This window comes from Sus scrofa, chromosome X (assembly GCF_054392235.1).
Source record: "Sus scrofa isolate SSC_HxYL_T2T_F1_AM1 chromosome X, Sscrofa_HxYL_maternal_Yorkshire_Landrace_v2.0, whole genome shotgun sequence".
NCBI classification, from domain to species: Eukaryota; Metazoa; Chordata; class Mammalia; order Artiodactyla; family Suidae; genus Sus; species Sus scrofa.
In genome coordinates, this window is record NC_139401.1 from 52,766,972 (window position 1) to 52,911,150 (window position 144,179).

Consider the following 144,179-nt stretch of genomic DNA (forward strand, 5'->3'; position numbering starts at 1 on the left):
CAAACCCACATCCTCAAAGACACTATGTCAGGTTCTTAACCCATTGAGGGACAATGGGAACACTAGAGGGAGTTCTAATTTCATTCCTTTACATGTAGCTGTCCAATTATTCAAGCACCACTTATTGAAAAGACTTTCTTTTATCCATTGTATGTTATTGCCTCCTTTGTCATAGAGGAGTTGACTATATGTGTGTGGGTTTATTTCTGGACTTCTATCCTGTTCCATTGATATATATTTGTTTATTTTTTGTTGCAGTACCATACTGTTTTGTATAGTCTGAAGTCAGACAGCCAGATTTCTCCTGCTGCATTTTTCTTTCTCAAGATTGCTTTGCCTATATGGGGTCTTTTGTGTCCATAAAAACGTAAATTTATTTCTAGTTCTCAAAAAAATAGTATTGGTAATTTGATAGGGGTTGCATTGAATGTGTCTATTGTCTTCAGTAGTATGCTCATTTTGATGCTATTGATGTTGCAATCCAAGAGCCTGTTATATCACTCTATCTGTTTTTGTCATCTTTGATTTCTTTTATCAGCATCTTATACTTTTCAGAGTATGGGTATTCTGTCCTTTTAGGTGGGTTTATTCCTATGTATTTTATTGTTTTTTGATGTGGTGGTAAATGGGAATTTCACACTAATTTCTTTATGATTATTCATTGTTAGTATATACAAAAGCAATCAATTTCTGTGCATTAATTTCATATCCTACAAATTTACCAAATTCACTGTTGACTCTTAAGAGTTTTCTCATACCATCTTTAGGATTTTCTTAGTATGATGTCATCTGCAAACAGTGATAGTCTTACTTCACCCTTTCCAATTTGGATTCCTTTTCTCTTCTCTGATTGCCTTGGCTAGGACTTCCAAAACTATGTTCAATAAAAGTGGTGAGAATGGACATCCTTGTCTTGATCCTGTTCTTAGCATGAGTTCTTTCAGCTTCTCATACTTGAGCATGATTTTAGATGTGAATTTTTCATATGTGGCCTTTATTATGTTGAGGGAGTTGCCCTCTGCCTGTTTTCTGGATAGTTTTATCAGAAATGGATTTTGGGTTTCCTGAAAAGCTTTTGTGCATCAATTGATAGATCATATGGTTTTTATTTTTCAATTTATTCATGCGGGCTATCACACTCATTGGCGTAAAGATATTGAAAGACCCTTGCATCTATGGGATAAATCCCACTTGATCATGATATATGATCCTCTTAATGTATTGCAAGATTTGGATTGCTTATATTTTGTTGAGGATTTTTTCATCTAGGTTCATCAGTGATATTGGCCTATGATTTTATTTTATTGTGATCTCTTTGTCAGGATTTGGTATCAGGGTGATGGTGGCCTTGTAGAATGAGTTTGGGAATATTACTTTTCTGAAAATTTTGGGAAGAGTTTTAGAAAGATAGATGTTCACTCTTCTTTGAATGTTTCATAGATTTTGCCTCTGAATCCATCTGGTCTGGAAATTTTGTTTCTTGGAAGTTTTATTTTTTAATAACTTTTTTTATGACTCGAATGAAATTATCACATCTGTAGTTGTATAATGATCATAACAATCCAGATTCACAGGATTTACATCCCACAACCCAAGCACATCCGCCCACCCCCCAAACTGTCTCCTCCAGAGACCATACGTTTTTCAATGTCTGTGAGTCAGCATCTGTTCTGCAAAGAAGTTCAGTCTGTCCTTTCTTCAGATTCCACATGTCAGTGGAAGCATTGGATGTTGGTGTTTCATTGTATGCCTAACATCACTTAGCATGTTAATCTTTACGTCCATCCATGTTGATAAGAATGCCAGTGTTTCATACCTTTTAAAGGCTGCGTAATATTCCATTGTGTATATGTATCACTTCTTGATCCTCTCCTCTGTCCATGGACATTTAGGTTGTTTCCATGTCTTGGCTATTGTAAATAGTGCTGAAATGAACATTGGAGTACATGTGTCTTTGCGAGTCGTGGGTTTCTCTGGGTAGATGCTCAAGAGTGGGATTGCTGGATCAAATGGTAGTTCTGTTTCGTTTTCTGAGGAATCTCCATACTGTTTTCCACAGTGGTTGCACCAATTTATAATCCTACCAACAGTGTACTAGGGTTCCTTTTTCTCCACACCCTCTCCAGCACTTATTGTTTGTAGACTTTTTGATGATGGCCATTCCGGCTGATGTAAGGTGGTAACTCAGAGTGGTTTTGATTTGCATTTCTCTGATAATGAGTGATGCTGAACATCTTTTCATGTGATTTTTCTCTTCTTTGGAGAACTGTCTGTTTAGATCTTCTGCCCATTTCTTGATGGGGTTGTTTGTTTTTTTGGTATGGAGCTGCGGAAGGTGTTTATAAATTTTGGAGATGATTCCCTGGTCAGTTGATTCACTTGCAAAGATTTTCTCCCATTCTGTGGGTTGTCTTTTCGTTTTCTTTTGGGTTTCCTTTGCTGTGCAGAAACTTTGAAGTTTGATTAGGTCCCATTTGTTTATTTTTGTTTTTATTGTCAGTACTCTAAGAGGTGTATCTGAGAAGATGTTGCTGCCGTTTATGTCAGAGAGTGTTTGGCCTATGTTTTCCTCTAAGCATTTGATAGTGCCTGGTCTTATATCTAGATCTTTCATCCATTTGGAGTTTCTTTTTGTGGATGGTGTTAGGGAGTGTTCTAACTTCATTCTTTTCCATGTGGCTGTCCAGTTTTCCCAGCACCACTTACTGAACAGGCTGTCCTTTCTCCATTGTATATCCTTGCCTCCTTTGTCATAGATGAGTTGGCTGTAGGTGTGTGGGTTGAATTCTGGGCATTCTATTCTGTTCCACTGATCTATATTTCTGTCTTTGTGCCAGTGCCATATGGTTTTGAAGATTGTTGCTTTGTAGTATAATCTGAAGTCCAGGAGTCAGATTCCTCCAGCTCCATTTTTCTTTTTCAGGATGTCTTTGGCTATTCTGGGTCTTTTGTGCTTCCACACAAACTTGAAGCTATTTTGTTCAAGTTCTGTGAAAAATGTGCTTGGTGATTTGATAGGGATTGCACTGAACCTATAGATTGCCTTGGGTAGTATAGTCATTTTGATAATATTAACTCTTCCAATCCAAGAGCATGGTATGTCTTTCCATATATTTGTGTCATCTTTGATTTTGTTCATAAGTGTCTTATAGTTTTCAGAGTTCAGGTCTTTTGTCTCTTTAGGTGGGTTTACTCCAAGATATTTTATTCTTTTGGATGCAATGGTAAACGGGATTGCTTCCCGAATTTCTCTTTCTGCTCTTTCATTGTTGGTGTACAGAAATGCCCTCGATTCCTGTGTATTAATTTTGCATCCTGTGACTTTGCCAAATTCGTGGATGAGCTCTAACAGTTTTCTGGTAGAGTCTTTAGGATTCTCTCGGTATAGTATCATGTCATCTGCAAATAGCGATAGTTTTACTTCTTCCTTTCCAATTTGGATTCCTTTTATTTCTTTTACTTTTCTGATTGCCGTGGCTAGGACTTCCAAAACTATGTTGAAGAGTAGTGGCTAAAGCGGACATCCGTGTCATGTTCCTGATCTCATCAGGAATTCTTTCAGCTTTTCACCATTGAGAATGATGTGTGCTGTGGGTTTGTCATATATGGCCTTTATTATGTTGAGGAAGGTTCCTGCTATGCCCACTTTCCGAAGGTTTTTTTTTTTTTTTTTTTTTTTTTTTTTTATCAGATATGGGTGTTGGATTTTGTCAAAGGCTTTTTCCGCATCTACTGAGAGGATCATATGGTTTTTATTCTTCAGTTTGTTAATGTGGTATATCACACTGATGGATTTCTGGATATTGAAGAACCCTTGCATGCCTGAGATAAATCCCACTTGATCATGATGTACAATTCTTTTGATGTATTGTTGGATGTGGTTTGCTCGTATTTTGTTGAGGATTTTTGCATCAATGTTCATCAGTGAAATTGGCCTGTAGTTTTCTTTTGTTGTAGTATCCTTGTATGGTTTTGATATCACGGTGATGGTGGCTTCATAGAATGAGTTTGGGAGTATCCCTTCCTCTGAAATTTTTTGAAATAGTTCTAGAAGGAGAGGTGTTAGCTCTTCTCTAAATGTTTGATGGAATTCGTCTGTGAAGCCCTCTGGTCCTGGACTTTTGTTGGTTGGCAGTTTTTTAATCACAGTTTCAATTTCAGTTCTTGTGATTGGTCCATTCTTCTTTTCTATTTCATCTTGGTTTCGTCTTGGAAGATTGTACTTTTCTAAGAATTTGTCTGTTTTTTCTAGGTTTTCCATTATATTGTCATATAGATGCGTGTAGTAGTCTCTTATGATACTTTTTTATTTCTGTGATGTCCGTTGTTACTTCTCCTTTTTCATTTCTAGTTTTATTGATTTGAGTCCTCTCTCTTTTTTGCTTGATAACTCTGGCCAGGGGTTTATCAATTTTGTTGATCTCTTCAAGGAACCAGCTTTTCATTTCATTGATCTTTTCTATGGTTTTCTTTGTTTCTACTTCATTGATTTCTGCTCCGATCTTTATGATTTCTTTCCTTCTACTAACTTTAGGTCATGTCTGTTCTTCTCCCTTGAGCTGCTTAAGATGTAAAGTTAGCTTGTTTATTTGAGCTTTTTCTTGTTTCCTGAGGTGCGCTTGTATTGCTCTAAACTTTCCTCTTACAACAGCTTTTGCTGCATCCCATAGGTTTTTGAGTGTCCTATCTTCGTTGTCATTTGCTTCTAGGTATTTTTTGATTTCTTCAGTGATCCATTGGTTGTTTAGTAGCATGTTGTCTCCACGTGTTTGCATTTTTTGCAGATTTTTTCTTGTTGTTGATGGTCAGAAAAGATGCTTGATATGATTTCAATTTTCTTAACGTTACCGAGGTTGGATTTGTAGCCCAGGATGTGAGCAATCTTAGAGAATGTTCCATGTGCACTTGAGAGGAATGTGTATTCTGTTGGTTTTGGATGGAATGTCCTATAAATATCTATTAAGCCCATCTGGTTTAATGCATCATTCCAGGCCTGTGTTTCCTTATTGATTCTCTGTCTGGTTGATCTGTCCATTGCTGTAAGTGGGGTGTTAAAGTCCCCCACTATGATTGTGTTATTGTTGATTTCTCCTTTTAAGGCTGTTAGCAGTTGCCTTATATATTGTGGTGAACCTATGCTGGGTGCGTAGATATTTAACATTGTTATATCTTCTTCTTGGATTGATCCTTTGATCATTATGTAATGACCTTCTTTGTCCCTTAAAATAGTCTTCATTTTAAAGTCTATTTTGTCTGATATGAGTATTTCTACTCCAGCTTTCTTTCGATCCCCGTTTGCATGAAATATTTTCTTCCATCCTCTCACTTTCGATTTGTATGTGTCCCCAGAAGTGAAGTGGGTCTCTTGAAGACAGCGTATATATGGGTCTTGTTTCTGTATCCCTTCAGCCAGTCTATGTCTTTTGGTTGGGGCGTTTAGTCCATTAACACTTAAGGTAATCATTGATATGTATGTTCTTATTGCCATTTTATTCATTGCGTTGGATTTGTTTTTGTTGCTCTTTTTTCTTTCCCTCTTCTCTTGTTCTCTCCTCTTCTAGTTTGATGACTATCTTTAGTGTTGTATTTCAGTAGATTTTTGTCTGTTTGTTTGTGTATCAATTATAGATTTTTGGTTTGCAGTTATTCTGAAGATTTGATATAAGAGTCTATATGCACATGAGTTTCTTTTAAGTTGTTGTTCTCTTAATTGCAAGTTCATCTCCAGTGTCCTGCACTTGTACCCGCCTCTTCTCATGATTTCTGATTTCGGTGGTATAATTGTGCATGGATGATTTTGTATCTTTACTGCGTATATACCTTTGCTGGTGAGCCTTGTCATTTGTGGAATTTTTGTTTCCTGTTGCTGTCTTTTAAGCCTAGAGACGTTCCTTTAAGTATTTGTTGTAAGGCTGGTTTAGAGTTGCTGAATTCTCTCAGCTTTTGCTTATCTGTGAAGGTTTTGATTTCTCCTTCAAATCTGAATGAGAGCCTTGCTGGGTAGAGTCATCTTGGTTGGAGGGTTTTTCCTTTCACCACGTTAAGTACATCATGCCACTCCCTTCTGGCCTGCAGGGTTTCTGCTGAAAAATCTGCCAATAACCTTATTGGGGTTGCCTTGTATATGACTTGTTTCTTTTCCCTAGCTGCTTTCAAGATTTTCTCTTTGTCTCTAATTTTGGTCAGTTTGATTAATATGTGTCTCGGCGTATCCCTCCTTGGGTGTATTTTATATGGTACTCGTTGCCCTTCCTGGATTTGAGTGAGTGGTTCCTTCCCCATGTTAGGGGAGTTTTCAGCTATTATCTCTTGGAATATTTTTTCTGTCTCCTTCTCTCTCTCTTCTCCTTCTGGCACCCCTATAATATGGATGGTGGTGTGTTTAATGTTGTCCCAGAGTTCTCTGAGACTCTCTCTATTCCTTTTCAGTCTTTTTGCTCTCTTCTGTTCCACACCCGTAATTTCCACTAATCTGTCCTCCACCTCACTTATTCGTTCTTCTGCCTCCTGTATTCTGCTGTTAGCTGCTTCTAGTGAGTTTTTTATTTCAGTTATTGTATTTTGCATCTCTTCTTGTTTAAGTTTTATATCTTGCATCTCTTTGGTCAGTGTTTCCTGTAAGGTATCCATCTTTGCCTCCAGTTTATTTCCAATGTCTTGCATCATCTTCAGCATCAACAGGCTAACGTCTTTTCCCTGGAGGCTGAGAACCTCCTCATTGCTTAGGTGATTTTTCTGGGGTTTTTCCCTTCTCCCTCATCTGAGTTATAGTTCTCTGTCTTTTCATTTTGATAGGTTTTTGGTGTGGTGACCTTTTTACAGAGAATAGAGTTGTAGCCTCTCTTACTTCTGATGTCTGCCCCCCTGTGGCTGAAGTTGGTATGGGGGGTTTGCTGTAGGCTTCCTGATGGGAGGGGCTGATGCCTGCCCACTGGTAGGTGGAGCTGATTCTGATCCCTCTGGTGGGTGGGGCTTAGTCTCTGGATGGGATTAGAGGCGGCTGTGTGCCTGAGGGGTCTTTAGGCAGCCTGTTTATTGATGGGTGGGGCTATGATCCCACCTGGGTTGTTGTTAGCCCTGGAGCTTCTCAGCAGCTGATTGACAGGGGGGGCCAGATTTTCCCAAAATGGCCACCTCCAGAGAAAGGCAATGCTGTTGACTATTCCTGAGAGCTTTGCTTCCAATGTCCTTCCCTCACAACAAGGCACATTTACCCAGGATGTCCTCCAAGCACTGCAGTTAGGTCTGATCCAGATTCCTATGGAGAGTTTGCTTTGCCCTGGGACCCAGTTCACGTGAAAGTCTGTGCGCACCTTTTAAGAATGGGGTTTCCATTTCCCCTATCCCATGGAGCTCCTGCGCACAAGCTCCTCTGACCTTCAATACCAGATGCTTCAGGGGCTCTTTCTCCCAGTGCCAGTTCCCCACACGTGAGAGTTTGATGTGGGGCTCAGAACTCTCACTCCTCTGGGTGAGTCTCTGTGAACCAGTTAGTTTCCAGTCTGTGGGGCTTCCCACCCAGGGTATATATATGGTTGTTTATATCGTGAAATCACCCCTCCTACCTCTTGATGTGGCCTCCTCTTTTTCTGGAGTAGGATATCTTTTTTAAGGTTTCTCGTCCATTTGGGTGAAGATTGCTCAGAATTTAGTCGTGAATTTTTTTGTTTTTAGGAGAGAAGTTGAGCTCCAGTCTTTCTATTAAGCCATATTAATCCCATCTCCTTGGAAGTTTTAAATCACAATTTCAATTTAGTACTTCTGATTCATCTGCTCATCTTTTCTATTTCTTCCTGGTCCACTCTGGAAGATTGTACCTCTCTATGAATGTGTCCATTTTTTCTGGGTTGTCATTTTTTTGAGAAGTAGTTTCTTGTAGTAGTCATTTTGATTCTTTGTATTTCTGTTATGTCCATTGTTACTTCTCCTTTTTCATTTTTAATTTTATTGATTTCAGTCCTCTCCCTTTTTTCTTGATTATTCTGGCTAAGGATTTATCAATTTTGTTCATCTTTTCAAAGAACCAGCTTTTAGTTTCATTGATCTTTTCTATTGTTTTTTCATTTCTATTTCATTTATTTCTGCTCTGATCTTCATTATTTCTTTACTTCTACTAACTTTTCATTTATGGCATCTTTTCTGACCATAGTGCTATAAGACTCCAAGAAAACATGACAAAACTCTAAGGAATACAAACATGTGGAGACTAAACCATATGCTACTAAACAACCAAAGATCACTGCAGAAATCAAAGAAAACCTAGAGACAAATGACCGCAAATATACAATGATCCAAAACCTATGGGACACAGCAAAAGCAGTCTAAGACGGCAGTGTATAGCAATACAAGCATACCTTAGGAAACAAGAAAATCTCAAATAAACAACCTAACATTATACATAAAGAAACTAAAGAACAAACATTCCCAGCATTATTAATTTGAGATAATTATTCGCCAATAGTATGATCTTGACACTTCTGTCAAAAATCAATAGAGCATAAAATATATGTATTTAATCCTGCATACACTCTTCTATTCCATTGGCTGATGTCTGTCTTTCTGCCAATATCACATTCTGAGTATTATAGATTTGCAGTAAATTTTTTGGTTTTTATTTTGGAATTTGAATACTGGATTTATTTTTCATTGTTAACAGACAAGTTCCTTCTCATTTATAAATGAGTACTCTCATTTTTTCATTTATAAGGTGTATTTTTTTAAAATCAGATTGTTTTGTTATTGGAGTTGTAGATGTTCTTTATATAGACTGTGTATTAATCTCTTGTCAGATATATGATTTGCAGATATTTTCTCCCGTTCCCTAGGTTACTTTTTCACTCTGTTGATAATGTATTTTGATCCATAAAATGTTTTTAATTTTAATGAAGTGTACTTTATTTTTTCTTATCTGCATTTTTGTTGTTATATATAGTAAATTATTGCCAAATCCACTGCCATGAAGATTTTCTCCTATGTTTTCTTCTAAGAGTTTTAGTTTTAGCTCTTATTTTTAGGTCTTTGATCAATTTTGAGGTTTTTTTTTTTAATATGGTTAAAGGTTAAGTTCCAACTTTTTTTTTTTTTTTCACTTGGATATCCAGTTTTCTCTCTACCTTTCATTGAAGTGACTATTATTTCCCTATTAAGTGGTTTTGGAACTCATGTTAAAATTACTTGACTATATGTATCAGATTTATTTCTAGTCTCTTTACTATAGTCCATTGATCTATTTATGACTATGTTTCAGTACCACATTGTTTTGATTACTGTGGCTTTGTAGTAAGTTTTGAAAATAGGAAGTATGAGAATACAGCTTTTTTCTGAAATTGTTTTTGACTCTTTGGAGGCCCTTGAGATTACATATAAATTTTAAAATGTGTTTTTCTGTATATGCATAGACAATATTATTAGGAATTTGATAGGGATTACTTTAAATCTATAGATAGATTTCGGTGGAACTGACATCCTAAAAACATTAAACCTTCTAATCCATAGCATGGAGTACTTTCTATTTAGTTAATTCTCTAATTTCTTTCAGCAATGTTTTGTAATTTTCAGTGAACAAGTCTTGCACCTCCTTGTTTAATTGTATTTTTAAGTTTTTTTTTTCTGTTTTATGTGTTTGTAAAAAGGATTCTTTCTTAACTTTATTTTTGGATTTTTCATTGCAGTGCTTAGAAGTACAGCTGATTTTTTTTTTTTTTTTGTCTTTTTAGGGCCACACCCACAGCTTAGGGAAGTTCCCAGGTTAGGGGTTGAATCAGAGCTCTAGCTGGCAGCCTACAACACAGCCATAGCAACATTGGATCTGAACTGTGTCTTTGACCTACACCACAGCTCACGGCACAGCCAGATCCTTAAACCATTGAGCAAGGCCTGGGATTAAACCTGCATCCTCATGGATACTAGTCAGATTCGTTTCCTCTGAGCCATGACAGGAACTCCCATAGAAATACAACTGATTTTTGAGTATACATCTTGTATCCTGCAACTTTTCTGTGTTCACATATCAGTATTAATAGTCTTTTTGTGAATTCCTCAGGGTTTTCTCTATATAAGATTGTGTCTTAAGGAAATAGGGTTTTACTTTTTCTTTTCCAATTTGAATGTGTTTTATTTATTTAATTTGCATAATTGGTCTAGGTAGAACTTTCAATAGTTTTTAATAAAAGTGAAAAAAATAGGAATAATTATCTCATGTCTGATCTTGACTCTGATGGTACCTGTGGGTTTTTCATGTAATTTTTTTTAAGTAAGTTTCCTTCTATTCCTAGTTTGTTGCATGTTTTTATTATGAGAGAGTGTTAAACTTCTTCAGATGTTGTTCTGCATTTGAGATAATTGTGTTTTTCATACACCCCTATTCTCTTAGCATATTACATTGAGTTATTTTTTGTTTCAATAATTATTGTGTTCTGGGGAGTAATTCCACTTTGTCTTCATCTGTAAAGTCTTTGAAATGCTGCTGAATTTGTTTTGCTAGTATTTTGTTGAGGGTTCTTGCTTTAATATTCATAAGGGCTCTTAGTTGGAGTTTTATTTTCTTCTGATGTATTTATTTTGTTTTCAGAAGAATATTGGCCTCATAGACTGAGTTTCTTAACATTGTTTCTTAACACTTAGTGTTCTCTCCCCATATTTCTTGGAAGCATTTGAGAAGTATCAATGTTAATTTTCTTTACATTTTTGGCAGAATTCACATGTGAAGCCAGTTGATCCTTAGGTTTTCTTTGTTATGGGTTTTTGATTAATGACTTAATTTCTTATTATACCTTATTTTATATTTACTATTTCTTCCTGAATCACTTCTGCTAGTTTTTATTAAAGAAATTTTTTTCAATTGTCTGTTATTTACTATGGTGGCATACAATTTTTTTTCATAGTATTCTCATAAAATTAAAAAAATCTTTAAGGTTTACAATATGCCCCTAGTATTTAGTAATTTGAGTCATCTCTCTTTTTGGTTTGTGTTGTTATTCAAGTCCTCTACCACAACTATTTATTTTTCTTTTCAATTCCGTTAATGTTTGCTTCATATAATTTTGATTTCTGATTTTTGGTGCATGAGTGTATGTGTGTTATGTTTTCTTGGTAAATTGATCTTTTTATCAATATATAATGTACTTATTTACCTCTTGTGACAGTTTTTGACTTAAAGTCTATTTTGGTCTGATATTAGTATAGACACTCCAGCGTTCCTGTGATTATTATTTCCATGAACTATGTTTTCCCATCTTTTCACTTTTAGACAGTGTGTGTCTTTATATTAAAATCAAGTACCTTGTAGACATCTTATAGTTTGATCATGTTATTTTTTAATCCATTTTTCTAATATATGCCTTTTGATTGGTGAGTTTAATTTATATTCAATGAAATTGAAAAGAAAGAACTTCTGCTTTTGCCTCTTTGTTTTCTTTATGTCTCAAATTTCTTGGCCCTCAGTTCCTCAATTTCTACCTTTTTTGTGATTGAATTTTTATGCTGATGCATTTCAATTTTATTCTCATTTTATCTATATTTTTGAGACGTATTCTTTGTGATTACACAAGTAATCAATACACTATCCCAAAGTAATGGCTATCTAATTTCAATAGATACTGTCTTAAATTTAACTGCATATAGAATTTTTACTGCTATAAAACCCCATCTCCCTCCTTATGTTATTAATATCACAAATTAAAACTTTTATGTATATTGTGTGCAAATAGAGTTATATTTGACTTTTGTTCATGTGTCATTTAAATTCTGTTGAAAATACAATGAAGTCACAGATTAAAGTTAATAATAATACTTGCTATCAGTTAATACTTTTTTCTCCAGTACATTAAATATATCATCCCATTGTTTTCTGACTTCCTATATTTCTGATAAGAAATCAGCTTGTAATCATACTGAAGATCCCTTATACATAAAAATTTTCTTTTTTCTTTATGCTTTCCAAATTGTCTCTTTGTCTTTCAGTAGTTGGATTTTAATGTTTCAGTTTGACATTATGTATTAATATTTATTTTGCTTTATCATACTTGGAGTTAATTGAGATTCTTGGATTTATATATTCATGTATTTCATTAACTGTGAGAACTTTTCAGCCAAACATTTCTTGAAATAATTTTTTTTGTCTTTTCTATCTTCTCCTTTTTGGGATTCCCATAATATTATACTTTGATATTTTGGCATTCCACAAAGTCCTTTGGCTCTCTTCACTTTTCTTCATGCTTTTTTGTTCTTGCTGTTCCTCAGATTTAATAATTTTAACTGACTTGTCTTCCAGTTCATTAATTCTTCGTTCTCCCTTCTCAAATCTGTTTTTTGATATTGGGACACAAAGCTAATCTCAATAAATTTAGGAGCATAGAAATTATCTCAAGTATCTTCTCTGACCACAATGCTGTGAAATTAGAAATCAACCATGGGAAAAGGAAAGAGAAAAAACCTACTCCATGGAGACTAAACAACATGCTCCTAAAAAACCAATGGGTCAATGAAGACATCAAGAAGGAAATTTAAAAATAACTTGAAACAAATGATAATGAAGACACAACCTCTCAAAATCTATGGGATGCTGTGAAAGCACTGCTTCAACAGGGAAATTTATACTGATACAGGCCTTTCTCAAAAAAGAAGAAAGATCCCAAATTGACAACTTAACCCTCCACCTAAATGCATTAGAAAAAGAACAAAAAAGTCCTAAAGTCAGCAAAAGGAAGGAAATTATAAAGATCAAAGAAGAAATCAATACAATAGAGACTCAAAAAACAATAGAGAAAATTAATAAAACCAAGAGCTGGTTCTTTGAAAAGGTAAACAAAATTGACAAACCCCTGACCAGACTAACTAAAAAGAGGAGAGAAAGAACCCAAATAACCAAAATTATAAATGAAAAAGGAGAAATCACAATGGATACAGCAGAAATACAAAAAACCGTAAGAGAATACTATGAACAACTATATTCCAACAAGTTTGACAATCTGGAACAAATGGACAATTTTCTAGGATCTTACAGCCTGCCAAAATTGAATCAAGAAGAAACAGACCAACTGAACAGACTGATCACTAGAAATGAAATTGAAGAGGTCATAAAAACACTCCCTACAAATAAAAGTCCAGGACCAGATGGCATCACAGGCTAATTCTGTCAAATATATAAAGAGGAATTGGTGCCCATTCTCCTTAAACTTTTTCAAAAGGTTGAAGAAGAAGGAATACTCCCAAAGACATTCTATGCCACCATCACCCTCATCCCAAAACCAGACAGAGATACCACCAAAAAAGAAAACTATCGCCCAATATCATTGATGAATATAGATGCAAAAATTCTCAACAAAATCTTAGCCAACCGAATCCAACAATATATCAAAAAAATCATAAAACATGACCAGGTAGGGTTCATCCCAGGTTCACAAGGATGGTTCAACATATGCAAATCAATCAGCATCATACACCACATTAACAAAAAAAAGTCAAAAATCATATGATCATCTCAATAGACGCAGAAAAAGCATTTGACAAGGTCCAACACCCATTCATGATCAAGACCCTTGCCAAAGTGTGTATAGAGGGAACATTCCTGAGTATAATCAAAGCCATTTATGATAAACCCACAGCAAATATAGTCAATGGGGAAAAACTGAAAGCCTTCTCACTGAAATCTGGAACAAGACAGGGATGCCCACTCTCACCAATGCTCTTCAACCTCGTTTTGGAAGTCCTAGCCACAGCAATTCGACAAAAGAAATAAAAGGCATCCATATAGGAAGAGAAGAGATAAAACTGTCACTATATGCAGATGACATGATTCTATACCTAGAAAACCCTAAGGACTCAACCCCAAAACTCCTTGAACTGATTAATAAATTCAGCAAAGTAGCAGGATATAAGATTTACATTCAGAAATTAGTCACATTTCCGTGTACCAGCAATAAAACATTAGAAAAGGAATACAAAAATACGATACCTTTTAAAATTGTACCTCACAAAATCAAATACCTCAGAATACACCTGACCAAGGAGGTAAAGGACCTATATGCCGAGAACCATAAAACTTTAATCAAAGAAATCAAAGAAGATGTAAAGAAATGGAAAGATATTCCATGTTCCTGGATTGGGAAAATCAATATTGTAAAAATGGCCATCCTACCCAAAGCAATCTACAGATTCAATGCAATCCCTATCAAATGACCCATGACATTTTTCACAGAACTAGAACAAACAATCCAAACATTTATATGAAACAACAAAAGACCCAGAATCGCCAAAGCAATCCTGAGAAACAAAAACCAAGCAGGAGGCATAACTCTCCCAGACTTCAAGAACTACTACAAAGCCACAGTCATCAAAACAGTGTGGTACTGGTATCAAAACAGACAGACAGACCAATGGAACAGAAGAGAGAACCCGGAAATAAACCCTGACACCTATGGTCCATTAATCTTTGACAAGGGAGGCAAGAACATCAAATGGGAAAAAGAAAGTCTATTCAGCACGCATTGCTGGGAAACCTGGACAGCTGCATGCAAAGAAATGAAACTAGAGCACACCCTCACACCATGCATGAAAATAAACTCAAAATGGCTGAAAGACTTAAATATACGACAGGATACCATCAAACTCCTAGAAGAAAACATAGGCAAAACACTCTCTGACATCCACATCATGAATATTTTCTCAGGTCAGTCTCCCAAAGCAATAGAAATTAGAGCAAAAATAAACCCACGGGACCTCATCAAACTGACAAGCTTGTGCACAGCAAAGGAAACCCAAAAGAAAACAAAAAGACAACTTTCAGAATGGGAGAAAATCATTTCAAATGATGCAACTGACAAGGGCTTAATCTCTAGAATATATAAACAACTTATACAACCCAACAGCCAAAAAAGCCAATCAACCAATGGAAAAATGGGCAAAAGACCTGAATAGACATTTCTCCAAGGAAGATATGCAGATGTTCAATAACCCCATAATAAAATGCTCCACATCCCTGATTATAAGAGAAATGCAAATCAAAACTACCATGAGATACTACCTCACCCCAGTCAGAATGGCCATCATTCATACGTCCACAAATAACAAGTGCTGGAGGGGTTGTGGAGAAAAGGGAACCCTCCTGCACAGCTGGTGGGAATGTCAACTGGTACAGCCACTATGGAGAACAGTTTGGAGATACCTTAGAAATCTATACATAGAACTTCCATATGACCCCACAATCCCACTCTTGGGCATCTATCCAGACAAAACTCTACTTAAAAGAGACACATGCACCCGCATGTTCATTGCAGCACTCTTCACAATAGCCAGGACATGGAAACAACCCAAATATACATCAACAGATGATGGGATTCGGAAGAGGTGGTATATATACACACAATGGAATACTACTCAGCCATAAAAAAGAATGACATAATGCCATTTGCAGCAACATGGATGGAACTAGAGACTCTCATCCTGAGTGAAGTGAGCCAGAAAGACAAAGACAAATACCATATGATATCACTTATAACTGGAATCTAATAACCAGCACAAATGAACATCTCCTCAGAAAAGAAAATCATGGACTTGGAGAAGAGACTTGTGGCTGCCTGTTGGGAGGGGGAGGGAGTGGGAGGGATTGGGAGCTTGGGCTTATCAGACACAACTTAGAATAGATTTACAAGGAGATCCTGCTGAGTAGCATTGAGAACTATGTCTAGATACTCGTGTTACAACTGAACAAAGGGTGGGAAAAATGTAAATGTTATGTATACATGTAAAGATAACTTCATCCCCTTGCTGTGCAGTGGGAAAATAAATAAAATAAAATCTGTTTTTTGAACCTCTTTACTAAAAATTTTATTTCAGTTATTGTACTTTTCATCTTGGTAATTGCTGTTTGGTCATTTTTATAGTTTCCATCTCTTTGTTGCTAGTTTTATTTTGTTCACATATCCTTTTACTTATTTGTTTATTTTTTTATGTTTTCCCATATATATTTGAGCATATTTAATACAGATATTTTAAAGTTTTTGTATAGTAAGTCTAGTGGCTGGCATTCCTCAGGGATGTTTACTGCTCTGTTTCTCTGAAGGCACCATCGCCTTCTGTCTCTTTGTATGCTTTGTGATGTTTTATGGAAATTAGATATTTAAATCTTGTAACATGATGACTCTAGGAATCAGATTCTTCTTTCCATAAATTCCTGTTTATTTATTTTTTGTTTGTGGCCGGCTGCAGTAGTCTGTATGAGATTTTTTCAAACTATTCTTGCAAAGATTGTTCCTTGTTGTATACGTTCACTGAAGGCTCACTTCCTTTAGGTTATGTTAAGCTAATGTCTTGAAAGAGATTTTACTTTTGCCATAAGCTGAAACACATAACCAACCAAAAAAAACACCAAAAATGTTAGGAAAAAAACAACTACATTTTCAAATTTTGCAGACTGGCTCTGCTGAGATGGCCCTTCTCTGATGAGCTAAACTTTCCCTGAGCCCAAGGTCCTGAATGAGGTGAAAAATTAAGTCATGCATAGTACTTTACTTAGTGTTCCTCTTGCCTAAACATATGTTTAGCTTTCTAAATTCTCCCAGAAAGGTTATATTCTAGGTCATATGTGGTCACTGAAGTCAGTGGTTCATTGGCTTATTTGTCAGTTAGTATTTTGATAGAATTTCCTTAAATACATGGAGCCAAAACAAGAAAAGAAAAAAAAGTGAAGAGAAAGCAATAGGGAAAATACTCTTTCAGTCTTTGCAGACAGGATCTGTGGGATAGTCCTTAAACATTTGTTTCAAAATGTTGGGGTAGTCCTTCAACATTTACCCTGTCCTTTTACAACTCTACCTTAGGCTTCACTTCCTGCATGCCTGAAGTTTAACCAGAGGTGAAAAATGGGAATTTCTCATGCCTTCTCTGAAGATGCATCCAGCCCTGGTCATGTACATGGATTCATGATTCCTCACTATACAGAGGAGTTTTTAAAACCCTTAATCCACCATATATCTTTCCCAATTTCTTCCTTCCCACATCTTTCATAGTCTTATTGCTTCTTTTGACTATTAACCCTAGTCTCACTCTGCGTGGACAATACTTTTGCCTTTAAAGGCTTTCAACAAATGCTGTTTGGGAAGATGACTTAGCACTGGGAATGCTGAGAGTGAGATAAAACAAAGGTAAGCCTTTTCACTGTTCGTTCATGTTTCCACCAGACAGGCTATGCCAATCAAACACATTTCTTTGAGAAGGTCCATATTACTTCTTTTGGCACCAACAACTTCCACTGGGAGTGCAGTATGCTAACCCCAATAGGCACTGGAACTCTGAGGTTGAAGCACGGCAGGCAGGCAATTTAAAGTGCCACAGTACTTTCTTACCATAATGTAGCTACATTTATCTTTATTAAACTTTCTCCTGGTTGTAAATTTTTGACTAGATCCCAAAGATCTGGAAAAGTTGATTCTCATAGTTTTTCCCCCATTTTGTTACATTACTCTGTTATTATTGGTAATATCACCTTGCTGGAATTTATTGCATTTTAAAATAGCTTTAGTTATTGGGAAATTCTTCCCTGGGTTAATCTGAAGTAGGTTTTGTAGTTTCTTTTTGTGTATCCCAGTTATGTTATTTAGGTAGTATAATGTAAATCTCATTTCTTTGCCTTTAGCTGGCAGCCCTTCTGATTGGTAAAGTTTGTGATTATGTCTATGCCAAAATTTCTACTTTGTAGTCTTGGTAGATCTCAGTATCTTTCACCATTGCTCCTAATGTTGTGGTTTAAAATATATTTCTATCCTGTTTTTCTTTTCAATTTTTTCTTAGGTGTGACATCTTAAACAACAGAACACTATATTCCAGGTATGGTTGACAAGTGGGGGGGGGGGGAGCATCCACTAATTTTATTGAAGTTATTTAAGGTCACTTTCACCTTTTTTTGGCAGCAACATTACACTGTTGATTTACATTAAATTGGATCAAGTAAACTCCTCAGTGTGTTTAATACACGTTGCTGTTAACTTCAGCACCACTGCCATCATCTATGTGCCCATATGTCACTTACTTGGCTTAGTCTGAAAAATCCTTATATGAAATATAAGGATGATAATATTCATGGTTTCATCACTTGTGAAATACTTTGAATATATGCAAAATATTATTATTCTCTCTCTGTCTTTCCTTTACCAAATTTCTTAAGACTTTAAAATGCTGGCGACTAAGTATGACCCCCAGATATTCTGATTGAATTGGTCTGGGGTAGGTCCTGATTTTTAAAATAACTTCAGATAATTTTAATATACAACCAAGATTGAGATTCAGTTGCTCTGAGAAACATAAAAATGGAAAACAAAACAAAGGGGATAGCTGGCATTTACTATGTATACCAATGTATTAATCTTTGGAACTGCTTACCATTTGTTATTCTCATCAATGTTTTATACCTGAGAAAATCACAGCACAGAAAGGTTGAGAAATTTACCTATGAAAGTCACACAGCAGATAAGTCTCGAAGCCCAGATTCAAATCCAGGGAGACTAATTCTGGAGCCTAAGAGCTTAACCACTCATCTAGGTCTTCTTCTGACCTCCAGTTTTGACTTTTGTCATTGCTGCTCTGGTTTGTGTAGTTATCAGTTAGCTTGGGGGCCTAATACTTACACCCTTAACTACATCAAGGAATTCCACTTCTAGTTTATTGAGTGTTTTTCTTTTTTTTCTTCTATTTTTGTCTTTTTAGGGCCACACCTGTGGCATGTGGAGATTCCCAGGCTAGGGGTCTAATCATACAGCCTATGCCACAGCCACAGCAATGCCAGATCCAGGCCATGTCTGCAGTCTACACCACACCTCATGGCAACGCCAGATCCTTAACCCACTGAGTGAGGCCAGGGATTGAACCCGCAACCTCATGGTTCCTAGTTGGATTCATTTCCACTGCACCATGATGGGAACTCCCTATCGAGTGTTTTTCTTTTGAAGTGGTGTTGAATTTTGTCATTTTTTTCCCGCATCAATTGATAAATTATGTGTGTCTTTTTCTCTTCATTCTATTTGGTATATTTCATTTACTGTTTTCATATTGTGAGCTAATTTTGTATTCCTGGAATAACTTGCATTTAGTCATAATGCATTTTTTTTTAATAATGCTGTTGGGTATGATTTGCTGGTACTTTGTTCAGGATTTTTCATCTACATTCATCAGAGCCTTTGGTGTAGTTTTCTTGTAATGTCTTGGCCTGGCTTTCATACCAGAGAAATGCTGGCCTTATAGGATGAATTCGGAAGTGTTGTCTCTTCTATTTTTGTTATTACTTTAGAATTTGTGTTAATTCATTTTTATCACTTTAGTAAAATTAATCAGTGAAGTGATCTAATCTTGCATTTATATTCTTTTTGTTGATTACTAAATTTTTATTACTAATTTAATCTCTTTACTTGCTATAGGTCTATTTACATTTTTATTTCTTCCTGAGTCAGATTTGATAGTCCATTTTTCTAGGAATTTTTTCATTTTCTCTAGTTAATTTAAATTGTTGGTGTATAATTATTCATAACAGTCTATTATCATCCTTTTAATTTCTCAAAAGCTGTTAGTTTTTCCAGTTTAATTTCTGATTTAACAATCTCAGCCTTCTCTCTTTTTCTTTATTCTACCTAAAGTATATCAGTTGTGTTAAATTTTCCAAAGAACAGACTTTTGTTTTTGTTTATTTTATTGACTTGTATTCTCTATTTTCTTTACATCCATTCAATTTTATATTTCCTTCCTTCTCGTAGCTTTAAATGTGGTATAATGTTTTTTTCTAGTTCCTTAAGGTGTAAATCATTTTTAATGTAGACATTCATTGTTGTAAATATCCTTTGAAAATTGCTTTGGCTGAATCACATAAGTTTTGGTACATTATGTTCTCCTTTTCATTTGTTTCAAATTACTTTCTTTTTTTTCACTTTTGTCTTTTTTAGGGCCACACCCATGGCATATGGAGGTTCCCAGCCTAGGGGTCTAATTGGAGCTGTTGCTACCAGCCTAAGCCAGAGCAACAGCAACACCAGATCTGAGCCATGTCTGCAACCTACACCACAGCTCACAGCAATGCCAGATCCCTAACTGGTTCAGTAACTTTTTTCTGATTATACAATACTACATGTTATTGTAAGCTATCAAATATAATTCTCTGCTATACAGTAAATACATGTTGCTTACCTATTTAATATATGGTAATTTGTATGTTTTAACTCCATAATGCTAATTTTTTCCTTCTCCCTCACCTTTATTACTTTGATAACTATAAGTTTGTTTTCTATGTCTATGAGTCTGTTTCTATTTTGTATATAGAAGCATTTGTATTATTTTTAGATTCCACATATAACTGATATCATATGGAATTTATTGTTCTCTGACATACTAAACTAATTATAATATTCTGTAAGTTCATTCATGATGCTGCAAATGGCATTATTGCAGTCTTTTTATGATGAATTTTCCATTGCATATATATTCAACATCTTAAGCAATTGTCTGATGATGAGCATTTGAGTTGTTTCCATTTCTTGGCTATTGTAAATAATGCTGCTATGAACATTGGGGTGTATCTTTTCAAATTAGGGCTTGTATCTTTTCCAGCTGTATGCCCAGGGGTGGATTGCTAGGTCAAATGGTAATTCTATTTTTAGTTTTATAAGAAACTTCAATACTATTTTCCATAATAGGTGAACCAATTTACATTCTTACCACCGTGTAGAAGGGTTCCCTTTTCTCCATAGCCTCTCCAGAATTTCTTATTGGTAGACATTTTAATGACATCCATTCTGGCCATTGAGAGTTGATACCTCATTGTGGTTTTGATTTGCATTTATATAGTAAGTGGTGATATCGAGCATCTTTTCATGGTCCTCTGGGCTCTCTATGTGTCTTCTTTGGAGAAATGTCTATGTAGGTTTTCTGCCCATTTTAAAATTGGAATGTGTGTTTTTTCAATATTGAGTCATATGAGCTTTCTGTATGTTTTGGGTATTAAACACTTGTCCATTACATCATTTGCAAATATGTTCTCCCCTCCTATATGTTATCTTTTGGTATTGCTGGTGATTTCTTTTGCTATACAAAAACTTTTAAGTTTAATTAAGTTCCATTTGTTATTTTTTATTTTAATTTATTTTGCCTTTGTAGACTGAACTAAAAAATATTGCTACAGAGACTATTTGGCTTATATTATCTTCTAGGAATGATATGGTTTCATGTCCTATATTTTGTTGTTTTAACCATTTTGAATTTACTTTTATAAATGACATGGGGGTATTATATTTTGTCAATTTGTATGTAGCTATTCAGCTTTTCCAGACCACTTCTTGAACAGAGTGAACGTTTCTATTGTATGTTCTTGGCTTCTTTGTTGTACATTGATTGGTCATCAGTGAATAGGTTTATTTCTGGGGTCTGCATTCCATTACATTTGCCTATATGTGCCTATATATCTATATGCGCCTATTTGTATATATGTGTCTATATGCGCTTCAGTACCAGTACCATGTTATTTAAGAACTATGACTTTGTAGTATAGTCTGAAATCTGGAAGGGTAATGCCTCCAACTTTGTTCCTTTTCTTCATGATTGCTTTGGCAATTCTGGGTCTTTTGTTCTTGCATATAAATTTTAGGATTAATGTTCTAGTTCTGTGAAAAATGTCCTGGGTATATTAATAGGGATAGCAATCAATTTGTAGATTGCCTTGGGTAGGATATCCATTTTAACAATATTAATTGTTCCAATCCAAGAGCATAGACTATCTTTACATTTTTTGAATCACCTTCAATTTTGTTTATCAGAGTTTAATAGCTTTCAGAAAATGGTGTTTTTCACTTACTTCACTAAGTTTATTTCTAGTTTTTTTTTTCTTTTCAATGACATTTTAAATGTGATTATCTCTATTTTTCTTTCTTTTTCTTTTTTTTAAATTTTATAATAATTTTTATGTTTTCCGTTATAGCTGGTTTACTGTGTTTTGTAAATATTATACTGTACAGCAAGGTGACCCAATCACACATACCTGTATACATTCTTTTTTCTCACATTGTAATGCTCCAACATAAGTGACTAGATATAGTTCCCAGTGCTATACAGCAGTATCTCATTGCTAATCCATTTCAAAGGCAATAGTTTGTATCTATTAACCCCAAATTCCCAGTCCATCCCACTCCCTCCCCCACCTCCTTGGCAACCACAAGTCTGTTCTCCATGTCCATGATTTTCTTTTCTGTGGAAAGTTTCATTTGTTCCATATATTATATTCCATATATAAGTGATATCTTATGGTATTTGTCTTTCTCTGTCTGACTTCTTCACCTAATATGGAGTCTTTAGTTCCACCCATGTTGCTGCAAATGGCATTATTTTGCTCTTTTTTATGGCTGAGTATGTTTCATTGTGTATATATACCACATTTTGTTAATCCATTCATCTGTTGGTGGACATTAAGGTTGTTTCCATGTCTTAGCTATTGTGACTAGAGTTGCAATGAACATACGGGTGCATGTGTCTTTTTCAAGGAAGGATTTGTCAGGATATATGCCCAAGAGTGGGATTGCTGGATCATACGGTAGTTCTATATATAGTTTTCTAAGGTACCTCCATACTGTTCTCCATAGTGGCTGTACCAATTTACATTCCCACCAACAGTGCAAGAGGGTTCCCTTTTCTCCACACCCTCTCCAGCATTTGTTATTTGTGGACTTATTAATGATGGCCATTCTGACTGGTGGAAGGTGGTATCTCATAGTAGTTTTGATTTGCATTTCTCTAAAAATTAGTGATGTTGAGCATTTTTTCATGTGCTTGTTGGCTGTCTGTATATCTTCCTTAGAGAAATGTCTAGTCAGGTCTTTCTCCCATTTTTCAATTGGCTTGTTGACTTTTTTGCTGTTGAATTGTATATGTTGTTTGTATATTTTAGAGATTAAGCCCTTGTCTGTTGCATCATTTGAAACTATTTTCTCCCATTACATAGGTTGTCTTTATGTTTTTTTAATGGTTTTCTTTGCTGTGCAAAAGCTTGTCAGTGATTAGGTCCCATTGGTTTATTGTTGCTTTTATTTCTATTGCCCAAGAAAACATTTGTACAATTGAGGTCAGAGAATGTTTCGCCTATGTTCTCTTCTAGGAGTTTGATGGTGCCTTATCATATACTCAAGTCTATAAGCCAATTTGAGTTTATTTTCATGCATGGTGTGAGGGTGTGTTCTAGTTTCATTGATTTGTATGCAGCTGTCCAGGTTTCCCAGCAATACTTGCTGAATAGACTTTTTCCCATTTTATGTTCTTGTCTCCTTTGTAAAAGATTAATTGACCATAGGTGTCAGGGTTTATTTCTGGGTTCTCTATTCTGTTCCACTGGTCTGTCTGTCTGTTTTGGTACCATTACCACACTGTCTTGATGACTGTGGCTTTCAATACTGTCTGAAGTCTGGGAGAGTTATGCCTCCTGCTTCGTTTTTGTTCCTCAGGATTGTTTTGGCAATTCTTGGTCTTTTATGATTCCATATAAATTTTTGCATTGTTTGTTCTAGTTGTCTGAAAAGATGTCATTGATAATTTGATAGGGATTGCATTGAATCTGTAGATTGCTTTGTGTTTTATGGCCACTTTTACAAAATTAATTTTCCAACCCAGGTGCATGGAATATTTTTTCAATTCTTAGAATCCTCTTTAATTTCCTTGATTAATGTTTTATAGTTCTCAACATGTTAGTTTTTCACCTCCTTGGTCAGGTGTATTCCCAGGTATTTGATTTTTCGGGGTGAAAATTTCAAAGTTGCTGTATTTTTGTATTCCTTTTCTAATATCTCATTGTTAGTATACAGAAATGAGACTGATTTCTGAATGTTAATCTTATATCCTGCTACTTTGCTGAATTTGTTGATCAGTTTGAGTAGTTTTTGGGTTAAGTCCTTAGGGTTTTCAATATATAGTATCATGTCATCTGCATACAGTGACAATTTTACCTATTCTCTTCCAATTTGGATACTTTTTATTTCTTTTGGTTGTCTGATTGCTGTGACTAGGACTTTCAATACTATGTTAAATAACAGCAGTGAGAGTGGGCGTCCTGGTCTTGTTCCAGATTTTAGTGGGAGGGCTTTCAGCTTTTCTCCATTGATTATTATATTTGCTGTGCATTTGTCTTAATGGTTTTTATTATGGTAAGGTATGTTCCCTCTATACACACTTTGGTAAGGGTTATGATCATGAATCAATGTTTGGCCTTGTCAAATGTTTTTTTCTGCATCTATTGAGATGATCCTGTGGTTTTTGACTTTTCTTTTGTTACTGTAGTGTATGACATTGATTGATTTGCATATGTTGAACCATCCTTGTGAACCTGGGATGAATCCCACTTGGTCGTGGTGTATGATGTTTTTTATACGTTGTTGGATTCAGTTGGTTCAAATATTGGTGAGAATTTTGTATCTATATTCATCAAAGATACTGGTCTATATTTTTTTGTGTTGATATCTTTGGTTTTGGAATTAGGGTGATGGTGGCATCATAGGGTGTCTTTGGGAGTGTTCCTTCTTCAACCTTTTGAAAAAGTTTAAGGAGGATGGGTATAAGTTCCTCTTTGTGTGTTTGGTAGAATTGGCCTGTGAAGCCAGCTGCTCCTGGACTTTATTTGTAGGGAGTATTTTTATTACATATTCTATTTCATTTCTAGTGATCAGTCTGATCAGTTGATCTATGTTCCTCCTTATATTGTCTAATTCCTTTCTATAGTAATCTGTATTACTGTTCATATCCACTCTTAATTCCTTGATATTCAGCCTTAATTTTCACTATCTCCCTTTTGAACTCAATGTCTGTCAGACTGAGGAGGTCTGTTTTACAGTTTGCTGTTTCATGTGAATTCTCCCATTCCTTTAACTGGGAATGGTTTCTGAACTTCTTCATCTTGCTTATGTTTTTCTTTTTCTGAGTTTAGGGACAAAACTGTAGTCTTGGAGGGCTATTTCTATGGAAGAGCACCCCTCTGTATTTGTGGAGGGTTACTATTTATTTTTGCCATGGGAGTTTGCATATTTGCTGTCTTTTTCTTCAGTGTGAGCAGGTTCTTATCCCCAGGGTGCTGAGTGTATTTCCAGGGAGAAAGAGGCTATTGGTAGGGCTAGTAGTCAGTGCCTGGTTGCTGGGCTCTTAAAAGCAGCAAGGGCCTATAGGAAGGTGGTACAGGCTACTCCTAGTTGCAGAGCCCTGGTAAGTGGTAATGAGCCTTAGGCAGGTTTACAAGGTGCCCAGAGCATTTGGCAGTGGCAGCAGTAGGGTGTGTGAATTCCCAGGGGAGTGACAGCAAAAACAGCTAGTGTTTGATTTAAGTGTCCTCCTCTGAGGTGTTTGGAGCTACAAGTGGTGCCTGTCAGGGTCCCCTACTGGTAGAGGGCCATGCCTACCTCTGGAGTCAGTGAAAACTTTGGTGGTTTGCCCCCACAACCTGTGGACCATGCAAGAAGCACCCTGTCTCACTTAGCCCACACAGGAGGAGTTGCACAGGCTGCTGCTAGTTGCAGGATCCTGGGAAATGATGGAGAAATAGCATGTGGGCACTGCCCAGAGAGTTCAGCAGTGGAAACATCAGGGTGGGTGTGTTCCCAGTGGTGTGAGAGCAACAACAGACGGTGTTTTATCACAATCCCCTCCTCTGTGGTATCCTTGAGGTGATTGGGACTGCAAATTGTGCCTGTTCGTGGTCCCCTAGTGGTGGCAGGCCACGCCCACCTCTGAAGTCAGAGATAACTGTGGTGGTTTGTCCTCACCACCTGTAGACCATACAGGAAGCACCTTATCTTGATTAGCCCCCATAGGAGGTGATGTACCAGATGCTCCTAGTTGTAGATTCCTGCAAAGGGACGATGATGAAGCATCTGGGCACTGCCCAGAGCATTTGGCAGTAGCAGGGTGGGTGTGTTCCCAGGTGGGTGAAAGCAGTAATGTGTGGTGCTTGGTTGCAGTGCCATCTTTTTTTGCCACCCCTGAGGTGACAGGTGGGTAGTTTGAGCCCACTCACTGGCCTCTACTGCTGGCAGGCCATGCCTCCCTCTAGCCTCTGAGACAACCCCCACAGTCTGTCCCTGCTGCCTGTAGATCACACAAGAGGCACCATTTTGCACTTACCCCTCTGCTGCCCTTAGCCCATACAAGAGGTGCCCAGACACCTGTAACCTGCACAAGAAGTGCCAGGTCTCCTGTAATCTTGGCAAGTGGCTTCTCAGCACCCATAGCCTGCACCAGAGGCACCCTGCACTCTGAGAGCCTCTGCATATGTGCACAGGGAGATTCCTAAGGTGATCCACCCCTCCTCCTCCTCTCACCCTCTCCAGCAATGGTTACTTGCTTCACCTGTGACCCCAGAACTTTTCCTGGGTTCTGTCTACAGTGGTGTTCCATTCCCCAGCTTGTAGCACACCACTCCCCTGCCATGGCACAGTGCTAGTTAGCCCCTTAGGTTGTCTCTACATAGCCAACCCGAGTCTTCTCCCTGGGCCTGACCTCTGGAACATAAGTTTCAACACCCAGCTCCTACCCATCTAAGGCTGTGGTGTCTGGGGTGGTGGTGGAGATGATCTGTGCAGCTCTCACTCTACTTTGCTTTCCTCAGTCCAGCTGCTGTGCTTTTCTTGGCAACTTTGAGGTCCCTCTGTCTTGGCTGATATTTCCATCAGTTAGGTGTCTTCCCAGGTTGTGGGTTCCTTTTCTCCTTCACAGCTCCCTTTCAGGAATGCTAATCCCATCCTGATTCCTTCTTTCTCTCTTTCTTTTTTCTTTTGTTCTACCAAGTTAGGTCAAGAGTTTCATGCCCTTATTGGAGGTTTACATTCCTCTGCCAGCATTCAGTAGATATTCAGTGTGAGTTGTTTTACATGTAGATGTGGTTTTTTTGATGTGTTTATGGGAAAAGGTGAGCATGAAGTCTTACTCCTCCACCATCTTGATCTGCCTCCATGATTGTTTCTTTAATTTTTTCATTCTCTCTCATTATTAGGGTAAATAAATGCAACATTTCTGTATATTAATCTTGTACCCTGCTGCTTTGCTAACTTCACTCATTAGTTCTATAATTTTTTGTGTGGAGACTTTAGGGTTCTCTATATAGAGTATCATGTCATCTCCAAATAGTGATGTTTTTGCCTCTTCCCTTTCAGTTTAGATATTTTCTATTTCCTTTTCTTTTGTATTCTTCATCTTTGGTTGTTCTCTATATTTTCTAACTCTTTTTAAAAATTTTTTCTAACTTGTCACTCTGCATCCATTCTTCTCCTGAATTCTTTGCTCATCTTTATGATCACTATCCTTGACTCTTGCTCAGGTAGATTGCCTATCTCCACTTCATTTTATTCTTCTTGAGTTTTATTATGTTCCTTTGTTTGGAACATCTCCCTCTGTGGCCTCATTTTGCCTCACTTGCTGTTTTTATTTTTATTCATTTGGTAGGTTGGTTAAGTTTCCCGATCTTGAAGAAGTGGTTTTTAAAGATGTCCTATGTGTCCCAGCAGCACCCTCCCATTTTATCACCAGAGCTCTCTGGTCTAATCTTTCCCTCTTATGAGGGCTCTCTGGGTCTTTCTCTTGTGACAGTCTAATTGTGGTAGGCTTTATTGGGCCCCGTTCTATTTGGTTGTCAGGTCTTATCTTGTGTATAGGTTGCTAACCGCTCTGGGGTTATCAGGTCATGAGGCAGCTGACTGTGGAACTCCTGGTGGCCCTGTGGCTAGTGCTGTGATACTGGTCAGCAGAATCAGTGTCCAGGATACTCTGAATATGTTGCTTGCACACTGACAGGTGGAGTCAAGTCCTGGGGTTAGTGCTGGCCTACTGGTGGGCAAAGCCAAATCCTTGTGTCTGGTTGTACAGCCCATGGGTCCTAGAGCAGATATCAGATTGCTGGTTGTTGTAGCCAGTTCCTGACACAGTTGGCTGTAAGGTCTGGGATTTCTTGAATAATGTATTGAACTGCTATTGGGTAGGGCCAGGTGCCAGCTGATTATAGGGAAGGATCTTCCCCTACTAATGTGTGGGTTTTGGTCTGCAGACTCTGGTAGGTGAACCTGGGCCCAAGGCTATAGCAGACTTGCTGGTAGACTGGACTGGGTCCCATCTGGTCCCATGGCAGAGTCTGGCCTAATGGTGGGTGGAGCTAGGTCCCAGGGTCTCTGGCTGGAGGATGCTGGTGTTTAGGTCTAGTCCTGTGCACTAATGTGTGTGACCAGGTTCTGGGCCCTCTGGTGAGCAAGGCCATGTCCAGAAACATCTAGGGATTTGAGAAATATTAAGGCAGCCTGTCTGGTAGTGGTGAGGGGCCATGGTGTTCCCAGTTAGTTGCTCAAGTGAAGTGTCCCAGCACTGGTACCTGCACATCATTTGGCCATGGCAGTGCTGGGTTAAATAGCTAGTAAGCTAGAGAGAGAAGTCCACAATGGCATTTGCTAGCATAAGTGTCCATGTGATAGAATTATCTCCCCAAAATGGCTGCCACCAGTGTCTATGTCTTTGGGGTGAGCTATAGTTCTTCGTGCCTCTTTGGTAGACTCTCCAAGATCCCCAGGCAGTTCTGACCCTGGCTCTTATCAAATTACCTCTTCTGCCCTCAGTCCCAGAGTGTGTCACATTTTTTGCTTGCCCTTTAAGAGTGAGTATCTATTTCCCCCAACTCTCTGTGAGTCCCAGAAGTAAATCCCACTGGACTTCAAAGGCAAATACTCTATGAATTCTTTCTGGTGCAGGACATGTATCTTAGGAAACCCATCATGGGACTCCAGCCTCTTGCTCCTTTGAAGAACCTCTGCAATTATAATTATTCTCCCATTTGTGAGTTGCCCACCTGGGGTTATGCTACTCTGCCCCTCCTACTCATCATGTTGTGGTTCCTTCATTGTATCTTTTGTTGTAGAAGTTTCCAGTATTTGTCATCAATAGTTGTTCTGCAAACTAGTTGTGATTTTGTTGTGCTTGTGAAAGGAATCGAGCTCAGAGTCTTTCTACTCCACCCACTAGGGTGATATCCTTCAAAGGATTGTCATGTGGATTCAATGAGAAAATCCATGTAGGGCACTAAGAAAAATGGTAGGTAAATAGTAAGTGTTCAATAAATAGCCACTGTTATTACTATTACAAAAAACCTGGATAAGTAGTAAAAGCTAATTGATAAACCCTAGGAACAAACAAAGCATTATTTGGAATGTAATTATTTTAAGAATTATTGAATAGGTATTCTTCTTTTAATTTAAGAAGTGTTGTCACACCTCACAATGTGAGACTCTGGATATTAAAGTTACAGAATATTGTGATTACATACTATTGAGCTAGTTCTACTAACCATGCCAAAATGTGCATTAGATATGCCAAGATGAAAGAAAGTAAAAGATATAAGGATCTTCACTCAAAAAAATGAAGGGACTGAGAGATAGATAAGAAACTGACAGGCTATTTGGGTTATTTGCATTGCATAGCAAACTTATCATTTTGAGTAGGTTCCTCCATAACCAAACTTAGGTTACACAAACTTCTAATTGCTACCAGGGGAAGGTTAATTAGAAAGACACAGGTGAAGATGACTAGCTGCAGTCCATGGACATTCAGCAGTAAATCCACAGAGCATGCTTCAAAGGCAGTGGTAGTGATACTGGCGGACCAAGGCTCTGTGCCCCATAAAAGTTTGCAAGATATATCAACTCAAAGTGTCTGATTGAGTGGTATTATAAAGACCAGTGTCACAGTATCAGCAGCATCTGGGAGATACTTTGTTATTTGGGGGGGCTAGTACTTCAGAATTCCAAATTTGAGGGCACTGTTTTGAAAAATTCCTATTGGATATATTTTATTATTTTAATGGAGACATTTATGTTGGTGGAGTACATGGTATAGCATAAAAGGGGTTGGGTTTTCTGCAGCTTCAAGGCAGAACAACCATCCATCTATGTTTTCTTTCCAAGGACAGTGCACTGGGAAATGTTAATAGAATTGGCAGACTCTGAGAACTTAAGACAATTCAGTTTAGGAATAAAATTGCCTACTTTACTCTATACAAGCAGAGTCTCTGCGTGGAAAGAGAATGTGTGTTGATAGCTAGCTCAGGCAAACATATAGAATGCATGAACTCTTAATGTTGTACAAAAATCTAGGTAATTCAGCTAACAGAGAATCAAAGTTATCTATGCTATAGACATTGGTATGAGTTGTGGCCTGTATAGTATATTTCTTAAAATTGTGTTTGTGGTTATTTAGCAAAGAATAATATATACATTCCCTTTTATATTATTTATATATATGTGAAAGTATATATTTTTATATATGTATGACTGAGTTAACATGCAATAAAGCAGGAATTGGCACAACATTGTAAACCAACTACACTTTAATAAAAAAATTAAAATTAAAAAATTATTCCAATTAGCCAAAAAAAAAGAATTGGAGGATAAAAATGGTTAAACAGTTTTTTACATTAAGAATTCTTTGTATAGTATATATATTGGTGTGTTTTTTTCTACCTTTAGAGAAACTGAAACAAATGGAGTATTAACAAATTCAGAGTTAAGAGATTAATTTTGGCTCAAACTATATCATGTAGCAAGGATAATATGATCAATATAACACAGCTAGTAAAATTATCTTTTATTATTTCCATTCATATAAATTGTATTTAGTTCTCCCCTATTTTTTGGTCTTTTTTAGAATAATGCTTATGAGAGATATAACTTCCAACTACTTTTCTACTTCACTAGCATAACTACTTCAGAGAGGAAGGGCCAGGGAGAAGCAAGGCTTTTTCTTATATATAAGATATGAAGTGAGTTGAGGTTCTGATGATATTTTGAGATCCAAATTAATAATTCATTATTTTGAACAAGTTGGAAAACCAAAAATGTATTCTGACATCAGTCAATTCCTGGTCTATTGAGATTACATCAGTTGCAAGTCACACCCATCCCGAGGAAGATTGTCATATATGGGAGATTTTTTTTATAACTTAAGGTCAGGAATAGCTCCCAAAGTGTTGGCTCAGGCTTTTGACATTAAAAATAAAAGTGGCAAAAGTTAAAGATAAAGAGAAGATTCTAAAGGCAGCAAGAGAAAAATAGATATAATTAGAAGGGACCCCCCCATAAAGCTATCAGCTGATTACAGAAACACTATATGCCAAAAGAGAGTGGCAAGATATATACAAATTTATAAAATGGAAAATTTTGCATCCTAGAATACTCTACACAACAAGATTATCATTTAAAATGGAAGAAAAAAATAATTTCTCAAACAAAAACTGAAAGAATACAGCAATACTAAAGCCATTCTAAAACAACTACTGAAAAGTCTCCTCTAGGTATGAAAGAAATAAAAATATATAGGATGGAAGAAATCACAATTGGAAGGTAATCACTTAAATGTCAGCATACAAGTCTACAGGGAGGATACTGCCCATTGGTCAGTAGGGGCAGGGACCACAGGAATGGTGCAGGTTCTATAGTTACAGAGAGGGCCTTTTAGCAACAGGGAGCAGGCCCCATCATTGGAGATAAAGAGAATGCTCCCTAGAGCAGCCAAAAAAATGGAATGACTATAGAATGGCACCTGTCCCCACAGCTACAGAGAACTGTCATGAGAGCTTTCCCAGCAAAGGGAGAGACTGCAGGAGCAGCTGCTAATGTTCCAATCTACAGGAAATGGTCCTGAGAGCTACCCAATATCAGAAGGGGTTGCATGAGCTGCCCCCCTGACAGAATAGAAATCCCATGAACTGTGAACCATTGCCACTTCTCTCACAGAACACATTCCAAAGATCCACCCAGCTCCAGGGGAGGAAGTGTGATATGGCTGCTCCAAACATGTGCTCTGTGTATGTTTGAGCAGCTACCACCCCTGAGAGCTCCAGGAATGAACACCAGCTGTAGTATCTAAATACCTGCTATCAAGAGGATGATATACGTAGAAAGTCAGACATTATGAAATGAAAAACAAATAGCCTTCATAAAAAGAAATAAGACAAAAACACACACAAATAACTAAATGAAAAGGCAAGGAGAAAGGCAATCTACCTGGAAAGAATTTGGAGTGATTATAGTAAAGATGATCAAAAAATGGAAGCACAGAGTTATGTTTTTTAATTTTTTATTATTTATTTATTTTCTTTTGAGGGCTGCGCATGTGGCATATGGAGGTTCCCAGGCTAGGGGTCTAATCAGAGCTATAGTTGCTGGCCTACACCAGAGCCACAGCAATGCCAGATCCTTAACCCGCTGAGTGAGGCCAGGTATTGAACCCACAACCTCATGGTTCCTAGTCAGATTCATTTCTGCTGCACCACGATGGGAACTGTTTAAAAAAAAAAGAGCTAAAATACTTAAAGATTAAGCAAACAAAGATGAATAGCACAATATCTGAAAGGAAAAATACACTAGAAGGAATGCATAGCAAGATAATAGAGGCTGGAGAATGAATAAGTGAAGTGGAAGACAGAGTGGTGGAAATCACTACCACAGAAAAGAATAAAGCATAAAAGATGAAAAGAACTGAGGAGAGTCTAAGAGGTATCTGGGACAGCATTAAACATACCAATTAGAATCATAGGGATTCCAGAAGGAAAAGAGAGAGAAAGAGCCAGAAAAAAATATTTGAAGATATTATAGATGAAAATTTCCCTACTATGGGAAAGTAAACACTTAATCAAGCTGAAAAAGAACAGAGAAATGCACACAGGATAAAAGCAAGGAGAAACACAGTGAGACACACACAAATCAAATTGAAAAAAAATTAAATAGAAAGAAAAAATATTAAAAGCCACAGGGGAAAAGCAGCAAATAACATAACATACAAGTGAACTCCAATAAGGATAACAGCTAATTTTCAGCAGAAACTCTGCATGATAGAAGGCAGTGGCAAGATATATTTAAGGTGATGAAGGAGAGGATTCTAGAACAAAGAATACTTAGCAATGCTCTCATTTAGATTCAATGGGGATATCAAAATCTTTTCACATAAGCAAAAGCCAAGAGAATTCAGTACTTCCAAACCAGATCTACAGCATCTACAAGAGGAATTCTCTGGGCAGAAAAGAAAAAGGCACAATTAGAAACCAGAACATTGTAAATGGGAAAACTCACTGGTAAATAAAAAGTTAATATAAAGGTAGAAAATCACCCAGTGACAAATATGATATCAAAGCTAGCAAGAATGAGAAGTGGAGAGGACAAATGCCAAATATTGAGATGCATTTGAAAATAAGAGAACAGTAACCAAAAACAATTCTGAACACATATAGATGGTTATATCAAGATGAACTGGGGACCACAAACCAAAAATATAATGGACACAAACATAAAATGAAAAAGCAATGCAAACACAACAGTAAATATTGTCAGCAAATCAAAAGAGAAGATAACAAAAGAGAAAGAGAAGGAAAAAAAAGTAACAATCCAAAACCATTAAGAAAATGGCAATAAATGCATACTTATCCATAATGTTTTGAATGTAAATGGATGAAATGCTCCAACAAAAAACTGGACTGGCTGAATAGATATGAAAACAAGACCCATATATATGCTGATTAAAAGAGACACACTTCAGCCCTAAGGATACATACAGACTGAAAGTGAGGGGATGTAATAAGATATTACATGCAAATGTAAATCAAAGAAAAGGGGAGCAGCTATACTTATGTCCTATAAAATAGATTTTCAAATAAGAAAGTCACAAGAAAAAAGGACAGTACATAAGTAACAAAGGGTCAATCCAAGAAGATACAACAATTGTAAATATATATGCACCCAACATAGGAGCACCACAATATATAAGAAAACTGCTGACATCCATAAAAACAGAAATCGACAACAACATAATAAACGTGGGAAACTTTAGCACACCACTAACAACAAAGGACAGATCATCCAACAGAAAATCAACAAGGAAACACAGGACTTAAATTATAGTCTAGACCAGATATTCTTAACTGATACTTATAGAACATTTCATCACAAAGCAGCAGAATATACACATGAAGTATTCTTCAGGAAAGATCACATCCTGGGCCACAGATCAAGCCTTTGGTAAATTTTAAAAAGAGGAAATTGTTGAAAGCATATTATCCAATGAAAATTTTATGAGACTAGAAATCAAGTGCAAGAGAAAAAATAGTAAAAAACACAAACTCCTGGAAGCTAAACCATATGCTACTGAACAACAAATGGATCATTCAAGAAATTAAAGGAAATCAAAAGATACTTAGAGACAAATGAAAATGAAGATAGGACATTCCAAATCTTTGGAACACAGCAAAAGCAGTTCTGAGAGAAAAGTTTATAGCAAAATATTATCTCAGGAAAGAGGAAAAAACTCAAATAAACCTAATCTTACACCAAAAACTTATAGAGAAGGAAGAACAGACAAATTCCATCATTGGTAGAAGGAAAGAAATCATGAAGATCAGAGGAGAAATAAATGAAACAGAGAAAAAGAAAACAATAGAGGAGATCAATGAAGTCAAAAGATGGTTCTTTGAAAAGATCAACAAAATTGATAAACTTTAGCCAGACTCATTAAGAAAAAAAGGGAGTGGGTTCAAATCAATAAAATTAAAATGAAAAATGATGTTACAGATGACAACACAGAAATACTTAAGTATGAGAACACTTATAGCAAGTGTATGCCAATAAAATGGACAACCCAGAAGAAATGGCCAGATTCTTACAAAGGTCCAATCTACCAAGACTGAACCAGGAAGAAATTGCAAGAATGAATAGGCCAATCACAAGCACTGAAATTGAAACTGTCATTTAAAACCTTCCAAGACACAAATGTATAGGACCTGATGGCTATACAGGCAAATTATATCATATGTTCAAGGAATAGTTAAGACCTGTTCTTCTATAACTCTTCCAAAAATTAGCAGAGAAGGAACACTCCCAACCTCATTGTATGAGGCCACCATCACCCTGATATGAAACCAAAGGATACCACGAAAAAAGGAAAGTTACAGTCCAATATCACTGATGAACATAGATGCAAAAATCCTCAACAAAATACTAGCAAACCTAATCCAACTATGTAGTAAAAGGATATTACAACATGACCAAGTGGGATTCATTTCAGGGATGCAAGGATTCGTCAATACTGGCAAATCAATCGGTACAATACAACAAACAAAATATCGGTACATCAACAAACTGAAAAATAAAAACAATATGATCTTCTCAATAGATGCAGAAAAAGTTTTAACAAAATCCAACACCTGTTTCTTATTAAAAAAAAAAAACTCTCCCGAAAGTGGGCATAGAGGCAACATACCTAAACATAATAAAAAACATATATGACAGATTTGCAGCTAACATCATTCTCAATGGACAAAAACTGGAAACAGTTTTGATAAGATCAGGAATAAGACAAAGATATCTGCATTCAACTCTGCTGATCAACATAGTTTTGGAAGTCCTAGCCAAGGCAATCACAGAAGAAAAATAAATAAAAGGAATCCAAATTGGAAAACAAGAAGTAAAACTATCACTGTTTACAGATGACATGATACCTAGGAATAAATCTACCTAAATAGACAAAAGATCTGTACTCTGGAAACTGTAAGACGAGGATGAAAGAAATCAAAGAGGACACAAACAGATGGAAAGATATACCATGCTCCTGAATTGGAAGAATCAATATTGTAAAAATGTCTATACTACCCAAGGCAATCTACAGATTCAATGAAATCCCTATCAAATTACCAATGATATTACCAACAGAACTAGAACAAAATATTTTGAAGTTTGCATTGAAACAAAAAGACCCCAAATAGCCAATTCAATAATGAAAAAGGAAATCAAAACTAGGAATCAGGCTCCCTGACTTCAGACTATGTTACTAGTCTCCAAAATATACAAACAACTCCTAAAACTCAACAACAACAACAAAACAACATAATTGAAAAATGGAAAGAGGACCTAAATAGACATTTCTCCAAAGAAGATATACAGTGCCAGCAGGCACATGAAAAAATGCTCAACATTGCTAATTGTTAGAGAAATGCAACTCAAAACAACAATGAGGTACCACCTCACAATGGTCAGAGTGGCCATCATTAACAAGTCAACAAACAACAAATGCAGAAGAGGATGTGAAGAAAAGGGAAACCTCCTTGATTGTTGAGGGAATGTAAACTGGTACAACCACTATGGAAAACAGTACAGAAATACCTCAGAAAACTAAATATAGAACTACCATGTGACTCAACAATCCCACTCCTGGGCATATATCTGGACAAAACTTTCATTGAAAAAGATACATGCTCCTGCAAGTTCATCGCAGCACTATTCACAATAACCAAAACATGGAAACAACCTAGATGTCCATTGACAGATGAATGGATTAAGAAATGTAGTACCTATATACAATGTAATACTACTCAGCCAAAAAAAGGACAAAATAATACCATTTGCAGTAACATGGATGGAACTCAGTAGGAGTACTGAGTGAAGTAAGTCAGAAAGAGAAAGACAGATACCCTATGATATCACTTATATGTGGAGTCTAAAATTTGTAATATATGATCTATCTATAAAACAGAAACAGATCATGAACATGTAGGACAGACTTGCGTTCACTAGGAGGGTGGGGAAGGGGTGGGATGGATTGAGAATTTGGGGTTAGTATATGCAATTTATTGCATTTGGAGAGAATAAGCAATGAGATCCTGCTGTATAGCACAGGGAACTCTATTCAATCACTTGTGTTGAAACATGATGGTGAATAATATGAGAAAAGTGTATGTATATATATGTATGCCTAGGTCACTTTGCTCTATAGCAGAAATTGACAGAAAATTGTAAATCAGCTATAATAAAAAAAAGTCCAAATAGAAAAATAAACACAATGAAGTACCACAATACAACTTTGTACCCATTAGGATGTCTACAATCCAAAAAAAAGAAGAAGAAGAAGAAAACTGTAGAAAAATTGTTGGCAAGGATGTGGAGAAATTAGAACACTTTACATTGCTGTTGGAAGTGCAAAATGGTTCAATACTGTGGAAAAGTGTTTGCAGGTTCCTCAAAATTCATGTATAGGATTATCATATGATCCATCAATTCTCATGTATATATGCAAAATAATTTAAAATGAGTCCTCAAATATATGTACATACATATTCATAGAAGCACTCTTCACAATACCTAAAAGGTGGTAAGATGTCCACTAAGATATAATGTTCACCAAGATATAAATGGATAAATAAATCTCAGTGTATCCATACAATGGAATATTATTTTTCTGTAAAAAGGAATAATTACTACTCCATGATACAACATACATGAACCTAAGTGAAAGAAGCCAGACACAAAAGGCCACATATTGCATGATTCCATTTAAAGAAAATTTCCAGAAGAGGTATGTCCATAGTAATGGAATATATATTGATGTTTGCAAGGGAATATGGAGAGGAAAGAATGAGAAGTACCTACTTAATAGATATGAAGTTTTCTTTTGGGATGGTAAAAATATTTGGAACTGGATAGAGGTGGTGATTGTACAACATCGTGAATGTACTAAATAACACTAAACTGTTCACTTCAAAATTATTCATTTTATGTGAATTTCATCTAAATGAAAAGTGTTTTATATATAAAAAAGATACATGCACCCATATGTTCATTGCATCACTATTCACAATAGCCAAGATGTGGAAACAACCTAAATGTCCATTGACAGATGAATGGATTAAGAAGATTTGGTACTTATACATGATGGTATACTACTCAGCCATAAAAAAAGAATGAAATAATGCCATTTGCAGCAACACAAATGCAACTAGAGATTCCAATACTGAGTAGAGTATTCAGAAGAAGACAATACCATAAGATATCACTTATATCTGAAATCTAAAATATGGCATGGATGAACTTACATACTCTACAGAAACAGACACACAGACATGGAAAACAGACCTGTGGTTGCCAAGGGAGAGGATGAACTGGGAGTTTGGGGTTAGTAGATGCAACCTCTTACATTTAGTATGGATAAGCAATGTGGTCCTGCTCTATAGCACAGAGAACTATATCTAATCACTTGTAATAGAACACTGATAGAAGACAATATGAGGAAAAGAATACATATATACATGACTGGGTCAATTTGCTGTACAGCAGACATTGACAGTCTAGAGATTGAATCACAGCTTTAGCTGCCAGCCTATGCCACAGCCACAGCAACATGTTCACAGCAATGCCCGATCCTTAACCCACTGAGCAGATCCAGGGATCAATCCTGTGTCCTCATGGATGTTACTCAAATTCGTTAACCACTAAGCCACAATGGAAACCTCTATAATATATATATATATATATATTTTTTTTTAATGTCATCAAAGATAGTTTATTTACAACCTTGTGTTAATTTCAGGAATACAGCACAGTAAATCATTTATACATATACAAATATCCATGGCTCCATATCTCAGGGGTTAGACCTTGGGCTTGCTTGCTTGCTTGCTTGCTTGCTTTTCTTCCTTCCTTCCTTCCTTCCTTCCTTCCTTCCTTCCTTCCTTCCTTCCTTCCTTCCTTTCTTTCTTTCTTTCTTTCTTTCTTTCTTTCTTTCTTTCTTTCTTTCTTTCTTTCTTTCTTTCTTTCTTTTCTTTCCCTTTCTTCTTTCCGTCCTTCCTTCCTTCCGTCCTTCCTTCCGTCCTTCCGTTCGTTCGTTCGTTCTTTCTTTCTTTCCTTCTTTCATTCTTTCTTTATGACTGCACCCACAGCATGCAGAATTTCTCAGGCCAGGGATAAAACCTGAGCCATAGCAGTGACAACACACCAAATCCTTATCTGCTAGGCCACCAGGGAACTCTAACCTTTACCAATTTAGGATTTTTTTCCAATTTTTTTTGTCTTTTTCCCATTTCTCATGCTGCTCCCATGGCATATGGAGATTCCCAGGCTAGGGGTCTAATTGGAGACATAGCCGCTGGCCTACGCCAAAGCCACAGCAATACGGAATCTGAGCCACATCTGCAACCTACACCACAGCTCATAGCAACACCGGATCCTTAACCCACTGAGCAAGGCCAGGGATTGAACCCGCAACCTCATGGTTCCTAGTCAGATTCGTTAACCACTGCACCACGATGGGAACTCTGAGAATTTTTTTTCCAATTTAAAGGATTCATTGTCTGCCCATTGATGAATAGTATGTCAATAGCGACTCAAAACAATAAAACATAAGAGATGTCCCCACAAAACTGTGCAAAAGATTCAGCCTTTACAAGATCCAAAAAATTTGCTCACAAAAAATAGTCTCAGAAAGTAAAGGCCTTCAATTGTACAGGTGGACACAACAGAGATTGAGATGGAAAAGGCCCTTTATGGGCTAGGGCCCCTTATGACAAATTTCCCTGAGAGCTGGCACAACCAAAGAGACTGCTAAGAATCCCAGTCTATTCAACTGACTGCCAAATGTAAACCATTCATATACTTTCTGAATGGCAGAGAGTATTCACTCAAAACACAGAAGAAAACATTGAAGAAGATCTAATAGAACATTTACATTTCAAAGGCACAGGAGAAAAATTACAGCTCCTCCTAAGAGCTTTTGTTCTTTTAAGGTCAGAATTCTGAAAAGATGTTTTATCAAGCCAGCTTTATTTGACATCCAGTTTGGGAATGTCAAAAAAAAGCCCTGGAGTTCCCGTCGTGGTGCAGTGGTTAACGAATCCGACTAGGAACCATGAGGTTGCGGGTTCGATCCCTGCCCTTGCTCAGTGGGTTAACGATCCGGCATTGCCGTGAACTGTGGTGTAGGTTGCAGAAGCGGCTCGGATCCCGCGTTGCTGTGGCTCTGGCGTAGCCTGGTGGCTACAGCTCCGATTGGACCCCTAGCCTGGAACCTCCATATGCCGTGGGAGCGGCCCAAGAAATAGCAACAGTAACAACAACAACAACAAAATAATTAAAAAAAAAAAAAAAGCCCTGACTTGGCACCATCTTGAGCATTTTTATTTATTTATTTTTCCCACTGTACAGCAAGGGGATAAAGGTATCCTTACATGTATACATTGCAATTACATTTATTTTCCCCACCCTTTGTTCTGTTGCAACATGAGTTTAAAAAAGTCTCATACAGACTACTGCAGCCAGCCACAAACAAAAAATAAATAAACAGGAATTTATGGAAAGAAGAATCTGATTCCTAGAGTCATCACGTTACAAGATTTAAATATCTAATTTCCATAAAACATCACAAAGCATACAAAGAGACAGAAGGCGATGGTGCCTTCAGAGAAACAGAGCAGTAAACATCCCTGAGGAATGCCAGCCACTAGACTTACTATACAAAAACTTTAAAATATCTGTATTAAATATGCTCAAATATATATGGGAAAACATAAAAAAATAAACAAATAAGTAAAAGGATATGTGAACAAAATAAAACTAGCAACAAAGAGATGGAAACTATAAAAATGACCAAACAGCAATTACCAAGATGAAAAGTACAATAACTGAAATAAAATTTTTAGTAAAGAGGTTCAAAAAACAGATTTTATTTTATTTATTTTCCCACTGCACAGCAAGGGGATGAAGTTATCTTTACATGTATACATAACATTTACATTTTTCCCACCCTTTGTTCAGTTGTAACACGAGTATCTAGACATAGTTCTCAATGCTACTCAGCAGGATCTCCTTGTAAATCTATTCTAAGTTGTGTCTGATAAGCCCAAGCTCCCAATCCCTCCCACTCCCTCCCCCTCCCAACAGGCAGCCACAAGTCTCTTCTCCAAGTCCATGATTTTCTTTTCTGAGGAGATGTTCATTTGTGCTGGTTATTAGATTCCAGTTATAAGTGATATCATATGGTATTTGTCTTTGTCTTTCTGGCTCACTTCACTCAGGATGAGAGTCTCTAGTTCCATCCATGTTGCTGCAAATGGCATTATGTCATTCTTTTTTATGGCTGAGTAGTATTCCATTGTGTGTATATATACCACCTCTTCCGAATCCCATCATCTGTTGATGTATATTTGGGTTGTTTCCATGTCCTGGCTATTGTGAAGAGTGCTGCAATGAACATGCGGGTGCATGTGTCTCTTTTAAGTAGAGTTTTGTCTGGATAGATGCCCAAGAGTGGGATTGTGGGGTCATATGGAAGTTCTATGTATAGATTTCTAAGGTATCTCCAAACTGTTCTCCATAGTGGCTGTACCAGTTGACATTCCCACCAGCTGTGCAGGAGGGTTCCCTTTTCTCCACAACCCCTCCAGCACTTGTTATTTGTGGACGTATGAATGATGGCCATTCTGACTGGGGTGAGGTAGTATCTCATGGTAGTTTTGATTTGCATTTCTCTTATAATCAGGGATGTGGAGCATTTTATTATGGGGTTATTGAACATCTGCATATCTTCCTTGGAGAAATGTCTATTCAGGTCTTTTGCCCATTTTTCCATTGGTTGATTGGCTTTTTTGGCTGTTGGGTTGTATAAGTTGTTTATATATTCTAGAGATTAAGCCCTTGTCAGTTGCATCATTTGAAATGATTTTCTCCCATTCTGAAAGTTGTCTTTTTGTTTTCTTTTGGGTTTCCTTTGCTGTGCACAAGCTTGTCAGTTTGATGAGGTCCCGTGGGTTTATTTTTGCTCTAATTTCTATTGCTTTGGGAGACTGACCTGAGAAAATATTCATGATGTGGATGTCAGAGAGTGTTTTGCCTATGTTTTCTTCTAGGAGTTTGATGGTATCCTGTCGTATATTTAAGTCTTTCAGCCATTTTGAGTTTATTTTCATGCATGGTGTGAGGGTGTGCTCTAGTTTCATTTCTTTGCATGCAGCTGTCCAGGTTTCCCAGCAATGCGTGCTGAATAGACTTTCTTTTTCCCATTTGATGTTCTTGCCTCCCTTGTCAAAGATTAATGGACCATAGGTGTCAGGGTTTATTTCCGGGTTCTCTCTTCTGTTCCATTGGTCTGTCTGTCTGTTTTGATACCAGTACCACACTGTTTTGATGACTGTGGCTTTGTAGTAGTTCTTGAAGTCTGGGAGAGTTATGCCTCCTGCTTGGTTTTTGTTTCTCAGGATTGCTTTGGCGATTCTGGGTCTTTTGTTGTTTCATATAAATGTTTGGATTGTTTGTTCTAGTTCTGTGAAAAATGTCATGGGTCATTTGATAGGGATTGCATTGAATCTGTAGATTGCTTTGGGTAGGATGGCCATTTTTACAATATTGATTTTCCCAATCCAGGAACATGGAATATCTTTCCATTTCTTTACATCTTCTTTGATTTCTTTGATTAAAGTTTTATGGTTCTCGGCATATAGGTCCTTTACCTCCTTGGTCAGGTGTATTCTGAGGTATTTGATTTTGTGAGGTACAATTTTAAAAGGTATCGTATTTTTGTATTCCTTTTCTAATGTTTTATTGCTGGTACACGGAAATGTGACTAATTTCTGAATGTAAATCTTATATCCTGCTACTTTGCTGAATTTATTAATCAGTTCAAGGAGTTTTGGGGTTGAGTCCTTAGGGTTTTCTAGGTATAGAATCATGTCATCTGCATATAGTGACAGTTTTATCTCTTCTCTTCCTATATGGATGCCTTTTATTTCTTTTGTCGAATTGCTGTGGCTAGGACTTCCAAAACGAGGTTGAAGAGCATTGGTGAGAGTGGGCATCCCTGTCTTGTTCCAGATTTCAGTGAGAAGGCTTTCAGTTTTTCCCCATTGACTATATTTGCTGTGGGTTTATCATAAATGGCTTTGATTATACTCAGGAATGTTCCCTCTATACACACTTTGGCAAGGGTCTTGATCATGAATGGGTGTTGGACCTTGTCAAATGCTTTTTCTGCGTCTATTGAGATGATCATATGATTTTTGACTTTTTTTTGTTAATGTGGTGTATGATGCTGATTGATTTGCATATGTTGAACCATCCTTGTGAACCTGGGATGAACCCTACCTGGTCATGTTTTATGATTTTTTTGATATATTGTTGGATTCGGTTGGCTAAGATTTTGTTGAGAATTTTTGCATCTATATTCATCAATGATATTGGGCGATAGTTTTCTTTTTTGGTGGTATCTCTGTCTGGTTTTGGGATGAGGGTGATGGTGGCATAGAATGTCTTTGGGAGTATTCCTTCTTCTTCAACCTTTTGAAAAAGTTTAAGGAGAATGGGCACCAATTCCTCTTTATATGTTTGACAGAATTAGCCTGTGATGCCATCTGGTCCTGGACTTTTATTTGTAGGGAGTGTTTTTATGACCTCTTCAATTTCATTTCTAGTGATCAGTCTGTTCAGTTGGTCTGTTTCTTCTTGATTCAATTTTGGCAGGCTGTAAGATCCTAGAAAATTGTCCATTTGTTCCAGATTGTCAAACTTGTTGGAATATAGTTGTTCATAGTATTCTCTTACGGTTTTTTGTATTTCTGCTGTATCCATTGTGATTTCTCCTTTTTCATTTATAATTTTGGTTATTTGGGTTCTTTCTCTCCTCTTTTTAGTTAGTCTGGTCAGGGGTTTGTCAATTTTGTTTACCTTTTCAAAGAACCAGCTCTTGGTTTTATTAATTTTCTCTATTGTTTTTTGAGTCTCTATTGTATTGATTTCTTCTTTGATCTTTATAATTTCCTTCCTTTTGCTGACTTTAGGACTTTTTTGTTCTTTTTCTAATGCATTTAGGTGGAGGGTTAAGTTGTCAATTTGGGATCTTTCTTCTTTTTTGAGAAAGGCCTGTATCAGTATAAATTTCCCTGTTGAAGCAGTGCTTTCACAGCATCCCATAGATTTTGAGAGGTTGTGTCTTCATTATCATTTGTTTCAAGTTATTTTTAAATTTCCTTCTTGATGTCTTCATTGACCCATTGGTTTTTTAGGAGCATGTTGTTTAGTCTCCATGGAGTAGGTTTTTTCTCTTTCCTTTTCCCATGGTTGATTTCTAATTTCACAGCATTGTGGTCAGAGAAGATACTTGAGATAATTTCTATGCTCCTAAATTTATTGAGATTAGCTTTGTGTCCCAATATCAAAAAACAGATTTGAGAAGGGAGAACGAAGAATTAATGAACTGGAAGACAAGTCAGTTAAAATTATTAAATCTGAGGAACAGCAAGAACAAAAAAGCATGAAGAAAAGTGAAGAGAGCCAAAGGACTTTGTGGAATGCCAAAATATCAAAGTATAATATTATGGGAATCCCAAAAAGGAGAAGATAGAAAAGACAAAAAAAATTATTTCAAGAAATGTTTGGCTGAAAAGTTCTCACAGTTAATGAAATACATGAATATATAAATCCAAGAATCTCAATTAACTCCAAGTATGATAAAGCAAAATAAATATTAATACATAATGTCAAACTGAAACATTAAAATCCAACTACTGAAAGACAAAGAGACAATTTGGAAAGCATAAAGAAAAAAGAAAATTTTTATGTATAAGGGATCTTCAGTATGATTACAAGCTGATTTCTTATCAGAAATATAGGAAGTCAGAAAACAATGGGATGATATATTTAATGTACTGGAGAAAAAAGTATTAACTGATAGCAAGTATTATTATTAACTTTAATCTGTGACTTCATTGTATTTTCAACAGAATTTAAATGACACATGAACAAAAGTCAAATATAACTCTATTTGCACACAATATACATAAAAGTTTTAATTTGTGATATTAATAACATAAGGAGGGAGATGGGGTTTTATAGCAGTAAAAATTCTATATGCAGTTAAATTTAAGACAGTATCTATTGAAATTAGATAGCCATTACTTTGGGATAGTGTATTGATTACTTGTGTAATCACAAAGAATACGTCTCAAAAATATAGATAAAATGAGAATAAAATTGAAATGCATCAGCATAAAAATTCAATCACAAAAAAGGTAGAAATTGAGGAACTGAGGGCCAAGAAATTTGAGACATAAAGAAAACAAAGAGGCAAAAGCAGAAGTTCTTTCTTTTCAATTTCATTGAATATAAATTAAACTCACCAATCAAAAGGCATATATTAGAAAAATGGATTAAAAAATAACATGATCAAACTATAAGATGTCTACAAGGTACTTGATTTTAATATAAAGACACACACTGTCTAAAAGTGAAAAGATGGGAAAACATAGTTCATGGAAATAATAATCACAGGAACGCTGGAGTGTCTATACTAATATCAGACCAAAATAGACTTTAAGTCAAAAACTGTCACAAGAGGTAAATAAGTACATTATATATTGATAAAAAGATCAATTTACCAAGAAAACATAACACACATACACTCATGCACCAAAAATCAGAAATCAAAATTATATGAAGCAAACATTAACGGAATTGAAAAGAAAAATAAATAGTTGTGGTAGAGGACTTGAATAACAACACAAACCAAAAAGAGAGATGACTCAAATTACTAAATACTAGGGGCATATTGTAAACCTTAAAGATTTTTTTAATTTTATGAGAATACTATGAAAAAAAATTGTATGCCACCATAGTAAATAACAGACAATTGAAAAAAATTTCTTTAATAAAAACTAGCAGAAGTGATTCAGGAAGAAATAGTAAATATAAAATAAGGTATAATAAGAAATTAAGTCATTAATCAAAAACCCATAACAAAGAAAACCTAAGGATCAACTGGCTTCACATGTGAATTCTGCCAAAAATGTAAAGAAAATTAACATTGATACTTCTCAAATGCTTCCAAGAAATATGGGGAGAGAACACTAAGTGTTAAGAAACAATGTTAAGAAACTCAGTCTATGAGGCCAATATTCTTCTGAAAACAAAATAAATACATCAGAAGAAAATAAAACTCCAACTAAGAGCCCTTATGAATATTAAAGCAAGAACCCTCAACAAAATACTAGCAAAACAAATTCAGCAGCATTTCAAAGACTTTACAGATGAAGACAAAGTGGAATTACTCCCCAGAACACAATAATTATTGAAACAAAAAATAACTCAATGTAATATGCTAAGAGAATAGGGGTGTATGAAAAACACAATTATCTCAAATGCAGAACAACATCTGAAGAAGTTTAACACTCTCTCATAATAAAAACATGCAACAAACTAGGAATAGAAGGAAACTTACTTAAAAAAAATTACATGAAAAACCCACAGGTACCATCAGAGTCAAGATCAGACATGAGATAATTATTCCTATTTTTTTCACTTTTATTAAAAACTATTGAAAGTTCTACCTAGACCAATTATGCAAATTAAATAAATAAAACACATTCAAATTGGAAAAGAAAAAGTAAAACCCTATTTCCTTAAGACACAATCTTATATAGAGAAAACCCTGAGGAATTCACAAAAAGACTATTAATACTGATATGTGAACACAGAAAAGTTGCAGGATACAAGATGTATACTCAAAAATCAGTTGTATTTCTATGGGAGTTCCTGTCATGGCTCAGAGGAAACGAATCTGACTAGTATCCATGAGGATGCAGGTTTAATCCCAGGCCTTGCTCAATGGTTTAAGGATCTGGCTGTGCCGTGAGCTGTGGTGTAGGTCAAAGACACAGTTCAGATCCAATGTTGCTATGGCTGTGTTGTAGGCTGCCAGCTAGAGCTCTGATTCAACCCCTAACCTGGGAACTTCCCTAAGCTGTGGGTGTGGCCCTAAAAAGACAAAAAAAAAAAAAAAATCAGCTGTACTTCTAAGCACTGCAATGAAAAATCCAAAAATAAAGTTAAGAAAGAATCCTTTTTACAAACACATAAAACAGAAAAAAAAAACTTAAAAATACAATTAAACAAGGAGGTGCAAGACTTGTTCACTGAAAATTACAAAACATTGCTGAAAGAAATTAGAGAATTAACTAAATAGAAAGTACTCCATGCTATGGATTAGAAGGTTTAATGTTTTTAGGATGTCAGTTCCACCGAAATCTATCTATAGATTTAAAGTAATCCCTATCAAATTCCTAATAATATTGTCTATGCATATACAGAAAAACACATTTTAAAATTTATATGTAATCTCAAGGGCCTCCAAAGAGTCAAAAACAATTTCAGAAAAAAGCTGTATTCTCATACTTCCTATTTTCAAAACTTACTACAAAGCCACAGTAATCAAAACAATGTGGTACTGAAACATAGTCATAAATAGATCAATGGACTATAGTAAAGAGACTAGAAATAAATCTGATACATATAGTCAAGTAATTTTAACATGAGTTCCAAAACCACTTAATAGGGAAATAATAGTCACTTCAATGAAAGGTAGAGAGAAAACTGGATATCCAAGTGAAAAAAAAAAAAAAAGTTGGAACTTAACCTTTAACCATATTAAAAAAAAAAACCTCAAAATTGATCAAAGACCTAAAAATAAGAGCTAAAACTAAAACTCTTAGAAGAAAACATAGGAGAAAATCTTCATGGCAGTGGATTTGGCAATAATTTACTATATATAACAACAAAAATGCAGATAAGAAAAAATAAAGTACACTTCATTAAAATTAAAAACATTTTATGGATCAAAATACATTATCAACAGAGTGAAAAAGTAACCTAGGGAACGGGAGAAAATATCTGCAAATCATATATCTGACAAGAGATTAATACACAGTCTATATAAAGAACATCTACAACTCCAATAACAAAACAATCTGATTTTAAAAAAATACACCTTATAAATGAAAAAATGAGAGTACTCATTTATAAATGAGAAGGAACTTGTCTGTTAACAATGAAAAATAAATCCAGTATTCAAATTCCAAAATAAAAACCAAAAAATTTACTGCAAATCTATAATACTCAGAATGTGATATTGGCAGAAAGACAGACATCAGCCAATGGAATAGAAGAGTGTATGCAGGATTAAATACATATATTTTATGCTCTATTGATTTTTGACAGAAGTGTCAAGATCATACTATTGGCGAATAATTATCTCAAATTAATAATGCTGGGAATGTTTGTTCTTTAGTTTCTTTATGTATAATGTTAGGTTGTTTATTTGAGATTTTCTTGTTTCCTAAGGTATGCTTGTATTGCTATACACTGCCGTCTTAGACTGCTTTTGCTGTGTCCCATAGGTTTTGGATCATTGTATATTTGCGGTCATTTGTCTCTAGGTTTTCTTTGATTTCTGCAGTGATCTTTGGTTGTTTAGTAGCATATGGTTTAGTCTCCACATGTTTGTATTCCTTAGAGTTTTGTCATGTTTTCTTGGAGTCTTATAGCACTATGGTCAGAAAAGATGCCATAAATGAAAAGTTAGTAGAAGTAAAGAAATAATGAAGATCAGAGCAGAAATAAATGAAATAGAAATGAAAAAACAATAGAAAAGATCAATGAAACTAAAAGCTGGTTCTTTGAAAAGATGAACAAAATTGATAAATCCTTAGCCAGAATAATCAAGAAAAAAGGGAGAGGACTGAAATCAATAAAATTAAAAATGAAAAAGGAGAAGTAACAATGGACATAACAGAAATACAAAGAATCAAAATGACTACTACAAGAAACTACTTCTCAAAAAAATGACAACCCAGAAAAAATGGACACATTCATAGAGAGGTACAATCTTCCAGAGTGGACCAGGAAGAAATAGAAAAGATGAGCAGATGAATCAGAAGTACTAAATTGAAATTGTGATTTAAAACTTCCAAGGAGATGGGATTAATATGGCTTAATAGAAAGACTGGAGCTCAACTTCTCTCCTAAAAACAAAAAAATTCACGACTAAATTCTGAGCAATCTTCACCCAAATGGACGAGAAACCTTAAAAAAGATATCCTACTCCAGAAAAAGAGGAGGCCACATCAAGAGGTAGGAGGGGTGATTTCACGATATAAACAACCATATATATACCCTGGGTGGGAAGCCCCACAGACTGGAAACTAACTGGTTCACAGAGACTCACCCAGAGGAGTGAGAGTTCTGAGCCCCACATCAAACTCTCACGTGTGGGGAACTGGCACTGGGAGAAAGAGCCCCTGAAGCATCTGGTATTGAAGGTCAGAGGAGCTTGTGCGCAGGAGCTCCATGGGATAGGGGAAATGGAAACCCCATTCTTAAAAGGTGCGCACAGACTTTCACGTGAACTGGGTCCCAGGGCAAAGCAAACTCTCCATAGGAATCTGGATCAGACCTAACTGCAGTGCTTGGAGGACATCCTGGGTAAATGTGCCTTGTTGTGAGGGAAGGACATTGGAAGCAAAGCTCTCAGGAATAGTCAACAGCATTGCCTTTCTCTGGAGGTGGCCATTTTGGGAAAATCTGGCCCCCCCTGTCAATCAGCTGCTGAGAAGCTCCAGGGCTAACAACAACCCAGGTGGGATCATAGCCCCACCCATCAATAAACAGGCTGCCTAAAGACCCCTCAGGCACACAGCCGCCTCTAATCCCATCCAGAGACTAAGCCCCACCCACCAGAGGGATCAGAATCAGCTCCACCTACCAGTGGGCAGGCATCAGCCCCTCCCATCAGGAAGCCTACAGCAAACCCCCCATACCAACTTCAGCCACAGGGGGGCAGACATCAGAAGTAAGAGAGGCTACAACTCTATTCTCTGTAAAAAGGTCACCACACCAAAAACCTATCAAAATGAAAAGACAGAGAACTATAACTCAGATGAGGGAGAAGGGAAAAACCCCAGAAAAATCACCTAAGCAATGAGGAGGTTCTCAGCCTCCAGGGAAAAGACGTTAGCCTGTTGATGCTGAAGATGATGCAAGACATTGGAAATAAACTGGAGGCAAAGATGGATACCTTACAGGAAACACTGACCAAAGAGATGCAAGATATAAAACTTAAACAAGAAGAGATGCAAAATACAATAACTGAAATAAAAAACTCACTAGAAGCAGCTAACAGCAGAATACAGGAGGCAGAAGAACGAATAAGTGAGGTGGAGGACAGATTAGTGGAAATTACGGGTGTGGAACAGAAGAGAGCAAAAAGACTGAAAAGGAATAGAGAGAGTCTCAGAGAACTCTGGGACAACATTAAACACACCACCATCCATATTATAGGGGTGCCAGAAGGAGAAGAGAGAGAGAAGGAGACAGAAAAAATATTCCAAGAGATAATAGCTGAAAACTCCCCTAACATGGGGAAGGAACCACTCACTCAAATCCAGGAAGGGCAACGAGTACCATATAAAATACACCCAAGGAGGGATACGCCGAGACACATATTAATCAAACTGACCAAAATTAGAGACAAAGAGAAAATCTTGAAAGCAGCTAGGGAAAAGAAACAAGTCATATACAAGGCAACCCCAATAAGGTTATTGGCAGATTTTTCAGCAGAAACCCTGCAGGCCAGAAGGGAGTGGCATGATGTACTTAACGTGGTGAAAGGAAAAACCCTCCAACCAAGATGACTCTACCCAGCAAGGCTCTCATTCAGATTTGAAGGAGAAATCAAAACCTTCACAGATAAGCAAAAGCTGAGAGAATTCAGCAACTCTAAACCAGCCTTACAACAAATACTTAAAGGAACGTCTCTAGGCTTAAAAGACAGCAACAGGAAACAAAAATTCCACAAATGACAAGGCTCACCAGCAAAGGTATATACGCAGTAAAGATACAAAATCATCCATGCACAATTATACCACCGAAATCAGAAATCATGAGAAGAGGCGGGTACAAGTGCAGGACACTGGAGATGAACTTGCAATTAAGAGAACAACAACTTAAAAGAAACTCATGTGCATATAGACTCTTATATCAAATCTTCAGAATAACTGCAAACCAAAAATCTATAATTGATACACAAACAAACAGACAAAAATCTACTGAAATACAACACTAAAGATAGTCATCAAACTAGAAGAGGAGAGAACAAGAGAAGAGGGAAAGAAAAAAGAGCAACAAAAACAAATCCAACGCAATGAATAAAATGGCAATAAGAACATACATATCAATGATTACCTTAAGTGTTAATGGACTAAACGCCCCAACCAAAAGACATAGACTGGCTGAAGGGATACAGAAACAAGACCCATATATACGCTGTCTTCAAGAGACCCACTTCACTTCTGGGGACACATACAAATCGAAAGTGAGAGGATGGAAGAAAATATTTCATGCAAACGGGGATCGAAAGAAAGCTGGAGTAGAAATACTCATATCAGACAAAATAGACTTTAAAATGAAGACTATTTTAAGGGACAAAGAAGGTCATTACATAATGATCAAAGGATCAATCCAAGAAGAAGATATAACAATGTTAAATATCTACGCACCCAGCATAGGTTCACCACAATATATAAGGCAACTGCTAACAGCCTTAAAAGGAGAAATCAACAATAACACAATCATAGTGGGGGACTTTAACACCCCACTTACAGCAATGGACAGATCAACCAGACAGAGAATCAATAAGGAAACACAGGCCTGGAATGATGCATTAAACCAGATGGGCTTAATAGATATTTATAGGACATTCCATCCAAAACCAACAGAATACACATTCCTCTCAAGTGCACATGGAACATTCTCTAAGATTGCTCACATCCTGGGCTACAAATCCAACCTCGGTAACGTTAAGAAAATTGAAATCATATCAAGCATCTTTTCTGACCATCAACAACAAGAAAAAATCTGCAAAAAATGCAAACACGTGGAGACAACATGCTACTAAACAACCAATGGATCACTGAAGAAATCAAAAAATACCTAGAAGCAAATGACAACGAAGATAGGACACTCAAAAACCTATGGGATGCAGCAAAAGCTGTTGTAAGAGGAAAGTTTAGAGCAATACAAGCGCACCTCAGGAAACAAGAAAAAGCTCAAATAAACAAGCTAACTTTACATCTTAAGCAGCTCAAGGGAGAAGAACAGACATGACCTAAAGTTAGTAGAAGGAAAGAAATCATAAAGATCGGAGCAGAAATCAATGAAGTAGAAACAAAGAAAACCATAGAAAAGATCAATGAAATGAAAAGCTGGTTCCTTGAAGAGATCAACAAAATTGATAAACCCCTGGCCAGAGTTATCAAGCAAAAAAGAGAGAGGACTCAAATCAATAAAACTAGAAATGAAAAAGGAGAAGTAACAACGGACATCACAGAAATAAAAAAGTATCATAAGAGACTACTACACGCATCTATATGACAATATAATGGAAAACCTAGAAAAAACAGACAAATTCTTAGAAAAGTACAATCTTCCAAGACGAAACCAAGATGAAATAGAAAAGAAGAATGGACCAATCACAAGAACTGAAATTGAAACTGTGATTAAAAAACTGCCAACCAACAAAAGTCCAGGACCAGAGGGCTTCACAGACGAATTCCATCAAACATTTAGAGAAGAGCTAACACCTCTCCTTCTAGAACTATTTCAAAAAATTTCAGAGGAAGGGATACTCCCAAACTCATTCTATGAAGCCACCATCACCGTGATATCAAAACCATACAAGGATACTACAACAAAAGAAAACTACAGGCCAATTTCACTGATGAACATTGATGCAAAAATCCTCAACAAAATACGAGCAAACCACATCCAACAATACATCAAAAGAATTGTACATCATGATCAAGTGGGATTTATCTCAGGCATGCAAGGGTTCTTCAATATCCAGAAATCCATCAGTGTGATATACCACATTAACAAACTGAAGAATAAAAACCATATGATCCTCTCAGTAGATGCGGAAAAAGCCTTTGACAAAATCCAACACCCATATCTGATAAAAAAAAAAAAAAAAAAAAAAAAAAAAACCTTCGGAAAGTGGGCATAGCAGGAACCTTCCTCAACATAATAAAGGCCATATATGACAAACCCACAGCACACATCATTCTCAATGGTGAAAAGCTGAAAGAATTCCTGATGAGATCAGGAACATGACACGGATGTCCGCTTTAGCCACTACTCTTCAACATAGTTTTGGAAGTCCTAGCCACGGCAATCAGAAAAGTAAAAGAAATAAAAGGAATCCAAATTGGAAAGGAAGAAGTAAAACTATCGCTATTTGCAGATGACATGATACTATACCGAGAGAATCCTAAAGACTCTACCAGAAAACTGTTAGAGCTCATCCACGAATTTGGCAAAGTCACAGGATGCAAAATTAATACACAGGAATCGAGGGCATTTCTGTACACCAACAATGAAAGAGCAGAAAGAGAAATTCGGGAAGCAATCCCGTTTACCATTGCATCCAAAAGAATAAAATATCTTGGAGTAAACCCACCTAAAGAGACAAAAGACCTGAACTCTGAAAACTATAAGACACTTATGAACAAAATCAAAGATGACACAAATATATGGAAAGACATACCATGCTCTTGGATTGGAAGAGTTAATATTATCAAAATGACTATACTACCCAAGGCAATCTATAGGTTCAGTGCAATCCCTATCAAATCACCAAGCACATTTTTCACAGAACTTGAACAAAATAGCTTCAAGTTTGTGTGGAAGCACAAAAGACCCAGAATAGCCAAAGACATCCTGAAAAAGAAAAATGGAGCTGGAGGAATCTGACTCCTGGACTTCAGATTATACTACAAAGCAACAATCTTCAAAACCGTATGGCACTGGCACAAAGACAGAAATATAGATCAGTGGAACAGAATAGAATGCCCAGAATTCAACCCACACACCTACAGCCAACTCATCTATGACAAAGGAGGCAAGGATATACAATGGAGAAAGGACAGCCTGTTCAGTAAGTGGTGCTGGGAAAACTGGACAGCCACATGGAAAAGAATGAAGTTAGAACACTCCCTAACACCATCCACAAAAAGAAACTCCAAATGGATGAAAGATCTAGATATAAGACCAGGCACTATCAAATGCTTAGAGGAAAACATAGGCCAAACACTCTCTGACATAAACGGCAGCAACATCTTCTCAGATACACCTCTTAGAGTACTGACAATAAAAACAAAAATAAACAAATGGGACCTAATCAAACTTCAAAGTTTCTGCACAGCAAAGGAAACCCAAAAGAAAACGAAAAGACAACCCACAGAATGGGAGAAAAATCTTTGCAAGTGAATCAACTGACCAGGGAATCATCTCCAAAATTTATAAACACCTTCCGCAGCTCCATACCAAAAAAACAAACAACCCCATCAAAAAATGGGCAAAAGATCTAAACAGAGAAATTCAACTCAAAACTACCATGAGATACCACCTCACACCAATCAGAATGGCCATCATTCATAAGTCCACAAATAACAAGTGCTGGAGGGGTTGTGGAGAAAAGGGAACCCTCCTGCACTGCTGGTGGGAATGTCAACTGGTACAGCCACTATGGAGAACAGTTTGGAGATACCTTAGAAATCTATACATAGAACTTCCATATGACCCCACAATCCCACTCTTGGGCATCTATCCAGACAAAACTCTACTTAAAAGAGACACATGCACCCGCATGTTCATTGCAGCACTATTCACAATAGCCAGGACATGGAAACAACCCAAATATACATCGACAGATGATGGGATTCGGAAGAGGTGGTATATATACACACAATGGAATACTACTCAGCCATAAAAAAGAATGCCATAATGCCATTTGCAGCAACATGGATGGAACTAGAGAATCTCATCCTGAGTGAAATGAGCCAGAAAGACAAAGACAAACACCATATGATATCACTTATAACTGGAATCTAATATCCAGCACAAATGAACATCTCCTCAGAAAAGAAAATCATGGACTTGGAGAAGAGACTTGTGGCTGCCTGTTGGGAGGGGGAGGGAGTGGGAGGGATCGGGAGCTTGGGCTTATCAGACACAACGTAGAATAGATTTACAAGGAGATCCTGCTGAATAGCATTGAGAACTATGTCTAGATACTCATATTTCTACAGAACAAATGGTGGGGGGAAAAATGTATACATGTAAGTATAACTTGATCCCCATGCTGTACAGTGGGAAAATTTTTCTCAATTATTTTTGAAAAGACAGTATACAAAAAAATTAAAATTATAAAAATAAATTGCAAATTGCTAAAAATTTGCTATCCTCCCACCCACATTTTTTATTTTTGATATCACATTTTATTGCTTTTCATTTTACTTTCCCCTTGTAATCTTTATTCTTATAGCAATTTTTACTACTTTTTTTAATTTTATATCATTCATACTAGTTTTATAAGTGATTAATACATTGCTTTTACTATATATTTATCTTTACCAGTAAGGTTTATTGTTTCATATGTTTACCTATTACTTCTTTGTGCCCTTTCTTTTTATGCTAAGGAAATCTCTTTTAACATTTCTTGAAAGGCTGGTTTAGTGGTGATGGACTTCTTTATTTTTGCTTGTCTGGAACCCTATCTCTTCTTCAGTTCTGAATGATAACTCTACCAAATACAGTATTCTTGGTTGGATTTATCTTTTTGTTCAACACTTTGAATATATTGTGTCATTTCTGGCCTACTAAGTTTTTGTTAAAAAAAAAACCTGCCTAAAGTTTTATGGAGGTTCCCTATTAGTAACAAATTGTTGTTCTACTTAAATTTATGACATTTATTGAAGAGATTACCAAAATGACAAAGTAGGAAATCCTAGCTTTCATCCCCTCACAAATATCAATATTTAGAAATCTATCCATGAACAAAAACTGCTCTGGGGGGACTCTGTACTCCACTTAAGAAACTTCAGCAACACTATGGGACAAAAATCATGAGAATAACTACCCTAGAAGATTAAGAGGACAGATTCATTTTCCTTTTTTTACCCCATCTCCCAAGTAGGCACTAATCAGTACCAAGAGGGAACTTTTGAATTAGAAAGATCTCCCCTCACCAGGAAAGGAAGATTGCAGTGAGCAACCAACTTCCCCAGTCTTTGGGGGCATAATTCAAAGACCTTACTTTAATTTCTCTGCACCCATACTAACAAAGCTAAGGTGTATAGAGACAGTTAGGAACAAGGAAGAAAATCAGTTTGTTAGCATCATCCATGTAGCAATAGCAGTTGTTCACATCAAATTGCTCTGCTCTCAGACCCAAGAAATTCTGTCAGTGACAAAACCAATAACAAGCTCAGCTGCCATTGACCCACTGAATTCACAGGTATTCACATTTACTTTGGCCAGAGCCCAGAGTCCCTTTCTGCCATCTCCCTCTCTCCCTCACTGGGGCCCAGGAATTGCCCCAGCAGCCTCCACAGTCTTCTAAACCTGCACAAGTGCAAGACACCAACCAAAACCCCATGATTGACTGATCATATGTGCCTGCTTATTACTAACCTCTAAATTTGTTCACTTACATATTGCCACCTTGATGCATGTCACAAGACTTAAGTGCACTGCACATGCATGAAGGCAGTCTATGCAACCAAGAGAGAACACACTTACAGCCAGGATCCTTGCAGCTGCTTGTGGGAGTAGATCAGATTGTCTTTTGTCAATGACATGTAACAATCCACACACCTGTAGATAACCCCTCCAGCATTGCATCTGCAAGTCTCCAGTCCATTCCCCATCCCTATTATTGCCCTCCACCGCTGTGAGCCCAAGACACTGACGTCACAGTAGTACATGCTATCTCCCAAGGCCCTTACAGTGGCCCAAGTGTAAGTAGTTGGCCCCAGCCCTGACTGCCTGTCCTGACCTCCACCACTATATGTGTGTCTGTAACCACAACCTGTCACTACACAGTCAACTGCAGCTAGTGTTGCAGCCAAATTTGTTCATATCACTGGCTCTAACAACCACTACCACTGCCTGAAGTGGTTCTTAGCCACTGGAACTAGAGACATTACTTAGAATTCCAACAGCCTTTGCAGCCATTGCAAATACCCCACAGTTCTTGCCAAGTACCATAAATTTATCAATGCTGTGGACCCCAGTGTCCTGAGTTGAATAGATATCATGCTCCTTCAGACCCATGTCTTCGTATGACCTCATACTCAGTGCCCTGCATCACTAGACCCAGGATCCAAGCATGATCCAGCTTGCCTTCACCCTAGGTGAAGATCTTTTCTTACCTAGTTTGGTCCATAAAGTCTGAAAGAGGTAATTCCTTCAAATATTCACCCACAATTCAGACCTTCAGGAATCACAAAGAATCAGGGAAATAAAACTCCACCAAGGAAATATAGGAAACCACTAGAAGAGAGATCTAAAGAAGTAGAGATCAAGGAATTGCCTGACAAATAAATAAATAGAATTTTATTAAAGATTCTCAGAGATCTACAAGAGAACATAAAAAAATAATGTTATTAGAACAACAGAAGAACAAAATGAAACGATCATAAAAGAGATAGAAAATATTTAAAAGAATCAAACAAAAATTGGAAACTATGAATACAATGAAGACATTAAAAACAGACTTAACCAGCAGAAGAATAAGTGATTAGAAGACAGATTGATTGAAATTATCCAATCAGAAGAGCAAAGTGATAATAGAATGAAAAAAGACCAACAGTCATATGGGACACCATTAAGAGAAACAATGAACACATCACTGGAATATCAGAAGGAGGAGAGATTGAGAAAGTATATACAGATTATTCTAAGAAATTAAGACTAAGAATTTCTCAAACATGGGGAGAGATTTAGTCATCCAAGTTTATAAAGCCAACAGGTCACCCAAAAATATCAGTCCAAAACTACCTTCTCCAAAACACATTACAATCAAATAAAAAAGGGAGAATTTTTAAAAGCAAGAGAAAATATTATCTCACAAGGGAAATTCCATGTAGCTATTAGCAGATTTCTCATCAGGAATCTTGAAAGCCAGAAATAATGAGATGACATATAAAGTGCTGAAGAAAATAAATTGCCAACTAAGAATATTTTATTATAAAAGTTATCCTTCAGAAAAATTATCAGTGTAAAATAGACATATATATATGACTTTATCCAAGAGTCATAATAACACCAGAAGAAAAACATAGATTCACAAAACAGTGAAAAAGGAGTAAAAACGATCTCTATGAAAAAAGATCAGGAGTTCCCATCATGGTGCAGTGGAAACAAATTTGATTAGGAACCATGAGGTTTTGGGTTTGATCCCTGGCCTCTCTCATTGGGTTAAGGACCTGGTGTTGCCATGAGCTGTGGTGTAGGTCACATACGTGGGTCAGATCCTGCGTTGCTGTGTCTGTGGTATAGGCCAGCAGCTGTGGTTCCGATTTGATGCCTAGCCTGTGAAACTCCATATGTCACAGGTGTGGCCCTAAAAAGTGAAAGAAAGAAAGAAGGAAGGAAGGAAGGAAAGAAAGAAAGAAAGAAAGAAAGAAAGAAAGAAAGAAAGAAAGAAAGAAAGAAAGAAAGAAAGAAAGAAAGAAAGGTATCAGTTCACAAAGGATGACAGCAAAACAAGGACAAAAGAACATGGGACAACAAAACATCCACAAAGCAATATTATGGTATTAGTTAAGACCTTACCTATTAGTAAATACTTTAAAAATAAATAGATTGAAGAGTGGGATCCACCACAACAGCCTTGTTCCCTGTGCACTCTCAGGCTGCAGGATACCAGCTGCTTCACCTCTAGGAGCCACCTAGCAGCAGCTGCTACTTAGCAAAAACTGTGGAACAGGGCCACCCTTAGTGCTACAGAGAACTTGGAGCAGGCAGAGTAACCACCCTTGGGGGGAAGAGCACAAGTTCCACAGCTCCTGCCAGCAGTCCTGTATGGGCCTATGCAAGTGGCACACCTTCCTTACTCAAAGAGTAGCAAGAGGCCTGCCAGTGCATGTATGACTTGGGGGCCTCAGACTGCCTGATGTGTGGGCAGTATGTGTATACAAACAACAAAAGATAAGAAAGATAAATTAGGGAAACCATCCCATTTACCATCACACCAAAAAAAGATAAAATACCTAGGAATAAACCTACCTAAATAGAAAAAAGACCTGTGCTCTTAAAACTATGAGACACTGATAGAAGAAATCAAAGATAACACAAACATATTGAAAGATATACCATGCTCTTGGATTGGAAGACTCAATATTGTCAAAATGACTATACTACTTATGGAAATCTATAGATTCAATCCTTATCAAATTATCAATGACATTGTTAACAGAATTATTTAAAAATTTGTATGGAAACACAATAGACCCCAAATAGCAAAAGAAGAAAAAAAGGAACTGGAACAATCAGGCTCCCTGACTTCAGGCTATACTACAAAGCTACATTCATAAAAACAGTATGGTACTGGCACAAAAACAGAAATGTAGATCAATGGATAGAAAACCCAGAAATAAACCCAAACACCTATGGTCAACTAATCTGTGAAAAAAGAGGCAAGAACTTACAGCGAAGGAAAGGCAGTCTCTTCAATAAGTGGTGCTGGGGAAACTGGAAAGCTACATGTAAAAGAATGAAACTAGAATATTCTCTACCATCATAAGCAGAAATAAACTCAAGCTGGATTAGAGACCTAAATGTAAGGCCAGATGCTATAAAACTCCTGGAGGAAATCCTAGACATATTTCTGTTTAACATAAATCACAGCAAGATCTTCTTCAACCCACCTCCTAGAATAATGATGATAAAAACAAACATAAACAAATGAAATCTATTTAAACTCAAAAGTTTCTGCACAGCAAAGGAAATGATTAAAATGAAAAGATAACAGACAAAATGGGATACAATCTTTGCAAATGATGCAACCAACAGGGGCCTAATCTCCAAAATATACAAACAACTCATACAACTCAATGACAACAAAAAAAACAACAAATCCAATAGAAAAATTGGCAGAAGACCTAAACAGACATTTATCCAAAAAAGAAACCTTACAGATGGACAGTAGGCACATGAAGAATGCTCAACATCACTAATTATTTGAGAAATGAAAATTAAAACAACAGTGAGGTATCACTTCAAACAGTCAGAATGGCCATCATTTACAAGTCTATGAAAAACAAATACTAGAGAGGTTGTGCCCCAAAGGGAACCCTCCTTCACTGTTGGTGGGAATGTAAATTGGTACAACCATTCTGGAAAACAGTATGTATGTTCCTCAGAAAACTAAATGTAGAACTACCATACAATCCAGAAATCCCACTCCTGGAACTATATCCAGAAACTTTCATTCAAAAAGATACATGCACCACCAGGTTCATTGCAGCAATATTCACAATAGCCAAGACATGGAAACAACCTGAATGTACATTAACAGAGCAATGAATTAAGAAGAGGAGGTACATATATACAATGGCATAATACTCAGCCATAAAAAGAACAAAATGATGCCATTTGCAGCAACTTGGATGCAACTAGATATTCTCATACTATGTGAAGTAAGTCAGAAAGAAAAATACAAATATCATATCATATCTTTTACACATGGAATCTAAAATATGGCACAAATGAACATATTTATAAAACATAAACTGACTCAATGACATAGAGAACAGACTTGTGGTTGCCAAGGGGACGTGTGAATGGAAAGGGATGGATGGGAAGTTTGGGCTTGGTATATTCAAGCTACTACATTTAGAATGGAGAAACAGTAAGATCTTACTGTACAGCACTGGGAACTATATTCAATCCCTTGGGATAGACCATAATGAAAGATAATTAGAGAAAATAAAAGATAATATGAGAAAAAAGTATGTGTGTATATATATGTATATATATACATATACACACATATATGCTATATATGCATATATATGTATGTATGTATGTGTGTATGTACGTATATGTGTCTGAGCCACCTTGCTGTATAGCAGAAATTGCACCATGTAAATAAACTATACCCTAATAAAAAATAAATTTTATTTTTACAAAAGTAAATGGTTTGGATTATCTAATCAAGTGACATAGAGCGACTAGATGAATAAAAGTACTAACTATATGTTGCCTATAAGACACTGACTGTAGCCTTAAGAACACAATTAGTTTCAAAGTGAAGAGATGGGAAGATATTCCATGCAAGTAAAAACAAAGAGAAACAGGGGTAGCTATACCCATAGCAGACAAAATAGTTATTTAGGTAAAAACACACACACACACACACACACACACACAAAAGATAAACAATATATAATAATAAAAGGATGAATCCATAAAGAAGCTTTAATATTCACAAATATATATGTACCCAACATTTGACAGCCCAAATACATTAAGCCAACACTAATAGAGCTGAATGGAGAAAGAGACAACAGAATAATAATAGTGTGGGACTTCAACATCCCACTTCAAGCATTAGATAGGAAATTAACAAGGAATGTTGGACTTTAACCATAACTTAGACCAAACTGACCTAACATACATATACAGAACATTCCATGTAATAACAGCAGATACATATTCTTATGAAGTACAACCTAAACATTCTCTAGAATAGACCATTTAATAGATCACAAAACAAGTTTTACAAAATAAAAGAGTACTGAAATCATACCAAATATCTTTTCAACCACAATAATAAGAAACTATATAACAATAACAAGCGGAAAGCTGGAAAATTCACACATATGTGAAAATTAAATAACAAACTTCTGAAAAATGAGTCAAAGAAGAAATAAAAAGTGAAATTAAAAAATAACATTGAAATAAATGAAAATGGAAACACAATATAACAAAACCTATGGGATGCAGTAAAAGCAGTTCTAAGAAGTTTACAATATAAATAATTAAATTATAATAAGTAAATAAATAAATACCTCAAATAAACATTTAAAATTTATCATTCTAGGAACTACAATAGTGAACTAATACCAAATTTAGCAGAAGAAAGGAAAAAAACAAAATCAAAGAAGAAATAAATGGAGACAAAAAAATAGAAAAATCAACAAAGTTAGCTGTTTTCTTAAAGATAAACAAAATTATAAACTTTAGCTAGACTAAGAAAAAAGAAATAATGCAAATAAAGAAAATCCAAAATGGAAGAGATGACATTACATGGGTTGCCATACAAATATAAACATCATAAAAGATGATCAACAGTAATTATACAAAAAATTGGATAAAGGAGAAGAAATGGTTAAATTGTTGCCAACACTCACACACCAAATTTGAACAGAGAAATAATGAGCAATGAGATTAGGTCAGTAATCAAAAGGCTCCCTCAACCATATTTTTTTCCCTGCTGAATTCTACCAAAGGAGAATGAATGCTAATCTTTCTCAAACTGTTCCAAAAAAACTGAGGAGGAAAAAAATTTCCAAAATTCATTTTATGAGCCCAGAACTATCCTGACACCAAAGCCAAATAAAAAGACTACAAGAAAAGAAACCCACAAAACAATATTCCAGATGAATAGAGATGCAAAAATTCTCAACAGTGTACTAGAAAATTAAATTCAGAAGCACATACAAAGGATCATACACCATAATCATGTGAGATTCATCCCTTAAATGCAAATATAGTTTTAACATATGCAAATCAATAAGTAAGGTACATCACATTAATAAAATGAAAGATTATCTCAATAGTTTCAAAAATGTACTTGAGAAAAATACATCCTATTATAAGTGCTCAACAAAATGAGTATAAAAGTAATATTCCTCTAAATAATAAAGGCAATATATGACAAACCCTTAGCTAACATACTTAATGGTGAAAAGATGAAAACTTTTCCTCTAAGATGAGAAATAAGACAAATGTCTGCACTGTCACTACTTACATTCAACATAGTACTGGAAGTCCTACCCAGAGAAATCAAGTAAGAAAGAAATAAAAAGCATCCAAATCAGAAAGGAGGAAATATAATTGTCTTTGTTTGCAAAATGTTTGATCTTATATTGAATAAAGTCTAGACAGTCCACTAAAAAGACCTCTTACAACTAATAAATGAATTCAGTAAAATTGTAGAATATAAAATAAATGTATAGAAATCATTTGTGTTTATAAAAAACAAAAAAATATGAAAAATGTGTACCTATTTAGGTAGGCTTGATTTACAATATTGTGATAGTTTCTGCTCTACATTAAAGTGATTCAGTTATATATAGATATATTCCCCTTTTTTGGCTCCTTAATCCACTGAGCAAGGCCATGGATAAAAATCACAAACACCTGTAGAACAACTATAGATGAAAAAGACCAGAAACTACCAGAAAAGTTCTTCTACAACTAAAGACATTAAGAAGGAACTAATGGCATTTTAGATAGAACTAGAAAAAGTAATTTTAAGAATTTTAAGGAAACACAAAACAATGCCAAAAGACAAAAATATACTGAGAAAGAACAGAGCTGGAAGAATCATGCTCCATGATTTAATAGTATACTACAAACCTACAGTAATTAAAATAGTATGGGACTGGAACAAAAACAGAAATATAAACCAAAGGCACAGAATAGAGAGCTAAGAAATAAACCCATGCACATAAATTAACCTATGACAAAAGTGGCAAGAATATACGAGGAAAATACTGTCTCGTCAGTAGATGGTGCTGGGAAACCTGGACGGCTACACATAAAAAATAAATAAATAAAATGAGAACATTATCTAAGACCATATACAAAAATAAACTCAGAACACATTAAAGACCTAAATATAAGACTAGAAACCATAAAACTAAGAAAAATATAGACATAACACTTTTGACATAAATCATAGAAATATTTTTTGAATTTGTCTCCTAAAGCAAAGGAAATACAAACAAAAATAAACAGAGAACCTAATTAAACATAAAAGATTTTGCACAGCTGTGGAAATGATTAATACAATGATAAGAGACCTACAGAATGAGAGAACATATTTGGAAATGATATGACCTATAAGGGGTATAATATCCAAAATATATAAACAGGTCATGCATGAGTATCAAACAAACAACCAGGTTTAAAAATGGGCAGAAGAGAGAGGGATCAAGACAGTGGAGGAGTAAGATGGTGGCACTCAAATTCTCCCACAAACACATAAGAAAAACCCATCTATATTTAGAACAATTCACACAGAACATCTACTAAACGCTGGCAGAAGACCTTAAGCCTCCCCAAATGGCAAGAAACCCACCACATAACTGGGTAGAAAAAAATGGAAAAAAAAAAAAAGGAGAGAGAAACAAGAAATTGGATGTGACTAGCACTCTTAAGTGGGAGCTGTGAAAGACAAATGGAACCCACACCCTGGGAACCACCTAAATGAAAGGGAGATCAGCCAGACTGAGGGACCTCAGATTCACAGAGAAAATCACAGGAACTGGACTGAGAAGGGTAAAGCAGAGTGAGAGCTGCACAGACTATCTGTACCACTGCCCCCAGACATCACAGCCGGAGATGCTCAGGCAGAGGTTGGGCACTATGACTCAGGCTGTGGACATCAGTTCCAGGGAAAGGACTAGTATTAGCTGTGTCTAAACAGCTGAGGGGCTAGGGAGAGGTTCACCATGGGCTGGGTAGCTGAATGCCACAGCCAAAGGAACACAGGAGGAGATCTGGACCTGCAGGAGAAGTGAGAAGCCATTGTTGGGGAGGGGCAGACTGCAATAGAAATATCTTTCCCTGCACATGTGCAGACTCTCAGAGGATGGGGTGCTTCTGGTGCAGGCTACAGGGGGTGAAGCACCACTTGCGCAGTCTATGGGGACAAATCACAGCAGTTGTCTCAGACACCAGAAGTGGGCATGGTCAACCACCACTAGGGATCTGGGAACAGGCACTACATATAGCTCCAGTCACCACAGAGGTTGGAACACAGGAGGGCACTGCAACCAAGCACCACCCATTGTTGCTCTCATTACCCTGGAAATGCACATGCCCTGCCACTGCCAAATGCTCTGGGCACTGTCTAAACCAGACTAAAGATCACTATCACTTCCCAGGACCCTGTAACTGGGAGAAGCCTGTGCCACCTTTCTGTGGGTCCTTTCCACTGTCCAGGGCCCAGCAATCAATCACTGGCTACTAACCCTACCGATTGCCAACATCTCCCTGGAAGCATGCACAGCACCCTGAAAATAAAAAAGTAAACACTTGCAAAATACCCAGGGGTGCTCATGTACATAAATAACCATCCAAGACTACTGTAGTTGTTTTCTCTAAACTTACAGAATCAGAAAAATATAATCAAAATGGAGATGTTCAATAAGCATTCCCAGTTAAAAGAAGAGAGGAATTCACCTGAAGAAGCAAACAATGAAAAAAGACCTCTGCAGTCTAACAGACACTGAGTTCAAAAAGGAGATACTGAAAGTATTGAAGGAATTAAGAGCAAATAGAAAGGAATTAAGAGTGGATATGAACAGTAATGCAGATTACCTTATAATGGAACTAGAAAATATGAGGAAGAGCCAAGAAAAATTAGAAAATTCATCTGAAGAGATACAAACTGAGTTAAAGCCATTGAAGAGTAGAATGAATAATGCAGACAAATGAATTAGTGACTTGGAAGATAGAATAATGGAAATCACCCAATCAGGACAGCAGACAGAAAAACAAATAAAAAAGTTGAAAGCAATATAAGAGGTATATGGGATAATATGAAGAAGGGCAATTTACATATAATAGGGATTCCAGAAGGAGAAGAAAAAGAAAAGGGACTGAAAATATATTTGAAGGAATTATGGCTGAAAACTTTCCAAATCTGAGATATCCGGATACAGGAAGCACAGAGGGCCCCAAACAATTTCAACCCAAACAGGCCCACACCAAAACATATTATAATAAAAATGGCAAAAATTAAAGAGAGGATCCTTTTTTTTTCCTTCCAGAGTTTGTTTATGATTTTTATTTCTTCCATTATCGTTGGTTTAGAGTGTTCTGTAAATTTCTGCTATACATCAAAATGACCCAGTCATACATATATATACATTTTTTCTCGCATTATCCTCCATCATGTTCCATCACAAGGGACTATAAAAGGAAACTGTCCTATACTGTTGGTGTGAAAGTGAATTGGTACAATCACTATGGAAAATAGTGTAGAGGTACCTCAGAAAACTAAATATAGAATTACCACATGACCTGCACTCCTAGTCCTGGGCATGTATCTGGACAAAACTTTCATTGAAAAAGATACATGCATTCCTATGTTCATTGCAGCACTATTTACAATAGTCAAGATATGGAAACAACCTAAATGTCCATCTTTGAATATATTTTAAATCCCCTTTCTTTTTCTTCTCCTTCTTGAATTCCTATTATGCATAGATTGGTCTGCTTTATATTATCCCATAGATGAGGGTATGGGATAGATTGTTCATTGTAGCACTAGTCACAATAGCTAAGACATGGAAACAATGTAAATTTCCAATGACAGAGGAATGGATTAAAAAATGTGTTACATATATATACAATGGAATACTACTTAGCTATAAAAATTGAAATAATGTCATTTGCAGCAACATGGATAAAACTGGACATTCCCATTCTAAGTAACATAAGTTAAAAAGACAAAGACAAATAATATATAATATCACTTATATGTGGGATATAAAATATGGCACAAATGAACCTATCTACAAAACCAAAATAGACTTCACAGACATAGAGAACAGACATGTGGTTGCCAAGGGGAGAAGTGTAAGGAATGAAATGAACTGAGAGTTTGGTTTAGTAGATGAAAACTATTACATTTAGAATGGATAAACAATGAGGTCCTACTGTACAGCACAGGGAACTGTAATAAATCTCTTGCAATAGACCATGATGGAAGATAATATAAGAAAGGGAATTTATATGTATTTATATGTATGATTGGATCAATTTGCTGTAATGCAGAAATCAGCACAACATTGTAAATTAACTATATTTTAATTAAAAAAAACAAAAACAACAACAAAAAACAAATATAAAAAAAGAAAAGGAGTCCTGCAGTTGTGATCTGTGTTAAGGATCTGGTGTTGTCTCTGCAGCAGTGTGGATTTGACCACTGACCCAGAGTAGTTGATTAAGTATGTGACATTGCAACAGCCATGGCTTATGTCTCAGCTTTGTTCAAATATGATCCCTATTCCATGAATTCCCATATGCCCAGGGTGAACAATAAACGAATGAATGAATGAATATATAAATAAATAGCAATCCAAATATGACAATAAATGTAGCCTTCAGGAGTTCTCTTGTGGTACAGCAGGTAATAGATCAGGCATTGTCAGTACAATGGCTCAGATCTCTCCTGTGGCATGAGTTTGATACCTTGCCCAGCAACTTCCACATGCTTCTTTTGTGACTAAATTTTTTTCAAAGTAGTCATGGAATCACAAGAGAATAGAACAGAAGAGTAAGGGAAAAACGGAAACATTAACAAAACCAAAACAATTAAGAAAATGGCAATATGTACATATATATCAATAATTACCTTGAATGCAAATGGATTAAATTCTCCTGCTAAAAAACAGACGGCTGAATGGATATGAACACAAGACCCATATATATGCTGTCTACAAGAGACTCACTTCAAATCAAGGGACACATACAGACTGAAAGTGAGGTTATGGAAGAAGACATTCCATGTAAATGGTAATCAAAAGAAAGTTGGAGTATCAATATTCATATCTGACAAAATAGGCTTAAAAATAAAGAAAAAAGACAAGAAGGAAACTACGTAATGATGAAGGGATAAATCCAAGAAGACGACACAACAATTGTAAGTATATTTGCACACAACACAGGAATACCACATTATATAAGACAACTGCCTAGAGACATAAACTGAGAAATCTACAGTAATATAATAATACCGTTTGACATTAACATTCTGTTTACATCAAAGGACAGATCATCCAAATAGAAAATCAATAAATAAACACAATCCTTAAATGACACATTAAATGAAACAGATTTAATTGATAACAAAAGATTATTCCATCCAAAAGAAGCAGAATACACATTATTCTCACATGAACATGGAATATTCTCCAGGAAATATCACATCTTGGGCCACAAACCAAGCCTCAAGAAAATTGAAACCATGTGAAGCATTTTTTTTTCTGACAACAATGTTAAGATTATAAAATAATTACAAGTAAAACAACTGCAAAACTCACAAATATGTAGAGGCTAAACTATACTATACTAGACAACCAATGGATAACTGAAGAAATCAAAGAAGAAATAAAAAAATATCTTGAAACAAATGACAACAAATGATGCGAAACCTCTGGATGATCCAAAAGCTATGGGACACAGTAAAATCAGTTCTAATAAAGATATTTATAGCCATATAGTCTCACCTCAAGAAACAAGGAAAATCTCAATTAAACAAAGCAACTGTACATCTAAAGAAGCTAGAGAAAAAGAACAAAACCCAAAGTTAGTAGAAGAGAAGAAAGCAAAAAGATCAGAGCAAAAATGAGATAAAGATGAAGAAAATGATGGAAAGATCAAAGAACTAAAATATGGTTCTTTGAAAAGATAAAATTGATAAACCCTTAGCCAGACTCATCAAGATAAAAAGGAACATGGCTTGAATCAATAAATGTAGAAAGGAAAAAAGAGATAATATAACTGATATGATGAAAATTGTATGACTACAAAAAGCAACTATGTGCCAATGAAATGGAAAACTTAGAAGAAATGGACAAATTCTTAGAAAGGTTCAATCTTCAAAGACTGAACCAGGAAGAAACAGAAAATGTGAATAGACCAGACACAAGTAATGAAAATGAAACTATGATTAACTGTGATTTTTAAAATTCCAAAACCAAAGTTAAGGACCAGATTGCTTCACCAATGAATTCTATCAAACATTTAGAGAAGGGTCTATCCTCCACAACTATTCAAAAAATATTGTGGAGGAAGGAATATTTCCAAGCTCATTCTCTGAGGCCAGCATCACCCTGGTACTAAAACCTGAAAAGGTACCACAAAAATAATTGCAAATAAATATAATTGATGAACACAGATGCAAAATATTCAATGAAATATTAGCAAACTGAATAAAATTATAGATTAAAAGAATCATACACCAAGTTCACGTGGGATATATCCCAGAGATGCAAGGATTTTTCACTATCTACAACTCAATCAATGTGAAATATCACATCAAAAAACTAGAGAATAAAAACTATATGGACAATTCAATAGATATAGCAAAAGCATTTGCCCCAATTCAACATCAATTTATTTATTTATTTATTTGTCTTTTTTTTTGCCATTTCTCGGGCCGCTCTCATGGCATATGGAGGTTCCCAGGCTAGGGGTCAAATCGGAGCTGTAGCCACAGGTCTACGCCAGAGCCACAGCAACACTGGATCCAAGCTGTGTCTGCAACCTACACCACAGCTCATGGCAATGCCGGATCGTTAACCCACTGAGCAAGGGCAGGGACCAAACCCGCAACCTCATGGTTCCTAGTCAGATTCGTTAACCACTGCACCACAACGGGAATGCCAACATCAATTTATGATAAGAACTCTGTAGAAACTGGGCATAGAGGGAACCTACCTCAACATTATAAAGGCCACAAATGTCAAAGCCACAGCTAACATCATTATAATGAAAACCTGAAAGCCTTTCCACTAAGATCAGGAACAAGACAAAGATAGCCACTCGCACAAATTTATTCAACATAGTTTTGAAAGTCCTGGCTATAGCATTCAGAGAAGAAAAAAATAAAAGAAATCCAAATTGTAAAAGATGTAAAACTGTCCCTATTTGCAATGACATGATACAATACATAGAAATTCCAAAAGATGCTACCAGAAATTTACAAAAGGTAATCAATAATTTAGGTAATGTTTCAGAATACAAAATTAATGCTCAGCTATCTCTTGTATTCCTATACACTAACAGGGAAAGATCGGAAAAAGAAATGAAGGTTCCTTGATAACTGAGTGGCTAAGGATTTTGTGTTGTCACTGCTGAGGTTCAAGTTCATTCCATGGCCTAGGGACTTCCTCATGCTGCAGGCACAGCAACCATCCAAAATTAATTAAGAAAATAATTACACCTACCATCACATCAAGAAAAATAAAGTACATAGGAAAGAATCTACCTAAAGTGGCAAAAGACATTTACTTTGACAACTATGAGACTGATGAAAGAAATCAAAGATTACACAAACAATTGGAAAGATAGAGCATATTTTGGATTAAAAGGATCAATATAGTCAAAATGACAATACTACCCAAGGCAATATACAGATTTGGTGTAATACCCATTAATTCACCAATGGTGTTTTTCACAGAATTAAAATTTTTAAAATTTAAATTTATGTGGAAACCACAAAATACCCCAAATAGCCAAGGCAATCATGAGGAAAAAAATGGAGCTAGAAGTATCAAGATCCCTGACCTCAGATTTGCTACAAAGCTATAGTAATCAAAAGAGTGTGGCACTGTTCCGTAACAGAAATACAGATCAATAGAATGGCATAGAAAGCCCAGAATAAATCCATTCACCTATTTTCAATTAATTTACAACAAAAAAAGGCAAGGATATACAATGGAGTAAGATGGCCTCTTCAATAAGTGGTGCTGGGAAAACTGGAAATCTACATATAAAAGAATAAAATTAGAGGGGGGAAGGCAAGATGGTGGAAGACTAGGGGGATGCGCTTGTCCTCTCCCACAAACACACACACAAAAAGCACATCTAAAGGTTAAAAAACTCGAGAACAACAATAAAACGCTGGCAGAATAACTTAAACTCCAATAATGGCAAGAATCTCGTGACATAACTGGGTAAAACAAGAGAAGAGAGGAGATTGAGAGAAGGGGCATCCGGGCTGGACAGTGCTCCTGAAAGGGAACTGTGGAGGAAAAAGGAATCCCACACCCTGGAAAGTCACCTAATTGACAGAAAGATCAACTGAATTGGAGCTATCTCCAGAGGCTGAGAAGAGCTCAGCAGTAGGTCTGGGATCTGAAAAGCAGAGTGAGAGCCAAACAGATCATCTGAACTACTGGCAGAGTCACCAAACACTGAGAAGCTTGGGTGGGGGCTAGGCACTGAGACCTCGGCTCTGGAAGTTAGTCCCTGGGAGCTGGCTGTGGTGGGCAGTGCAGAGAGTGCCTGGGGGACTAGGAAGCAGTCAGTCAGGTTGGCGGTGCAGAACCAGCCTGAGAGATTAGGAAGCAGTGCGTTGAGGGTGGAGGGAGCAACACGCTAAGGGCTGAGGAGTGGAAAGCTACAACAGAGGAAACCTGGGAGAAGAGCTGGAATGGCAGGACAGACAAGGCACCCGTGTTGGGGAGGGGAGAGGAGGAGGGGGACCACCATAGAATACTCCTAGCACCACAGGAGTGAACTTGCCCACCACCTAGCAGAGGGCAGTGCTTCCCACTGCATCCCCCCTCCCTCTACCCAACAAGTGCTCCTGACCTGAGGCTGCCTGCCATCCCAAAGGGCTGGCCTCACGACTTGTAGGAACCTGACCTTCTCAGGGGCTCTCACCACCACGGTCTGCCCACCCTCTAGAGGGGCTACATCCCCACAGAGCAGCACACAGCACCGCCAGACCCCTGGAAAAGTCCCAAAGACCAGAATCACTACAGCAAGCTCTACACAGCCATGCAAAATCTGCTTCCATTGCAGGGCAGTCCTGCCAATCCCAGCAGCCCTGGGGAACTGCCCCTTTTTCTCCCAGTGGCCTAGCTAGCTGCTCCCAACCTCGGGAGGTGCTGCACTCCCACAGAGCAGTTAGTTGTCAAGCACCACCAGCGCTCTGGAAGAGTCCTGCCACCCAGAAAAGCTAGAGAAAGCTCCAGCAGGCCACGAGAAATCTGCTTCCATTGCGGGGCAGTCCTGCCAAATCTGGTGGCCCTGGTGAAGTGACCCTTTCTCTCTCAGAGTCCCAGCTACCCAATCCCACCCTTAGGAAGTGCTGAACTCCTGTGGAGCAGCTGCCCACCACTGCCAGCCCCCTGGTAAAGTCCTGAAGCCCATAGAAGCTAGAGCAAGCTCTGCCCAGCTGCGTGAAATCTCCTTCCATTGTGGGGCAGTCCAGCCAGTCCTGACAGCCCTGGGGTAAGTGCCCCTTTGTCTCCCAGCAGCCCAGCTAGCCACTCCTGCCCTCAAGAGGTGCTGCAATCCCACGGAGTAGCTGCCCAGCACTGCCAGCTAACCTGGAAGAGTCCCACAGCCCAGAAAAGCTAGAGCAAGCTCTGGCAGGAAATGGGATAACTGCTTCAATTGCAGGGAGGTCCTGCGAATCGCAGCAGACTTGAGGAAGTGCCCCATTGTCTCCCAGAGGCCCAGTTATCCACTCCCCTCCTCGGGAGGGGCTGCACTTCTGTGGAACAGCTGCCCAGCACAACTAGCCCCCTGGAAGAGTCCTGCAACCCCAAAAAAGCTAGAGCAAGATCACGCAGGACACAGGAAAACTTTTTCCATTGCAGGGTGGTCCTTCCAGTTCCATTAAACCTGGGGATGTTCCCCATTGCCTCCCAGCATCCAGGCTAGCTGCTCCCACTCTTGGGAGGTGCTACACTTCTGTGGAACAGGGCCCAGCACCACCAGACCCCTGGAAGAACTCCAGAGCCCAGAAACACCAGAGCAAGTTCAGCCTGGCTGCATGAAAACTGCTTCCATCGTGGTGTGGACCTGACGGTCCCAAGTTCCCTCAGGAAGTCCTCCTTACTTCAGAGTGAACCTGCGAGCCCTGCCTACCCTCGGGAAAATCCATGCTGCCTCAAAGACCAGCCAACAATGCCAGCCCTCGGGAAACATTCAACAGCAGTAGCAGGACACACTCTGCCTGTCCAAGGGGAGTACAGATTCAACAAGAAAAAGAAAATAAGAAGCAAGATGAAGAAGCTCAGAAACCATTCCCAGTTGAACAAACAGAAGATCTCACCTAAAGCAGTCAACAATAAAACAGACCTCTGCAGTCTGACAGACTTGGAGTTCAAAAGGGAAATAGTGAAAATACTGAAGGAATTAAGAGAAGATATGAAAAGTAATGCAGACACCCTCAGAAAGGAACTAGAAAATATAAGGAGCAGCCAAGAAAAACTAGAAAATTCATTGGAAGAGATACAAACTGAACTAAGGGCAGTAAAAACCAGAATGAATAATGCAGAAGAATGAATTAGTGACACGGAAGATAGAATGATGGAAATCACCCAATCAGGAGAACAGACAGAAAACCAAATCAAAAAACATGAAATCAATATAAGAGACCTATGGGATAATATAAAGTGGGCCAATCTATGCATAATAGGAATTCCAGAATGAGAAGAAAAAGAAAATGGGATTGAAAATATATTTGAAGAAATTATTGCTGAAAACTCTCCAAATCTAAAGGATACTGAGTTCAAAATATAGGAAGTACATAGGGCCCCAAACAAGTTGAACCCAAATAGACCCACAAAAGACACATTATAATAAAAATGGCAAAAGTTAATGATAAAGAGAGGGTCCTAAAGGTGGCAAGAGAAAAGTAAAATGTTACCTATAAGGGAACCCCCATAAGGTTATCAGCTGATTTCTCTACAGAAACTCTACAGGACAGGAGGGAATGGCAAGAGATATTTAAAGTGCTAAAAGGAAAAAATATACAACTTGGAATAAACTACCCAGCAAGAATATCATTTAAAATAGAAGGGGAAATAAAATTTTATTCCAACAAACAAAAGCTAAAAGAATAGACCAATACAAAACCCATTCTGAAAGAAATATTGAAAGGTCTTATCTAAGCCAAAGAAAAAAAGAGGAAGAACTAGGCTTGAGGAAACCACAATCAGAGAGCAGTCACTCAAATAAGCCAACATACAGATCTAATCATGAACATGTTTAAAACAAAATAAAATTAAAAAGAAAAAAAGACACATCAAAATCATAAAATGGTGGCAAGGGAAGAAAGGAAATAAATAGACTCTTAATTTTCTTTTTTTTTTCTTCGTAATTTTAGTATGGTAATGAAGTGTTAGAACCTACAGGACTATAGGCCTAAAAACAAAATTATAAGAAGGGATTAACATACTTAAAAAAAACACGGCAACCACAAATCAAAAACAAAAACTACGTTCACAAAAAAATGAAAAGAAAAACACTCAAGCAGAAAATAATTGGAGACCGTCCAACCAAAAAAAGGAAGGAAGAATGTAGAATCAGAATCAACTGGAACACGAGGTTTAAAATGGCAATAAATAATCATCTATCAATTATCACCTTAAATGTCAATGCACTGAATGCCCCAATCAAAAGACACAGAGTGGCTGAGTGGATAAAAAAGCATAAACCTTCAATCTGCTGCCTACAAGAAACTCATTTTAGGACAAAGGACACATATAGATTGAAAGTGAGGGGGTGGGAAGAAATATTTCATGTCAATGGACATGACAGGAAAGCAAAAGTTCCAATATTCATATCAGACAAAATAGACTTTAAAACAAAAGACATAAAGAAAGACAAAGAAGGACACTATTTAGTGATTAAAAGATCCATTCAAGAAGAGGATATTACTATCATCAACATATATGCCCCAAATATAGGAGCACCCAGATACATAAAACAAATATTAACAGACATAAAGGGAGAAATTGATGGGAATACAAGCATACTAGGAGACATTAACACCCCCCTCACATCAATGGACAGATCCTCTAGACAGAAAACCAATAAAGCAACAGAGATCCTAAAGGAAACAATAGAAAAGTTAGATTTAATTGCCATCTTCAGGACACCACATCCCAAAAAATCAGAATACACATTCTTCTCAAGTGCGCATGGAACATTCTCAAGAATTGATCACATATTGGGACACAAATCTAACCTCAACAAATTTAGGAACATAGAAATCATTTTAAGTATCTTCTCTTACCACAATGGCATGAAACTAGAAATCAACCATGAGAAGAGTAGTGAGAAAAAACCTACTACCTGGAGACTAAACAATATGCTACTAAAAAACCAATGGGTCAATGAGGATATCAAGAAGGAAATTAAAAAATACCTTGAAACAAATGATAATGAAGGCAAAACCTTTCAAAATCTATGGGATGCTGTGAAAGCAGTGCTTCCAGAGGGAAATTTATAGCAATACAGGCCTTTCTCAAAAAAGAAGAAAGATCCCAAATTGACAACTTAACCCTCCAACTTAATGAATTAGAAAAAGACGAAAAAAGACCTAAAGTCAGCAAACGGAAGGAAATTATAAAGATCAAAGAAGAAATCAATAAAATAGAGATTCAAAGAACAATAGAGAAAATTAATAAAACCAAGAGCTGGTTCTTTGAAAAGGTGAACAAAATTGACAAACCCCTGGCCAGACTCAATAAAAAGAGGAGAGAAAGAACCCAAACAAACAAAATTAGAAATGAAAAAGGAGAAATCACAGCAGATACTGCAGAAATACAAAAACCATAGGAGAATACTATGAACAACTATATGCCAACCAATTTGACAACCTGGAAGAAATGGACAACTTTCTAGAATCTTGAAGTCTGCCAAAACTGAATCAAGAGGAAATAGACCAACTGAACAGACCAATCACTAGAAATGAAATTGAAGAGGTCATAAAATCACTCCCTACAAATAAAAGCCCAGGACCAAATGGCTTCACAGGCGAATTCTACCAAACATATAACGAGGATCTGGTGCCCATCCTCCTTAAACTTTCTCAAAAGGTTGAGGAAGAAGGAACACTTCCAAAGACATTCTATGACTCTATCATCACCCGAATTACAAAAACAGACAATGATACCACCAAAAAAGAAAACTATTGGCCAATATATTTGATGAATATAGATGCAAAAATTCTCAACAAAATCTTAGCCAACTGAATCCAACAATATATCAAAAAGATCATACAACATGACCAGGTGGGGTTCATCTCAGGTTCACAAGGATGGTTCAGCATACACAAATCAATCAACATCATACACCACATTAACAAAAGAAAAGTCAAAAGCCACATGGTCATCTCAAAAGATGCAGAAAAACATTTCACGAAGTCCAATATCCATTCATGATCAGAACTCTCACCAAAGTGGGTAAAGAGGGAATATTCCTGAACATAATCAAAGCCATTTATGACAAACCCACAGCAAATATAATACTCAATGGGAAAAAACTGAAAGCCTTCTCACTCAAATCTGGAACAAGACAGGGATGCCCAGTCTCACCACTGCTCTTCAACATAGTATTGGAAGACCTAGCCACAGCAATCAGAAAAACAAAAGAAATAAATGGCATACAAATAGGAAGAGAAGAGGTAAAACTGTCACTGTATGCAGATGACATGATACTATACATAGAAAACCCTAAGGGCTCAACCCAAAAACTACTTGAACTGATCAACAAATTCAGCAAAGTAGCGGGATATAAGATAAAAATTCAGGTATAGGTCGCGTTTCTGTATACCAGCAATGAAATAATAGAAAGAGAATACAAAAATACAACACCTTTTAAAATTTCACCCCAAAAAATCAAATACCTGGGAATACACCTAACCAAGGAGTCAAAGGAGCTGTATGTTGAGAACTATAAAACATTAATCAATGAAATTAAAGAAGATGGACAAAAATGGAAAGATATTACATGCTCCTGTGTTGGAAACACTAATATTGTAAAAATGGCCATACTACCCAAAGCAATCTACAGATTCAATGCAATCCCTATCAAACTACCCATGACATTTTTCATAGAACTGGAAAAAACAACCCAAACATTTATATGTAACCACAAAAGACCCAGAATCACCAAAGAAATCCAGAGAAACAAAAAACAAGCATGAGGCATAACTCTCCCAGACATCAAGCAATATTACAAAGCCACAGTCTTCAAAACAGTGTGGTGCTGGTACCAAATCAGACACACAGACCAATGGAACAGAAGAGAGAAACCAGAAATAAACCAAGATACCTATGGTCAAGTAATCTTTGACAAGGGAGGCAAGAACATAAAATTGGAAAAAGAAAGTCTTTTCAGCAAGTATTGCTGGGAAACCTGGACAGCTGCATGCATATCAATGAAACTAGAGCACACCCTAACACCACGCACAAAAATGGACTCAAAATGGCTGAAAGACTGAAATCTAAGACCAGACACCATCAAACTCCTAGAAGAGAACATAGGCAAAACACTCTCTGACATCAACCTCATGAATATTTTCTAAGGTCAGTCTCCCAAAGCAACAGAAATAAGAGCAAAAATAAACCCATGGGACCTAATCAAACTGAAAACTTTTGCACAGCAAAGGAAACCAAAAAGAAAACAAAAAGACAACTTTCAGAATGGGAGAAAGTAGTTTCAAACGATGTAATGGACAAGGGCTTAATCTCTAGAATATACAAGCATTTTATACAACACAAGAGCAAAAAAAGCCAACCACCCAATGGAAAAATGGACAAAAGATCTGAATAGACATTTCACCAAGATATACAGATGCCCAATAAGCCCATGAAAAAATGCTCAACATCCCTGATTATTAGAGGAATGCAAATCAAAACCACCATGAGATACCACAACACACATGTCATAATGGCCATCATTAATAAGTCCACAAATAAGTGCTGGAGGGACTGTGGAGGAAAGGGAACCCTCCTGCACTGCTAGTGGGAATGTAAACTGGTACAGCCACTATGGAGAACAGTATGGATGTACCTTACAAATCTATACATAGAACTACCATCTGATCCAGCAGTCCCACTCTTGGGCATGTATGCGGACAACACTTTCCTTAAAAAGGACACATGCACCCACAAGTTCATTGCATCTCTATTTACAGTAGCCAAGACATGGAAACAACCAAAATGTCCATCAACAGATTATTGGATTAGGAATATGTGGTATATGTACACAATGGAATTCTACTCAGCCATAAAAAAGAGCAAAATAATGCCATTTGTAGCAACATGGAAGGAACTAGAGATTCTCATCCTGAGTGAAATAAGTCAGAAAGAGAAAGAGAAATACCATATGATATCACTTATAACTGGAATCTAATATACAGCACAAAAGAAACCTTTCCACAGAAAGGAAAATCATGGACTTGGAGAATAGACTTGTGGCTGCCCATGGAGAGAGGGAGGTAGTGGGAAGGATTGGGATCTTGGGCTTAATGGATGCAGACTCTTGCTCATGGAATAGATTTACAATGAGATCCTGCTGTGTAGCACTGAGAACTGTCTAGATACTTACATCGCAACACAACAATGGGAGGAAAAATTATGGATACATGTATGTGTAACTTGCTCCACATGCTGTACAGTGGAAATAATTAATTAATTAAGCAAAAAATAAAGTGAACTCACACACAAAGAAACCCTCATAGTTCTGCAAGCCAAAGGTCTAAAACAAATACACATGAAAAGAGAAAGCAATGCATATTAAAAGACAATATTAGACAATATTAAAATAGACATTCTAACCACAGGGAAGATGAAAAAAGAGGAGGGGAAGATAAAATATTTAAAAATATAAAAGAAATATCAACATTGCAATAAATACATACATGTCAATAATTACCTTAAGTGCAAACGAATTTAATGCTTCAAGCAATAAACATAGACTTGCTGATCGAATACAAAAAACAAGACCCATTATATATGCTGCCTAAAGAGACTGACTTCAGACATTTCAACACTTACAGACTTAAATTGAGAGAATGTAAAAATTATTGCAGGCAAATGGAAATCACAAGAAGATTGGAGTAGCAGTATTAATATCCGATGAAATAGGCTTGAAATTAAATAATGTTATGAGAGACAAAGAAGTACACTACATAATTATCAAATGATAAATCCAATAAAGTATAACAATTGTGAATATTTGTGAACCCATCATAAGTGAACCTAAATATAATAGGCAACTGCTAACAGCCAAAAAAGGAGAAATTTACAATAACAAACAAATAATGTTTTTTTCACACTCAACTTGACAGCAATGGACAGAGAGAAGATCAAGAAGGAAAAACAAGACTTAAATGATGCATTAGACCAAATGGACTTAATTAAAATTTTATAAACCATTCCACATTCATCTCAAGCACACATAAATCATCCTCAAGATATAAGATATGTTGGGACAGAAATCAAGCTTTGGTAAATTTAAGCATATTGAAATCATATGAACAAGTCATTTGATGACAAAGCTATGAGACTAGTAATAAACAAGAAAAAATCTGCATTAAAAACAAACACATGGATAATAAAACATATGATAATAAACAACCAATGCATCAAAAAAAATGAAAGGGAAACGAAAAAATAACTTGAGATAGAGAAAAATGAAAACATAATGATCCAAAACCCATCAATACAAGAAAAGCAGTTTTAAGGGTAATATTAGAGAGATATGAACTCACCTAGGAAACAAAAAATTTCCAAATTTATAAGCAAATCTTACCTAAAGCAAATAAAGAAGAACAAACAAAACCAAAAAATAGTACAAGGGAGAAATTATAAAGTTCAAAGTAAAAAAAAAGAGAGAGAGAGAGATGAAGAGAACAATAGACAAGATCAATGAAAGTAAAAGCTGGTTCTTTGAAAAAATCAATAAAATTGATAAACTTTATGCAGCATCATCAAAAAAAACTTGAGAGGGCTCAATAAAATTAGAAACAAGGCAGGAGAAGTTTCCACTGACACCACTTAAATACCATGGATAATAAGAGTCTACTACAAGCACTTACATGCCAAGGAAATGTAAAACATAGAAGAAATGGACAAATTCTATTTTTTTTTTGTCTTTTTGCCGTTTCTTAGGCCACTCCCAGGCTAGGGTCTAAATGGAGCTGTAGCTGCCAGCCTACACCAGAGCCACAGCAATGCGGGATCTGAGCCATGTCTGCGACCTACACCACAGCTCACGGCAAAGCTGGAACTTTAACCCACTGAGCAAGGCCAGGGATTGAACCTGCAACCTCATAGTTCCTAGTCAGATTCATTAACCACTGTGCTGTGATGGGAACTCCCCTGAAATGGACAAATTCTTAGAAAAATACAATTTTCCAAGACTGAACCAAGAAGAAATTGTAAATATGAATAGATGAAACATAAGTATGGAAATTGAAATTGTGATTTAAAATTTTTCAAAAAACAAAAGTACAGGACCGCACAGCATCACATGTGAATTCTATCAAATATTGGGAAAAGAGTAATCACCTATTCTTTTGAAAATCTTCAAAAAAAATGCAGAGAAAGGAACACTCCAAAGCTCATTCTATGAGGTCACCATCACCCTGATACAAAACCCAGACAAGAATACTACAAAAATAACATCACAGGCCAATATCACTGATGAACATAGATGGAAAATTCCTCAACAAAATATTAGCAAACCTAATTCAACAATATGTTAATAGGATCATACACCATGATCAAAAGGGATTTATCCCAGGGATGCAAGGATACTTCAGTATCTGGAAATCAATCAATGTGATATACCACATGAAAAATCTGAAGAATAAAAATTGTATGATTGGTACAGACAAATGGAACAGAATAGAGAAACCAGAAATAAACCAAGACACCTATGGTCAATTAATCTTTGACAAAGGAGGCAAGAACATAAAATGGGAAAAAGAAAGTCTTTTCAGCAAGTATTGCTGGGAAACTTGGACAGCTGCATGCAAAGCAATGAAACTAGAACACATACTCACACCATGCAAAAAAAATAAACTCAACATGGCTGAAAGACTTAAATCTAAGACCAGACACCATCAAATTCCTGGAAGAGAATATAAGCAAAACACTCTCTGACATCAACCTTACGAATATTTTCTAAGGTCAGTCTCCCAAAGCAACAGAAATAAACCAATGGGACCTAATCAAACTGACAAGCTTTTGCACAGCAAAGGAAACCCAAAAGAAAACAAAAAGACAACTTATAGAATGGGAGAAAATACTTTCAAAAGATGCAATGGACAAGGGCTTAATCTCTAGAATATACAAGCAACTTATACAACTCAACAGCAAGAAAGCCAACCACCCAATGGAAAAATGGACAAAAGATCTGAATAGACATTTCTCCAAACAAGATATACAGATGGCCAACAAGCATATGAAAAAATGCTCAACATCCCTGATTATTAGAGAAATGCAAATCAAAACTACCATGAGATACCACAACACACATGTCAGAATGGCCATCATGAACAAGTCCAAAAATAACAAGTGCTGGAGGGGGTGTGGAGGAAAGGGAACCCTCCTGCACTGCTGGTGGGAATGTAAGCTGGTACAGCCACTATGGAGAATAGTATGGAGGTACCTTAGAAAACTATACGTAGAACTACTATATGACCAAGCAATCCCACTCTTGGTCGTATATCCAGACAAAATTTTCCTTGAAAAAGACACATGCACCTGCATGTTCATTGCAGCACTATTCACAATAGCCAGGACATGGAAACAACCCAAATGTCCATCGACAGATGATTGGATTAGGAAGCTATATACACAATGGAATACTACTCAGCCATAAAAAAGAATGACATAATGCCATTTGCAGCAACATGTATGGAACTAGAGACTCTCATACTGAGCAAAGTAAGTCAGAAAATGAAAGTCAGATAGAATATGATATCATTCATATCTGGAATTCTAATATATAGCACAAATGAACCTTTCCACAGAAAAGAAAATCATGGACTTGGAGAATAGACTTGTGGTTTCCTAGGGGGAGGGAGAGAGGTAGGGGGAGGGAATGGGATGGATTGAGAGCTTGTGTTTAATGGATGCAAACTATTTCTTTTGGAGTGGATTAACAATGAGATCCTTATGTTATGCACTGAGAACTATGTCTAGTCACTTATGATGGAGTATGATAATGGGCCACAAAATAATGTATTTGTGACTGCATCACTATGGTGTACAGTAGGGGAAAAATTGTGTTGGAAAAATAACAATAATAAAAAAATTAAAAAACAAACAAAAACAAAACAAAACAAAATAATAATTGTATGATCGGAATTTCCTGTCATGGCTCAGTGAAAACCAATCTTACTAGTATCCATAAGGACACAAGTTTGATCCGTGGCCTCACTCAGTGGGTTAAGGATCTGGCATTGCTGTGCACTGTGGAATAGGTCACAGACATGGCTCAGAACTGGCATTGTTGTGGCTGTGGCATAGGCTGAGGCTGCAGTTTTGATTCAACCCCTAGGCTGGAAAACTCCATATATTGCAGGTGTAGTACTAAAAAGAGAAAAAAAAATTATCATCATCTCAATAGATTCAGAAAAATCTTTTAACAAAAGGCAACACACCTTTCTGATAAAATCTCTACAGAAAGTTGGCACTGTGGGAAACTACCTGAACAAAATAACCATCTATGACAAACCCACTTCTGGGAGTTCCCGTCATGGCTCAGTGGTTAATGAATCTGACTAGGAACCATGAGGTTGCGGGTTCGGTCCCTGCCCTTGCTCAGTGGGTTAAGGATCTGGCGTTGCCGTGAGCTGTGGTGTAGGTTGCAGACGCAGCTCGGATCCCGTGTTGCTGTGGCTCTGGTGTAGGCTGGTGGCTACAGCTCTGATTGGACCCCTAGCCTGGGAACCTCCACATGCCACTGGAGCGGCCCAAGAAATAGCAAAAAAAAAAAAAAAAAAAAAAAAAAAAAAAAAAAAAAAAAAAAAGACAAAATAAAATAAAATGCTATCCTGACTTTCTTCTATGTACCTGTTCTATTACTCTGGCCAGATTAAAAGCCCCTTTGGATGGAATCAGCAAAAATACCTTATTGTGGCACCCATGTCCAGTAGGTCTCAATAGATGAGGATGATAAATATCATCTGAAAGTAGATTCTAAAAAAAAAAAAAATGAACAAGGAAATAATGACCTCGAACTATATATTAGATCACATGAACCTAACAGATATCTGTATAGATATATATAGCACCTTCCCCTCAAAAGTAGAATGCACATTTTTTCTCAAGTGTACAAGGAACATTCTCATTAATAGACCATTTGATAGTCAAAAAAACAAGTCTTAGCCAATTTAAGAAAATCAAAATCATACCAGGTATCTTCTCTAACACAATGAAATGAAACTATAAATAAACAACAAAAAAATAGCTGGAAAACCTACAGAAATATAGAAAGAAAACAATACACTCCTCCTGAACAGTCACTCAATAAAAGGAGAAATCAAACACTATATTGAAAAAAAGAAAATAAGAATATAACTTACCAAATCCTATAGATAATTAGAAGAACATTTCTGAAAGGGAAATTTACAATATATATATTTAAAAAATAGAAAGATTAGCAGAACAAGGTAGCTACAACTCAAGAAAATATTTTTAAAAATAAAAAACTGTAGTCCAAACTTTCCAGAAAGATTATGTGTATATCTTGAACTTACATCTATCTAAAGCACATCAAAACTATGTTCAATGTACAATTCTGAGAACACTTTGAAGTCTGGAAGAATGGTTCTTCTACATCCAAGTTTATACAGAAAGAACCACATGGATTCCTGTAGGAGTGGAGGAAATGTAATCTAGTCAGGACAAATACAACTGTTTTCTCAGGGATCTTTCCTAAGGAGGAAAGGGTTCGAGTTCCATATTGGACATCTTAACCCTGGGATCCAGTACAGGGAAAACAAGCCCCCTTGGCTGGTTTATAAAACACTGGGGCTTACTGGAGGGCTATAGTAAATGGAGACTCTTCTCTTGAAGAACACCCAATGCAAGCACTTGCTCCTAGTCCCAGTGCAGAGGTACAAGGTTAAAAACTGCCTGGTGATCTTGACGGCCTGCCATGACTGTCCCAGCAAGTCTGCTCAGCATACAACTGTTTCAATGTCCAGGTCCTTCTTCTCTGCCCTTTCTCCCTGCCAAAGCAATGGCCATCACTGCATCTTAGTTGAATCCAAAGCTAACAACAGGCACCTCTTCCAGAACTTTGAGCTCCACCCAGATGACTACCATACTGGAGAGAGGCCAAGCTCACTCAAAACTGTGACGCCAGCCACGCGGACCCTAGCCTTGCCCTCAGCCAAGAAGGAGTTTTCCATTGTGCTAGGAAGAATCTGAGCTTATTCAGGACTGTGGCCCCAGCCCCTTAGATGCTGGCTTCACACACAAAAAAATGGAGACCACCATTGTGCTATGAAAATGTGAATCTTACTCAGGGTTGAACCTCTATCCTTTGGGTTCATGGCCCAATTTCTGACTGTAACAAATGCCATCACATTTGGGAGAAGCTGAGATTACTCAGAATGGTGGGTCTTGCCTCTTAGTCCCTGACACCCTACTTTGCCAAGGTGGAAACTACTATTGTATGAGGGTGAAGCCAAGCTTGCCTAAGACTATGACTTGAGCTCTTCAGGCCCTATTCACTCTTCCAACAGGGTAGCAACAACCATTGCATTCAGAAATGAACCAACAACCACAACTGAAGTGAATCACTTGCAAAAGGATCTGAATCTGGCCCCTTCAGCACTAAGTACCACCAAGTTGGCAACTACCAGCACATAGTGTAAGAACACAGCTCATGCTTTCTACAGAACCATCTCTCCTACAAAAGTCACTAGGCACATTCAGAGAGCATAGTGATGCTCCCACATAAGGATACAACTCTAAGACTGGGATAGGTAACTTCCTTGAGACAACCAACCAGAGAAAGTCAAACAAAATGAAAAGACAGAGGAATATGTTCCAAAAGAAATAACAAGATAAAATAATGAGGAAAAAGGCCAATAAGGTGCTAATAAAAATAAAAAATAAGGAAAAAACTCAGAAAATTCAAGGACAAGATGGAAGTATAGAAGAACATTGAGTTCACTTCCTTTCATGAGCACACCAAAATCACAAATAAACTCTGAACAATTATTGCTTAAAAAGACTGGAACCTACCAAAAAAGATATCCTACACCTAAAGACATATAAAGAAGAAAATCAACAAATGGTAGAAGGTGCACATGTTTGATATATGATCAAGCAAGGTGTGAGAGTTTTGAGTTCAATGTCAGGCTTCTCAACCTGGGAGTCTGTCATCCAGAGGAGACGGCTCCAGAACATTTGATTTTGAAGGCCAGTGGGTCATAAATGCTCCACAGAACTGGGGTAAACAGACATTCCACTCCTGCAGGGCATATACAAGATCTCATGTACATCAGGACCCAGGGCAAAAGCTGTTAGAACATAGGAGTTAGGACCAGAAAAACCAGACACTTCTGGAGGGTCTCCTGAGGAAGTATAGATGGCTGTGGCTCACTGTAGGGATAAGGACACTGGTGACAGTTGTACCAGGGAGTATTTATCAGTGTGTTCCCATTTGGTACCATGATGTGGCCTGATCCAAGAGCCTATGGACTCTAGAACTGGGAGGCCTCAAGCCAAACAACCAATGGGGTAGGAACACAGTCCTACTCATGAATAGACAGGCAGTCTAAATAATTTCTGACGTCACAGCCATGTCAAAATACACCCCTTGACCACAAGAGGGACAAGACCCAGCTCTACTCCACATTGTGCAGGCATAAGTCCCTCCCAATAAGAAGCCTGCACAAGACTCTAGACAAGTCTCACACACCAGTGGGCAGAAACCAGAAGAGAAGAAAACTATGATCCATCAGCTTGAGGAACTGAGTCCACAAACACGGGTCGCAACCTACCTTGGGGCAAACTGATCTATGGAGTTTGGGAGATGAGATGGGAATATACTTCTGGGACACATAGATCACCCACAACTGAAGGCCACTTCTCCAACATCAAGAAATATAACTAATATTCCACATACATAAAAATGCAAATAGAAATTTAGACAAGTAGAGAAATATATTCCAGATGAAGGAAGATGATAAAACCCCAGAAGAACAACTAAGTGATGTAGAGATAGGCAATATACCCAAGAAAGTGTTCAGAGTAATAATCATAAACTTAGTCCAAGAACTTGGTAAAAGAATAGATGCACAAAACAAGAAGTTACAAGATATATTAAACAAAATTAGAAAATATGAACAACCAGAGTTGAAGAATAAAATAACTGAAATGAGAAACACACTAGAAGCAATCAATATCAGAATAAATGAGGTGGAAGAACAGATAAGTGAGCTGGAAAATAGTGTGGTGGAAATCACTGCCACAAAGAAGAAAGAAAAAGAATGAAAAGAAATGAAAACAGCTTAAGAGACCTCTGGGACAATGTCAAATTCACCAACTTGTGCATTATAAGGGTCCCAGAAGAAGAAAAGAGAAAAGGCCTAAGAAAATATTTGAAGAGATAATATCTAAAAATAAACTCCTAACATGGGAAAGGAAAAAGTCACCCAAGTTGAGGAAGCAAAGAGAATCCCATACAGGACTAACCCTAGGAGGAACACAACAAGACACAAGGTAATCAAATTGAAAAAACTCAAAGATGAAGAGAAAATATTAAAATCAACAGTGGAAACACATTAGATAACATACAAGGGAATCCCCGTAAGGTTATCAGCTCAAGTTTTCACAAGAATTCTACAGATCAGAATGGAGTAGCAATATATATTTAAAGTGATGAAAGGATAAACCCTACAAACAAGAATACTCTGCACAGAAAAGTGCTCACTTATTTTTGATAGAGAAATTCATGACTCTACAGATGAGCAAAAGCTAAAAGAATTCAGAACAAAAAAAATGAGCTTTAAAACAAATGCTAAAGGAACTTCTTTAGGCTGAAAATAAAAGGCAAAAACTAGATCCAAGAAAATTAGGAAATGGGAAAACTCACTGACAAAGGCAAACATAGAGTAAAGGTATGAAATCATTTATACACAAATATAATATCTAAACTAGTAGTCATTACAGGAGAGAACAAATACAGGATATTGAAATTAAGAGATCAGAAACAATTATATATGTATATATTGCTTTATCAAAATATCAAGGCTAAACAATAAACATGAAATTTTAAAAACATCATGATAACTTCAAACCAAAAATCTACAGTACATATACACATAATAAAGAAAAAGGAGGAAGTTCCCTTGTGGTAGGGTTGGTTAAGAATTTGGCATTGCCAAAGCTGTGGTGCAGGCCACAACTGTGGCATAGCTTTGATTAGTGGCCCAGAACCTTTCAAATGGCACAGCAGTAGCCAAAAAAAGGAAGAAAGGAAGGAAGGAAGGAAAAAAGAAAGAAAGAAAGAAAGAAAGAAAGAAAGAAAGAAAGAAAGAGAAAAAGGACTCCAAATATAACAATAAAAATAGTCATCAATCCACAAGAGAAGAGAATAAAAGAAGAAAGAGAAAAATAATAACTACAAAAAACCCAAACAATTAACTAAATGCCAATAAAAATATACATATCAATCACTAATATACAAAGATTAAGATTCCAACCCAAAGACTTAAAATGGCAAAATGGATACAAAAACAGGAGCCATAGGATGCTCACTACATGCAAAACACTTCAGCTGTAGGGACATATACAGACTCAAAGTGAGGAGATGGAAAATTATATTCCATGCAAATGGAGCAAAAAATAAAGCTGGAGTAGCTATATTCATAAAAGATAAAGTAGAATTTTTCTTTTTCCATTAGGGTTTACTGGACCAAATTTTATTCTTTTTTTTTTGGAAGAAATAATCTTCTGAAAAATAAACAAAAAGATGTATATTTTTAAAACAGAATTAAACTCATTCTATTTTGCAATTAAACTATGAGATCAAGGGATTCTGTTATAAATCTCAGATTATTTGTATGAGCTTAATAATCCTACTTTTTCTATGTTTTTGAGACAAAACAGACTTTAAAGATCATTACAAGAGACAAGGAAGGGCACTACATAATGATCAAAGAACCTTAATAATAATAATATATAATGATTGTAAATATGCACCTCAATATATAAGGCAAATGTTAACAGACATAAAATGAGAAATTGACAGTAACACAATAATAATGGGGACTTAAACACCACATGTATCATCCAGACAGAAAATCAACTTAAAAAACACAAGCCTTAAATATCACATTGGACCACATGGACGTAATTGATATTTATAGATCATTCCATCTGAAAGCAGCAGACCAAACATTCTTTTCAAGTTCACATCATTTGCTGGGTCACAAAGCCAGTCTGACTAAATTTAGGAAAATTGAAATCATATCAAGTACATTTTTCATCTCCAACATTATAAGATTAGAAATCAACTACAAAGCAAAAAAAAAAAAAAAATACAAAAAACACAAATACGTGGAGGCTAAACAATTTGCTACAAGAAAAAACCAGAATGTTACCTACAAGGGAACCCCCATAAGAATATCAGCTGATTTCTCTACAGAAACACTACAGGCCAGGAGGGAAAGGCAAGGGATATTTAAAATGCTCAAAGGAAAAAATATGCAACCTAGAATACTCTATCCAGCAAGAATATCATTTAAAATAGAAGGGGAAATAAAAAATTTCCCAACAAACAAAAACTTAAAGAATACAGCAACACAAAACCCAGGTTCAAGGAAATATTGAAAGGGCTTCTCTAAACCAAAAAGAAAGGGAGGAAAGGGAAGAAAAAAGAAAAGAAAAAAAAAAGAAGAAGAAGAGGAAGAACTAGGACTGAGGAAAATGCAATCAAAGAGCAGTCAATCAAATAAGCCAGCATACAGATTTAAACATGAACATGTTTCAAACAAAATAAAATTAAAAAGAAAAAAATAAAAAAAGAGTCATCAAAACCATAAAATGTGGGCAAGGGATGTTAGGAAATAAATAACCCTTTTTGTTTGGTTGTTTGTATGTTTCACTTCTTAATTTTAATGTACTAATGAAGTGTTTGAACTTACAGGACCATCAGGCTAAAACACACAATTATGGGAAGGGGTTAGCATACTTAAAAAACAGGGCAACCACAAGCCAAAACCAAATATTGCATTTGCAAAAAATGAAAAAAAAAGAAAGCACTCAAGCAGATAATAACCAGAGACCATCCAACCAAAAAAAAAAAAAAAAAAGGAAAAGAAGAATGGAGAACCATAGAATCAACTGGAACACAAGGTTCAAAACGGAAATAAATACTCATCTACCAATTATCACCTTAAATGTCAATGGACTGAATGCCCCAATCAAAAGACACAGACTGGCTGAGTGGATAATAAGGCAAAAACCTTCAATATACTGCCTACAAGAAACTCACCTTAGGACAAAAGATACGTATAGATTGAAAGTGAAAGGGTGGGGAAAAATATTTCACACCAATAGACATGACAGAAAAGCAGGAGTCGCAACGCTCATATCAGACAAAATAGACTTTAAAACAAAAGACATAAAGAAAGACAAAGAAGGCCACTACTTCATGATTAAGGGATCCATCCAAGGAGAGGATGTTACTATCGTCAACATATATGCCCCAAATATAGGAGCACCCAGATACATACAACAAATATTAACAGATATAAAGGGAGAAATTGATGGGAATACAAGCACACTAGGACACATTAACACCCCCCTCACATCAATGGACAGATCCTCTAGACAGAAAACCAATAAAGCAACAGAGATCCCAAAAGACACAATAGAAAAGTTAGACTTAATTGATATATTCAGGACACCACATCCAAAAAAAGCAGAATACACATTCTTCTCCAATGCTCATGGAACATTCTCAAGAATCAGCCACATATTGGGACACAAAGCTAACCTCAATAAATTTAGGAGCATAGAAATTATCTCAAGTATCTTCTCTGACCACAATGCCATGAAATTAGAAACCAACCATGGGAAAGGCAAAGAGAAAAAACCTACTACCTGGAGACTAAACAACATGCTACTAAAAAACCAATGGGTCAATGAGGAAATCAAGAAGGAAATTAAAAACTACCTTGAAACAAATGATAATGAAGACACAACCTCTCAAAATCTATGGGATGCTGCGAAAGCAGTGCTCAGAGGGAAATTTATAGCAATCCAGGCCTTTCTCAAAAAAGAAGAAAGATCCCAAATGGACAACTTAACCCTCCACCTAAACGAATTAGAAAAAGAAGAACAAAAAAGTCCTAAAGTCAGCAGAAGGAAGAAAATTATAAAGATCAAAGAAGAAATCAATAAAATAGAGACTCAAAAAACAATAGAGAAAATTAATAAACCAAGAGCTGGTTCTTTGAAAAGGTGAACAAAATTGACAAACCCCTGGCCAGACTCACTAAAAAGAGGAGAGAAAGAACCCAAATCACCAAAATTAGAAATGAAAAAGGAGAAATAACAACGGATACAGCAGAAATACTAAAAACCCTAAGGGAATACTATGAACAACAATACGGCAACACGTTTGACAATCTGGAAGAAATGGACAATTTTCTAGAATCTTACAGCCTGCCAAAACTGAATCAAGTAGAAACAGACCAACTGAACAGACCGATCACTAGAAATGAAATTGAAGAGGTCATAAAATCACTCCCTACAAATAAAAGTCCAGGACCAGATGGCTTCACAAGTGAATTCTATCAAACATATAAAGAGGAATTGGTGCCCATCCTCCTTAAACTCTTTCAAAAGGTTGAAGAAGAAGGAATACTCCCAAAGACATTCCATGATGTCACCCTCATTCCAAAACCAGACAGAGATACCACCAAAAAAGAAAACTATAGCCCAATATCATTGATGAATATAGATGCAAAAATTCTCAACAAAATCTTAGCCAACCAAAGCCAACAACATATCAAAAAAATTATACACCATGACCAGGTTGGGTTCATCCCAGGTTCACAAGGATGGTTCAACATATGCAAATCAGTCAACATCATACACCACATTAACAAAAGAAAAGAAAAAAAACATATGGTCATCTCAATAGATGCAGAAAAGCAATTTGACAAAGTCCAACATCCATTCATGATCAAGACCCTTGCCAAACTGGGTATAGAGGGAACATTCCTGAGTATAATCAAAGCCATTTATGATAAACCCACAGTAAATATAGTCAATGGGGAAAAACTGAAAGCCTTCTCACTCAAATCTGGAACAAGACAGGGATGCCCACTCTCATCACTGCTCTTCAACATAGTTTTGGAAGTCCTAGCCACAGCAATTAGACAAACAAAAGAAATCAAAGGCATCCATATAGGAAGAGAAGAGATCAAACTGTCACTGTATGCAGATGACATGATACTATACCTAGAAAACCCTAAGGACTCAACCCCAAAACTCCTTGAACTGATTAATCAATTCAGCAAAGTGGCAGGATATAAGATTAACATTCAGAAGTCAGTTGCATTTCTGTATACCAGCAATGAAACATTAGGAAAGGAATACAAAAATACGATACCTTTTAAGATTGCACCTCACAAAATCAAATACCTCGGAATACACCTGACCAAGTAGGTAAAGGACCTATATGCCGAGAACTATAAAACTTTAACCAAAGAAATCAAAGAAGATGTAAAGAAATGGAAAGATACTACACGTTCCAGGATTGGAAAAATCAATATTGTAAAAATGGCCATCCTACCCAAAGCAATCTACAGATTCAATGCAATCCCTATCAAATGACCCAGGACATTTTTCACAGAACTAGAACAAACAATCCAAACATTTATATGGAACCACAAAAGACCCAGAATCGCCAAAGCAATCCTGAGAAACAAGAACGAAGAAGGAGGCATAACTCTTCCAGACTTCAAGAAATACTACAAAGCCACAGTCATCAAAACAGTGTGGTACTGGTATCGAAACAGACAGACAGACCAATGGAACAGAAGAGAGAACCCAGAAATAAACCCTGACACCTATGGTCAATTAATCTTTGACAAAGGAGGCAAGAATATAAAATGGGAAAAATACACTCTTTTCAGCAAGTATTGCTGGGAAACCTGGACAGCTGCATGCAAAGCAATGAGACTAGAACACACCCTCACACCATGCACAAAAATAAACTCCAAATGGCTGAAAGACTTAAATATACGACAGGACACCATCAAAATCCTCGAAGAAAACATAGGCAAAACACTCTCTGACATCAACCTCATGAATATTTTCTCAGGTCAGTCTCCCAAAGCAATAGAAATTAGAGCAAAAATAAACCCACAGGACCTCATCAAACTGAAAAGCTTGTGCACAGCAAAGGAAACCCAAAAGAAAACAAAAAGACAACTTACAGAATGGGAGAAAATCGTTTCAAATGATGCAACTGACAAGGGCTTAATCTGTAGAATATATAAACAACTTATACAAGCCAACAGCAAAAAAACCAATCAACCAATGGAAAAATGGGCAAAAGACCTGAATAGACATTTCTCCAAAGAAGATATACAGATGGCCAGCAAACACATGAAAAAATGCTCAACATCGCTGATTATAACAGAAATGCAAGTCAAAACTACCATGAGATACCACCTCACACCAGTCAGAATGGCCATCATTAATAAATCCACAAATAACAAGTGCTGGAGGGGTTGTGGAGAAAAGGGAACCCTCCTGCACAGCTGGTGGGAATGTCAACTGGTACAGCCACTATGGAGAACAGTTTGGAGATACCTTAGAAATCTATACATAGAACTTCCATATGACCCCGCAATCCCACTCTTGGGCATCTATCCGGACAAAACTCTACTTAAAAGAGACACGTGCACCCGCATGTTCATTGCAGCACTATTCACAATAGCCAGGACATGGAAACAACCCAAATGTCCATCGACAGATGATTGGATTCGGAAGAAGTGGTATATATACACAATGGAATACTACTCAGCCATAAAAAAGAATGCCATAATGCCATTTGCAGCAACATGGATGGAACTAGAGAATCTCATCCTGAGTGAAATGAGCCAGAAAGACAAAGACAAATACCATATGATATCACTTATAACTGGAATCTAATATCCAGCACAAATGAACATCTCCTCAGAAAAGAAAATCATGGACTTGGAGAAGAGACTTGTGGCTGCCTGATGGGAGGGGGAGGGAGAGGGAAGGATCGGGAGCTTGGGCTTATCAGACACAACTTAGAATAGATTTACAAGGAGATCCTACTGAGTAGCATTGAGAACTTTGTCTAGATACTCATGTTGCAACAGAACAAAGGGTGGGGGAAAAATGTAATGTATACATGTAAGTATAACCTGACCCCCTTGCTGTACAGTGGGAAAATAAAAAAAATTATAAAAAAAAACAATTTGCTACAAAACAACCAATGAATCACGGAAGGATTCAAAGAGGAACTGAAAAAAACACCTAAAGAGAAATTTAATTGAAAACATGACCAATTGTATTCAGTAAAAACTGTTCTAATAAATCAGTTTATAGAAATACAAGGTTGCCTAAGGAAGCATGAAAATTTTCAAATAAATGCCACAACTGTGTACCAAAAGCAACTAAAGAAGAACAAAAAAATCCAAAATTAGTAGAAGGAAATAAATTGCAAAGATCAGAGTAGAAATAAGTAAAATAGAAACAGAATATAATAAAAGACCAATTAAACTAAAGGCTGGTTTTTGGAAAAGGTAAACAAAATTAATAAACTTTTATCTAGACTCATCAAGAAAAGAAGGGGGCCCAAATCAATAAAATCAGAACTGAAAAAGGAGAAGTTACAAATGACTTCAGAGATGTGCAAAAGACTATAAGAAACTACTACAAGCAATTATATGCCAATGAAATGGAAAACATAAAAGAAATGCACAAATTATTAGAAAGGTTCAATTTCCCATGACAAGTAGAAAGGAATAGAAAATATGAACAGACAAATTACAAAGTGCTGAAGTTGAGTCTATAATTTTAAAAATGCCAACAAATAGAAGTTCAGATGGCTTTCACTGTCGAATTTTATCAGTTTTAGAGAAGAGTTAATGGGTATATTTCTGAAACTCTTCCATAAAATTGGGGCTAAAGGAACACTTCCAAACTCATTCAATGAAGCCACTATCACCCTGATATCAAAACTAAATATATGGCAAAGTAAAACTAGAGACCAATAACAATGATGAATATAGATGCAAAAATTCTTAACAAAACACTAGCAAACCAAATCCAACAATACAGTAAAAAGATCATACACCATGATCAAGGGGGATTTATCCCAGGGATGCAAGGATTTTTCAGTATGCACAAATCATTCAGTGTGATACACCTCATTAAAAAAATTGAAGAAAATTCATCTTTGTCTGACTTACTTGACATAATATGGTAATTTCTAGGTTCATCCATGTTGCTGCAGATGCCATTACTTCATTCTTTTTATGGCTGAGTAACATTCCATTGTGTATATGGACCACATTTTCTTTATCCAATCATCTCTTCATAGACATTTTTGTTGCTTCTATGTCTTGGCTATTGTGTATGGTGCCACAATTAGCATTGGGGTGAATGCATATTTTATACTTTGAATTATGATTTTCTCTAGCTAGATGCCTAGGAGCGGGATTGTTGAATCTTATGGTAGTTCTATAATTACTTCTTTTAAGGAAAATCCATAAATGTTCTCCATAGTGGTTGCACCAACTTACATCCCCACCAACAATGTAGGAGGGTACCCTTTTCTCTACATCCAGCATTTATTCTGTGTAGAGATTTTTTTTCTTTTTAGGGCCACACCTGAAGCATGTGGAAGATCCCAAGCTAGAGATCTAATTGGAGCTGCAACTGTCAGCCTACACTACAGCCACAGCAGTACAGGACTCTGATGAAAGAAATTGAAGATGACACAAACAGACTGAAAGGTATACCATGTTCTTGGATTAAAGAATCAATATTGTCAAAATGTAACAGATTCAATCTACTGTTGCAATCTACAGATTCATTTTAATCTCTATCCAAATAAACAATGGAATTTTTCACAGAACTAGAAGAAAAAAATTTTTAATTTGTATAGAATAATAAAATAATCCAAATATGCTATATATATATATGAAAAACAAATCTGAGAAATCAGGCTCCTTGAATTTAAACAGCACTAAAACATTACATCATCAAAAAATTATGATAGTGGCATAAAAACAAAAATATAGATCAGTAGAACAAGATAGAAAGCCCAGAAACAAGGGGAAGGATCAATATGGTGGAAAAGTAAGACATTGCACTCAACTTCTTCCACAAACACATCAAAAAGAAACATCTACATATAGAATGATTCACACAGAACATCTACTGAATGCTGACAGAAGAACTTAAAACTCCAAAAAGGGTAAGAAACCTTCCACATAATTAGGTAGAAAAAGAGAGAGAGAGAGAGAAAAGGAATCAGGACAGGACTAGGACACCTGAGAGGGAGCTATTAAAGAGAAAAGGAACCCACACCCTGGGGAACCACCTAACAGACAGGGATATCTGCCAAGATGGAGGGACCTCAAAGTTGCCAAGAAAAGCACAGCAACTGGACTTAGGAGGGCAAAGCAAGGTGAGATCTGCACAGATTATCTATACTACTGCCCAGACAGCAATGCCTGAGACAATCAGGTAGGATCTGAGCACTGAGACTCAGTTTCCAGATGTCAGTTCTAGGAAGAGGACTAGGGTTGCCTGTGTGGAGACAGCCTGAAGGTTTAGGGAGTGGTGTGCCATGGGCTGAGGAGAAGAATGCCACAGCCAAGGGAACCCAGGAGGAGGTCTGGGCCTGCAGGATAAACAAGGTGCCATTGTTATGGGGGGCAAGAGGAGGAGGGTTGGACAGCCATAGGAATATTTTTCCCTGGGCATGCATGGACTGTCAGAGTGTGGGGGCACCTTAGGCTAAGAGAGACCATGAATCTCTTGTGTAGGCTATGGGTGGCTGAGCAACTCTTCTGTGGACTAAGGGCAGCTGGGGGCTAATCACAGTGCAACACCTCTTGATCTTGCAAGATCTCCATGATCTACAGTCAGTGTGGACAAACCACAGCAGTCATCCTTAGATGAGGGAAGAGTAGCCTACCACCACTAGAGGTCTGTGAATAGGCACCACCTGAGGCCCCAGTCACCTCAGAGGTTGGCAGAAAAAAGGGGTGCTGCCACTGAACACCACCCATTGTTCTTCTCACTCCCCTTGAAACAAACCGCCTTGCTGCTGCCACTGCCAAACTCTCCAGGCAGTACCCATACATGCCTGATCACTGTCACTTTCAAGGACCCTGCTACTAGGAACAACCTGTGTAGCACTTCCTGCATGGGTTAAGTGTAAAGGAGTGTATTGTGCATGGTATACAGTTTTCAGGGCCAAATCACTGCAGCTATCTATGACTCCAGAGGTGAGCATGGCCCACCACCACTAGGGATCCATGAACAGGCACCACTTATGACCCAATCACCTCATAAGGCACCACAGAGGAGGACATTTCAATTCAACACCACCCACTGTTGCACTCACTCCCCCGAGAATTCACAAACACTAGTCCGGCCTTTGCCAAATGCTCTAGGCAACTTCAAAATCTGCCTGAAGCTTATCACCACTTCCCAGGGCCCTACAAACTAGGATTAGCCTGCACCACCTTCTTGCAGGTCCTTGCTACTGTCAAGAGGCCAGCAACTAGGCTCCAACTACTAGCTTTGCACACTGCTTCCTTCACCATGGAAACACACTCAGAGGGATAACAGCCTGCTCACACCAAAGAAAGAGACAGCAAATATCCAAACTCCCAAGCCAAAAATAAATAGCAATTCCCCACAAAATAAAAAGGGGCATGTTTCCATAGAACTAGCCCTCCAAGATTACAGTAGTTAGTTTCCCTAAACACAGAGAAAAAGAAAAATGTAAGTGAAATGAAGAAGCTCAGGAATCATTCCCAGTTAAAAGAACAGGAGAATACACCTGAAGCAGCAAAAAATGAAACAGGCCTCTGCAGTCTAATAGAAACTGAGTTAAAAAGGGAGATAGTGAAAATAGTGAAATAATTAGGGTGAATATGAAGGAATTAATTGTGATATAAATACTGAGGTAGTTAAAGGTGAATATGAAGGAAATAAATAGTGATATAGTAATGCAGATTAATTGAGTAAGGAATGAGAAAACATAAAGAGGGGACAAGAAATATTAGAAAATACATTTGGAGAGACACGAACTGAGCTAAAGGCACTAAAGAACAGAATGAATACTGCAGAGAAAGGAATTAGTGACTTGGAAGATGAATAATGGAAATCACCAAATCAGGACAGCAGAAAGAAAACCAAATGAGAAAACACATAAGCAATGTAAGAGATCTATGAAATAATATAAAGCAGACCAATCTATACATAATAGGAATTCCAGAAGGAGAGGAAAAGTAAAGGGGAATTGAAACTATATTTGAAAAGATTATGTCTCAAAATTTTCTAAATCTAAATGAAACAGATATCAAGATAGAGGCAGCACAAGTTGAACCCAAACAGGCCCGCAACGAGACATATTTTAATTACAATGGTAAAAGTTAAAGATAAAGAGAAGATTCTAAAGGTAGCAAGAGAAATTATGAGGGAACCCCCATAAGGCTATCACGTGATTTAGCTACAGAAACACTACAGGCCAGAGAGAGTGGCGAGACATATTTTTATAACAATGGTAAAAGTTAAAGATAAAGAGAAGATTCTAAAGGTAGCAAGAGAAATTATGAGGGAACCCCCATAAGGCTATCACGTGATTTAGCTACAGAAACACTACAGGCCAGAGAGAGTGGCAAGACATATTCAAAGTTCTAAAAGGGAAAAATTTGGAGTCTAGAATACTCTACCCAGCAATAATATCATATAAAATAAGAGAAATAAAGAATTTCTCCAACAAAAAAAAGCTAAAAGAGCACAGAAATACTAAACTTATTCTAAAATAAATACTGAAAGGGATTAGCTAAATGAAGAATAAGAAATAGGATGGAGGAAATCACAATTGGAAAGCAATCACTTAAATTAATAATCCAGTATACATATCTAAAAGGAAAAAAAACTATTGTAAAAGTGATGATAAAAACAAGGAACAGCAAGAAGACAAACAAAAAGATGTTAACAAAAGACTTAAAATTCATAGCATGCGGGGAATGAAAGTAAGAAAATCTACATCCTTTTTAAAATAATGTGTTAGCTCCTAAATGACTATCAGCCTAAAGCAAGCAGATATAGGAAAGAGTTAACATACTTGAAAAACAGGGCAACCACAAATCAAAACCAAACATGACATTCTCAAAAACTAAAAAGAAAAGGACATAAGCATAAAAGAAAAGGAAATCATCAACCAAAAAATAGAAAGGAGCAAAGGAGAAAATATAATCAACTAGAAAACAAGGTTGAAAATGGCAATAAATACATATTTATTAATAATTACCTCAAATGTCAATGGACTGAATGCGCCAATCAAAAGACAGAGAGTGGCAGATTGGATAAAAAATCAAGAGCCTACAATATGCTGTCTACAAGAGAATCAGCTTAGGGCAAAGGACACACATAGATTGAGAGTGAGGGGATGTGAAAAGATACTTCATGGCAATGGAAAAGATAGAAAAACAGGAGATGCAATATTCAAATCAGACAAAATAGACATTAAAATAAAGGGCATAAAGAAAGAACAATGAGATTCTGCTGTATAACACTGGCAACTCTATCAAATCAATTATGATGGAGCATAATAAAGTGAGAAAAAGGAATGTATATGTGTATCTGTGACTGGGTCAACTTGCTGTATGGTAGAAAATTGACACAACACTGTAAACCAGCTATAATATAAAAAAAATAAAAATGATTACTAAAAAAAGATTAAAAATTTTAAAAAGAAAGACAAAGAAGGGCACTGTTTAATAATAAAAGGATACATTCAAAAAAAGGATCTTACAATCATCAATATATATGCCTCTGATATAGGAGCACCCAGATACATACAACAAATGTGAACAGACATAAAGGAGAAACTGATGGGAATACAAAAATAGTAGGAGACTTTAACACCCCACTTACATCAATGGACAAATCCTCTAAACAGAAAGTAAATAAGGCAACAGAGATCTTAAATAACACCATAGAAAAGTTAGACTTAATTGACATTTTCAGGACATTACATCCAAAAAAATCAGAATATATATTTCTGCCAAGTGCACATGGAACTTTCTCAAGGTTTGACCACATATTGGGGCACAAATATAACCTCAAAAAATTTAAGAGTATAGAAATTATTTCAGGCATCTCTGGCCACAATGGCATGAAACTAGAAATCAACCACTGGAAAAGAAATGAGAAAAAACTGACTACATGGAGATTAAACAACATGCTACTAAAACACCAATTGGTCAATGACAAAATCAAAATGGAAATTAAAAAATAACTTGAGAGAAATGATAATGAAACGCAACTGTACACAATCTGTGGAATGCCACAAAAGCAATGCTTAGAGGGAAATTCATAGCAATACAGCCCTTCCTCAAAAGATATGAAAAATCACAAGTTGACAACTTAACTCATAACTTAAATTAATTCAAAAAAGAAGAACAAACAGAACCTAAAGTCAGCAGAAGGAAAGAAATCATAAAGATCACAGAGGAAATCAGTAAAATAGAGATTTACAAAACTAGAAAAAAATCAATAAAACTAAGAGCTGGTTCTTTAAAAGGTAAACAAAATTGACAAACCTCTGGCCAGACTCACCAAGAAGAGGAGAGAAAAAAACTAAATGAACAAAATAAGAAATGAAAAAGGAGAAATCTCAATGTATACTGAGGAAATACACACACACACACAAAAATAAGAGAATACTCTGAACAATTATATGCCAAACATATTTGACAACCTAGAAGAAACGGACAAATTTCTAGAGATAGACTGCCAAAAATGAATCAAGAAGAAATAGATCAGTTGAAGAGACTTATCACAAGAACTGAAATTGAATATGTAATAAACACACTCCCTACAAACTGAAGTCCAACACCAGATGGCTTCACAGGTGAGTTCTACCAAACATACGTGAGGAATTTATATCCATCCCTCTTAAACTTTTCCAAAAGTTTGAAGAAGGAACACTCCCAAAGACATCCTGTGAAGCTACAATCACCCTACACCAAAACCATACAAAGATACTACCAAAAAAGAAAATTATAGGCCAATGAATTTGATGAATATAGACGCAAAAGTACTCAACAAAATATTATCCAACTGAATCCAACAACATATAAAAAAGATCATACATAACAATGCAGAATATTTCCTTCGGGTTGGATTAGCAATGGGATCCTGCTGTTGTAGCACTGGGAACTCTGTCTAGTCACTTATGATGGAACATGTAATGTGAGAAGAAACAATGTATACATGTAAGTGTAACTGGGTCACCATGCTGTACAGTAGAAAAATATATCTGTATAAATAAAAGATTAAAAAAATCATACACCATGACCAAGTGGATCATCCCAAATTTACAAGGACGATTCAACATATGTCAGTCAATCAACATCATACACAACATTAACAAAAGTCAAAAACCACATGATCATCTCAATAGATGCAGAAAAAAGCATTTGACAAAGCCCAACATCCACTCATCATAAAAACTCTTACCAAAGGGGGTATAGAGGGAACACAACTTGACGTAATAGAAGTCATTTATAACAAATCCACAGCAAATATAATATTTAATGGAGAAAATCTGAAAGCCTTGCCACTAAAATCTGGAATAAGACAAGGATGACCACTCTCACTACTTTTATTCAACATACTATTCAATGTCCTAGCCGCAGCAGACAAACAAAAGAAATAAAGGGTATCCAAATTGGAAGGGAAGGTGACATAATACCACATATAGAAAACCCTAAGGACTCCACACAAAAACTGCTCAAATTCATCAATGAATTCAGCAAAGTAGCAGAATATAAAATTATAGAAATCGGTATCATTGTGTATACTAACAAAGAAATATTAGAAAATAAATATAAATATACAATAACATTTAAAATTGCACCAAAAATTACTTAGGAGTAAACTGGAGCAAGAAGATGAAAGACATATATGCTGAGAAGTATCAAACATCAATCAAGGAAATTAAAGAGGATTCAAAGAAATGGAAAGATATTCCATGCTCCTGGGTCGGAAAAATGTTTTTTCTATTTTTTTCTTTTTTCTTTTTTCATTATAGCTGGTTTATAGTGTTCTGTCAAATTTCTACTGTATAACATGGTGACCTGGTTACACATACATGTATAGATTCTTTTTTCGCACATTATCATGCTCCATCAAAAGTGACCAGACATAGTTCCCAGCACTATACAGCAGGATCTCATTGCCTATCCATTCCAATGGCAATAGTCTGAATCTATTAACACCAAGTTCCCAACCCATCCCACTCCTTCCACCTCTCCTTGGTAACCACAAGGCTATTCAACAAGTCCATGATTTTCGTTTCTTTGGAAAGGTTCGTTTATGCTATATATTAGATTACAGATATAAGTGATATCATATGGTATTTGTCTTTCTCTTTCTGACAATTCACCGAGGATGAGAGTCTCTAGATCTATCCATGTTGCTGCAAAAGACATTCTTTTGTTGGAAAATTAATATGATAAAAATGACCATGCTACACAAAGCAATCTACAGATTCAATGCAATCCCTATCAAATTACCCATGACATTTTTCACAGAACCAGAACAAACAGTCCAAAAATTTATGTGAAAACACAAAATACACAGAATTGCCAAAGCAATTCTGAGGAACAAAAACCAAGCAGGAAGCATAACTCTCCCAGACTTCAGGCAATATTGCAAAGCTACAATAATCAAGACAGTGTGGTACTGACACCAAAACAGACATACAGACCAATGCAATATAATATAGAACACAGAAATAAACCCAGACACCCATGGTCAATTAATCTTTGACACAGGAGACCAGAACATAAAATGGGAAGAAGATGGTCATTTCAGCAAGTGGTGCTAGGAAAACTGGACAGCCGCATGTAAATGAATGAAACTGGAACACATCCTCATACCATGCACAAAGATAAAATCAAAATGGCTTAATGACCTAAACATAAGACAAAATGCTATCAAACTCCTGGAAGAGAAAATAGGCAAAACATTCTCTGGCATCAACTGTACAAATGTTTTCTTAGGTCAGACTCCCAAGGCCATAGATATAAAAGCAAAAATAAACCAATGGGGGACCTAATCAAACTGATAAGCTTTTGCACAGCCAAAGAATCCATTAAAAAAAGACAACCTAAGGAATGGGAAAATATATTTTCAATCAATGCAACTGACAAGTGCTTAATCTCTAAAATATACAAGCAATTTATACAACTCAACAGCAAAAAATCAACAATCCAATTGAAGAATGGGCAAAAGACCTGAATAGACATTTTTCCAGAGAAGGTCTACAGATGGCCAACAGGCACATGAAGAAATGCACGACATCTCTAATTTTTAGAGAGATGCAAACCACAACTACTATTAGGTACCACCTCACACCTGTCAGAATGGCCATAATTAACAAAGAACAAATAACAAACGCTGGAAAGGCTGTGGAGAAATTGGTATCCTACACTCTTGGTGGGAATGTAAACTGGTACAACCACTATGGCAAAGTGTAAGGAGGTACCTCAGAAATCTAAATATAGAATTACCAAATGATCCATTAATCCCACTCTTGGGTATATATCTGGACAAAACTGTCATTGAAAAATGTACATGCACCTATGATCATTGCAGCACTATTCACAATAGCCAAGACATGGAAACAATGTAAATGTCTATTGGAAGATGAATAGATTAAGAAGAAGAGGTATATATACACAATGGAATACTACTTAGCCATAAGAATGAACAAAATAATGCCATTTGCAGTGACATGGATGGAACTAGAGACACTCATACTAAGTAAAGCAAGTCAGAAAGAGAAAGACATATACCATATGATATCATTTATATCTGGAATCTAATATACAGCACAAATGAACCTTTACACAGAAAAGAAACTCATGGACTTGGAGAACAGGCTTGTGGATCCTAGGGGGAGGGAGTTTGAGTGGGATGGACTGAGAGTTTGGGGTTAATAGATGCAAAATGTTGCATGTGGAATGGATAAGCAATTAGATCCTGCTGTATAGAATAGAGAACTGTATCTAGTCACTTGTGATGGAAGATGATGGAGGATAATGTGAGAAAAATAATGTACATGTATGTATGATTGGGTAAGTTTGCAGTAGAAATTGACAGAACACTGTATACCAACTATAATGGAAAAATAAAAATCATTTAAAAATAAAAAAATACGGAATTCCCGTCATGGCGCAGTGGTTAACGAATCTGACTAGGAACCATGAGTTGCAGGTTTGATCCCTGCCCTTGCTCAGTGGGTTAACGATCTGGCATTGCTGTGAGCTGTGGCGAAGGTCGCAGATGCGGCTCGGATTCCGTGTTGCTGTGGCTATGGTGTAGGCTGACAGCTACAGCTCCAATTGGACCCCTAGCCTGGGAACCTCCATATACCGTGGGAGCGGCCCAAGAAATTGCAAAAAAAGACTAAAATAAATTAAAAATAAAAAAATACCAAAAATGAGAGCCCAGGAATAAACCAATGCAACTATGATCAATTAATCTACCACAAAGTAGTCAAGAATATACAATGGAAGAAAGGTCTTTTCAATAAAATATCCTGGGAAAACAGAACAGCTACAAGTAAGAATTAAATTAGAACATTCTTTTCTAGCACAGAAAAACATCCTCAACATAGATTAAAGACCCCAAAATGTAAGGCCAAATACTGTACTATTCCTAGATGAAAACATAGGCAGAACAGTTTTTGACAGGCACCACAATGATATTTTTTGAATTAGTCCCCTTGAGTAATGGAAAAATAAATTAACAAATGGGATGTAATTAAACAAAATATTTTGCACAGCAAAGGAAACCATCAACAAAACAAAAGGACAACCTATAGAGTGGGAGAAAACCTTTGCAAATGAAGCAACTGAGAAGTGATTAATCTACCAATATACAAAAAACTCATACAACTTAATAGCAAATAAACAATCCAATCAAAAAATGGGCAGAAGATCTAAATATACATTTTTCCAAAGACAGACAAATGGCCAAAAAGCACATGAAAAGATGCTCAACATCTCTAATTATTAGAGAAATTCTAATAAATCTACAATGAGGTGTCACCTCACACCAGTCAGAATGGGCACCATTAACAAGTCAACAAATAACAAATGCTGGAATGGGTGTGGAGAAAAGGAGACCCTGTACACTGTTGGTGGGAATGTAAATTGGTGCAACCACTATTTAGGACAGTATGAAGGTTCTTTAAATTAAAGATATAGAACTACCATATGATCCAGAGTTCCCATTCCTGAACATCTATACATAGATAAGCACAGTTCAAAACTATATATGCATGCCAATATTCATTGAAGTACATTTTACAACAGCTAAGTTATTTAAGCAACCTGAATGTTCATCAACAGAGGAATGGAAAAGAATATGTGGTGCACACATACAATGGAATATTACTCATACATTAAAAAAAAAATGACCTAATACAATTTGCAGCAATATGGCTGGACTTAGAGGTTACCATAGTAAGTGAAGTAAGCCTGACCAAGAAAGAAAAATGTCATATGACATCACTTATATGTGAATTCTAAAATAATGATACAAATAAATGTATATGGAAAATAGACCCATAGACATAGAAAAAAAACCTTATGGTTACCAAAGGGGACAGAGAGTTTGGGAGGGATAAAGTAGGTGTTTGGGATTAACATACACACTCTACTACATTTAAAATAGATATCCAACAAGAATCTACTTCAAAACACAGGCAACAATACTCAATGTTTATAACAACCTATAAGGGAAAAGAATCTGAAAAAAAATATATGTATTACTGAATCACTTGAAACTGACAAAACTTTGTAAATGAACTATACTTCAATTTAAAAAATAAAATAACTTCTAAAATAAACCCCCTTATATAATTATATTGCTATTTCTCCTCTCAATTTTTTCAGTTTGCTCCAAGATTTTGAAGGGTTCAGAGATATACCTTATTTTGGTATATCACCTTAAATTTTTTTTAAAAAGTCTCTTTACAGTTCTGCCACCTTAATTTTTGACAAATTGAATTACTGACTTTATTTAGTTAACTAGCTATTTTTTGGCTGCACCAGCAGCATATGTAAGTCCCTTGGCTCAGGGTTGAATCCAAACTCCAGCTGCAACCTATGCCAGAGCTGTGGCAAAGACAGATCCTTAAACCAATGTGTCACAGCAGAAACTCTGACTTACTTGAGTAAACAAAGTGATCACTACATTCACATCAGATCTATATACCACTAAGAAGCATGGACAAAAACAACACTAAGTTATATGGCTCTAATTCAATGGTGTCCAGGGTCCGTCCTGGACCAGCAGCATCAGTATTACTTAAAAGATTGTTAGAAATGCAAATTTTCAGATCCCATTCTAGATATACTTAAAAATTCTGGAGGTGTGATATGGAAATTTGTAACATTAAAAACCTCCAAGTGATTCTGATGCATGCTCAATTTTGATAACTAGTCTACCATATAAACATGTCTCACTGTATTTTTGATGTAAATAGATTTGGTCTAGGCTCATGCAAACACTATCATTAGTGTTTGGCTCAGGAATTTCCACACACACTATCTCATGCCTGCCTCAAAGTTGTCCTTACCTAAGAAGTTTACTGTTAGGCTTAAGCACTGTCTCATCTCCTCTGTGATTCTTACCTCATAGATCTATTTCAAAATATAAGTCAACATATTTAAAGTATCTATTCAATAGACCCAATGTGAGGAAAGTAGCATTTATGAATGCATGCTTGCATTAGACCCTATCCTAGATATTGTTACTTAACATCATCATTATTTGTTATCAAATTCGAGTCCAGTTATTTGCCACCTGAAAATAGATACCTGAGAGGAAATTGTTGGTAGAAAGGAAAATTACTTTTAATCAGAATCCAGGCAGTCCAAGGAGATGGTGGACTCAGTGTTCCCTAACAAGAAACTCCTAAAATTCTGCTCAGCTATGAAAGTTTTTAAAGGGAAAAAGAAAATTAATCTTAATCATGGAGATGGAGGTTCAGAGTCATTGTCATCCTCCACTGTGTGTAGGCATGTCAATTTCTTGTGATCTTTCTTTAGCTGCTATCTTGTTCACACATTTTGGTCATGAGATTACTGAAGGGGAAGCTAGGGAAGGATCTGTTCACCTGTTAATTACTTATTTGTCATTTCTACTTCTCAGATCTATAGAAATAATCAACAGGTTAGGCAAGTTACTTTGTCATCAAAAGATCTGAAAGTTGTGCTGGGCAGGAGATGAGTAGAACATGAGGGCAACTGATTTAAAATTTAGTTACAATGTAGCTTTGCTTAAATTGACAAGAAAAAATGTTTCATTTTCCTATACAAAGTTTACAATTTAATCCTCACCAAAAAAAAATGTGTCTGGCACATATTACTAGGTCCATTATTTTTAAATAATGATAAGTTCATAAAGTTTAAATATCTTTTCAAGAATGATACAAGTAGAAAATGGTAAAAATAGGGCTAAAATCCAAGTATGTCTGACTCTAAAATCCATGGCATTTCCAATATACATGTTGTATCTCCTACATAGGTAAATTTGTTTGGGGGGGCATTGAGGTTCCATTTCTAGTGAGCAACATTTCCTCTCCAAGTGGTCTAGTGAGAGTGAGGAAACTAGATCGGGGTAAGGGTTTAGTAAGAACAATTACAGTATGGAGCTGACTAAGAACAAGTGAAAATATAAATTAAAGATCAAGAATGAAATCTGAGAGGAAGTGTCAGGGAAAATCATTTTGCACACAAAGAATGCCCTACAGCAAGGAGTAAATGGAATCTACCTCTGGTATTAACTTGAAACAGTCAAGGAACTACCTGACTTCTAGCTATCAATCTTTGGCACATTTCCAAGTTGTTTCTGAACCACGGTTTTCTTTCTCTGCCTTCAGGAGTTAAATCTTCCTTGTCCAGACAGCCCCTGTTTACACAATAAAGTGGCCAGGTGGGTTGGTAATATCACAATAAACTGAAATGATGACAAGGTAACAAATATACAAATAGTACTAGAGACTCAAAAAGTATTCTTCTTCAAGGAAACTATAGTGGTCATTTTTGCTTGTTTGAGAATCCTTTACACCTCCTTTTGTTCTTAGTGATAATCTTGCTGGGTAGAGTATCCTGTGTTGCAGATTTTTCTCTTTCAGCACTTTGAATAGATCATTCCACTCCCTTCTGGCCTGCAAAGATTCTGGAGAAAAATGAGCTGATAGCCTTATGGGAATTCACATAAAATTTTGGAACATCAAAGGAAACCATTGAAAAGACAAAAACACAACTTACATAGAAGGAGAAAATATGTGCAAATGAAACGATGAACAAGGGGGCAATTTCCAAAATATATAAACAGTAATATAACTCAATATCAAAAACAACACAATCCAATCAAAACAAAAATGGGCAGTTCTAGATAGACATATCTCAAAAGAAGACATACAGATGGCCAAAAAACACATGAAAAGATGCTCAACATCACTAATAATTAGAGACATGAAAATCAAAAATAATATAAGGTATCACTTTACACCAGCCAGAAAGGCCATCATCAAAAATCTACAAACAATAGTCACTAGAGAGGGTGTGAAGAAAATGGAACCCTCTTACACTTGGTGGGAATGTAAATTGGTACAATCAGTATGGAAAACAGCATGGAAGCTCTATAAAAAATTAATAATAGAACTACCATATGATCCAGCAATTCCATTCCTGGGCATCTATCCATGGAAATCCCTAATTCAAAAAATACGTGTTCCCCAATATTCACTGCAGCACTATTTACAATAGCCAAGCCGTGGAAGCAACCTAAATATCCATCAACAGAGTAATGGATAAAGAAGATGTGGTACATATGTATAATGGAATATTATTGTCATTAAAAAGAATGAAATAATGTCATCTGCAGAAACATGGACTAGATTACCATAGAGAAGGACAACTACCATATGATATAAAGCTCCATGAGATGTTTGTATAACTTGGAGATTAGTCCCTTCTTGGTTGCCTTGTTTGCAAAGATTTTCTCCCATTCTGGGTGTTGTCTTTTCTTTTTGTATGACTTTCATTGCTATACAAAACTATTAAGTTTAATTAGGTTCCATTGGTTTATTTATTTATTTAGTCTTCTTAGGGCTGCCCCCACAGCATATGGAAGTTCCCAGGCTAGGGGTCACTTCAGAGCTGTAGCTGCTGGCCTACACCACAGCCACAGCAATGCCAGATCCTTAACCTAATGAGCAGGGCCAGATATTGAACTTGAACCCTCATGGATATTAGTTGGGTTCATTACCACTGAGCCATGATGAGAACTCCTATATTTGACTTTAATGTACTTTTATATGCTTATTGTCTAATTAATTTCTTATTCTGTGAATTGCCTCTTTATGTATTTTGCTTACTTATTTTCTCCTGATTATTCATCTTTTTCTTATCTGTTTATAAGTGTTCTTCATGATTTTATCATTCAATTTGGATATTCTAACATATGGATAAAAATTTAGTTATTATACCCATTACAAATCTAGCAAGTAAAGCCAATTGTTCCATTTTTCATATTATAAAAATAATGACAGATTTAGTCACCATCTATTCAATATCTACCACACCATGGTAAATTGTATATTATCTCATTTAATCTCCTCTATAACTCTATAAACCATATGGCTACCACAAGATTTAGTATTGTTATACTCAGTGGAAGTAAATAGGCAATATAATTGGTTTCGAGCTTGGATAGCTGGATTTGAACTCAGCTTTTATGCCTATTGGTTTAATTACTTTATATCACACTAGCAATATGATTCTAGACAAGCTACATAATGTGTCTAAGCCTCAATTTCTTCATATATAAAATCTAAATAACAACATCAACATTGCAGATTTATTGAGACTAAATTGTATAATATAAAACTGGATAGTGTGGGAGATGCTCAATAAATGGTAACTACAACTGATATTGTTACGGCAAGGAAAATGGAATAGATGTCCTTATCTGAGAGTTTTACGGTAGTTATAATTACTAAAAAGACAATTAGTAGTGCGAAGTGTCCAAAACCATTAAGAAGCTCATTAAAAACACTGATTTCTCCCAGGTTGGTCTCTGTGTTTCTCCTTCAAGTAATAAAAATCACTGCACTGGAATAGTTTTCCATTTACAAAGCCCATTCATATCTATTATTAGAGTATTAGAGAAAAATATGAAGCCATAGTTAATTTAGTCCAACTTCTTTTCCAATGCACAATTTCCTGGCAGTTGATCAGTCATCCTCTTCCTGATTACTTCCACCTTTTATTCCTAGACCCACCATTTGAAACTTTATAAAACAAGTCTAATGATATTTATAAAAACCAGCCTTCCAAAACTTTGATAGGGTTCTTACTTACTGCAGGCTAAGAATGTTACCATCCTTTTGTCTGTACTTCATATACATTTTTCTTTTATTATCCTTATCACATCATATGGGCAAACACAAGGTAATCATTTACTTTGCATAAAAATGTGCTCAGAGTTGTACACAGTTCAAGTAGAGCAAATGTTCTCAACCATAAATTGGATTTGAATTACATGTAGAGATTTTGAAAGTATACAAACCTGAGCTATCCCTTCAAGAAGTCCATATTTGGAGTTCCTTGGTCGCCTAGTAGTCAGTAATCTGGCATGGTAACTGCTAGGGCTTTGGTTAGATCCCTGGCCTGAGAACTTCTACGTGCCACAGGCATGGCCAAAAAAAGAAAGATCTAGATTGAACAGTTATAGAACTGAGCCAGGATGCACAATTTGAAATATTCTCCTGGTAATTAAATTATGCATTCACAATTAAGGAAACACTTTTATGGAAAAAATTCTTTCCTATAATATGGCCATTTGATTCTATAGTCTAAAGTCTGTATGGTCAACAGAGTAGAAATTACCAACACAGAAAGATAACATGTCACAGTGACTAGAGATCATGTGCTTTGAGGTTATTTGCATATGAACATTGGATGACTGGAATTAAGGACAAAAGCATAGAGAAGCAAACAAAAAAAAATGTAGTCCTGTATAAGGTGTGATAAAAAATAAATACAGAGAAAAACTGGTCAAAGCAATTGAGAGCTATTCATAATGGTGTCTCAGTTTTTGGATCTTACCCAAATTTGAGACCCAGCTGAACCCCACCCCAGAATTTCCTAACATTCTCCTGAATATTGGTACGCAATTCCCTCTTATTGGATACATTAACTTCAAATGGTTTCTGATACTCACTAATAAATACTGTTAAGTTAAACAGTAAGATCTGCAGGGCCTGAAGACACTATTTTAGAGTGCCTAGAACTGGTACCTCCTAAGCAACTTGAGCCCAAAGGGAAAATAATTAATGAAGGATATAGATTTTTAAAGTATATTCCACACCATTGTAGCATTTTGTGGACAAACTAAGTACGGTCCATCCTACATATATGCCTTTGGAATTTCATCTTCTTTAAATTTAAGTATTCAGTGAATAAAAATGTACTGATAGTAACAGCATACTGCTTGTTAAAATCAGGGGGTTTATTTTAGTGACTCTTTTCAATGGTACACTGAATTTTTTTGTTCTGTTTCAAATAATATTTTCTAAAATGTACAAATGAGACAATACATGAGGTATAGGAGTGGAATTACAGAGATAGTGGCTGAGCAGATGAATCAGGGACAAATTTTGTTTGAATAAAGGTTTCTATGCAGAAAAGTAAGTTCTTTTGCTGTCAATATGTTTTCAAAGCTAAATATAGAATGAAAATTGTTGTTCTTTTCAGAATACCCAGGAATGCAGGAAAAGCCTTACATTTGCCCAGATTTCTTGATTAGTAAAACATGAAAAAAAACTTATTTTTCCAATAGGCTTTAAATATAAGATGTATATGAGGTTCCTGTCATGTCTCAGTATCCTGTCATGTCTCTTGGATACTATACCCAACTAGTATCCATGAGGACACAAATTCTATCCCTGGCCTTGCTCAGTGGGTTAAAGATCCAGCATTGCAGTGAGCTGTGGTATAGGTTGCAGATGTGGCTTGGATCCTGTGTTGCTATGGAGGTGGTGTAGGCCAGCAGGTACAGCTCCAATTTGACCCCTAACCTGGGAACTTCCATATGCCATAAATAAATAAAGTATAGAAGTTATAATTTGGAATAAAACAGCAAGAATCTCATTATATATAGATTCTCATTCTGTGGAACAGATTTATTTTCCTTTAGTTTTTTGAAAGTTGGATGCATACAGAAAACAAAATTTTATCCTCCCCTGATATATGGGAGGAAAGGACAAATGCTAAACATTGTTTAGTATTTATTATACTTACCTGAAATTGACTTTCAAACTCTCAATAAAGGAAAAATAATAATACTTTCCTACTATGTTGTTCTTTTCCCTCCATGCATCTCAGAGCATCATCTTATTCCCATAAATACTGAACTTTACCATTCAAAACAATATCAAAGTTTCTCAAGGCCTGTAACTTTTACTGTGCTGCCCAGTTAGTGATAGGTTCAGTAAAGGTACCCTACATATTCTGTAGAAGTTAGTTCATATTTCACCTTCACAAAAGCCTTCCTGATACTCCAAGACTGACTAACTCCTCACTATTCTCCAAAATATCTGTGGCCATACTCCATCAATGTAGACTGTTACTTGAGAGATAAGACTATGCCATTGTCTTCTAAACCTAATTTGTTGAAATTTAATATTTTTTATCATGAATGCGTGTTGAATTTTCTCATATTTTTTCTTCATCTATTGAGATGATCATATGGTTTTGGTCTTTGTCCTATTAATACAGTATATCACATTGATTGATGTGTGTATGTTAAACCATCTTTGCATCTCAGGATAAGTCACCCTTGATCATAGTGTATAATAATTTTCATGTACTATTGAATTCGGTTTGCTTGTATTTTTCTGATAATTTGTGTATCTATCTTCATCAGAGGCACTGGTCTGTAATTTTCTTTTCTTGTATTGTTCTCATCTGGCTTTTGTATAAGTTATTTCTGGTCCTAGAAGAAGAGTTTGGAAGTGTTCTTTCCTCTTAGATTTTTTTTTGGAAGAGTTTTGGTAGAATTTACCAGTGAAACCATCTGGTATTAGACTTCTTTGTTGAAAGCTTCATGATTAGTGATTCGATCTCCATACTCATTGGTACATTTAGATTTTCTATTTCTCTCTTTTTTTTTTTTTGAAAGTTGTGGTTTATTTCATTCCGTGAGTTAAATTCACTTCTGTAAAAATAGAAACTGTGGGAAAACTTCAGTTGCAGGCTTAGAAGAATGACAGTAAGAAGAGAGGAACTATGTTTATGAAAACACAGGATTGATATTTCCTTCCATTTTATGATCATTGCCACATTTTCAGTCTCTCTTGGCTGGAAAGCCAATACAAGTTATATTTGTGAGTCATTGGTGTGGACCCAGTAAGCTAAGACAATACCCATTCCTGCTCTCCTTTCTTGATATGGTTAAGAACTCTATATCAATCAAAAAAATTTGTCTAAAGCCATAGGAAAGGAATTTGTTTATTTTTTCCTCCTTTGGGTGAAAATTGTGAAGATTTTCTATTTTTTATGATTCAGTTTTTGTAGGTTGTAAGTTTCTAGAAATTCATCTATTTATTGTAGATTATTCATTTTGTTGGTGTATAATTTTTCTATACTGGTTTCTCACGATCCTTAGTATTTCTGTGGTATCTTCTTCACTTTTGATTTTATATATTTTGAATTTAAATCTTTTTCTCAATTAGACTATCTAAAAGTTTATCAACTTTATTTTTTTATAAAACCAGACCTTACATTCATTAATCTTTAACTGTTCTTCTACTCTCTGTTTAATTTATTTCTTCTTTTACCTTTGTTATTTTTTACCTTTTACTAAATTTGGGCTTAGTTTGTTCCTTTTTTCTAGTTCCTTAGGTTGTAAAGTTAGGTTATTTATTTGAGTTTTTTCTTAGTGTTGATATTAACAATAATAATAATTTTATTATTAACACTGTAAAAAATTTCTCCCTATTCCTCCACCATAATGACATTACTCACTATCTATTCATTTATTCATGGATGCTTGGTTTTTTTCCACATCTTGGCCATTCCAAATAATGCAACAATTCATATTTATTTGCAAGTACTTATATAAACACCTTTCCCTTATCTTTGTTACATAACTAGAAGTGGAATTGCTGGATCATAGAGTAATACTAAGTTTAACTTTCTCAGGATATCTTAACTATTTTCCATAAAAATATACATTTTTAAAATTCCAACCTAAAATGTATTAAGCTTAAAAATTCTCCATATCCTCCACAACAGTAGCTATTTTTCATTTTTTTATTATCACCTTTAAGGTCAAACCACATTGCAGGAAATGACAGGATTGTATTTTTTATGGCTGTGTAGCATTACATTTTGTATTTATACTATATTTTCCTTGTTCATCCATCAACAGATACTTAGGCTATTTCCATAACATGGCTATTGTAAATAATTCCACAATAAATGAAAAGGTCTACATATATTTTTGAATTAGTGCCTTTGTTTTCCTTGGATAAATACCCAGAAGTGAAGCAGTTGGGTCATGTAGTAGTTATATTCTTAATTTATTAAGAATCTAAATAAGTTTTTAATAGTGACAAAACCAATTTAGAGTCAACACTGTACAAATGTTCCTTTTCCTCTACATTTCTTCCAATATGTTATTTCATGTTTTTATAATACCCATACTAACATATATGAGGTGGTATTTCATGAGGATTTGATTGGAAATTCCATAATTATTAATAATGTTGCACATATTGTTATATGCCTATTGCCACCTATAGTTATTTTCCAGTTATTAGTAATTAGATTAAATCAGAAGAGAAAAAAAACTCCCAACACAAAATACCAGGACCAGAAATTTTCATTGTTCAATTATATCAAATATTTAAATAATTAAGACTAATTTTTCTCAAGGTCTTCAAAAATATAAGAGGAATAAACACTTTCAAACGTATTTTAAAAGACCACCATTGACTCTGCTACCAAAAAAAATTATGAACCATTATCCCTCAACAACAAACATAGATGCAAAAATCCTCAAAATGCAAGGAACCAAAATCAAAAACACATTAAAAGACTTACAACATTATCAAGTGGCATTTAATCCAGGAGTACAAAGATGATTTAACATGCACAAAAAAAAATCAAAGTGATATAATATAGTAACAAATTAAAAGATGAATGATATAATTATTATCTCAAGAGATTCAGAAAAAGTATTTGTCAAAACTCAAACTTCAGTTGTGATTTTAACAAAGTATCAAAAATTGGGATAGAAGAAATTACTTAACATAATAAAGGCCATATAGAACAAGTCCAGAGAACATCATACTCAAAGGTGAAAAACTGAATACTATTCCCCTATGCTCAGAAAAAAATTAAAGATGCCCACTCCCGCCACTTGTATTCAACATACTATTGGAAGTTCTACACAGAGTAATTATGTGAAAAAGAAAAGCATTGAAATTGGAAAGGAAGAATTAGAACCCTCAGAATTTGCAGATAATGTTAAAATATATATAGAAAATCCTACAGACTACTCTTTTAGAATAAACGAATTCAGTAAAGGTTCAGAATACAATATGAACATACAAAAATCTGTTTTGTATTCTCAAAGACATAGAGAACAGACTTGTGGTTGCTAGGGGGCGGGAAGAGATGGACTAGGGGTCTGGAGTTGGGAAATGCAAACTATAAATTTAGAATGAATAAGCAATGAGGTTGTATTGTATAATTCAGGGAACCATATCCAATATCTTTGGATAGACGATGATGGGAAGAAATATTTTTTTAAAATGTATGAAAATATAAGAAATAGAAATTAAGAAAGTAATCCCATTTCAATTTGAATAAAAAATAAGTTACTTAAGAATAATTTTAATTAAGAAGGTGAAACATTCCAGAAATACAAAAAACCACGAACAAATAAAAAATCATACACCACGACCAAGAGGGATTCATCTGAACTTCACAAGGATGGTTCAACATATGCAAATCAATATTATATACCACATTAACAAAATAAATGTCAAAAAACATATGATCATATCAATAGATAAAGAAAAAAGATGACAAAAACCAACATCTATTCATGACAAAAAATCTTACCAAAGTGGGTATAGAGTGAACATAACTTAACATAATAAAAGCCATTTATGACAATCCCACTGCAAATATAATAATCAATGGAGAAAAGCTGAAAGCTTTCCCACTAATACTTGGAACAAGTCAAGGATGCCCAATTTCACTACTTTTATTAAACAAAATATTGGAAGTCCAAGCCACAGCAATCAGACCAAAAAAAAAAAAAAGAAATAAAAGGTATCTGAATAGGAAGAGAAGAGGTAAAATTATCACTGTGTGCAGAGGACATGATACTATATATAGAAAACCCTAAGAACTCAATCCAAAAATTTCCTGAACTGATCAACAAATTCAGCAAAGTAGAAGGATATGAGATTAACATTCAGAAATCAGTTACATCACTAACAATGATTTATTAGAAAAGTAATCCAAAAATACAATAACTTTTAAAATTGCACCACAAAAATCAAATACCTGGGAATACACCAGAACAAGGAATTTAAAAAATTATATGCTGAGAACTATAAAACATTAATCAAGGAAATGAAAGAAGATGGAAAAAAATGGAAAGATATCCCATGCTCCTGAGTTGGAAAAAATAATACTGTAAAAATAGCCATACTACCCAAAGCAATCTACAGATTCAATGCAATCCCTATCAAATTACCCAGGACATTTTTCACAGAAAGAGAACAAACAATACAGACATTTATATGGAACCACAAAAGACCCAGAATTGCCAAAGTAATTCTGAGGAACAAAAACCAAGCAGGAGGTATCACTCTCCCAGACTTCAGGCAATATTACAAAGCCACAGTCATCAGGACAGTGTGGTACTGGTACCAAAACAGACAGACAGACCAATGGAACAGAAGAGAGAACCCGGAAATAAACCCTGACACCTATGGTCAATTAATTTTTGACAAAGGAGGCAAGAGCATAAAACAGGAAAAAGACAGTCTTTTCAGCAAGCATTGCTGGGAAACCTGGACAGCTGCATACAAATCAATGAAACTAGAACACACCCTCACACCATGAACCAAAATAAACTTGACATGGCTTAAAGACTTAAATATAAGACAAGACACCATCAAACTCCCAGAAAAGAACATAGGCAAAACATTCTCTGACATCAACCTTATGAATATTTTCTCAGGTCAGTCTCCCAAAGCAACATAATTTATTTATTTACCTTTTGCTTTTATACCAAACAAAACAATGGGATCTAATCAAAATGCCAAGATTTTTCAGAGCAAAGGAAACCAACAAGAAAACAAAAAGACAACTTACACAATGGGAGAAAATCATTTCAAACAATGCAATGGACAAGGACTTAATCTCTAAAATATAGAAAGAACTTATACAACTCAATGGAAAAAAGCCAACCACCCAATAGAAAAATGGGCAAAAGACCTGAATAGACCATTCTCCATGGAAGACACACAGATGGTCAATAACCCATAAAAAAATGCTCAACATCCCTTATTATTAGAGAAATGCAAATCAAAACTACCATGAGATACCACCTCACACCAGTCAGAATAGCCATCATTAATAAATCCACAAATAACAAGTGCTGGAGGTGATGTGGAAAAAAGGGAACCCTCCTGCCTTGTTGGTGGGAATGTAAGATGATACAACCACTATGTAGAACAGTATGGAAGTACCTTAGAAAACTATACATAGAACTACCATATCACCAATCAATCCCACTCTTTGGCACATATCCAGACAAAACTTTCCTTGAAAAAGACACATGCACCTGCATGTTCATTGTAGCACTATTCAAAACAGCCAAGACATGGAAACAACCCAAATGTCCCACTGACAGATGATTGGATTAGGGAGAAGTGGTATATATACACAATGGAATACTACTCAGCCATAAAAAAGAATGAAATAATGCCATTTGCAGCAACATGGATGGAACTAGAGACTCTCAACCTAAGTGAAATAAGTCAGAACGAGAAAGACAAATACCATATGATAGCACTTATATCTGGAATCTAATATAGAGCACAAATGAGCTTTTCCACAGAAAAGAATATCATGGACTTGGAGAACAGACTTCTGGTTGCCAAGGGGGAGGGGGCGGGATTGGGATGGACTGGGTGCTTGGTGTTAATAGATGCAGACTATTGCCTTTGGAATGGATAAGCAATGATATCCTGCTGTGTAGTACTGGGAACTATGTCTAGTCACTTATGATGGAGCATGGTAATGTGAGAAAAAGTATGTATACATGTATGTGTAAGTGGGTCACTATGCTGTACAGTAGAAAATAATAATGTATTGGGGAAATTTAAAGAGAAGTTTCAATATCACTAAATATTAGAAATCACAACTAATCATCACAAATCAAAACTACTATGTGGTATCACCTCCCATCAGTCATAATAACCATCATTAATAAGTCTACTTATAACAAATGAGGTTGTGGGATAAAGGGTAACCTCATACACTGTTGCTGGGAATGTAAGATGGCACAATCACTGTAAATCACTGTTAGGAAGTTCTTTAGAAAACTAAATATAGAACTACTGTATGGCCCAGCAGTCACACTCCTAGTTATATATCCAGATAAAACTACAATTCAAAAAGATACATGCACCTGAATGTTCATAGCAGCACTCTTCACAATAGCTGAAACATGGAAAACAACTTAAACCTCCATCAACAAATGAATGGATTCAGAAATTCATACATATATACAATGGAATACTACACAGCCCTAAAAAGAACAAAATAATTCCATTTGCTACAACAGCTAGATATTCTCATATTGGGTGAAGTAAGTCAGAAAGATAAAGACAAATACCACATGATGTCATTTATATCTGGAATCTAATATATGACACCAATGAAACTTTCCACAGAAAAGAAGCTCATGGACTTGAAGAACAGACTTGTGGTTGCCAAGGGGGTGGGGGAGGGAGTGGGATGGACTGGGAATTTGGGGTTAATAGATGCAAAGTATTGTCTTTGTAATGGATAAGCAATGAGATTCTGCTGTATAGCACTGAGAACTATATCTGGTCACTTATGATGGAGCATGATAATGTGAGAAAAAGAGTATATATATGTATCTGTGACTGGATCACCTTGCTGTGTAGTAAAAAATTGACAGAACATTGTAAAGCATCTCTAATGAAAAAATAAAAATAATTTTAAATATGGCACAAATGAACCTACCTATAGAACAGAAACAGACTCACAGATTTGGAGAACAGAACTGTGGTTTTCAAGGGGGAGGGGGAAGGGAGTGTTAGGGACTGGGAGTGTGGGTTTAGTAGTTGCAAAGTATTACATTTAGAAGGGATAAGCAAAGAGGTCCTACTGTATATCACAAGAAATCCAGTCTCTTGAGATAGACCATGAATGTTAGATAATATAAGAAAGGTAATGTATGTATATGTATAACTGGGTCCTTTTGCTATATGGCAGAAATAGTGACAACAATGTTAATCGGCTATACTTTAACAAAAAATAAAGTAAAACAATTTGAAACATGTATTGGAATCCCCATAAACTTCCAGTTGACTTTTCAGCAGAAACTTTACAAGCTATTTAAAAGTGGGAAGATATATTCAAAGTCCTGAAAAAGAAAGCAAACCAAGAATACAGTACCTTAGAAAGTTATCCTTCAGTATAGAAAGAGAGAGTATTTCTGATAACTAAAATATGAAGGAATTCATCAGTACTAGATGACCCTTACAAGACATGTTATAGAGTTCTTCATGCTCTAAGAAAATGATGCAAATTAATAACAGAAAATATATGAAAGTATAACATTCACTGGTATTGGTAAATGTATAGTTAAATTCAAAATATACAAATGTTGTAATGGTGGTAGGTAATTTAATTATAAATTTAACAATGGTAGAAATATAAAAGTATTAAAAATAACTATAATAATTTGTTTATGGGTAAATTAAAAGATGTAAATTTTGAGATTAAAACAAAATGGTTGAAGGAGAATGACACCTTAAAGATTTTGTATGTAATTAAAGTTAAGCTGTTATCAGAATAAAATAGACTGTTATAAATAAAATATGTTTCATGTAAACATCATTATACTCAAAGAAATATATACAGTAGATACATAAAAGATAAAGAGAAAGGAATCTGAGTATATCACTACAGAAAAACATCAAATCAACAAAGGAATAGAGCAGGAAAAAAAGAGAAAAAAAGGGCAAAAATCACCCAAAGGAATGCACATATGTTGATTTTGGCACTGCCTTGCTGCCAGTGTCACCAACATAACACAAAGCCTATATAATAGCTCAACTAACATTTAGGCCTAGCTGTGGCCTCCATCTGGACAGGGACCATAGTCAGGACTTTGTCTGGTTTGCATATGCAGCAAGTGGCCTAGGACTGCTGTGAAGGAGAGCTAAAGGACCTCTTTATACAGGTAACCAAGTCAGAAATGCCACCCACCTGTTCAGCATAACATTTAGCCCAGCCAGCCACTAACCCCACCCAACTACAGAGCCCAGCAGGACAGGGAGCAGAATGTATGGCCCTGACCATTGATAAAACACAGCATACAACCCAGCCTAGGCAGAGAACCAAGTCAGAGACATGCCCAACTGTAAGGCACCATGCCAAAATTTGCCTGGCCAGTGTCCCCACCCAGAAGCAGAGCATACCCTATGATCTCATTCAGCCTTAGAGCCCAGCCTATAGCCCTGTCTAATTAAGCAATATGGTCTATGACCTCAAAAGAGTAGAGGGAAAAAGAGACAACTTTGTCCATTCATGGAACATAGCCCTATTAAATCTTGTAGCCCAGTAATGACCCTGACTGAGAATGAGGCAGAGGAACTAACACTGCTTGTGGAGAGGGAGGAGCACAGGCAGAGGACCAACTCAACTGGAGACCTGTATTAAAAATGCACCTCTCTGGATGTTAATCAGGTGGCCTATCCAGCCTCCAGGCAGGGTTACCTGGCAAGGGTCTTTCTTTACAAAGAAAAGCAATAAAGAATTCAAAAGGCAGACTTGCTCTTTTGGCTCAGTTGGTTAAGAACTCTACTAGTATCCATGAGGATACAGGTTTGATCCCTGGCCTCACTCAGTGGGATCTGGCATTGCCACAAACTGAGGCATAGGTCACAGATGGGACTCAGATCTGGAGTTGCTGTGGCTGTGACACAGGCTGGCAGCTGCAGCTCCAATTTGATCACTAGCCTTGAAACTTCCATATGACACAATTGCAGCCCTAAAAAGAAAAAAAATGCAAATGAACAATCCTTCAAAAGCAAATAATTGCATATGAAGGACCCCCCCCTTAAGACCATAAGCTGATTTATCAGCAGAAACCTTGCAATCTGGAGAGAGTGGGAAGATATATTCAAAATATTGAAAGAAAAGAGCCATAAACAAGAACACTATACCAAGAAATGTTGTCCTTCACAAAGGAAGGAAACATAGTCACTGCAAAACAAGCAAAAGCTGAAGGATTTCATCACCACTAGACATTCAATATAAGATGCTAATGCTAAGTGGATTTATTCAAGCAGAAATGATGGATAACAAATTAACATGTAAAAATATATGAATGGATAAATATAAGCTGTAAAATAAATTATATAATAAAAGATAAATTCTCTAGCATTGCAATATGGCATGTAAATCAATTTCAATTCTAGTATAAATGGGAAAAAGACAGAATGTGTTGAAAATAACTAATAGTTATGATAGTTTATCATTGAATACACAATATTAAAAAGACATAAATTGTAACATCAATAAAACAGTAAAGAAGTAAGATTACAGAGATTTTGTATGTGATCAGAGTAAGACAATGGTTATATTAAAATAGGAACATATTACTAATCAGTATAAATGTAACATTTATGGTAACAAAAAGGAAAAAAGGCAGAAAATACACAAAAATAAAAAGAACGAATCAAAGAATATGACCCCAAATATTTACCAAATCACAGGAAGGATATCAAAATGGCAGAGTAGGAGGAGCTCACCTCCCCGCAAAAACACATCAAAAGTACATCTACATATGGAACAATTCTCACAGAAAACCAACTGGAAACTAGCAGATCTCTTACACAACCAAAGCTGAAAAAAAGGATCTCCACATAACTGGGTTGTAAAAAGAAAAAAAGGCATCAGGATATGACCACTTGGGAGGAATCCATAAGGGAGACACTCCTTCATCCTGAGGATCACCCTTAACTGCATAGAAATCTAGTGGGACAGATGGAGGAAATTGAGAAACAAAGACTTAACTTCAAGGAATATATGTGTACTGGTTTGCTAACAATAAGGGCAGAGAAAGACCAGCAATGTCAATTGCCGCTTCACTGAATTTAGCATTTTGAAGGGGCGAAGTCCCCATCTCCACTCAATACATACCAAACCTGGCATTAGATCAGGGCAGAAATTTGATATAGCTACACAGAAACAGACTTGTGGGATGGAGGCTCTGGTATGATTCAGTCTGAACTAGAAAGACCATTCTTAGCCCATGAAGAGGGGCAGTGAATTAAACAGGGCAGACACTGTAATTGCACATATTGGGCAGTGCTACACATTACACAGTGCCTAAGCACTGAATCATAAGCTGATAAACCTAGGAGAGAGCTTAATCTAGCTGTATGGAGATAACCCAGAGAGCCTGGGATATAGTCTGAGGGAACTATAGATTACATTATCAGTGCACACACAGTACAAGGAAGATTCATTGGCAGAGATCAGTGTGATCACACAAAATGGGGTGGAGGGATTATTCTGGCACTGTGGGGGGGGGGTTACAGAAATCCACAGTGGCTGGATATTGAGTCACAGTTAGCCAGACTATAGGCAGGAGTACACAGCAATTGATTTCCTAGTGTGAGCATTCTGGCTTCACAACTCCAAATACCTAGGGGCTGGATCTGGGGTGGACAGATCTGTAAGACAATTGCCACAGAGGCAGCCCAGTCACAGGTGGCAGCACAGCTACCACAGTTCCTGTAGTTTCAATGCCCTGGCCCCCATCCTCAGCATAATCCATACCATGATGCAGCAATAGGTATGGGAAAAAGACAATAGAGAAAGGGACACAAACTTGCACTGATTCTGGGTGGAAGCACTGATACCTTCATGGATAGTGCACAGGTTTGCTCTGATCGAACAAGCCTCACTTTATTTAGCAGTCACCTCCACTGAGTCAGAGCCACACTGAAGGGAAACTGAGCATGAGCAAATCTGACCTTCAGGGCTTCTCCACAACCATCTGAGGAGCAGATCCCATCCTTAAAAGAGTGATGACAATCATGGAGCAAAGAAGATGTCCCACCAAAGGATCAGTGCAGGCTCTTGACACTAAAACAAAAATAATACCCACTATCATTGTGAAAATAGCCAACATACACTTAGGAAAGATGTGGCAAGCAACTATACCAAAAATAGTCCTTGCAAAAATATATATATATGGGACACACACAGTCTACACAGGGCTGTTCCCATTTAAAAACATCCCATCAAGACCACAAGTACATACATGTTTCTCATAAATTCACAGAGACAAAGAAAATAAAAGGAAAAAGCAGAGGAGCAATTCCCAATTAAAAGATTAAGAGAGAAACCTACAGTCAATTAAACTTCAACAAAGGAGGTAAGAACATATAATGGGGAAAAGACCATCTTTTCAGCAAGGGCAATGGGAAAACGGGACAGCTGCATATAAATTAATGAAACTAGAAAACACCCTCACACCATGCACAAACATAAATTTAAAATGGCTTAAAGAATTAAACATAAGAAAAGACACCATCAAACTCTGAGAAGAGAACATAGGCAAAACATTCTCTGACATAAACCTACAAATATTTTCTTGAGTCAGTCTCCCAAGGCAATAGAAATAAAAGCAACAATGAACCAATGGGACCTAATGAAACTGACAAGATTTTGCACAGAAGAGGAAATCATAAAAAAAAGACAACTTACAGAATGAGAGAAAATGGTTTCTTTTTTTTTACATAAGAATTAAAATTTTATTACTAACACATTTAGAAAAATCTACCAGACATAAATTGAAAAAGACAAAAGACAAATTGGGAACAGTTTTAGTTAAATATAAGCAAAGGGGCTTGTTACTGTTGTTGTTTCAGCCCCCAAATAATGAGAAAATAGTTTCAAATGATGCAACTGACAAGGGTTTAATCTCTAAAATATAAAAACAATTTATACAACTGAACAGCAAAAAAGCAAACGACCCAATGGAAAAATGGACAAAATACCTGAATAGACATTTCTCCAAAGAAGACATGGAGATGGCTAATAAGCACATGAAAAAATGCTCAACATCCCTAATTATTAGAGAAACACAAATCAAAACTACTGTGAGATACCACCTTCCACCAGTCAGAAGGGCCACCATTAATAAGTCCACAAATAACAAATGCTGGAGGGGCTGTGGAGAAAAGGGAACTCTCCGGCACTGCTGGTGGGAATGTAAACTGGTACAGCCACTATGGAGAACAGTTTGGAGATACCTTAGAAATCTATACATAGAACTTTCATATGACCCCGCAATCCCACTCTTGGGCAAATATCCAGACAAAACTTTCCTTGAAAAAGACACATGCACCCTTATGTTCATTGCAGCACTATTCACAACAGCCAAGACATGGAAACAACCTAAATGTCCATTGGCAGGTGAATGGATTAAGAATATGTGGTATATATACACAATGGAATACTACTCAGCCATAAAAATGAATGAAATAAAGCTATTTGCAGCAACATGGATGGAACTGGAGACTCTATTACTAAGTGAAATAAGTCAGAAAAAGAAAGGAGTTCCCATTGTGGCACAGCAGAAATGAATCTGACTAGGAACCATGAGGTTGCAGGTTTGATCCCTGGCCTCACTCAGTGGGTTAAAGATCCAGTATTGCCATGAGCTGTGGTGTAGGTCGCAAATGCAGCTCTGATCTGGCATTGCTGTGGCTCTGGCATAGGCCAGTGGCTACAGCTCTGATTAGACCCCTAGCATGGGAACCTCCATATGCCACAGGTCCAGCCCTAAAAAGGACAAAAAAAAAAAATAAGAATGACAAATACCACCACATGAAGTCATTTATATCTGTAATCTAAAACATGGCACAAATGGAGCTTTCCACTGAAAAGAAACTCATGGACTTGGAGAACAGACTTGTGGTTGCCAGGGGGGAGGGGGAGCGAGTGGGATGGACTGGGAATTTGGGTTTAATAGATGCAAAGCATTGCCTTTGTAATGGATAAGCAATGAGATTCTGCTGTATGGTACTGGGAACTCTATCTGGTCACTTATGATGGAGCATGATAATGTGAGAAAAGGAATGTACGTATGTATGTATATGTGACTGGGTCATCTTGCTATACAGTACAAAATTGTCAGAACCCTGTAAAACTGCTATAATGGAAAAAAATAGAAATCATTAAAAAATTTAAAAAGATGAAGAGAAATTCCCTGAATTAACAAACAATGAAACACACCTCACCAGTCTACTAGAGCCACATTACAATAAAGTAATAAAAAAGCTAAAGGAATTAAGAAAGATTATCAATGGAAATTCAGATCACTGCAACAAGAACTAGAAATTATAAAGATGAGTCAACCAAAATTAGGAAATTGAATTACCAAAATAAAATTAATCTAGAAGTATTAATAGCAACTAAATGATTTAGAATAATGAATGACTGATCTGGAAAATAGAATAATGGAAATCACCCAGTCAGAACAGTAGACAAAGACAAATGAAAAAAAAAATGAAAGCAATGTATGAGAGCTATGGGATAATATGTGACCCAATCTATGTATAATAGAGACCCCAGAAGGAGAAGAAATAGAAAAAAGGATCAAAAATGTATGTGAAGAAATATCAACCCTAAAGAAGGAAACAGATATCCAGGCACAGGAAGCACAGAGTCCCAGACAAGATGAAACTGAACAAACCAACACCAAGACATATTATAATTAAAATGGCAAAAGTTAATGAGTCGAGTCTAAAGGCAGAAAAAGAAAAACAAATAGTTACTTACAAAGGAACTCCCAAAAGGCTATCTGATTATTTCAACACAAAAATGTTGCAGGCCAGAAGGAGTAGCAAGATATATTCAGGTTTAAATGTGAAAACTTGCAATCTAGATTACTCTACCCAGAAGTATTATTATTTAAAATAGAAGGAGAGGTAGTTTCCATTGTGGAACTAGCAGAAATGAAACTAATATGCATGAGGATGTGGTTTCAATCCCCGGCCTTGCTCAGTGGGTTGGTTATCTGACATTGCCATGAGCTGTGGTGTAGGTCACAGACGTGGCTAGGATCCCACATTGCTATGGCTGTGGTGTAGGCCAGAAGCTGTAGCTCTGATTTGATCCCTAGCCTGGGAACTTCCACATGCAGTGAGTGTGGCCCTCCGTATAAAAAATAGAAGGGGAATTAAAGAATTTCTCAGAGAAGCAAAAACTAAAAGAATACTGAAATACTAAACATATCCTAAAAGAAATACTGAGGAGTCTCATGTTTAAGGATTTGGTATTATCACTACTGTGGCTCAGGTTCAATCCCTGGCCCAAGAACACCCCCATGTTGTGGGTGCAGCATGTGGTATATATATGAATATTGAATGGTCCTGGATAGATTGAAAGAATAATGAATATATAAGAAAGAGAAAATCACATTTGGAAAATAAATCACTTAAATAAGACAGTACACAGATTTTTAAGCAACTTTTAAAAACTCATATAATGTATTCACAAAAATGAAAAAGAAAATCAAGAATACTAAAAAAGAAAACCATCAAAATAACAAAACAACAAAAAGAAGGCATAAACAAAGAAGAACAAAAGAAACAAAAAAGGAAAATAAGATTTAAAATGGAAATGAGTACATTATTTATTATACGTACATTATAAATTATTATTTTAATGCCAATTGTCTAAATGTTCTAAACAAAAGACATAGAGTGGCAGATTGGATAAAAATCAAGTACCTACAATATGCTACCTGCAAGAGATACACTTTAGGGCAAAAGACACAAAGACTGGATGTAACAGGATGAATAAAAAGATATTTGATGGAAAAATGGAACACCAAGAAAGCAGGGGTAGCAATAAAAATAAACTTTTTAAAGCCCATAAAGAAAGACAAAGGACAGTATACAATGATAAAAGGATCAATACAAATATAAATACAATATTATACTCTTTAACATTTATGTACCCAATATAGGAGAAACTAAATATATAAAATAAACACCAATGGATATAAAGGGGAAGTTGACAATAATACAATAATAGTAGAAGATTCTAACACCTCACAATATCAATGAAGAGATCATCCAGACAGAAAATCAATTAGCAAAAGAGATCCTAAGTGACACAATACACTAGTTGGACTTAATTGATATCTGTAAGACACTGCATCCAAAAAAAATTAGAATACACATTATTTTCAAGTGTACAAGGAACATTATTTGGGATATACTACATACTAAGTCACAAAACAAGTCTCAATAAATGTAAGAAGATTGAAATTATTTCAAGAATATTTTTCTGAACACAATAGTATGAAACTGGAAATTAACCAAATAAAAAAAAACAGGAAAAGAATGAAGACACAGAGAATAAAAAACATGCTCCTGAAAAAACAGTGGGTCAACAATGAAATCAAGGAAAAAACTAAAAAATACCTCGACACAAACAAAAAAGAAACAACAAATTTATTCATTTATAATGACATTTTTTCCATTATAACTGGTTTACAGTGTTCTATCAATTTTCTACTGTACAGCAAGGTGACCCAGTTATACATACACGGATAAATTCTTTTTTCTCACAATATCATGCTCCATCACAAATGCCCAGATGTAGTTCCTAGTGCTATACAGAAGATCTCATTGCTAATCCATTCCAAAGGCAAGAGTTTGCATCTATTAACCCTAAATTCCCAATCCATCCCACTCCATCACCCTCTCCCTTGGCAACCACAAGTCTGTTCTCCAAGTCCATGAGTTTCTTTTCAGTGGAAATGTTCATTTGTGCCCTATATTAGATTCCAGATATAAGTAGTATCATATGGTATTTGTCTTTCTTTCCCTGACTTACTTCATTTAGTATGAGAGTTTCTAGTTCAATCCATGTTGCTGCAAATGGCATTTTTGTTATTTTTTATGGCCAAGTAGTATTCCATTGTGTATATATACCACATCTTCTTAATCCAATCATCTATCAATGTACATACATGTATACATTCTTTTGTCTCATATTATCATGCTCCATCATAAGTGACTAGACAGTTCCCAGTGCAACACAGCAGGATCTCATTGCTAATTCATTCCAAAGGCAATAGTTTGCATCTATTAACCCCAAATTCCCAATCCACCCTACTCCCTCCCCCTCCCCCACAGAAAAGAAAATCATGGACATGGAGAATAGATTTGTGGTTGCCAAGGGGTATGGGGAAGCCACAAACTTTTTAAATACATGGATACAACAAAATTAGTTCTAAGAGAAAATTTCAGAGTGAAACAAATTTTCTCAAGAAACCTTAATTTTTTTTGCAAATAAACAACCTAGACTACCACCTAAAGGAATTAGAAAAAGAAGAAACATATCAGAACCACTGTAAACCAGCTATAATGAAAAAAAATAAAAATCATTACATAAAAAAGAAAAAGAAGAAACAAAGAACCTCATACATGGAAAAGAATGAAATTAGAACACTTCCTAGCACCATACACAAAAACTAACTCAAAAAGGATCAAAGACCTAAATATAAGAACAGATACTATAAAACTCAGAGGAAAACATAGGCCACTCTCCAACATAAACAACATCAATATTTCCTCAGATCCATCTAGAGTAATGATGATAAAACCAAAAATAAATTGATGGGACTTAAACCTTAAAAGTTCTGCACAGTAGGGGAGTCCCTGTCGTGGAGCAGTGGTTAACGAATCCGACTAGGAACCATGAGGTTGCAGGTTCGGTCCCTGCCCTTGCTCAGTGGGTTAATGATCCAGCATTGCCGTGAGCTGTGGTGTAGGTCACAGACGCGGCTCGGATCCCGCATTGCTGTGGCTCTGGTGTAGTCTGGTGGCTACAGCTCCGACTGGACCCCTAGCCTGGGAACCTCCATATTCCATGGGAGTGGCCCAAGAAATGGCAAAAAGACAAAAAAAAAATTCTGCACAGTAAAGGAAACCTTAAACAAACAAACAAAAAAGACAACCCAGAGAATGGGAGAAAATATTTGCAAATGAAGCAACTGACAAGGGATTAATCTCCAAAATTTATAAGAATCTTCTGCACCTCAATACAAAAAAAAACACTCCCATCAAAAAATGGGCAGAAGATCTAAACAGACAGTTCTCCAAAGAAGACATGCAGATGGCCAAAAAACACATGAAAAGATGTCCAACATCACTAATTAGTAGAGAAATACAAATCAAAACCACTATGAGGTACCATCCTACACTGGCCAGAATGGCTATCATCAAAAAGTATACAAACATTAAATGATTGTGGAGCATTTAATAATGAGGGTGTGGAGAATAATGTGGATGTGGAGAAAAGGGAACCCTATTACACCATTGGTGGGAAAGTAATTGGTGCAACCACTGTGAAAAACAGTATGGTGACTCCACAGAAAACTAAAAATAGAATTACCATTTGATCCAGTCATTCCACTCCTAGGCATTTATCCAGAGAAAATCACGACTTGAAAAGATACATGTACTCCAATGTTCATTGTAGCACTATATACAATAACCAAGACATGGAAACAACCTAAATGTCCATTGACAGAGGAGTGGATAAAAAAGATGTGGTACATGGAGTTCCTGTTATGGTGCAACAGAAACAAATCTGACTAGGAACAGTGAAGTTGTGGGTTTGATTCCTGGCCTCACTCAGTGGGTTGAGGATCTGAGGTTAAGGTGTTGCTGTGAGCTGTGGCTTAGGTTGCAGATGTGGCTCAGATCCTGCATTGTTATGGCTATGGCGTAGGCCAGTAGTTATAGCTCTGATTGGATTCCTAGCCTGGGAAAATCCATATGCCCTGGGCGCAGCCCTAAAAAGCACACACAAAAAAAATGTGGTAAACAATGGAATATTACTCAGCCATTAAAAGGAAAGAAATAATGGGATTTGTAGCAACACGGATGGACCTACAAATTATGCTAAGTGAAGTTAGCCAGACAGTGAGAAACCAAAATCATATGCTATTGTTTACATGTGGAATCCAAAAAAAGGACACAATGAACTTCTTTGCAGAACAGATACTGACTCACAAACTTTGAAAAACTTATGGTTTCCAAACGAGACAGGTTGGGGGATGGGGGGAAGCACTGGAGGTTTGGGATGGAAACGCTATAAAATTGAGTTGTGATGATCATTGTACAACTATAAATGTAATAAAATTCACTGAGTTAAAAAAAGTACCTCAAAGTTGGCCAAAGGAAATAAATAATAATGATAAGAGAGAATATTTAAATACAGAGATTAAAAAATAGGAGAATATCAAGAGTTCCCATTGTAACCCAGTGATTAATGAACCCCACTACTCTCCACAAATCTTTCAAATGAAATAAAGAAGAAACAGACACTTTGAACAGACCAATTACTAGAAGTAAAATAGAATCTGTAATTTAAAAACTCCCTGGAAACAAAAGTCCAGAACAAGAAAAGTGTCGCTCAGGAATTTTACCAAACATGCATAACAAACTAATACCTATATTTGTCAAACTATTCCAAAAAAATTAAGAAGAGTGAATGTTCCCAAATTCATTACATGAAATGATGTTCACCTTGATACCAGAACAAGACAAAAACTTTGGGGAAGAATCAGGAATGAAACTTACATGCCAATATATTTGATGAATGTAGATACAAAAGTCCTCAGAGAAATATTAGCAAACTGAATTCAATAATACATAAAAAGGATCATACAATATGGTCAAGATGGATTCATTCGAGAATCACAAGGATAGTTCAAAATACACAAATCAATCAATATGATACACCATATTAACAGACATAGAGAAAAAATCCACAAAATCATCTCAGTAGATTAAAAAAAAAGCATTTGACAAAATTCAACATCCACTCACGTTAAAAATTATCACAAAATTTGGAGTTCCCACTGTGGCTAAGCGGAAATGAATCTGACTAGTATCTAAGAAAATGAAGGTCCAATCCATGGCCTTGCTCAGTGGGTTAAGTATCTGGTGTTGCTGTGAGCTGTGGTGTAGGTCACAGATGCCTCTCAGATCTGGTATTGCTTTGGCTGTGGTGTAGGCCAGTGGCTACAGTTCCAATTTGACCCCTAGTCTGGGAAATTCTATATGCTGTGGTGTGCCCCCCCAAAAAAATCCCAGAAAAATTCTCACAAAAGTGGATATAGGGGGAACAATATATAATTAAAGACCATTATCACAAACCCATAGCAAACATAATACTCATCAGTGAAAACCTGAAGCCACTCTGCTAAATTCAGGAACAAGCAAAAGATGCCCACCCTCATCACTTCTACGCTAATAAAGAAATATCAGAAAGAGAAAGTAAAAAAGGAATTCCATTTAAAATCATGTAAAATATAACTAAAAATAAACATAAACAAGGAGGTAACAGACTTATATGCTAACTATAAAATGGTGATAAAAGAAATTAAAAATGGTTCAAATAAATGGAAAGATATCCCATACTCTTGAATTAGACGATTAAATATTGCTAAAATGGTCATACTAACCAAAGTAACTGGCATATTTAATACAATCTCTATTAAATTATCCATGATTTTTTTCTGCCTAACTAGAACAAATAATCCCAAAATTTACATGGAACCAAAAATGGCCCAGAAGGCAATCTGGAAGAAAAAGAACAAAGTAGGAGACATAACCCTTCCATATTTCAGAATATTTGACAAAACTGCACTAATCAAAACTGCATTGTGCTGGCATAAAAACAAACAATGGATAACGGAACAGAATAAAAAGCCAAGAAATAAACCCACACACTTATGGCTAATTAATCTATGATAACAAAGGAAGGATTATATGATTAAGGAAAGATAATCTCTTTGACATGTGACGCTGTGAAAAAAACAGAGAATTTCATATAAACCAATGAAATTAGAACATTCCCTCATACCATACAAAAAATTAACTCCAATTATTTAAAGATGTAAATATAGACAGGACATCATTAAACTTCTAGAAAAAAACATAGCAAAAATATTCGTGGACATAAATTGTAACAAGATTTTCATAGATCAGCATCCCAGGGCAAACAAATTAAAAGAAAAAATTGGGAGCTCGACAAGATGGCGGAAGAGTAGGGGGACACACTCACCCTCTCCCACAAACACACACACACAAAAAAACATCTACAGGATAAACGACTCACACAGAACAGCAATCAATCACTGGCATAAGAACCTAAACTCCAATAATGGCAAGAATTTTGTGACATTACTAGGTAAAATAAGAGAAAAGAGGAGAGTGAGAGAAGGGGAATCCGAGCTGGATGGACATTCCTGAAAGGGAACTGCTGAGGAGAAAGGGACCCCACACCCTGGAATGTCACCTACTCAACGGAAAGATCAACTGAACTGGAGGAATCTCCAGATGCAGAGAAGAGTGTAGCAGTAAGTCAGAGTTCTGAAAAGCAGATCAAGAACCGAACAGATCATCTGAACTACGGGCACAGTCACCAAAAATTGAGACGCCTGGGTGGGGGCTGGGCACCAAGACCTTGGCTCCAGAGGTTAGACCCTGGGAAACGGCTGGGGGAGCGGAGTGGAGTGGAGACTGCTTGGGAGGTCTAGAAACCTGTCTGTCAAGTTTGATGGGGCAGAGACTGCCTGGGAGACTAGAAAGCAGAGCATCACAGGGGAAGGGAGCAATATGCTAAGGGCGGGGAAGTGGAAAACCACATCAGAGTGAACATGGGAGAAGAGCCGGGTCTGCGCCAGTGTTGGGGAGGGGAGAGAAGAAGGGGTGGGTCCCCATAGAATATTCGCCATGCCACAGTGAGCTTAACTGCCTGCTAGCTATCAAAAAGCTGTCCTTCCCAGTGCATTCCCTCCCCCCCCACCACCACCCCTTACACGCATGCCAGACCTGGGGCTGCCTGCCATCCAGGAGGGCTGGCCTCAACAATTGCCTGAAGCCTACCACCATAGGGGCTGTGCCTGCCCTGGCCTGCTTACCCTTTGGAGGGGCTACACCCCCGCAGAGCAGCACCAAGCACTGCCAGCACCCAGGAAAAGGCCTGCAGCCCAAAAAAGCTAGAACAAGCTTGGCTGGGCCATGAAAAGATCTGCCTAATTCTCAGACAGTCCTTCCAGGTTGACATGCCCTGGGGAGGAGCTTCGTGGGTTCCCAGTGGCCCAACTAGTAGCTCCAGCCCTAGGGGGGTGCTGCACTCTCACAGAACAGATGCACAGGACATCCAGCTCCCTGCAGGAGCCCCTGCAGCCCAGAAAAGCTACAACAAGCTTGGCTGGGCTGTGAAGAGATCTACCTACATTCTCAGACAGTCCTTCTGAGTCGGGGTGCCCTGGTGAAGAGCCATTTGGGTTCTCAGTGAACCAGATAGCTTCCCCAGCCCATGGGGGGTGCTGCACTCCTGAGTAACAGATGCCCAGCACCACCAGCCCCGTGCAAGAACCCCACAGCCTAAAAACACCAGAGCAAGGTCTGCCAAGCTGAGTGAAATCTGCTACCATTGTGGTGGGGACCTCCCAGTCCTGTCTGCCCTCAGGAAGTCCTCCTTTGCTTCAAAGAGACCCTGTTAGCCCCACCCACCCTCAGGATACTCCACACTGCCTCAAATAAAGACCAGCCAACACCACCAGCCCTTGGGAAAGACTCCACAGCAGTGCCAGGGCACACTCTGCCTGTCCAAGGGGAGTACAGATTCAACAAGAAAAAGAAAATAAGCAAGATGAAGAAGCTGAGAAACCACCCCCAGTCAAACCAAAAGGAGAAATCACCTAAAACAGTCAGCAATTAAACATACCTCTGCACTCTGACAGATCTGGAGTTCAAAAGAGAAATAGTGAAAATACTGAAGGAATTGAGAAGATATGAACAGTAATTCAGACAACCTCAGAAAGGAACTAGAAAATATAAGGAGCAGCCAAGAAAAACTAGAACATTCATTGGCAGAGATACAAACAGAATTAAGGGCAGTAAAAACCAGAATGAATAATGCAGAAAAATGAATCAGTGATATGGAAGATAGAATAATGGAAATCACCCAATCAGGTGAGCAGACAGAAAACCAAATCAAAAAACAAGAAAGCAATATAAGAGACCTATGGGATAATATAAAGCGGGCCGATCTACGCATAATAGGAATTCCAGAAGGAGTAGAAAAAGATAAGGGAATGGAAAATATATTTGAAGAAATTATCGCTGGAAACTTCCCAAATCTAAAGGATACTGGATTCAAGATACAAGAAGCACAGAGGGTCCCAAACAAACTGAACCCAAACAGACCCACACCAAGACACATCATAATAAAAATGGCAAACGTTAGTGATAAAGAGAGGATCCTCAAGGCAGCAAGAGAAAAACAGAATGTTACCTACAAGGGAACCCCCATAAGAATATCAGCTGATTTCTCTACAGAAACACTACAGGCCAGGAGGGAATGGCAAGAGATATTTAAAGTGCTCAAAGGAAAAAATATGCAACTTAGAATACTCTATCCACCAAGAATATCATTTAAAATAGAAGGGGAGATAAATTTTTTTTCCAACAAACAAAAACTAAAAGAATACAGCAATGCAAAACCCAGGCTAAAAGAAATACTGAAAGGGCTTTTCTAAATCAAAAAGAAAGGAAGGAAGGAAATGGAGGAAATAGAAAAATAAAAGAAGAGGAAGAACTAGGACTGAGGAAACCACAATCAGAGAGCAGTCACTCAAATAAGCCAGCATACAGATTAAATCATGAACATGTTTCAAACAAAATAAAATTAAAAAGAAAAAAAAGAGTCATCAAAATCATAAAATGAGGGCAAGGAATGTTAGGAAATAAATAGACCCTTATTGTTTGTTTCGCTTCCTAATTTTAATATAGTAATGAAATGTTTGAAACCACAGGACGATCAGGCTAAAACACACAATTATGGGAAGGGGTTAGCATACTTAAAAAACAGGGCAACCACAAGCCAAAACCAAATATTGCATTCACAAAAACGAAAAAAAAAAAAGAAAGCACTCAAGCAGATAATAACCAGAGACCATCCAACCAAAAAAAAAAAAAAAAGGAAAGGAGCACCATAGAATAAACTGGAACACGAGGTTCAAAACAGCAATAAATTATCTATCATCTATCAATTATCACCTTAAATGTCAATGGACCGAATGCCCCAATCAAAAGACACAGACTGGCTGAGTGGATAAAAAGGCAAAAACCTTCAATATGCTGCCTACAAGAAACTCACCTTAGGACAAAGGATATATATAGATTGAAAGTGGAGGGATGGGAAAAAATATTTCACGCCAATACACATGACAGGAAGCAGGAGTTGCAATATTCATATCAGACAAAATAGACTTTAAAACAAAAGACATAAAGAAAGACAAAGAAGGACACTATTTAATGACTAAGGGATCCATCCAAGGAGAGGATGTTACTATCATCAACATATATGCCCCAAATATAGGAGCACCCAGATACATACAACAAATATTAACAGACATAAAGGGAGAAATTGATGGGAATACAAGCACACTAGGACACATTAACACCCCCCTCACATCAATGGACAGATCCTCTAGACAGAAAACCAATAAAGCAACAGAGATCCCAAAAGAAACAATAGAAAAGGTAAACTTCATTGCCATCTTCAGGACACTACATCCAAAGAAATCAAAATACTCATTCTTTTCAAGTGCACATGGAACATACTCAAGAATCAAACATATATTGGGACACAAAGCTAATCTCAATAAATTTAGGAGCATAGAAAATATATCAAGTATATTCTATGACCACAATGACATGAAAGTAGAAATCAACCATGGGAAAAGAAATGAGAAAAAACCTACTACCTGGAGACTAAACAACATGCTACTAAAAAACCAATGGGTCAATGAGGACATCAAGAAGGAAATTAAAAAATACCTTCAAATAAATGATAATGAAGACACAACCTCTCAAAATCTATGGGATGCTGTGAAAGCAGTGCTTCCAGAGGGAAATCTATAGCAATCCAGCCCTTTCTCAAAAAAGAAGAAAGATCCCAAATGGACAACTTAACCCACCACCTAAATGAATTAGAAAAAGAAGAAAAACAAAGTCCTAAGGTCAGCAAAAGGAAGGAAATTATAAAGATCAAAGAAGAAATCAATAAAATAGAGATTCAAAATCAATAGAGAAAATTAATAAAACCAAGAGCTGGTTCTTTGAAAAGGTAAACAAAATTAACAAACCCCTGGCCAGACTCACTAAAAAGAGGAGAGAAAGAACCCAAATAACCAAAATTATAAATGAAAAAGGAGAAATCACAACAGATACTGCAGAAATAAAAAAACCATAAGAGAATGCTATGAACATCTATATGCCAACAAATTTGACGATCTGGAAGAAATGGACAATTTTCAAGGATCTTACAGCCTGCCAAAACTGAATCAAGAAGAAACAGACCAACTGAACAGACTAATCACTAGAAATGAAATTGAAGAGGTCATAAAAACACTCCCTACAAATAAAAGTCCAGGACCAGATGGCATCACAGGCGAATTCTGTCAAACATATAAAGAGAAACTGGTGCCCATCCTCTTTAAACTCTTTCAAAAGGTTGAAGAAGAAGGAATATTCCCAAAGACATTCTATGATGCCACCATCACCCTCATCCCAAAACCAGACAGAGATACCACCAAAAAAGAAAACTATCACCCAATATCATTGATGAATATAGATGCAAAAATTCTCAACAAAATTTTGGCCAACCGAATCCAACAACATATCAAAAAAATCATACACCATGACCAGGTAGGGTTCATCCCAGGTTCACAAGGATGGTTCAGCATATGCAAATTAATCAAAGTCATAGACCACATTAACAAAAGAAAAGTCAAAAAGCATATGATCATCTCAATAGATGCAGAAAAAGCATTCGACAAAGTCCGACATCCATTCATGATCAAGACAATCGCCAAAGTGGGTATAGAAGAAACATTCCTCAACATAATCAAAGCCATCTATGATAAACCCACAGCAAATATAATCCTCAATGGAGAAAAACTGAAAGCCTTCTCACTGAAATCTGGAACAAGACAGGGATGCCCACTCTCACCACTGCTCTTCAACATAGTTTTGGAAGTCCTAGCCACAGCAATTCGACAAACAAAAGAAATAAAAGGCATCCATATAGGAGGAGGAGTTATACAACTGTCACCATATGCAGATGACATGATACTATACCTAGAAAACCCTAAGGACTCAACCCCAAAACTCCTTGAACTGATTAATAACTTCAGCAAAGTAGCAGGATATGAGATGAACATTGAGAAGTCAGTTGCATTACTGTATACCAGCAATGAAATATTAGAAAAGGAATACAAAAATAAGATACCTTTTAAAATTGCACCTCACAAAATCAAATACCTCGGAATACACCTGACCAAGGAGGTAAAGGATCTCTATGCCGAGAACTATAAAACTTTAATCAAAGAAATCAAAGAAGATGTAAAGAAATGGAAAGATATTCCATGTTCCTGGATTGGCAAAATCAATATTGTAAAAATGGACATATTACCCAAGAAATCTACAGATTCAATGCGATCCCTATCAAATGACCCATGACATTTTTCACAGAAAGAGAACAAACAATCCAAACATTTATATGGAACCACAAAAGACCCAGAATCACTAAAGAAATCCTGAGAAAAAAAACCAAGCAGGAGGCATAACTCTCCCAGACTTCAAGCAATATTACAAAGCCACAGTCATCATAACAGAGTGGTATTTGTATCAAAACAGACAGACAGACCACAGACCAATGAAACAGAAGTGAGTACCTGGAAATAAACCCTGATGTCTATGGTCAATTAATCTTTGACAAAGGAGGCAAGAACATAAAATGGGAAAAAGAAAGTCTATTCAGCAGGAATTGCTGGGAAACCTGGACAGCTGCATGCACATCAATGAGACTAGAACACACCCTCACACCATGCACAAAAATAAACTCCAAATGGCTGAAAGACTTAAATATACGACAGGACACCATCAAACTCCTAGAAGAAAACATAGGCAAAACACCCTCTGACATCCACATCATGAATATGTTCTCAGGTCAGTCTCCCAAAGCAATAGAAATTAGAGAAAAAATAAACCCACGGGACCTCATCAAACTGAAAAGCTTGTGCACAGCAAAGGAAACCCAAAAGAAAACAAAAAGACAACTTTCAGAATGGGAGAAAATCATTTCAAATGATGCAACTGACAAGGGCTTAATCTCTAGAATATATAAAAAACTTATACAAGCCAACAGCAAAAAAACCAATCAATCAATGGAAAAATGGGCAAAAGACCTGAATAGACATTTCTCCAAAGAAGATATACAGATGGCCAGCAAACACATGAAAAAATGCTCAACATCGCTGATTATAACAGAAATGCAAGTCAAAACTACCATGAGATACCACCTCACACCAATCAGAATGGCCATCATTAATAAATCCACAAATAACAAGTGCTGGAGGGGCTGTGGAGAAAAGGGAACCCTCCTGCACTGTTGGTGGGAATGTCAACTGGTACAGCCACTATGGAGAACAGTTTGGAGATACCTTAGAAATCTATACATAGAACTTCCATATGACCCTGCAATCCCACTCTTGGGCATCTATCCGGACAAAGCTCTACTTAAAAGAGACACATGCACCCACATGTTCATTGCAGCCCTTTTTACAATAGCCAGGACATGGAAACAACCCAAATATACATCAACAGATGATGGGATTCGGAAGATGTGGTATATATACACAATGGAATACTACTCAGCCATAAGAAAGAATGACATAATGCCATCTGCAGCAACATGGATGGAACTAGAGAATCTCATCCTGAGTGGAATGAGCCAGAAAGACAAAGACAAATACCATATGATATCACTTATAACTGGAATCTAATATCCAACACAAATGAACATCTCCACAGAAAAGAATATCATGGACTTGGAAAATAGTCTTGTGTCTGCCTGATGGGAGAGGGACTGAGTGGGAGGGATCGGGAGCTTGGGGTTATCAGACACAACTTGGAATAGATTTACAAGGAGATCCTGCTGAGTAGCATTGAGAACTATGTCTAGATACTCATGTTGCAACAGAACAAAGTGTGGGGGGAAAATGTATACATGTAAGGATAACTTGACCCCCTTGCTGTACAGTGAGACAATAAAATAAAATAATAAAATAAAATAAAAGGATAAATTACCAAATGATACCAAATCAACTTTGAAAGCTTTTGCAGAACAGTGGAAACCATCAACAAAATGAAAAGACTACCTACAGAATGGGAGAAAATATTTGTAAATGATGTGACTGACAAAGGACTAATTTCTAAAAAATACAAACAGCTAATGCAGGTCAATATCTAAAAACCAAACAATCCAATCAAAAACTGTGTACAAGTCCTAAACAGATACTTTTCTAAAGATGACATACAGACATCCAACAGGCAATGAAAAGATGTTGAACATTGTATGTTATTAGATTAATGCAAATCAAAACCACAAAAAAGTATCATTTCACATCTATCAGAATGTTTCTTGTCAAAAAGTCTACAAATAATAAATATAATAGCAAATATATATAAGAATAAATATAAATGCTAGAGAGGGTGTGTAGAAAAGGAAACATTCCTACATTGCTGGTAGAAAAGCAAATTGGTGCAGTCACTATGGAAAAAAGTATGGAGGATCATTAAAAATGTAAAAACAGTGCTACCATGTGATTCAGTAATCAGATTCCTGGGTATATAACTGCAAAAAATGACAACTTTAAATTGAAATGAATGGTACATGCACCCCAATGTTCATAGCAGCACTACTTGCAATAGCCAAGTCATGGAAATAACCCAGTACACCTCAACAGATGGGGGGCTTAAGAAGTGGATATAACAGCCATAAAAATGAATGAAATAATATTGCTATTTGCAACAAGCCAGATGCACCTGGAGAATATCATACTCAGTGATGTAGATCAGAGCAAGGAAGGTAAATATTACATAATATTACTTATATGTGGAATCTAAAAATAACACAAATAAATCGATACACAAAAGAGAAATAGACTCAGACATACAAAACAAACCTATGGTTAAGAAAATGGAGAGGGAAGACTGAAGGGAAAAATTAGGAGTATGGGATTAACCGATACATGAAATAAAAAGCAACAAGGTTTTACTGTATAACAGATAATTATATTCAATATCTTGTAATAAACTATAATGAACTACAATCTTAAAAAATAAATAAATCGGAGTTCCCGTCGTGGCGCAGTGGTTAACGAATCCGACTAGGAACGATGAGGTTGCGGGTTCGGTCCCTGCCCTTGCTCAGTGGGTTAACGATCCGGCGTTGCCCTGAGCTGTGGTGTAGGTTGCAGATGTGGCTCGGATCCCGCGTTGCTGTGGCTCTGGCGTAGGCTGGCAGCTATAGCTCCGATTAGACCCCTAGCCTGGGAACCTCCATATGCCGCGGGAGCGGCCCAAGAAATAGCAACAACAACAGCAACAACAACAGAAAAAGACAAAAGACCAAAAATAAATAAATAAATAAATAAATAAATAAATAAATCACTTTCTGTACACCAGAAACTAAATTGACTATATGTGATAAATACACAGTTCTTTTTGTAAAATTATTCTTATGGTTTGTATCTATTTTATTCCCACTCTGATATTATTACTTCCTTCTTTCTGCTAACTTTGGGCTCAGTGTGTATTTCTTATTATATATATTTTAATTTTTATTTTTTTTTTTTTTTTTTAAGAATGGCTACATTTATTTTTATTTTATTTTATTTTTAATTTTATTTTTTTGTCTTTTGTCTTTTTTGTTGTTGTTGTTGTTGTTGCTATTTCTTGGGCCGCTCCCGCGGCATATGGAGGTTCCCAGGCTAGGGGTCCAATCGGAGCTGTAGCCACCGGCCTACGCCAGAGCCACAGCAACGCGGGATCCGAGCCGCGTCTGGAATCTACACCACAGCTCACGGCAACGCCAGATCATTAACCCACTGAGCAAGGGCAGGGACCGAACCTGCAACCTCATGGTTCCTAGTCGGATTCGTTAACCACTGCGCCACGCCGGGAACTCCAATATATTTTAATTTTTATTTCCCCAATACAATTTTTTCTCTACTGTACAGCATGGTGACCCACTTTCACATACATATACACATTCTATTTTCTCACATTATCATGATCCATCATAAGTGACTAGACAAAGTCCCTAGTGCTACACAGCAGTATCTCATTGCTAAACCATTCCAAAGGCAATAGGTTGCAACTATTAACCCCTAGCTCCCAATCCACACCATTCCTTCCCCCTCCCCCTTGCAACCACAAGTCTATTCTCCAAGTCCATGATTTTGTTTTCTGTGGAAAGGTTCATTTGTGCCCTATATTAGATTCCAGATGTAAGTGATATCACATAGTACTTATCTTTCTCTGTCTGACTTACTACACTCAGTATGAGAGTCTCTAGTTCCATCTATGATGTTTCAAATGGCATTCTTTTTTATGGCTGAATAGTATTAAATTGTATATATGTACCACACTTTCCTAATCCAATCATCTGTCGATGGATATTTGGGTTGTTTCCATGTCTTGGCTATTGTGAATAGAGCTGCAATGAACATACGGGTGACGCATCATTTGTTAAGGAAAATTTTGTCCAGATATATGCCCAAGAGTGGGATTGCTGGATCATAGGGTAGTTCTATATATAGATTTATAAGTTATAAGGCACCTCCATACTGTTCTCCATAGCGGTTGTATCAGCTTACATTCCTACCAACAGGGCGGGTGGGTGCCCCTTTCCCCACACCACTTCCAACATTTGTTATTTGTGGACTTATTAATGATGGCCATTCTGACTGGTATGAGGTGGTATCTCATTTTAATGTGCATTTCTGTAATATTAAGTGACATTGAGCATTTTTCCATGTGCTTGTTGGCCATCTGTATATCTTCCTTAGAGAAATGTCTATTCAGGAATTTTGCCCATTTCTCACTTGGGTGGTTGGATTTTTGCTTTTGAGTTGTATAAATTGCTTCTATATTTTAGAGATTAAGGCCTTGTCAGTTGCATCATTTGAAATTATTTCCTCCCTTTCTGTAAACTGTCTTTTTGGTTTCATTTTTGGTTTCCTTTCCTGTGCAAAAGCTTGTCAGTTTTATTAGGTCCCATGGGTTTAATTTCACTTTTATTTCTGTGGCTTTGGGAGACTGACCTGAGAAAATATTCATGAGGTTGATGTCAGATAATGTTTTGCCTATGTTCTCTTCTAGCAGTTTGATGGTGTCTTGTCTTATATTTAAGTCTTTCAGCCATTTGGAGTTTATTTTCGTGCATGGTGTGAGGGTGTGTTCTAGTTTCATTGATGTGCATGCAGCTGTCCAGGTTTCCCAGCAATGCTTACTGAAAAGACTGTCTTATTCCCACTTTATATTCTTGCCTCCTTTGTCAAAGATTACTTGACCATAGGTGTCAGGGTTTATTTCTGGGTTCTCTCTTCTGTTCCATTGGTCTGTCTGTCTGTTTTGGTACCAGTACCACACTGTCTTGATGACTGCATCTTTGTAATGTTGCCTGAAGTCTGGAAGAGTTACGCCTCGTGCTTGGTTTTTGTTCCTCAGGATTGCTTTGGCAATTCTGGGTCTTTTGTGGTTCCATATAAATGTTTGGATTGTTTGTTCTCTTTCTGTGAAAAATGTCATGGGTAATTTGATTGGGCTTGCATTGAATCTGTAGATTGCTTTGGGTAGTATGGCTATTTTTACAGTATTATTTTTTCCAACTCAGGAGCATGGGATATCTTTCCATTTCGTTCCATCTTCATCAATTTCCTTGATTAATGTTTTATATTTCTTGGCATATAAGTCCTTTCCCTCCTTGGTCAGGTATCTACCCAGGTATTTGATTTTTGGGGGTGCGATTTTGAAGGGTAGTGTATTTTTGTATCCCTTTTCTAATATTTCATTGTTAGTATACAGAAATGACACTGATTTATGAATGTTAATCTCATATCCTTCTACTTTGCTGAATTTGTTGATCAGTTCAAGTAGTTTTTGGGTTGAGCCATTGGAGTTTTCTATATATGGCATCATGTCCTCTGCATACAGTGACTGTTTTACCTCTTCTCTTCCTATTTGGATGCCTTTTATTTCTTTTGTTTGCCTGATTGCTGTGGCTAGGACTTTCACTACTATGTTGAGTAAAAGTGGTGAGTGTGGGCATCCTTTTCTTGTTCCAGATATTAGTGGGAAGGCTTTCAGCTTTTCTCCATTGAATATTATATTTGTTGTGGGTTTGTCATAAGTGGCTTTTGTTATGTTAAGGTATGTTCCCTCTATACCCACTTTGGTAAGAGTTTTGATCATGAATGGATGTTGGACTCTGTCAAATGCTGTTTCTGGATCTGTTGTGATGATAATGTGGTTTTTGACTTTTCTTTTGTTAAGGTGGTGTATGACATTGATTGATTTGCATATGTCGAACAATTCCCGTGCACCTGGGATGAATCTCACCTGGTCGTGGTGTATGATGTTTTTTATACGTTGTTCGATTTGGTTGGCTAAAATTTTGTTGAGAATTTTTGCGTCTATATATTCATCAAAGATGTTGGCCTATAGTTTTTTTTCTTTTTTCTTTTTTTTTTTTTTCTTTTTTTTTTTTTTTTGGTGGTATCTTCGTCTGGTTTTGGAATTAGTGCGATGGTGGCATCACAGAATGTCTTTAGGAGTGTTCTTTCTTCTTCAACCTTTGGAAAACGTTTAAGGAAGATGGGTATCAGTTCCTCTTTGTATGTTTTGGTAGAATTCACCTGTGAAGCCATCTGGTCCCAGACTGTATTTGTAGGGAGTGTTTTTATTACATATTCTATTTCGTTTCTAGTGATCAGTCTGTTCATTTGATCTATTTCTTCTTGATTCACTTTTGGCAGGCTGTAAGTCTCTAGAAAGTTGTCCATTTCTTCTGGGTTGTGAAATTTGTTGGCATACAATTGTTCATAGCATTCTCTCATGATTTTTTGTATTTCCGTAGTATCTGTTGTTAACTTCTCCTTTTTCATTTCTTGTTTTGTTTATTTGGGTTTTTTCCTCCCCTCCTCTTGCTGAGTCTAGCCAGATGTTTGTCAATTTTGTTTACATTTTCAAATAAGCGGCTCTTGGTGTTCTTGATTTCTCCTCTTGTTTTTTTGAATCTCTAATTGATTGATTTCCCCTTTGATCTTTACCTCCTTCCTTCTGCTGACTTTAGGTTTTGCATGTTCTTTTTCTTTTTTTTTTTTTTTTTTTTTTTTTTTTGTCTTTTTGCCATTTCTTGGGCCGCTCCTGCGGCATATGGAGGTTCCCGGGCTAGGGGTCGAATCGGAGCTGTAGCTGCCAGCCTACGCCAGAGCCACAGCAACGCAGGATCCGAGCCGCGTCTGTGACCTACACCACAGCTCACGGCAATGCCGGATCGTTAACCCACTGAGGAAGGGCAGGGATCGAACCCGCAACCTCATGGTTCCTAGTCGGATTCGTTAACCACTGCGCCACGACGGGAACTCCGCATGTTCTTTTTCTAATTCATTTAGGTGGTGGGTTAAGTTGTCGATTTGAGATTTGTCTTCTTTTTTGAGGAAGGCTTGTATTGCTATGAACTTCCCTCTGAGCACAGCTTTTGTGGCATCCCATAGATTTTGAGTGTTTGTGTCTTCATTATCATTTGTCTGAAGGTATTTTTTTAATTTCCTTCTTGACGTCCTCATTGATCTATTGGTTTTTTAGTAGCATGATGTTTAGTCTCCATGTAGTCACTTTTTTCTCATTTTTTTTCCTGTGGTTGAGTTCTAGTTTCATGCCATTGTGGTCAGAGAAGATACTTGAAATAATTTCTATACTTTTAAATTGGTTGACGTTAGCTTTGTCCCCCAGTATGTGATCAATTCTTCAGAACATGCCATGTGCACTTGATAAGAATGTATATTCTGATTTTTTTTTTTGGATGTAATGTCCTGAAAATGTCAATTAAGTGTCTCTTTTCTATTGTGCGTTTAGGATCTCCGTTGCCTTATTGATTTTCTGTCTAGAGGATCTGTCCATTAATGAGAGTTTCCTACTATGATTGTGTTCACATCTTTTTCTCCTTTTATGTCTGTTAGTATTTTTGGAGGTATCTGGGTGCTCCTATATCAGGGGAATATATTGATGATTGTAATATCCTCTTCTTGAATGGATTCTTCAACAATTATACAGTGTCCTTCTTTGTCG